We start from the raw sequence: 121581 nt of genomic DNA, 5'->3' as shown, positions 1-121581 counted from the left end.
GTTTGTATGCATATGAGCTGCAGGTGTGATCTTGCTGGGGTGTGTTTGCAAGAGGGTGTGTGAGGTGAACATGTGTGTGTGTGTGTCTTGACAGTTGATGGACGCAGTAGCTGGAACCTGTTCCTCTGCTTTGAGGCAGGTATTCGTCCAACTGACGGGCGCTCCTCTCCTCAGTCACCTGTCGCCTGCAGAGCAAACAGCATGGACAGACAACTCTGATATCACACTCTGGGACAAACATTCAGCAACACAGAGCGGCCGGACAGCCACCAAAACACCTGCCTGATGGATTCAGAGGTACGTCTCATTGATGACTTTTCTTCTCAGGTGTGGGCTTCAGAGCTTGCCGTGCCTGCTCCTTAGAGTGGCAGGTTTTGGGTGCTGTGCTTGCAGTTTCAGGTGATGTCATCTAGGTAGTTTCTGTCAAGTTTCACTGCTGTGTTCTTCCATTTGACTCACTGAGAAATACTTAAACAGGTGTTCTTTGTTATTTATAACATTTTTTAAAATTTGCTCTTATATTTCTACCTGACTGTATCGTTTTATCTGCAGGCACATATGCATTTAGTTTTTACAGCCACGTTGGTTCATTTTGAGGCTCTGACACATTGTGCTCACAACACTGCCCTGCACCTTGAAGTTTGTGCATCTTAATTATCACAATCTACAAATCTGCTCATGCCACAATTTTGTTTTTGCTGCTGATAAAACAAACAAAAAAGCTACAAGAACTGTTTTGCCCTTTTGTGCATAATTCTTTCACTCACTGACTGATCTTTTTCAGTTTACCAGGCATGTGCACTTTGCCTTATCTGCACAGATATCTTTCTTTGCACAGATATAGGCATGAATGTAGCGAGAACAAAACACCAACACTTTTAAAAATTAGTTTAATTTAAAACTTAAATGATGCAGAATGTCATTTATTTTTTCAAAATGTACTCAACTTAATATTTTGAAATTATTTTCTGATATCATCCAGTCTGCAGCTCTTTGACTTCGATCCAACTCAGTCTCGCTGATAAGAAACAGGTCAGGTTTATAAATAAACGCACACAAAAAAAAACCATCTTAAAACAATGGCTTTATTGTCACAAAAGGAATCTTCCCTCTCTCAGAAAAGAACAGTTCCTGTCACTCTGCTCAAAGCACATCCACTTACATAGATATTAAAACATCCAGTGACATGAATTAAATATGATGAAGTGCAAGAGATAAATTGCAAAACGCAGTCATTACATAAGTTGGTTCTTGCTTCTCAAAAACAAACAACATCTGAGCTTCCCAAACTAGATATATTGAGTTGGCAGAGTAGATGTGCCGCACCCAAAAGGTGTTTATGCTTGTATATTTTCTTGTGCCCTCCTTTGAAATGTCAGCAATTAAAGCAGCAATTAAAACATTTCCAGGACCGTTTTGGTGCAGCTGTGCACACCGAATTTGAGAATGCTGCATGGGTTTCCAGTCAAGTCTTATCTTCTTGAAAACATAAAAAAAAACAGCTGTTGTTTGTATTTTTCACCAAGTTCGGCAAAAATTGCACTTCAGTCTGTTCAGGTCATGTATTGCTGTGCTATAGAAACTGTTCCTCGGTCTGGGAGTGCAGCAGTTCAGGGCTTTTAGGTGTCTCCAGAGGGAAACAGAACAGATGATGAAGAAAATGACTCTGGTCTGTTATTATACAATGTAAACAAAATACATATATCAACAGATATCAGCTAGCTTCAAAGCATCAGATTATCAAGAACTCAGTTGTAAGACTTTTAACAGAAACATTAATAGTGACCACATCATACTAGTATTACTGTCTTACCAGGTCCACCTTTGTTTAAAAAGTGTTATAAAACATTTGACTGCTGACCTCTAAGGCTCGCCATGGCCTCTCTCTTATATATATTACATATCTGACCTCTTAATCCCATAGGAGCCAGTAGGCTAAGCAGTCTAAGATCCTCGGAGAGGCTTTAACAGGAAAAACTCAGGGAGCCCTGAAGCGACAGACTCAGTGACCACTGTGAAACCTCTTTTTGATGAAGAATAACATATGAAATGTTGTTTCATCAAAGAGCTTCTCCTGATTTTACTGCAGTTGGTGACTGTGATTGTATTGTTTGTTTTCATTTCCTTTACTCACCTTTTGATCTGTTTTGTTTGGCGAAGGTCCTTTTTTAAGATGAGCTTGTGAAGTGATTGTAGAAACAAAGTTGAAGTCAGAACTATCTCAAGGGTCAGTACTGTCTATTACTTTTTAAATCACTGAATTGATACATTGGAAAATATTCAAGAATGTTTGATCGCTGGCAGTCATAAGAAAGAAAGTTTTTAATGTTCAGAATGATCAACTTTTTTAATAGTGTACATTCATTTTTATACTAATACTCTAAATATAGACATTTTATAAGATAGGTCAGCTGAAGGGAGATAGGACGAATGGAGAGTAGAGAGTGGGGGAAGCGAACGGTTATGGCTGGAAGTCCATGACCAGCAACCACTGAAACAGGGACTGTAGCATCTGTATATGGAGCGCTTGCTTCAACTACCAATTTCACTCACAAGAAAAGCTTTAACTGTAACAATGGCCAATCATGTGAATGTTCAGGATAATCAGCATTTGTCTGTTTTTAAAAATCTTGAAAATTAAGCCTTTCCTGGTTATAAACCCTTCATTTCTTTCACAGTCTTCATCCTTTTATTTTGATGCGCAGAGTCATGCACATTATTTCCCTCAGTCTTGACAGAACATTGTATAACTAGATTCCCTGGAAGTCTGCCAACACTCTACAAAGATTTCTGAGCTGGGAAGTGCTGGGTGTGGTTACTCTGTGTGCTTACAAAAAGGAAACACCCAAAAACAGAACACTTATTGGCGGCACTCTCGATAAACCTGTTCCCTGGTTCTTCCTCAGTTGTGGCCCTAAAGCCTGAAGGCCATAACTTAAATACCTAAGATGCACCTGCTGAGTTTCACATATCTACCTGTGTATTACCTACATTTTTAAGAAGAAAACGAAACTGAGAAACTAGTAAATGTGCTTTTTAACAGTCCCCTTTCAGTCAGTTGATTCTTGTTGCTCAAAAAACAAACCACAGCAAAGCTTCCCAAACCAGATATCAAGTTGGCAGAGGAGCTAGCCGCACCCAAAAAGTGTTTGTGCCTTTATATTTTCTTGTTCCCTTCTTTGAAATGCTAGCAATTAAAATCACAATTAAAAAAAACCTTCCCAGAGCATTCTCATGCAGCTGCATCAAGCGATAATTGTGTTCTTAGAAATGCAAAACAAGAATCCTGCATGACTTTTCAGTCAAGGCTAATCTTGTAGGAATCATCAACAAAACTGGTGTTTGTATTTTCTACGTGGTCTGAAATATTTGTCAAACACCAAATTACTCATCTCTATTGTCAGAGTCAACATAAATATGTAGATACTATACACATAAACAACTAGATTTTGTCAAGACAAGTGTTTTGGTTTCCATTTGTTGTTAGAGAATCATTAACCAATCAGGTGTTAGAAGCTCTGTTCTCTATTGAAAACAGTCTGTATGAAGAGCAAAAGGGGGTAGAAGACAATCCACTTCGATGACTACTGGCTACCATCAGTGGTGATCAGATGATACATTTCTTTCTACAGATGTCTGCATGCAAGTGTAATGGTTCGAGTGTACTGAGTGCACTGTTGGCATCCCCACACAGATTTACTAAAAGCCACTGGCACTGCCGGCTGAATTTTGCTTGTGTATCTGCTGTACTCACAGTCAGCTGATGTTGAAGCTGTTCTTTTAATCATGTTTGATCAAATTAAAATCACAGGGTCTCTTAAAAATGATTAATTTTGCTTTCTTCTTTAGGTTTAGTGGAACCAGATTTTTTAATGCAACTGTGACCAAGACACACAGATCATGGTAGGAAACTCAGCTGTGTTGAAATGTAAATTTTCTGTCCTATGTTGCGTTTAAAGGCTTGTGTTGATGAGGAGCATGTCTGTTTCATTTCCTCTTTGAAAACTCTTTTCTTGCAGCCGACACACCGCAGAGGAAGAAGTCTCTCTGAGGCTTTGACCCTGGAGCGATCAGACGAAGGGGGGATTCTTGTATCCAGTGTCAGCAGTGGTGCCTCAGTCAATAAGGGACTGAAGGAAGGTATGACCACTGACATGTACCTGGACCACCTCTTCCTTACTGCTTTTGACTGTGACTAAACCAAGCCTATAGTCTTGGTACATTGCATGCAAACAGCTGATTTTCACAAGAACACAACATACAAATTTAGGGAAATCAGTTCCGATCAGACTTAAATTCACAATTAGTCTTCCTAGTTTATTTCTAGAATTCCAATTTTTTAGTTACACCTTTCAATACTCAGGCCAATGCAATACAGAGTTAACTTTTTTTTGTGGAGGCACTCACATCTATGTTAGTACCATGGTATCTTATTGTTTAAGTCCTATGTTTGACAAATTTTGGTAGTTAAAACAGCATCACAGTTGATTTTTTTCATTATTAGAATGTTCAACCCTATGGATCTCTTTGCTTCACAAATACATTTTGTTGTGATTCCTCTACAAAACAACAACAACATACTTAATATTACAAAATGTGTGAATGTTGAAGTTTTAAATTTAAGTTGTTCTTTTAGGAAGTTAGTATGATGTGAGTATATGAACGAATGTGGTGGAACAAGCTATTATTTGTTGCGAGCACTCATTTTTTTAATTTTATTTTTCAGGTGATGAACTTTTGGGAGCAACAATAAATTTCGATCATCTGTCAAAGGAAGAGGTATTAGAGGTACTGAAGTTAATGGAGCCATACGATCACAAGATAAAAGTCCTCACAAGAAACAAAAGCAGGAGTGTTGGAAACCTGTTTGAGAAGACCAAGGGTCCTGATTCGGTAGGTGGACTTCAGGGAGTGTGGTCAGAATAAAATAGTTAAAAGTACGGTCTGCGGGTATTTCTGTTAGTTGTTTGTAAACACAAATTTAAACCGGGCTCCTCCTCCTTGGCTCAGTGCCAGTGGCAGTACACACCCACTGCCTCCGACCGTGACTACGTGACTACGTGAACACACACTAGCCTAGGAACCACCTTCCGCATTGTGTTTCTATGTGGGACGGACTTGATAGCCGTGCTCCTGACTTGGCCTATTAACACAAGCTAATCACTGGAATATATGACACATACCTGCTTAGCAGAAAGCCAACTTGCAACGCTCTTTGACATGAGCTGCTCTCCAAGTTCCCGAAAGCGAGTGAAAGTTGAGTCAAGCTTCACCTTGGTTTAGGAAAAAGCTTTCTCTATTTGGTATTTCGTATCACTTATGATGCGTATTTCTTTCTCCTGCATCCACGATCACAGCCACTTGGGATATCTTCTTCCACTTGCTAATCAACAGTCAAAGTCAAACAGACAAAGTCACTTGCGAACTAGCTGCGCTGTGACAGGCTGATGAAACCATGCCTACTCTCCACTGAGAAATGTCCCAAAACAACCAAAACATTCAACATACAGCTAAAGTCAGAGTTAAAGCAGACACACTGCCATACATGTATAGAGGCCCAGAGGTGATTATTGAGCAGGATTATTCCTGCGGAGTCTGCCTTTAATCACTTATTTATCTTTCTTGACTCGGGATTCCACAACACAAACATTACATTTCTAAATTTTATCATGAAGTATCAAAGATTTACTTTTTTTTTAATGTAAACTGAAGAGCTTTTTTGGTAGCACTTTTAGAATGTATGGCTAGAAGCTGTTATCATGCTCTCATATGTATTTTTTTAATGATCTTAAGCTTAACAAAACTCATACTAATCCTTGCCCAGACTGCTAGTCAGTTGTAAAATGGAATCGTGTTCTTTTTGTTAAAATTAAAAAGCTGCATTTTTTTCCTTTCTAGATGCTGAAGGATTCTTACAACAAACTCTACAATGCTAAAATCAAGAAGTTTATGAAAGGGGATTTTCCCAGTGATGAGGGCGCTGTGAATGGAGAGGCTGTTGCCAGCCAAACTGTACCAAAGGTCAGTTTAAAGCACGACACAGGGTTGCCTCGTCTTGGAGTTGACTTTGGACTTCTGAAAACCAAAACATCAAGCACAGATGTTGATGGGGATTTACAATTTGATGATGCCAATGAACTAGCAAATGGCAGCAATCTGAATCTTCCACCAATGGGTCTTGGCATGAATGGGACCTCTCTGAGTGGAGCTCTGGCACCACGACTGAGAGGCAACACCCCGAGTCCACAGCTTGACACGCCAGACTTCTGTCCTTCTGGAACATCACCCCAGGGTCCAAATGTCAACACTTTTGCTGATAATCAGCTTCAAAACACTGATATCCCATCAGCTAAATTGATGATGTCCGGTTTGGAAAGAGCTCAAATTGGAGTGGAAAGTAATGGAGCATTTAGAGCTCCTGACATAGGTGACATAGGTTCAGATGTTGGCCATCCTGACCTAAATGGAGAAAACATCACTGACCCAAGGTGTGACATTAGAGTTCCTAAAGTGAGCATAGAAGGTACAAATGATCAGTACACAATGCCAAAATTCAAAATACCAGATCTGAGTCTCTCTGAGTCTTCTCGCAGTGGTCCAGGAATTGAGGTCAAGACACCAGATATAGCAACTCTGGATGGTCCCTCAGGGAAGCATAGTCTTAAGTATTCAAAGAGACTGAAAAACCCAGATCTCAATGTGGATGACCCTTCAGGTTATGTAGAATCCCCCAGTCTCAGTCTGTCTGGAAGGTCCCTGGACTTGGATTTAAAAATGCCTGGTGCAGATGTATCAGAGCTTGATATGAGTGGACCAGACATTGTTATGCCTTCAGGGGAAGTCAGAGTACCACAGAGGAAATCCAATTTTGATCTTAAATCCCCAGATTTGGATGTGGATGCTCCATCTGGTAATTTTATCCTCCCCAAATTTGGGGGAGCAGGCAAAAGTGTGAGTGGTGTAAAAACACCTGACTTAAGTCTCAAAACACCAAAGGTAAAGGAAGGTATTTGTGCACCTGAATTTCCAACAGCTAACCTAAAAGGGACAAATGTAGTCTCAGACACTCCTTCAGTTGGCATCAAAACTCCATCTGGAAAATACAAGGCTCCTAAATTTACAATGCCAAAATTTGATCTACCAGACATTCCAGTTCCAGATTATGAGGTAAAGACTCCAGACATGGATTTATCTGGACGAAAGTTCAAAGGAGGCGTAGATATGCCAAGCATTGATCTCAATAGTCCTAAAATAGACCTGAAGTCACCAGATTGGAACCTCAAAGCTCCAAAGATTAAGGGAGGACTTGAAGCCCCTGACTTGAACTTGCCAAACATGGATCTCAAGGCACCAAAGTTAGACATGAATACTCCAAACATCAACATTGGTACATCAAAACTTAAGATGCCTAAATTTGGTCCACCCAGTCTGAAAGGACCTAAGTTTGATGGGAATGTGGATGTTCCAGATGTTGATGTCGATCCACCTAATCTCAGTCTAAAGGGTCCCAAAGGAGAATTACATCTTCCAGATGTTGATTATGATGGGCCATCAGGAAAGTTCAAAAAGCCAAACTTGAACCTGCCTGATTTGGGTCTCAAAGCTCCAAAGCTAGAAGGCCCAGATTTGGACCTCAAAACCCCTAACCTAGGGATCTCTGGTCCCAAACTTGGTGGTGGTTTGAGTGCACCTGACATTAATATGCCCAAGCTTGACGTCAAAAGCCCTAAGTTGGATCTCAGTGCTCCAAAACTGGACCTAGACATGCCTTCAGGCAAACTGAAAATGCCAGAGATGAAGGCACCAGACTGGGATTTGGATGCTCCTTCAGGTAAATTAAAAATGCCTAAAGTTGATCTCTCAGGTAGTTTGCCAAAGGGACCAAACTTAGACCTCAATGCAGATCTCAAGTCACCAGATTGGAACCTCAAAGCTCCAAAGATTAAGGGAGGACTCGAAGCCCCTGACTTGAACTTGCCAAACATGGATCTCAAGTCACCAAAGTTAGACATGAATACTCCAGATGTCAACATTGGTACAACCAAACTCAAAATGCCCAAATTTGGTTTACCAAGTCTGAAAGGACCTAAGTTTGATGGGAATGTGGATGTTCCAGATGTTGATGTCAATGCACCTAGTCTAAGTCTCAAAGGTCCAAAAGGAGAATTACATCTTCCAGATGTTGATTATGATGGGCCATCAGGAAAGTTCAAAAAGCCAAACTTGAACCTGCCTGATTTGGGTCTCAAAGCTCCAAAGCTAGAAGGCCCAGACTTGGACCTCAAAACCCCTAACCTAGGGATCTCTGGTCCCAAACTTGGTGGTGGTTTGAGTGCACCTGACATTAATATGCCCAAGCTTGACGTCACAAGCCCTAAGTTGGATCTCAGTGCTCCAAAACTGGACCTAAACATGCCTTCAGGCAAAGTGAAAATGCCAGAGATGAATGCACCAGATTGGGATATCAATGCTCCTTCAGGTAAATTAAAAATGCCTAAATTCGATCTCTCAGGTAGTTTGCCAAAGGGACCAAACTTAGACCTCAATGCAGATCTCAAGTCACCAGATTGGAACCTCAAAGCTCCAAAGATTAAAGGAGGACTTGAAGCCCCTGACTTGAACTTGCCAAACATGGATCTCAAGGCACCAAAGTTAGACATGAATACTCCAGATGTCAACATTGGATCTCCTAAAGGCAAATTTAAATTTCCCAAGTTTAAGATGCCTAAGCTTAACCTCCCAGGCCTGAAAGGACCTGAGATTGATGGAAATTTTGATGTTCCAGATGTTGATTTAGGTAAGCCAGATCTCAACCTTAAAGGCCCCAAAGGAGATTTTAGTATGCCAGACTTAGATATTAGTGGGCCATCAGGAAAGTTCAAAAAGCCAAACTTGAACCTGCCTGATTTTGGTCTCAAAGCTCCAAAGCTAGACGGTCCAAACTTGGACCTCAAAACCCCTAACCTAGGGATCTCTGGTCCCAAATTTGGTGGTGGTTTGAGTGCACCTGACATTAATATGCCCAAGCTTGACGTCACAAGCCCTAAGTTGGATCTCAATGCTCCAAAACTGGACTTAAACATGCCTTCAGGCAAAGTGAAAATGCCAGAGATGAATGCACCAGATTGGGATATCAATGCTCCTTCAGGTAAATTAAAAATGCCTAAATTCGATCTCTCAGGTAGTTTGCCAAAGGGACCAAACTTAGACCTCAATGCAGATCTCAAGTCACCAGATTGGAACCTCAAAGCTCCAAAGATTAAGGGAGGACTTGAAGCCCCTGACTTGAACTTGCCAAACATGGATCTCAAGGCACCAAAGATAGACATGAATACTCCAGATGTCAACATTGGATCTCCTAAAGGCAAATTTAAATTTCCCAAGTTTAAGATGCCTAAGCTTAATCTCCCAGGCCTGAAAGGACCTGAGATTGATGGAAATTTTGATGTTCCAGATGTTGATTTAGGTAAGCCAGATCTCAACCTTAAAGGCCCCAAAGGAGATTTTGGTATGCCAGACTTAGATATTAGTGGGCCATCAGGAAAGTTCAAAAAGCCAAACTTGAACCTGCCTGATTTGGGTCTCAAAGCTCCAAAGCTAGACGGCCCAAACTTGGACCTTAAAACCCCTAACCTAGGGATCTCTGGTCCTAAACTTGGTGGTGGTTTGAGTGCCCCTGACATTAATATGCCCAAGCTTGATGTCAAAAGCCCTAAGTTGGATCTCAATGCTCCAAAACTGGACCTAGACATGCCTTCAGGCAAAGTGAAAATGCCAGAGATGAATGCACCAGATTGGGATATCAATGCTCCTTCAGGTAAATTAAAAATGCCTAAATTCGATCTCTCAGGAAGTTTGCCAAAGGGACCAAACTTAGACCTCAATGCAGATCTCAAGTCACCAGATTGGAACCTCAAAGCTCCAAAGATTAAGGGAGGACTTGAAGCCCCTGACTTGAACTTGCCAAACATGGATCTCAAGGCACCAAAGTTAGACATGAATACTCCAGATGTCAACATTGGATCTCCTAAAGGCAAATTTAAATTTCCCAAGTTTAAGATGCCTAAGCTTAACCTCCCAGGCCTGAAAGGGCCTGAGATTGATGGAAATTTTGATGTTCCAGATGTTGAAATAGATAGGCCAGATCTCAACCTTAAAGGCCCCAAAGGAGATTTTGGTATGCCAGACTTAGATATTAGTGGGCCATCAGGAAAGTTCAAAAAGCCAAACTTGAACCTGCCTGATTTGGGTCTCAAAGCTCCAAAGCTAGACGGCCCAAACTTGGACCTTAAAACCCCTAACCTAGGGATCTCTGGTCCCAAACTTGGTGGTGGTTTGAGTGCCCCTGACATTAATATGCCCAAGCTTGATGTCAAAAGCCCTAAGTTGGATCTCAATGCTCCAAAACTGGACCTAGACATGCCTTCAGGCAAAGTGAAAATGCCAGAGATGAATGCACCAGATTGGGATATCAATGCTCCTTCAGGTAAGTTGAAAATGCCTAAATTAAATGCAGATCTAAAATCACCAGATTTGAATCTCAAAGCCCCAAAACTTAAGGGTGGACTTGAAGTCCCCGACCTTAAATTACCAAAGACAGACCTCAAAGCCCCCAGGTTAGATTTTAACGCTCCAGAGGTTAATCTTGGTTCACCAAATGCAAAGCTGAAAATGCCAAAATTACAAATGCCTACAGTTGATATGCCAACCCTCAAAGGGCCCAAAATGGATGGTAATTTTGAAAGCCCTCATATGAACTTTAATCCACCCAACATCAACCTTAAAGGATCGAGGCCTGGGTTTGAAATGCCAGACGTTGATTTTGGCAGCCCATCAGCAAAGCTTAAAAAGCCACATTCGAAAATGCCTGATGTGGGCTTTTCTAGTCCAACATTTGATGGCCCCAACATTGACTTCAAATCACCAGATCTTAATGGCAAATTTCCAAGGGGACCAAATCTGAACTTTAATACGGACCTAAAAACTCCCAATTTGAATCTCAATACTCCAAAGATAAAAGGGGGCATCGATGCCCCTAAGTTGGATATACCAAACATGGATCTTAAAGCTCCAAAGTTAGATTTGAATACTCCTGATGTGAAGTTCAAAAAGCCTCAAATCAATATGCCAAAAAGTCCAAATTTTGACATAAATAGTGACTTGAACATGCCCAATGTTGAGCTCAATGGACCAAAAGGAAAATTTAACATGCCAAATCTAAATGCTCCAGATCTCCATTTATCTGGGCCTAGGGCAGGGCTACCAAACATGAATTTTTCAGGGCCAAGACTGGAGGGCCCTGGTATACATGGACCAGACCTTGATTTGCCTAATGCCAGGTTCAAACATCCTGAAAAACTGTCTATGTCTCCTCCAAATGCAAGAATAAACATAAAACCTCGACATATGCAAGGTCCAAAGATTATCTCGCCAAACATGGACCTTAACAGGCCTCAAATGGCTATGCGAAGCCCACAGATGCATGTCAGGTCTCCACATTGTGACATTGCTGACCCCTCAATACAATTCAGAGGACCCTCGTATAAGAATCGCAGGTCAAATATCCCAGGGAGCAACATGAAAATGCCTGACTTGGACATAGATCGAGATGTAAGATTTGGTTACGTTGATGCAAGGTCACCAAGGGCCAAAGTACGGTCAAGCTATCCTGTAGCAGATCCTCGTTTTGGACCCCAAATTGATTTCAGTCGGGCTGACCTCAACATTGATGATTTTACAGGAAAAGATCATGTGCTTAGAGCCAGAGGTGCAAAGCTTAACCTTCAGGGATCACATAGCTATGGACATGTGTCCCCACCAGGTGTCAATGTTGGCATGAGAGACCCCAGGTATGCCAGAAGAATGCCTTCTGGTGACTTTGGCATGTATGCAAACCCCCACCAACACATGCCTCAGTTATCTCCTGATTCAAGAATAAGGGTGCCTGATGGTTCAGATGGATACTTTGTCACAGTTTTTCCAAACCAATCACAAAATCCAAGAATGCAGAAGCGCCATACTCTTGGGGGCCCAGGTTTTCACCAAAGAAACATTGAACTTGAAGTTCCAGGGGGAAATGACCTAAAGGGCTCAACATACTTTTTCTCAAACCTCATATAGGTTTCAAACTACTGATATTTCAAATTACTGTTCCAGATGTTTATTTTGCAATACATTTTATATTGTGTTTATTTATTGTTACGTAGAATGCTATTTTCTATGCCTGAGTTAAGATATGCAATTCATGTTTCCAAATGAATCATTTGCTGCCTCATCTTGTTTTTGTTTTATGTAATGCCAAAGCTGTTGCTTTGTGTTGTCACTATTATTGTAAAGCACCATTCTTGCACTTATTTTCTAAATGCAAATTCAAATGTTTTAAGTATTCTGTTTGGACTATCCAATTCTTGTTGAAAAAAAAAATGCAGGTCTTTTTATTATTATTATGTTAAGTTGTTCAGTTGTTGAGTTGTTCACTCTGATATATCCCCAGTTTTCTCTGTACTCTTAAAAAAAATCTAAGATAGTACATTTATGAATTTTTGGGTACTAGTCCAAGCTCAGAGTATACATGTTATTTGTTTTGAACTGTCTGCTGAATGTTATGGTATCCTAATTTGTACATGTGTTTGTATTATACTACATGCTTATACTTTGGAGCAAACACCTTTGTTTTATATTCATTGGGATGTAAATAGTGTTGATTTAAAATGTTTTTAAACTGTAAACTAAGAGTTTAAACCATTTGAGACTGTTTGTAGATGTATATTATGCTGTATAAATTGGTTACAGTTGAGACACCATTAAACATTTGATTATTCTGTTGTATACAAAAAATGAACTAAAATATGGTCTGTATTTGTTGTTGTTTTCTATTTGCTAGTCTAAAAGAGTTCACCTATCAATGTTTGGGTATGTTCAATTTAAATCTATTTTGTGTACAAGTTTGTGAAAGCTAGCAAGGTTTAAAAATATTGATAGTCATAATGAGTACTCTGTGAGTTACAACAGCTTTCAAAGGCGAAAAGCGTCTGTTTTGAACTCTGCATGATGACAGTATAAAAAGTTCAAATCTTTTCAGTCAGACTTTAAACAATAAATGTAATTTTTGCTACTTTTTCATTCATTCATTAATTTTCTGAACAGCTTATTCTGTTCACAGCTTATCCTGTGCAGGGTCACAGTTGGCTGGAGTCTATCCCAGCTGTCATTGGGCGAGAGGCGGGGTACACCCTGGAGTAGTTGCCAGTCAATCACAGGGCTGACACAGAGACAGACAACGATTCTCTCACACCAATGTGTAATTTAGAGTGTTCAATTAACCTGGAGAGCATGTTTTTGGACTGTGGGAGGAAGCTGAAGGACCTGGTGAGAACCCACGAATGCATGGAGAGAACATTTAAAGTTCACACACCTCTGGCCAAGCTGGGAATTGAACCGGTAACCTTCTTGCTGTGAGGCTGCAGCGCTAACAGTTGCGCCACTGTGTAGGCCACTACTTTTGTTTATTCTTTTATTATTTTACAACAATATTTTTAGTTATTCTGAAAGCGAACTCAAGTTACAGCATTACAGGCTGACTGAGTAAAAACCCAGGGGCAGAACTAAATTGTGAATTTTATTTAATTTTTTTATTTTTCTTCTTCTTCATCATAATTTTTTTTAATTATTATTAGCCTATTGTTATTTTTTCAAAAGAGAAAATAAATTACAGAGCAGCTGGGATAGAAAGTGACACAAATATGTGAAAAGTATTTCATTTCCAAAGGATTTAAATTTCTATATATCATGGTGAAGTCTAATTTCAGGAAGCGGGGACTGACAAATAAAATTTACTAAGTGCAATCACCTACTTAGGAAAAATATCTAAATTAAACTTAACATAATAGGCATATCACTTATACTAATTTGATGAGGATGTATTAAAAGATTTCATGCACCTGACGATTCATATTATCGTCAAACGATTTTTTTCAAGCTTGGATTCACACTAAATGCAGCTTAAAAAACTTGGTATGTAGTTCTCATCAATATCAACTGTTAACCCTGACAAAAACCGTAGCCTACACTCTTTGGATAGGATGAATATAACGTTAAATTTACCAAGGGGCTGATTACAGTTTTAGTCTTAGACAGTAGACGAAATACAAATATCTGCAGTTACCAAAAACATACGCTAATCCTAAACTTGCACGATACTTGCAAGCAATGTGAATAGGACGGTGGGGTGAGGATTTTTGAGGAGCAGGGTTAAATTAAATCAACGCATGCGGTGGAAGTAACAGTTCCGCTTTTAAACCGCTAGAGTCCGCTGTCCAAACACAAATGTCTTGGTAGTATGCTACGTCATCAACTCGCGCCGTTATACCACACGGTGCAGCGACCTTTCATGCTGGGGACAGGACGAGATTGGGTTTAAAATGCGACTTTTTTAAATAAAACGAGAGGAATTCAAGTTAAAGTGAAGCTTTAGTGGACAACAGAAGAAAATGTTTGGTCGTACTTTAGTGATTTGCGGAAGGGGAGTCGCTAAACGGGTGAGTAATGTTTAATCTGCTGCTGTTGAAACATCGAGGGTGTTGTGACAGAATTGACATTATATGTAAGCTACGCAAATACTGATAAACGACTGCAACTCCTCAAAAAGCATACGAAGGTCATATTGATGATTGATGATTTTATAGCATAAAACACACCTAGAAAATAGCTAATGGTGCATAACTGTTTTGGTTCACAAGCGTGTAGATTTCTGCATTTCAGTAGTGCTTAATTCTTCAATACAAGCAAAAAAATTTACAGAGTAGGGGTTCTAAGATTTAAAACATTTAGCCCTAAATCTTAATCTGTAAGATCTAATGGTACCTAATAAATAATTGACGGTTTATTTGGAACTGATTTAATGTATAAAACTTCAGGTAAGAGATTTTTTTTTTATTGTTTAACTGTTATGTAAATGACCTAGTGTACATGCTAAAAGTGCAATACGACTACATTTTCGTGCTCAACAAATGAAACCCACTTTATAAAATATTGACATGAAGTGTAAAACTCCCCAAAAAGCTACAAGTGAGCAATTATCATTTGCTTAACAGTTAAAAGGACAAGATCACCACTCTGCACTTCTTTGACACTTTTCTTAATAAGCTCTTTTGAGGTTGGCCACTCAGCATGTGCCCTATGCGGTATCGCCTAATAGTAGGTGCGGGGCTTTATCGAATTATCCTTTACTCTAGTCCAGTGATACTACATAAATCCTCGACTACTAAGGACGCGGTCACTCTGGCAGTCCTTAGTTTCAAGTCCTGCATTGAGTCACTTTTTTTTTTCCTGATGCTAAATAATCTAGTATATTCCTTGAACCTAAGGGTTAAGGACTCAGGATCGTTAGTATCATCACTACTATTAATTAGTATGCAGTGCTTTTGACGTGAACTCCGTTACTTAAACTATTATCCAGATAAGATGTGTCCATGAAGTAAAAGCAGACTTTTAAGAGTTGCATCTCTTTTGCTACTTTGTTTGGTTTTCTCAAACTTTTCTCCTCCCCAGTTTGCCTCATCGTTTACTGGCGAGAGTGTGTTGCCACCAAACCTACTGCTGCCCACCAACCTTGTAGATCCTGGTCGATTAAGTGAGTATAAACTTATTTTAATTTTTATTTAGTTTTCACCTTGATATTTTATACAAATACCAAATGTTCAAGAAAATTGACATTTATTTCAGTTGTCCTCACCTTTCAGAACAATTTTCCCTCCAGAATTCTTGTATTTTTAACAATGTGTGTTGATCATATTAAAATTTGTTGTGTGTCCTCCTGCAGAGCGTCCTCCTCCTCCTGCAGACTGCACTCTGCCTCTCCTGAGGACATGTGATGCCGCTGTTCCAGCTCATCTGAGTCCCATTCAGACGTGGGTTGAGACCTTGGAGGGTCAGGATAGCGAGCCATTGGGTTTGGCTCAGCTACACCCAGATGTATTTGCGGTGCATCCAAGGTAAGGCTGGAGTCACTTTTTCAATGTTTGATGTCACAAATTTTGATCTTCTGTGAGGAGAGCATGATTAGTTCTGCTCTCACTTTTGTGCTTAGATATTTGTCAGTATTTTCTGTCATCAAGGCAAAGGTTTATACATCATATTCGTGAGCATCAAATCATTTTATGATCAGTAACCACTGACAAACAGCTTTATATACTGATGCATTATTTTCTGATTTCCAAAGGTAGTCAGAAATGGTGTTTATTTGATTCCTGGTTTAATCTGTCGGTGGTCTGCTCTCCTCCCAGGCTCGACATTCTCCATCAGGTTGAAATGTGGCAGAGAAACTACAAAAGAGTTGTAAGTTTCTGTTTGTTTTTTGTTTTTTATGTTGTGTAAATATTTGTTAATGTTGTCACTTAAAGCTCATTTAAGGAGTTTGAATATTTTATAATAGTTGTTTAAAAAATGTATATTGCGAGCAAAACATGTACAGAAATAATACATTTATTAACACAATACAAACAAAGAAGGTAAAAGGATGTGTACCATTACTACAACTGCTACTATTGGCAGGTACTTTCAATTAATGCTGATAGACAGATGGAGTTGCATTGGTCTCAAAAATGTTCTTGTGCATTTTTGACACCCAGCATCTTGATTCTTGATTCTTTTTATGGTCCGTATCAACAGCCCAAAGACTCTTATATAAACTTCTTGTCTTATTGATAAACATTCAAACCCATTTCCTTAAGTACTCTGTTTTCTATCTATCACCTTACAGGACTTTAAGATCCTTTACTGAAACATTTATGAAGCTGGGACCTTTTAGGTTTACCTGCAGAAAATTAATGATGTGATTGGTACGCGTAAAACCCGCTGCTCGTCAAAGATAATACTCTGTTCATTTTTAGATTGAGATAATGAAGAAATATGCCTTAGTTTTTCTCAGAAAATCCCCAGTCTTCGGAAGAAAATCCCTCTTTTTGGTTGATATGAATGGATCATGATTTGTGAAAATAGACTGCGGGAGGGAGATGGGATGACAATGAGGGATTGACCAGAGCAGCATGCTGCTTGGCCATAAACACTTGAAAAGTTGTTTGACTTTTACCCAGGGAAAGGCTGAGTCCCACCTTTCTCTGCAACTCTCTCTGTTCCACTAACTGAACCCTTGGTTGAGCATAAATCCATCCACTGATGAGCAGAGCAACAGAATGTACCTGGAACGAGGTACACTCTGACGAGCAGGGGCAGTCCAGGCATTTTAGATGTGGGTGCCCCGACCACGGCACTGACTGACGGGAGGCATGCATTTTGTGAGCCCACACTCGGATAAATAACATTTATTTTGCTTTTTTGTTTGTATTAAAATTACAGGATTAACAGGCTACAGCTTTAACAAAAAATAAAACTAGACTAAAACAAAGTGTTTTTAAAAAAATTGTTCAGTCAACCAGTATAATAAATAGCGCTGTAATGCACTGTAAACAGTACTGTACAAGCTTTTTTAGCTGTATTTTTAAATTCAAAATGTATAAAAAAATTGTTTTATTAAAAGTACATATTTCACCTCTACCAATAATCCCTGCATGTTCTTTTATAACAAAGCATGTAGCCTGGTATTATTAAACATTATAGTCGCAATATTGACCAACATAATCGCAATCCCACAATTCTGTCAAATCATGCAGCACTACCTAACACTAACAAGAGCAAGAAGTCTGGTCACACATCACTTAAGATATGGTACCCATATATATAGTGAAAACTGGATTTATCCACTTGCTGAAAACTCCAGAATGCCTGGACCCCAAGTATGTGCTACTGAGCTGCAAGCATTTTACAAAGCTGCCTTGCCCCATCTGTACAGTACTTGAAAGAAAATCAGCAGAGAGCTGGAGGGGATGTTGTTTCTGCAACAAGAGACTTGATCCAATTAAACCATGAAGCTAAAGATAATGCATATGTCCTTGTGAGTTTTTTTAGATTCAGTAAAGAGAGAATTTCTTATAATGTTTTTGGAAATGGTGCAGCTTTTATTGTGAATATAAGCAAGTCTGCCTCCTTTAAAACTATGAAGTGTAGTTTTTGAAACAAAATAACACCTAAAACTTTAATTTCAGGAGTAAATTAGGGGTTACTTGCTTTAAACTTTTGATAAAATTTAAGTTAAAATTGTTTTGAGTTATCACTGTCATTTGTATTCAATGTTTTCTTTAGGCAGGAAAAAAATGGTAAGAAATCGTAAATCATTTCTTTTTTGTGAATAATGGCTGTATATCTAATGGAGTGACTTAGCATAGTTAAATTTACCTTTGAAAAGTATTCATCTTGATCCATCAGAGCCATGCCCACACAAAGGTGAGGTCAGAGGTCAGAGGTGGAGGCAGTAAACCATGGCGGCAGAAAGGCAGTGGCCGAGCACGCCATGGAAGCATCCGCTCACCGATATGGAAAGGAGGTTAGAAATTTTTCAAACTCTGTTCACCTGCTGGACGTCTTTCCATGTTTTAAGATACAAATAAATCACAGGAGTCATGTTCCTCACCATTTGTTCTGATGTCATTTTAAACTCTGTTTCTTCCTTTAGTTTAAATGAACCTGTTTTCCTCCTTAAGTTTGATGTGGACCCACTCACAGGTTGTTAATCAGTCTGGCAGCTGATGTGTTTGTGGTTGTTTTCAGGCGGGGTGTCTCATGGACCCAGAGGACCAACTAGTTACTACTACATGTTGCCCATGAAGGTCCGAGTGCAGGGACTCAAAGTGGCTCTGAGCTCTAAGATGACCCAGGTAACTGATACTTAGTAAGAATCAAAAAACATGTTATAATAATTTCACTATTAGTACAAGAACCAAGAGCCTCAGCACTCTCTGTAGAACAGTGAAGATACATTCATTGTCAAGACATGATTATCAGTGTGTTTTGTCCTCGAGCCTTTACTGTTGAGTATTAAGGTTACCTCAGAGAAAAATAACAGGTTTCCAGATTACAGTCGTTAAGGAAAATAAACTAGGAAAAGTCCTACTTTAAGCTGAATATGGTCTATTTTTCAGGACTACCTTCATATTGTGGACTCTTTGAACATCCCCACCCCAGACCCTCAGTACCTGCTTGATCTGATCAGACACAGACACTGGGGGGAGTCCGTGTTAATAGTTGACATGTGAGTGCAACCAGAGATGCTCCTGAAAATCTCTGTTCTCTCTCTGCTGTGTTTGACTGTTTTATTTTTTACTTTCAGAGGTGAAGAGTTCCCTGAAAACATCCTACAGGCAACAGAAAGTCTGAAGACAGTAAACATTATTCCAGCCATCGGTGAGTTCACGCTCCACATGTCCACAGTGGGAAAGCTTTACATCTAAGGGACAGCAAACTGCTCGGCCATCTAATCCTCTCTGAAAGAACTCTTTGAATCTATCTTTTAATGTGGAGCAAATGGTCCACATTTTAATAAATGTTTTTAAAGTATTTATTTTTCTTTTAAGGGTAATTATCACAAATTTCACTGGTTTCTTAAACTGCTAATCATTTTACCCTATTGATTTTTTAAAATGGTAAATAGACCAGTACTTATATATAGCACTTTTCTGGTCTCTATGACCACTTAAAGTGCTTCACACAGCTAGACTCATTCACCCATTCACACCCTGATGGCAGAGGTTTCTGTTGGAAACATCAGTCTATCTATCACATTCATACCCATCCACACACCACTGACCAACACTGGGAGCAATTCTGGGTTTAGTGTCAGTGTCAAGGCATGTGACTACAGGAGCCGTAGTCTAACTCCTGACCTTACAATTGAGAGGCAACTACATCTCAGTCTTGAGCCACAGAATTTTTGTATTCCTCAGTGATTTGTGAACCTAGTATTGTTTCTTTCTGAAAGATACAAAGCACTGGGCTGCATGCTTGTAAACTGTGATGGACAGATGGTTCAAATATTGGCACTGAGAGCATGAACTGAAAACTGCAGCATTTTTACGATCAAAAAAGGGGGCTGGTTTTCAATGCATGTCTTTCACTCTTTTTTAATCCCCCAATTCATGCTTTACTTCAAGCAGAAGAAGCCACACTGTAAAAACATGGTTTCATCATGCCCTAATTAAATGTTGAATTTTCAGAACCTCTTTGTTGTCTTTTTAGATTTTCATTTTAAAAACTTGGTTTGATGTGAAACAACTTGTTGTTTTCATTGAGTTGTTTTGTAAATACACAAAGTACTCCATATTAAAGATTGAGTTTTTGGCTGTTGAAGGTGATTTTGTTTTTGTTTTCTCCATCAGGTCTGAATGTCCACAGCATGCTGAAACATGAAGCTGTCATTCTTACGCTGGAAACTGTCAAATTCCTGGAGGAGAAACTGCTGTGGCACGACCAGCGTTACAGTGCTCTGTACCCCTTCAGCCTGCCGTACTCTGATTTCCCATAAAAGACCTGAAATGACCTGTAATATATTCATTCACAGCAGCCACTTATGTTTTTTTTTGTTTATTATGTTTAACAAAAAATAATGAATAAATATAAAAAATGATTAAAAAAAGTTCTTGGAATTTTTTTTTTAAAACGTTGACCCAAAAAGGCAAGTAGAGACTGAAAGACTTAAAATCGATGGCTGAATTTGTGAGGCAGGACACCATTGGCGAGATCGGTCCTGATCTCCCAGCGCAAAGCAGAACGCTTCTTCTCTGTAGGCACGATGTAGGTGTTCGGCACGTAAACTCTGCGAGGTTTGGGCTGTAACATGACAAAACAAGACTGTTATTCCACTCTAACTATAGTGTTATAAATTTAATTTGAAAAGCACTTAACATTTTGACCAAACCAATAAATTAACACGAGCACAAAAAAATGAAAAAAAAAAAAAGTCACAAGATGTTTTTTTCTGATGTAAAACATGTTTTTACAAACTGTTACTTTTGGCCATAATAACAATACTGTTTGAAAATTAACTATCAAATCATAATGCAATTTTTTTTGCTTAGAATTCTCTAAAATTATTCAGACTGAGAAACTTGGGTTGACCTGAGGTGCCATCTACTGCTGCGGAGGGCAAATTTCATCAGTAGAATCGTGACTGAAGGGTCACATCTGCTTAGAAGTGTTAGTGTATATTTTTAATGCTTTTTTTGTTCATAAAGGTTAAAGTCTAAAATTTGCAGAAAACACAAACTTCTTTCTTTCTTAAATATTACATGTATATTTCTTTAATATGTAGTGCAAAAATCTAGAGAGTGCAGGTTAACACGAGTACCTCTTACAGGACAAGTTTTCAAAAAGTACTCACAGGAGGAGGCTGGTATGCAAGCTGCTCCTAGAGGGAAAAAATAACATACAAAACATGAATTAGCAACAGAAGACAAACACTGTTATTAGGGTTTGTCAGTTTCACCGAAGCCCCATTATAAATCCTGTGATATTTTTAGTTTTTATTTTTGAACTGAATGTAAAGGATAAAGCCACCAGGGTGTCCTTGAATAAAAAAGTGCCTCTGAAGCAATAAATAAATGTGTTTCATAAATAACTAATTTAGAATGAATGTCCTTCCCAAGGTCAAACTTCTACACAGGCAGAAACCTCTACGTTTGTCTTTAGAAAACTGGAGACTCTTGTTAGAGGTGTTTTCTTGGAAAAGCCACATTAAACACTGCCAGTTTTGGGGCTTTAGATAGAAAATACTTTTTGAAAAAGTCAAAATAGACTTTTTCTTATATGTAAAATATAAAAATATTGTGATTAACAGTAAAAATGTGGTGTCCAGGGGAGAGCTATGACAGGGCAGTGGCATCCCTGTGCTGTTATGTCTTTGTTACAACAAAATAACATTCACTCTCACTTGGTGTCTACCCTGCATACCTTAACTGCTCATACATGTCATCAAAACTATCCAGTGTTCAAAATAAATACTAAAATGTTTACAAACTAAGAAATTTGAAATCAAACTTAATTTTACATTTTCTAAAAGATAATAGAAAGAAATTAGTGACTTACAGCAAAATAATTAAGTGATTGAAGTGATGGAAATAGCTCCAACAGTAAGAATGACTGAGGCACAACTCTCCACCACCCGATTAAAAAAATGAGACTTTGTAATTCAAATACATTTTCAGGAAAGTAATTTTTACTTCAACTACAGTACATCTGCAGACTGCTACTTTTGACTTGGGTAAAACTTAGCAACTATTGATATTTGAATTAAAGGTTTTACCACCCATTCCATCCCTGGACTAACCACAGATTAAACTTATCTGCACTTTTCTTTTACCCGCTCTTTGATGTGGCCTTAAAACGCGTTTGAAGGAATCTGTGATACAGTGATTTTTTATACTTCACAGTTAAGCAAACATTCACACCTTTATCTCCTGGCGCAGAGCTCTCCTGTCCGACTCTCCTGGTAGTTTAAACATTTCCCAGAGCTGCTTGTACTGGAAATACCTGCAGAGACGGTCAACACTTAAGTCAACTATTAGAGGTTCAGTGAATCTAAAGAAAGAAAAGAAAATGTTAGTCGCAGCCCTGTTTTTTTTTTAACTCTGATGTATAACTTACTTTGCCACGGGGTCAGTCTTCTTGATGGTTTGCTGATTCATTACTGGTCTGATGACTGAATAAAAAAGTTTATTAAAACATGAATAGACCAGTTCAGTGATGCTACAAGATAAACTGAATTGTTTCTGTGGACTTACAGGATTTGGGTTTGGGTCTGATGTCACCATCGCTCCGAGACCGAGTCTGACATAATGAAATGTGACAAGGATTTTTAGCAACAGTGAGACAACTCATTCTACCAAGTTCAAACACTCAACTCCCCTTTACTCCTCCTTTGGAGGTAAAACATGTGTGAAGCCACATTCAGGTGGACTACATTACCCACCATGCCTCTTATGTAGGATTCAAAGGCACTCATAGAAACTCCCTCTGCCTCTGAGCTCAGAGTGTCACTCTGACTGCCGGCGTCTTCGTTCTCTGTTTCAAAGTCACGCTGAGCCAGTGAGGATAAATGAAGCTCTGTCAGATGCTCCTCCAGACAGCTCGCTGCGTCTGCAAAAGAAAAAAAAAACACATCCCAAGAGTTAGAGTTTCTTTTAACAAAAAACGTTTCAACCCACACGGCCAACAAGATCAAACCGAGTACTATCATACTTATCTTTTAAATACTTGCTGAATATAATACAGAAAACAGACATGCATACATCCTGTGTCCATGTGTCTGGACTTTGTTATCAATGAGGTCTGTGATAGCAGGCACCCCATGTACAGAGGTAGTAGTCTTTGCTGCACTGGTTGCAGGATTAAAACCTAGTCCAGACAGGATTAGGTGCACAGCATCTCCCTCTATCTTCCCACATTTTGTGCCTTCCTCAAGCTTCACTTTCTAAAACTTTGACCTTAGCACTTCTCACAGATTTATTTTACACGCAGAAATTTGAGGAAAGATGGGATAACATCTTAAACCCTCTGGATGGAGCCTGAAGATGGATACTGTGGAGCTAAAGAGGTGGAGATGACAGCCCATTTAAAGCTGAAATAGATCAACTCAGTCGTGATTATGAACAATGAAGCAAGTCACGCTCAAGTTCCCAGAAGATGCTCACGGCTCATTGTTGCATGAAAGTTTAAAACTGTTGTTGTGACCATCTTTGTTGATAAATATTAGAACAGAACACAGCGACGGAAGATTTACCCTTTTTATGTCTCAGGTTTCCTTCCCACCCCTCAAACATTTTGTTGTATGTCATCGTGGTTAAATCGGCTTTGGAGTCGATGAACTTGATGTCTTTGTTGCTTGAAGACTCGTCTGACTCCGCTCTGTCCTCGACTTCTTTCTCCAGGTTCTCCTCTTCGTCTTCTTTTGCTGCTTCGACATCAACTTTCTTTTCTCCAAAATGTGTCCTATCGTATGTGAGTTTGTCTTCATCTGCAGCGTAGTGATGCTCCTGTGTTTTCTCTTCATGATTAAACGATGCTTGTAGACGCTTTATTTTCTCTTTGTCTTCCTCTGTTTTCATGCATGTGATGTCCACCTCTCTATCATCTCTACAGATCTCAACATCTGCTCCAAGCTTGGGGCTTGCCAACACACTCAGGGGTTGAGTCTGGGTGTAGTCAGACTCAGTGGTTTCGATTTCAAACCCTCCAAAGCTGCTGAGTGTCTCATCATCATCTTCATCTCTTACTTCAGACAGATCCCCCCGGCTGTCCTGATCAAACTCGGTTATGGTGTGGTCGTCTCTGTAGTCTCCGCCCTCCTGCTCCTCCGTCCTGTAGGTGCCGTAGCCAGAGGTCATCATGCTTGGAGCAGGACTGTCAGACCTGCTGCTACAGCTTTTAGCCTCTTCATCATCGTCATCTTCATCATTTGGCTCCTCAAAATTGTCCCTGGTGGAGTTGTCTTGAATGTTGAGATCATTGTTTTCCACCTTTAGAAAATCCTCTTCATCAGCATCAAGTTTAAGATCTTCCTTTCTGATTAGATGCTCAGCTTCCTCTTCTTCCTCTTCATCACTTCTACTCCCTGAAGAGCCGGTGTTTTTCTTTTCCTGCTCCATTAGTTCTGGTTTCTCTTCCTCAGACGCCTCCTTCGGGGAATCTTCTGCTTCACTAACAGTTTTTAAGTCGTCCTCACTGATCTCATTTTCTTCCTCTTCATCACTTCCACCTTCTGTTTGGTTTTCTAGCTCCTGACTTTCCTCCTCTGAAGCCACTTGAACAGAATCCTCTTCCTCCTTTGCAGGTGTGGAGTCTTCTTCCCCGGTGTCCACCTCTCCCTCCTCCTCCTCTTCATCTTCACTCTCCACATTGAAGTCACTGCTGCCATCCTGCTCCTCTTCTTCCTCTGAAGCCTCCTGGGAGGAATCCTCAGTGTCTGCTACATATTTGGAGTCCTCCTCACTGATCTCTCCCTCTTCCTCGACTTCATCTTCATCACTATCACCTTCTGAACTGTACGAGCTCTCGTCTTCCTCCTCGTTTGACTCAGACCTTTCCTCATGTTTTCCCTCCTGGAGAGAGTTCTCTGCATCACTGGGAGGTTTGCAGCCATCGTTCCCAATCACCTGATGAATCTTTACCTCCTCTTCATCACCTCCCTGTCTTGTGTTGTCCCAGTTGTCCGGCTCAGTCTCCTTCTCCTCCAAACCATCCTGGAGAGAGTTTTCTGTGTGGCTAACAGGTATGATATCTTTCCCTCTGATTGCCTGCTCAGTCTCCACCTTCTTCTCCTCCTCTTCATCAGACCAGAAAGAAGAGTAGAGCGAGTTCTTGTCCTCTTTGTCACTCTGGGTGTCGTATATTTTGTACATGGTGGCGACTTGCACCCTTGCTGAGGTGTGTTCAGTGGGAGATCAGTGGAGGCTGAGAGCTTAAGGAAAGAGGATTAAACTGATTTCCAACTTCCTCTTCTTCAGCTGGACGTTTTCTCAAAGTGAAAACAGCTCCCACTGCTGGTTGCCAAAGCAATAACATATCTGCATCTTAGTGTTCTTCCCTTTCATTGCATCAACGCATCTCACAGTAGTGGTCCATGTTTGAGGATTTCACTAAGACAGTCTACCTGGTGTTCTTTATCTTGGATCCAAAACATGTTAAAATGTGAACATTTTTCCAGGGTGAACTAAGAAGTGAGTTTGTATTGTTAAATATGTTGCTATGTAAACATGCTGATAGTAATGCTAAAAACTAAAGTGACCCAGAGTTTGGATCCAAGATGTTTGGTTGGGTAAGGATCTGATCGGTGACTGTTGGGCTGGAGGTATTTTTGAGTTTATTTTTGACACCAGCAGAAATCCCACTGCAGCAGAAATCCCACTGCAGCAGAAACAATGAGTACATCTCTCGCTTAAGAGAAGTGCCATGCTCATTAATGTACGTCACAGTGCTGTAACTTCACTGATAATTTAATTATCCAGACACACCAACAGGATTTTGTTATAATCTTGTTGTATTTATAATTTAACCATGTCAACTTACTCACAAGAAAATTCAAGATCTATTCAGCCAAGAGGAGAGTGGATCAATATACTTATAGTCATATTTCATTTAATGTTGGTAATGTCACTGTTTCATGTTTAACTCTATAAAACGCTTTGAATTGCCCTTTGATTGTTGTTGCTGAACTATTACCACTATTATGAAAATGACAGTTACCTGATTCTTCACTGTAGACTGACTCATCACAGACGAGAGACTGCCCTTTGTGTTTCCTGCAGGAGAACAAAAACTTTGTTTTTGCAAAGACAGTCCTTGGAAAAGGCCAAAAAATGTGGTTGACAGTAGTGTCGCATGTTTAATCCAATCAAAATGTGAGAATGTGCAATTATATCACAGCGTTAAAGGCTGTAATTCGTGATTTTAATAGCAACATCCCCCGCCCCTATCACCTTTCTGACTCTTTATGTTTTTGTGGCTTGTTTAGAAAAAAAGAAATCAAACTCAAAAAAGAAAAGTAGACACTGAAGTCATAGAAAATTCCTCAGTTTTCAGGAAAAGCTTGTCACTTGTTTGTGCATGTACAGTCACCCTTTACAATCTAGAGTAAATATAAATTGCCACTTTCAGAACTGAGGCAGCAAACTTTGTGAAAACGAAAAATTTTGCCATTCTCAAAACTTTTGGCCATGACTTTATGCATCTGATAGAATCAATATTTTTTTTAATAACCTGAGAACTTTTCTCCTGATGAAGCGTCGCCCCTGGGCATCAGGGCTGGATGTGTAGCTGTCAGTAAGCGTCTGATGGAGAGTGTCATCTGTATCTGGCTCCACCTGCAGCCTGTCTGGAGCACCTGGAGGCAGCTGGAGCTTTGGAGCCACCGAGTGCTGAGCGTAAGAGTCACAGAGCTGCTGACAGCTGTAGTCTCTGTTCTGAAAAGTGGTGAGCACACGAGGAGAATTTTTTTACATGAGATCACTTAATAAAATGTGTCTTACAAACAAACAGATTTAGTATTCGTTCGGATGCATTAATGAATTTCTAAATTCAGTTAAACAAATCTAAAATAATCTATACTTAAATTACATGGCATATCCAGTAAACGGAGGCTACAATCTTCAAAGTGGGAAACCTGGGTTCAAATCTGACCCATAGCCCCTAACACACCACTTTCCCCTCCTGCTCTTCTCAGTTTTTCACTGTATCTACTGTCCAATCCTCAAAAAAAACAAACAAAAAAAACATCATGAAAAGCCTTCCAGAAGGCTTAGGGAACCAATGAACAATATCCACGTTTACTGCCACTTTGTTGATCAAAACAAATGATTGAAAATCTCCCATAGTTAGATAACTAATGAGATAACTATCTCACAGATTAAAGGACAAGTAGTCCTTTGTTGTACCATATTATTGGTACATCTGGCCAGTATAAAGAGAAATAAGACAAAAATCTGCCAAGGTTATGAGAAGAACTTACCTGTCTGTCATGGTCTGTTTGTCCAGCATGTAAGAAAAAACCCTTGTGAGAGTCTTGAAAATATCTCTGGCTAACTGTTAAGACACAAAAAAATAAAAAAGTCTATTACTGATTGAATCTCTTTAGTAAACTCATAAATTTTTGCACATTTTTAATTAAATATTTAGTTAAATACTTAGTGCTCATTGGCCAAAAATTTTAGAATGGAATAAAAACAAGAATGGTATGGAACAAACCATAAAAGAATAAATTGCTTCTCATAGGTCAAAGCCCCATAATAATGATGACTGGTTTTGAAAACCAAAAGCAAAATGCTTGGTACAACCTGATCACATGTATCATAACAATCAGTGATAGACTGTATACAGGGTATATGCTGATATCCTGAGGTTCAATTCAATACCTTTTTAAGACTTTTTAAAAAACCTTTTAAAAAGTCTTAAGACCTTATCGTGACAACAAGCTGTTGTTAGCATTTTAACATAAATTAGGTAAGCTGAGAAGGAATAAAGCTTGAAAAAAAAATGAAACTAAAGGCAGGTTCATTGACATTACATTCTCACAAAAAGTAACAGTGGTTATTCAAGGCCAACTTGCAGAAAAAGAAACAAACAAGAATTTTATTTCATCATTTTGAAGGTTCAGACCCTGAAAACATTTTCCAACCAGATAGACTTTTTCCGTGGCAGTTATTTGGAACTGTCTGTCTTTGGAGTCAAAGCTTGAACACCAATCAAATTTAATACCTCCCAACATTAGAGTTAAGACTTATTAATACTTTTTAGGTGCCTTACTTTTCCCACAACTGATTTGTCAACTTTTAATACTTTTTAAGACCTCACAGTATAGTGTATAATACATGAACTTACTCTCTGTGAAGACAACCATCTGTTTCTGAGTTGGGATGAGGTAAAGAGGTCGGCCTTTTGCCTCTTGGCGGACTGTTGTTACTGCGGGCGTGCTTGCCTGCCAGTCAAACAGCCATGCCTTTAAATAGGCATAATTCACAAGTTATAACTATTTAAGGAAGTTTGAAGGACTTCTTACCATTAAATCTACAATTAACAAATTTAGAGGCTCACACTTTCTGTCAAGTCCCTGCCTGCTCTGCCAAGAGCTAATTTAAACAGTATATGGTCAGGACTGTAACTCAAATGACCCCCTAGTCTGTACACTTTATCGCTCATGTGTAATTCTAAAATGCTTGAAGTATTACAGAAAATATCCACATAGTTGTCCAACAGTAAGATAAGTGTCCTAACCTTTCTCTTTGGTGTAGGCAGGTGGACTTGGTTGAGCTGCTGCTTTCTGTGATTTATTGGAGTTCAACAGAGCTGGTGAGGTCAAGCTTTTCCATTCTCCATGTTGCAACAGCTCATCGAGATCTGAAATGACAGCGAAACACTGTTTTTATTTATTCTGCAAAGATGAGTCAAAATATAAAAATCTCTATTTTTATCAGAGTTTTTGCATGCCATTATTTACATACATGTACTTGGGGCTTTAAAAAAACTAACAACAATGAGATGACAATCATTAGTTTGATTATTACTCTTCCTGTACATGTCTTTAAAAAAACAGTAATGTAGAAAAGGGATGATACATGTGTCAGTCTAACCTTGCTTGAATTCTAGCAGTCTGTGTGTTGGTATGTTTTTGTATCCCAAAAGGGCCAATTGCTCTCGAATTTCCTCTTCGGTGAAATCCAGGTGGTCCATATTTTCTGAAATTCAGGTCAAGGGGTGGGCTAAAACCTGAGGGAAAAACGAATATCGCCACATACTGATTAAAAACACAACAACAGATGTGGCTTTTTATGTAGTTTATTGAACTGGTGAATCGAGATGCAGACAAGGTACGGTATGATTTGCTCGAAGTCTTGCATAAACAGTAGAAACATCCCCGGTGCTGGATAAAAAGGGCCAGTTCTACTAATTATCCAGATTTTTTTTTTTTTTTTTTTTTTTCAGATTAATAGGCTAGTCTTTTTTATGACAGTTTTAGCATCTAGCTCTGGTCACACAGCTAGGCTAAAGTTAGCAGTCAAAAACAGCAAATAGAAACTGTGATACAACAGTTAGAGATGTTGTACGGCTTTGTTTCTCACCTGCACGCAGAGCGCTTTACTGCTGTGCTAGATCCACCGCTGTAACATGTTCGGATACTTTTCACTGAGTCTACGTGGTGTATTGTTTACAGGTTCAGAAACCTCAGCACCAGGACAACAGACGTTAACGAGCTTTGAAAACGACGCCCAGCTCACGTCTTTCTTCTTTGTTGGATTTATTGGCAGCAATTGTGCGCTCGAGCGACACCCACCAGTCTATGGTCACGACAGCACATTGCACAAGAGGCAGTAAGGATAAGGTAAGGTTTCAAAAGTTTATGTATAAGATTAGCTTACCACAATGTAATAGTGTAATACACTCCATTATTGTTCTAAGTTAAGTATTAAACAGTTAATCGAAGTTAAAACATTGAAATATCAGTCGTAAAATTTAGTTTTATAATTTAAAGTCCAGGTACTCTGGAACTAGCTTACTGTAGTACTTGCTACATGTATCAGAAGATCATAACTATTGATTCCTTTATATGTAAGCAGCAAAAGAAGTGGGTAAAGAATTCAGAGTTTCTTTGTAAACAATTCTTCTACTTCTTAACCTAGTTAAGTCATTTGAGTCCCCTGCTTAGTTGCAAAATCCTGTCACACAGCCAAAACATGGGCTGTTATTCTGAGCTCATGAGAATGGACTTTCTTAAAGCATGGTTTATACAGGACAGCAACACAAAGATATGTGCCAGTTACATTTATTTGAAAATTATAAATCTTTAGGAATGAAAGAAGTCATGAGAATATGTGGTTTCTAAAAATTTAGCACACACATTTATCCAGAGGCTATAAGCCCCAGAACATAAAATGTAATAAAACACTAAGAAGAAGAATTTTACAGTATTGTAACTACTTTTTGGAACATTTCCTTTGAGCCAGGTTTGGAGGCACGACTTTATTTTATGATTTAGGTTTTTTTTTTTTGGATGAGTGGCCTGCTTCTGTTTAAAGCTCCTATGAGAAATTACTGCAAAACGTTTTTGTAATTTTATTGCCTGTAACAACTGTGACAAGGAAATTTCAAGTGTAGTAAAGAGGAGATATAAGTTTGTTTAATTTCAAAGAAAAAGTAATTTCAGCATCTCTGACCATTAAAAGGTGCCCCCCTCCTCTTGGAGAGCTCACATCTCATGAATAATCAGGACTTTCAGCCATCCCTCCCCTCCAGCAGCCACTGGGGTTTCAGTCAGGGGGGAGGCTGTCAGGTGGACTGTTTGTGACCGTGAGCCCGGTCTAATCTGGGGAAAAGGGACTTTTCAGCGTCTTTCTTGGCCCTGGGAGGACCATGGCTCTCTCCAGGATTTACAGAGAGTCTCTGCTGGTGATCCTACTGCAAGTCTTGCTGCTTTGCTTCGCTCAGGTGAGACATAAGTGCTGAGATCCTTTATTGTTCATGTTGTAGAGGAGAAGAGGCTGTTTTATTTTGTACTATACTTATAATAGGTGTTTTTAAAATCATTTTGTGGTAACCAGTAGACAACTTATGAGTGTTAACTTATCTTTGCATCCTAAAAATGAAGTACAGTAGGAAAATTATTAATTTCAATGTTGTTTATAATCCTACCTGCACCTTCATTTTTTTTCTGTAATTAATAAGTTTTTTTGTACCTTAATTAACTCGTAGAAGCTATGGGCTACTGTATGACAGTGTTTGTCAAAAAAAAACTCGATTAACTTCTTTTTGCTGCACAGAAAAATTTATTTCTATACATTTTGACAGATTTTTTCTCAGTTACAATTTAATTTACAGGGCTTCAAGTGGGCTAGTATTGGATTTTCTTTGAAAAAAAAAAGATCTAATAAATTATTTTGTTTTATCATTAATCATTCATGTAAAGACTAAGAGAATGTTGTTGGTCCAAACTGGCCTATTCATACCCCTGTGAACACCTGGCACCAATAAGGTCCGGGCAGCGGCAGTAATCTGAACACATGCAGTTACTTAGTCAGTATAAAGGGACTAAAATGGGAAACCAGGTTCAGTTTCATGACCTTTCCCCTCACATTCACCTAAACAAAGACGCTCTGTGTGCGCCGCCCTTTACACCAGCAGCAGCTTTGGGTGATATTAAGAGATGAATTTCAGTGAAAAAATAAACTGATTTCTGTGTTTGCTTTTCAGAGGGGCCCCGTCGGTCCCAGAGGCCCTGCAGGGCCGCCTGGAGTAGCTGGCGTGCCGGGTGTAGACGGCATCGATGTGAGTTTCAGTTTTCAGTCACAAACACCAGTTTTGAGATGTGGGCCAAAGCAGCTGATTGGGTCATTTCTGGGTTAATCAGCTGATGAAACAGTGAGACAGATTAAACACAAGAAGTGGGTCTGAAGACGCTGACTGTAATTCCAAGACCTTTGTTAACAGCTACAGCATCACTCGGTGCCTGCCAAGGACCGTGTTTCTTAGCATACCCTAACCCTAACTGTGACTGTCACAACAACAACAAAAGTTTCTGATGGATGTGGTCCTGACACTGTACCACCTGGCTCTGCAGACACGTTGTTTAAAAAGCTGCAGCTCTTTCAACTCTGAGGTTCCTCTTTAAAATGATCCTTATGAGGTGGTAGCTGCTCACTCTTTTAGGGGGCAACAACAGAACTGTCGGTTCAAATTCCAGTATCGACAGAGTTTGGAAATTGGGTTTGTAGCTGTAGAAGAGCCAGCTGATTTCCCTGGCAGTGATTAGCTTCATTTTGGTGGCAAACTTTTGTAACAATTATTTCCTGTGCATAGATTATGAATTCTGATTTTCATTCTCTGACCATTTCTCTGTGCTCCTCCAGGGCGACAGAGGAGAGGACTCGACAGTGAACGGTGGCCCAGTGAGCTATCCTTTCCTTCCTTCTTTCACATATGAAACATAAACATTAGCACGACATGACTCTGATGCTGAAATTTGTGCATATATTAATCTTTTGTTAACGTGGGCTGTTTTGTTTATAGGGTCCTGATGGTGATAATGGCAAAGATGGAGCTCCTGGTGCTGCAGGCCTTCCAGGTGCAGATGTAAGTGAAGCATCATGTAGAAGTTGTTGTGGGTAACATCAAGCTCAGCGTGGGAGGTTTAGATTTTAACTTGTCCAGTTTTGAATGTAGAAATAAAAGAAGAGGGTCCAGTTGCATTAATCCATAAGATGAGAGACACTACATGTCTTCCTTGTTAGACTTTCCGGTAAGAGGATGTATTGAATGTCTGTAGGCTCTGAGATCCAGGGCTTGAGGTGCTCAGATCTGGTGCTGTGTGAGCAGTTTGTCTTGGCTTGGCTTCCTCTCTCGTTCCTTGTATAAATCAATCTAGTTATTTAAGGGAGAGCCTCGAGTGGCTTCCGGACAGAAACAGGGGTCTTTTTGTGTGAGATGGAGGGGTGTACTGGGGGGGATTGGCTGCGCAGAGATGGCTGACAGGGGAGAGCGTGTGCTGGTGAAGGTGGTGTTGAAAGGGCTGAGTGTGTTTGCTGTCTGCTGTGGTGACGGTGTGGAGGACAGAGCAGAGCCTCATGACAGAAAATTTGAACTAAAAACTCCCTAGAAATGAAACAAGTTGAAGACGGACAAGTTGCCATACATGTTCGGAACACAGAGCAATGGTGTTACAGGGAAACATCATTGTTGTTTATGCCTCACTGAAATGATGAGAAACTTAACTATCCAGAGTGTTATTTTCAGATTTTAGAGAGGTTTCTTTTCTTTTTTGTTGCTGCTGCTTATTTGTCTGGTGTAATGCATACTGCAAAAAACAGAAATCTTATCAAGTCTTTTTTGTCTTGTTTTCAGTAGAAAGTGTCTTTTTAGACTTAATACAAGCCACTTGCCCCTGACTAGATCACTAAAATGGGTTGTTTCAAGTCATTTAAAGACAAAAATGAGATCTGCCTTGCTTGTTACAGGTTTAAAAAATCTGCCAATGGAACAAGAATAAAATTAAAGCTGCAAGCAGCATTAGACGGGTCCTCGGGCTCCTGCCGGTTTCCCCTCCAATGTGTCCAACAAAATGAGACGAACATTTCGGCGTTTGTTTCATCTCTCTACGACATTCCTAGCCCCAGTTAGGGCTGTTTTGCTGTTCATAGGGTGGAAGTGAGTCTAATGGCTCTGAGAGAATATTATGGGATGTCGGGGAGTCAGTTGATACCATGGCAACGTATCCTCTGCTAAGCTGAGTGACATCACCAGCTGCTGCATGGAATACCTAATCAGTGTGTGACATCATCACAGGAATGCAGCAGCCCAAGGGGAGGATCAAGTCCCCCCAAAAAAGGAACAAACTTCTCATCCTGTAGGCCAGAATGTTGACCCAATCTGTGTAAAAATATGATTTTCTTGTAGAACATTTTGCGAGGAATCCAACCATGTCATTTTCAAAGCTGTGCGACTTTTATTTTTTTTTCTAGAGGCCCAACTGCTTCACAGAAGCTCCTCTCCCATCTGTTAACATTGCGTGGTCGGCCACTTTGAGGGCTCGCCATTCGAAAACCGGGCCCGAAACAACAACTTCCTGAACAACTTTTGTAGAACAGGGTCTGGTCTGTCATGTGAGCCACTTTTCATGCCAGTGCCATTTTTGGTTCCAGCGGATTTAATGTTTGTAGAAAGGCTAAAAATTCTGAAAACTCTTATTTTGGCGGGCAAATTGCCGGCTTCCTGTTGGAGCTACGTGAAAATACCTCCTATATTTTTTGTGCGTCTCAATGACACGAACATTTTGGCGTTGGTTTCATGTCTCTACGACATTCCTGGCCCGAGCTAGGACCCTATTTGTGTGCCTAGGTGGCGCTATTGAGCTTATTATGGGATGTCGGGGGTCATGTTTGGTATCAAACGTAAATTTTGGACGCTTAGAACGTGTGTGCCAATTTTGGTGAGTTTTTGAATATGTTTAGGGGTTCTAATAAGCGATTTACTGGAGTGCGGAATAATAATAAGAAAAAAGAAACGCAGCAGGAACAATAGTGCCCTCGGCCTTCGGCCGAGGGCACCTTCTAGCTTGCTAGAAGGTGCCCTGGCTCAGGCCGAGGACCCTAATTACTTAAAGTAAGATGTCAATCTAGTTTCAAGCAAATTTTCTAGTAAATTTCTCTTGTTCTATTGGCAGATTTTTTTAACTTGTTACAAGCAAGTCAGACCTCATTCTTGTCTTGAAATAACTTGAAAGAAGACATTTTTCTGGACTGATAAGTTTAATGTGGCTCATATCAAGTGCAATAAGACAATTTTTACTGTAAATAAGACAAAAACACTTGATAAGATTTCTGTTTTTTGCAGTGCACCTTGGAACCTCTTGGCTTGCTAATGTCTGATCAGGTGAAGAGTCTTTAGATGCTGGTTTAAGACAGGTGAGGGTAGGGGCTAAGTGTGACAGGAAGCTCTGGCTCCAGTTGTCACTGGCTTTGCTTTTGCCATTGAAAAATAATGAAGTTGCCACAGGCTTTTGGCCAGTCAGAAGCAGATACTCTAGCCCGTTAAAGTGAATCAGAGACAAGAAAATAACAAACAAACAAAAAAAACAGTTACATGGTCAGATATGTTGTAAAGAAATCCTCAAGTTAACACGACAAGTTGCTCCGGTCTTCAGCCTGTAGACTGTATGACATGTAGATGTCATCTACACGTCACCACCCATCTGTTCCTGTACAAAGTAATGAAGCCAATAGCCGGCAGGGGCCATATTGGAATTGCTGACTCAAGAGGTGGGCTTTGAGCCTAACAGCTACAGTTCGCCAGACCTGTGAGTCATGTGAGCTGCACCTCTGATTGGGTGAACTTGTGATCTTAATATCTGTTAAACTGCTGAGTTAGAAAAAAAAAATGCCCCTGCACAGTGTGTGCTGATTGAGAAATGAACGATTCAGACCCAAGCTGTTTTTCATTCCAGGCTGTAGATAGGTTTTTTAGTGCTGTAGTTTGTTTTTTAGCTTGGTGTGAATGTGGTGTCTGGTCTTTCTGCAGCCAGCCTCAAGTGAGCACGTGATAAACTGTGGCTCTTGGCACTCCCTCATAGGCTTCATTTTTTTAGACCGGATGCTGCTCCTTGCACCAGCCTCTCTGCCAGATAAATGATAATGAACTCACAGCTGGTTGCTTTGTCTTTAAAGTCATGCCCTTCATGTTGTTTCCTTGAATTATTTTTCTTTACGTGCAATACAGGTAGCTATTTGCCAGGCTAATGCATTCATAGAGTGAACAGAAAAAGTAGAAGTAAAGGGGTGCTGGTTTAACTCAGGTTAACCCACACAGTCTGCATACATAGGTCATAGTCCTTGAAGCAGGCAGCCTGGTTTTTACTTGAGCCCTCAGTCTTATCCCTCATGTCTTTACCCAGTCTCATTTTCTTGATTTTTCAATATTATTATTATTATTATTATTATTATTATTATTATTATTATTATTATATTTTTAATTTAATTTAATTTAATTTAATTTAATTTAATTTAATTTAATTTAATTTAATTTAATTTAATTTAATTTTTAACCAGAAGTGATCTAGAGGGTGGAGTTGAAAAATAGGAAGTTCTGGCTCTGAAGTTTTTAGGCTTTTGGAGCCAACTGTCAGAGGATGTTTTGGGAACTTCAGAGTTTTTACATTTCACTTTTCGATAACAAAGGTTGGGGCTTTCCACAGTCTGATACTCAGTTGGGATCACTCCAACTCAGGTCAGCTAGACAAACAGAAAATAAGTTCTTAAGATAATCCAGCTAAACTGTTGGCTTGTGTACAACCTGTCTGTCTATTTTTCTCCAGTCTGCTTCAGTCTGAGCTGGGTTATTGGTAGCAAGAATGTGGGATGAGGTCAAATTTATTAGCTTCTTCAAACAAAAGTTCCTATAGTATGGTTTTAATTTCTCTGGTGATGCTGTTAATAAATATGTCTCAATGTAAGACACCACACCTGTCAACAGATGTTTGAGCCTCCGCATTACTATTTAGCCAAGAGGAAATCAAGGTGGAATTATGAACAGCGTCAGTATTTAGAATATCTAATAAATCATAGTCACCTCTTGCAATTTTCAATCTGCACTCCCCTGAAAAAAGTATCAGTATGGTATAGTGTAAATATTTTTCTATTTTTGAAAGGCTTTAACAATAATGTGTTATCATCGTAGGGACCTGTTGGACCTCCTGGAGATGTGGGTGTAGTGGGCCCTCAGGGACCAAAAGTAAGTTGTCATCAACATATTTAATCATATGATACCTTCTGTATGTTCAGTCTCATTCTCAGTTTGTAAAGCTGGTCTTGCTTTTGTTCTTTTCTGTTGCTAATCCTGTGCCTGTCTTTCTTTTAGGGAGATCCTGGTGCTCGCGGGCCTCCTGGGGAGCCTGTAAGTACTAACAATAACCTTTGCTGTACTAAGTTTCATATTGACATTTAGATTTGAATAAAATACAGATTTGACTGAACAAGTGCCAAGTTGTGCTGATTGTTTTTTGTAGTCACCGTTTGTCAAAAGAAGCCCATTGTAGTCATCAATCATAATCATTACAGCATTTTTTCTGACAATGGCTCTCTTGAAAAATGACTATCTTCTTAAATTTACTTCTGTTTTACTGTCAGTCTGACTGAAACTGTAAATCTATGATTTTTTCTGACAGGGTGTTGGACCTGACGGGCTTGATGTGAGTATTAGGCTGCATACGCATCACCAACACTGAAAAAAAATGTGTTTTAGAAGCAAACTGAGAAGCACCAAAACCATTTTTTTCATGAACTTATTTTTCTCAGAATAATAAAAAAAATATTTGGTTGGTTTCATTTTGGCCCACAAAGCTAAAATTTCCTGAATCTTTCCATCTCTACTTGGATTAAGAAAGATGACAGGTCCAGAGTTAACGCTGAACTTAATCCAAGAGACAAAGAAGAAAAGAAAAGAAAAAATGTTACTGGTCAAATAACATGAAAAAAAAAAAATCAACAACAACACTGAGGCTTTGAGTATTGCAGCATTTTGACAGATGTTTTTTACGTAACACAACTATGCAGTGTGGAAAAGTATACATTTTGTTATTAACAGAGTTTTTGAGAATTAAGTTTTGCTGATTGTCTACAGGGTATTCCCGGTACAGATGGGCTACCGGGTGAACTGGGAAAAGTTGGACCACCTGTGAGTACATTTAGGAGTTTAGACACATAATGTAAACATAAATCTTATGCAGGTCAAATAACAAAGCGTACTGATAAGACCCCATACAGTGCATTGACTAATATATGTGAATGTTTCTCACAGGGAGCGAGAGGAAAGAGAGGTCCAGTGGGTCTTCCTGGTGTCGCTGGGCCAAGAGTAAATATCACAGCTTCAATCACTTACTGCTGGGAAAAAAATGAGTAACTTTTAGGGTTCAACTACATATTTAAATGTTTTATTTATTTTCTAGGGTCCACCAGGCGTGTATCAAGGCGAGGACCTGGTAAGTTTGATCGAATAGAAATCTTATTCCCAAATAGCCTAACAATATAACCCTTTAAATCAAATCTTTTGTAAATTCTTAAATGCCCAAACTGGAAAGGAAAGTTACGTAAGGAAGTTTGCTAAGGAACATGCAAACATGAATTCATGTATCATTCACATGGCTGAAAGGCTAACAGAATACAACAAATTTAGTAGACATAGATTTGTTTTTAATTTCTATTTTATTGCTTTAAAGTAAAACAGTTGTGTTTCTTTCCAATCAGAAATGTTTTAGTCCACATAAAAACTCCAGCCAATTTGAATGTTATAAGTAAAGACTGTTTGTTTAGATAGACACCATGGTTTTGCTTTGAGGCAAACATTAGCGCTTCCCCAGCTGACTGGCTGCAGCATTGGTCATAAGCCCTGCCTCCATGATGCTGAAATAAACACACCTGTGAGCAAATAGGTGAGAGTTAAAGTTGTACATAATAAAATCAGTTGCACATTGTATCCCCCTTGCACAGCTCCTGACATATGGGTTAGAGCAGTTTTCCACATATTTTATTGTCAGATTACTAATCAATGATACCTGAGGAATATAGAAAATAACTTTAACCCAGTAAAAGGCAGAGACCCCTGTAAATTGTATTGTCTTGTGACATTTAATGTCAAAACTCAAAACTAAGGTAGGCATACTTAAGCTCTTAGCCACTAAATTATCAAAACTGCTTTTCTTTAGCCAACTGCTGTTGTACAAATACAAACATTTTGATATTTTACCTTTGCTGGCTGGGTCAGTGGAGCCCCCTGGTGGAAGGGCTCTTCCATGACCTCAAATAGGCTGTTGTGTTTTTCAGTGTCCCAACGCCTGCCCCTCCGGTCTGCACGGACATTCTGGTCTCCCCGGCATGAAAGTAAGAGAAATATCTGTAATCCTTTCATTCTTTTATATCTTCACTAAATATTAGCTTTAACTTTAGAAATAGCCTGCTTTTTTATGAGAGCATTTTTAAAGATAAATGTACCTAATAATCCCTGTCTGTAGGGCCACAAAGGAGTTAAAGGGGAATCTGGAGAGCCTGGACTACAAGGACACAAGGTAACATCCTCTCCTTTCAAACTGTGCAGGATCCTGTGTAGTGTTGATAAGTGAAACTCTCTGCTAAAACACGTTTAATTTAATTTCTGTGTTTTCTTGCAGGGAGAGGAAGGCGACCAAGGACTGCCGGGGGAAGTCGGAGCTCAAGGACTGCCAGTAAAATATTTTACCTTCTCTCTATGAAAGTTTTCCTGCTAAGAGGCTTGCTTTAATTGAGACAACAACTGTTCCTCTGTCAAACATGTTAACATGGGACATTTCTGTTTCTTCTCCTCTCTCCGCTGAGTAATTTTAGGGCCCAGGTGGACCAAGAGGCCTCATAGGAATAATGGGCTCCAAAGGAGACAGGGTAAAATGCCACACAGTCACAAACTGCAGAGATGATTTGTGGATCAACTAAAAATTACAATGAAAATGAGTGAGGAAAAAAAGTGCTTTATGTCTGACCTCAGAGGCAATAACACGAGCTATCATCAGTAATTTAACTCGCTCCATGTTTTCTCTCGATGCTTTTTCAGAAATTGTGAAACAGTGTTTATCATACACTCACTACAGGAGGCCAACTATTGATCATTGAATGAAAAAAGTCACATCTCCATCTTAGTAATGAAAGTTAGAATTCCAAAGTAGCTGATGGCAATATAAGACTCGCTTCTAACAAATCAAATTGTTAATCATGGTTAAGAACTTCAGGGGTGGCTACTTAAATATTAGGGGTGACCACCCTCAGGCTGCACTGATACATGACAACCTTTAAAAGGGAAAAACAAAAGAGAAAAGCAGTAAAGCCTTTGTACTATAGTTAAAATTAATACTTTTTTGTGAAAGAATGGAATTGATTTTTCGTTTTGGGTCTTTTTCATCAGGGACCACGTGGGAAACCTGGTGATTTAGGTCCTCAGGGAATCATGGGAGGCCCAGTGAGTACTGATCTTGATATAAATCGAGCCTCCTCCCAAGATAACTTGACCATCTCTTGATAAAACTGGTGTTTTTTTAGGGAGATCGAGGCCAAAGGGGAGCCATTGGTGAGCCCGGTCCAGGTGGAGTACAGGTAAGATCATCAACAACAAAATGAAGCAGTATCAGAGACGACGACTGTGTCACTGAAAAAGAAAAACCATAAAATCTTTCTATCACTGAAAATGTAACAATAGTTAGATCTGTAACGATTGGCTTGATGTGCCTTTTTCTTTGTCTTGTCACAGGGGGATCTGGGTCCACCTGGGATCAGAGGTGTACCTGGGCCAAAAGGAGAGCCTGTGAGCAACATTTAACCCATAAAACAGTATATCTTCTTTGTTCAATACCAAAACCCTTGCTTCACTTGTTCATAAGATCTTTACTGGGAGTTTTAGTTGTAAGAGCTGAGCCGTCGTTGTTTTTCTCAGGGGCTTGGGGGTGACTTTTAATTGACTACATATATCCTCCCATAATGAAGCCATCTGAACTTCCCACAGCAAATTTATTATACCATCCTTTAGTGTTTGTAGAGACCGTTTGCTTTTTAGTCACACAGGCACCTTTTTAAAAGCCTCTTTTCTTCCTTGTCAACAGGGCCTTCCTGGTCCAGACGGACGTGAGGGAATACCTGGGCTTCCAGCTTCAAAGGTCACAGTTCATTTCAAAGCATGTTGCATCACTGTTTAGTAAAGTGATTTTCCTTAACACCAAGGGAACTGGAGAAGCATAACTTTGAGTATTCTCTACCTTATTGCAGAAATAGAAAAATTATTCAAGAAGAGGAGACAGAAAGAAACTAATGGAGAAACACAGCCGCTGATAAACTAGAATTAATGTCCTTGAAGAACAGTACTCAGGAGGGTAGAACATCTAGAGAAGAGGACAAAAGAAAAAGAGTTGTTTGATAGGGGATCGATTTGTCGAGAAAAGGGAGGAAAATCAAAGCTTCAAGGCAAAAGATAGAGGAACACTAACAACAGACACACTTTGAAGCAGAACACAGACATGGGCCTTTCTTCCTGACATGACACTGCCAGGAGAGATAGAGGATCCCATGGCTATTAGGAGCTGTAGTAAGGCGTTCAAATGCTCCTTCAGCCCTCGGGACAAATGGAGTCCCTTAGGGTTTTTAAAAGTGCGCCTGATGTAAATTATCATGAAGTCTTCTTAGAATAGCAAGGGATAAACAAGCCATCTTGGCATAGAGCAGGAGTAATCCTTATTCCAATGGAGAAGGAGTCCTAACTGAATGCTCATCTTCTTCCAGTACCTTCTGTTTTACTCACACTCAAAGTTTGTCTTTTTTGTTTTAGGGTCTTCCAGGAAAAAGTGGGGCTCCTGGTGATGCTGGTCCACAAGGGCTTCCTGTAAGTATAACCCCAAAGATTATGACTGGTGTGAGAAATGAGCCTTGAAGTTATCAATCAACTGTTTTTCCCTCATGCAGGGTTTGCCAGGCGCTTACGGCCAAAAAGGCCACGCAGGTGTACCGGTATGATCAGAATCCATGCAACAATTTACACAAAATTTAGCAACACAGCTAATTACAGATATTTCTACTTTTACCACCACCAGTGGTCACATTATGAAATCTGAATAAAATGTACTGTTTCTCTCTCATCACTAGGGTGTCTCAGGTGATCCAGGTGTTGTAGGACTGATGGGCTCTCCAGGAAAACAAGTATGTTTGGAACTTATTCAAAAGCATCCAACGTAAAACACGTGTGAATCTTGAACATGTGAATCTCAAACAAAGAGGTTAAACTGTGTGCAAAAAATAGAAGATTTAGGGTTAGGGTAACTATGGCAACAGTACTCGTACTGATATTGTGGCTGATTTGATGTTTGTTTCCAGGGAGAGCGTGGTGAGCAGGGGGAGGTTGGACCTGATGGACCCAGAGGCGGACCAGTGAGTCATCAGCATCCTTCTTTTTTTTCTTCCTCAGATATGGACTATATGTACTGTTATATATTGCATTCATGTGATGTCAGACACTTCAGAAAAGAAGCTCAAAGCAGCTGAAATTGTAGGGTACATTAACACATTAATGTTATTTCACATGAGCATACCAGCAAGTAAACACAAAACATTAGAATCTCCACATGACTGATACACATTTATCTTTGCTGATAAATCTGAGAATTTGTTTGCGTTCCCAAATCATCTCTTTTTATTTTCTTTTAGGGTGAACGCGGTGAGAGAGGACACGAGGGGCCTGCAGGTTTACCAGGACCCAGGGTAGGTACCCAGCAAGAGAGTCAATGTGTGATCACCTTTACCTCTACACAAATGACTGATGCATGGCCTGATGTGTTGGGGGAGAATCTTTCAGTTTCAGTGGGAAACACTTGAACAGGCACAAAAATGAGTCTGGTTTTCGGGTTTTGAAATTTAAATATCTTTATTTTTGACATTTGTTTTATCGTCTCCATGAATAAGAGAAAGGCCATGTAGTTTACTGGTTAAGTTAAAAAATAACTCCATGCCAGAATTGCTTAAGTCTGATTAAACTGCATTGTATTGTATGGGCAGATATGAACCAGTTTCTTGTTATTATCAATGCCCCGGGTGTAAATAAATCCCAAGAATATTGTTTTTTGTTTTTATTATTATTTCAATCAATCAATCAATATTTATTTGTATTGTGCCAAATCATAACAAACGTTATCTCAAGACACTTTACAAAAACATTTACAGGTCTAGACCCGTAAATGTTAATAAAATTTTATTAGCAGAAACCCATCATCAAGACAAGATAAGGAGTCTTATCTTATCTTAATCCACCATGAGGACAGGACTTTGCAGCATTTAGCAAGTTACAATGGCAAGGAAAAACTTCCCTTAAAGGGCAGAAACCGCGGACAGAACCAGACCTATGTTAGACAGACATCTGTCTTGACTGTGTTGGGGTTAGAGAGAGACAGATAGAGTGAAGAGAGTGGGAGAGAGAAGTATAGAGAGAAGGGGGGGCTCATACTGCTGAAGTAAGCAAGAGTGAGGCCTCTGTGTAACTTAGTGTTTACATTGAAACTGAGACCCACTAGAAATAAACACATACTTCATCTATAACACCCCATTGTTTTGTAAGTTGCTAAGCAGACTGTGCACTGGAGAAGGAAGGGTTGGCTAGAAGTCATTCACCACTTACATTGAAACTACGACTCATCAAAAGCAGATGAGTGAAGGCGACTCTGGGGATTTACTGAACCCAGAACTCAAGTTGATCACTGGACTTTGTACAATGCAGTGGATGGATCAGGAGTCTTGTTTATCTTTAACCACTGGCTACTGCAGAAGAAGTTTGCCTAGATCCCAGAGCTCTATGTTCTTGTCGGGTAACAGCTGATTAGTTACCAGAGCGTCATAAGTTAGGCCATACTTACCTTCACTTTGTCAAATCAAATCCTTTGGATAACTTTTTGGAGATTCTGGGATCCCCCACTGCTACACCAGCAAACTACGAGGGTTAATTCTCACCGAACTTGCAAAGAAAATAAAAAGATTATGGTAATGCTGTTATGGGAACAGATCCATAGGAAAATCAGATGAAGAAATAAAACCCTTATGTAGCCTTCCTGCTCTGAGCTCCTGCTGAATTAAGCTCAATAAAACAGTGAGATACCAAAACAGAGAGCAATCATTATCCACAAATACTACTAAACATGAGGATCATTCACAAAGATAAACCTTAGACAGTATCTGGTAACTGAAGCCTTAGGCAACGATTTTCTCAGAGTGGCAGGTCTTTTATGAACTCCTGTCCCTGCAATTAAATCTCTAATCCTGCAGTGAGCGAGCATGAATGGTCCCTTGTTACAGAAATCTGAAAGTCCAAGGTTTTTTTTCTGCAGATCAGGGGGGATCCAGGGCAGGAAAAGAACCCGAGAAGCCCTGAAAGAGCTCTGTGTTCCCCAGGAATGCCTTAGACCCGTGGACCCACTGTACACCACAATCACACACACCCAAAAACACATGAAGGGAGGGTGGACAGGCAGGGACTCACCGCTCAGATGAAGTGACGCTCAAAATGTTTTATTTTTTCTGTGGTCGGGTCAGGTCAAGCTTTTTGAGCTTCACACAGTTGGTTCTGTGTTTTGATTTAACTGTTTAACTTTTGGGTTTGTATGTGTGTATTTACAGGGAAGCAAAGGGGATCCAGGCCTTCCAGGACTTCCTGGTCCAGCTGGTTACCGTGGCCAGAAGGGTGACAGGGTAAGAGACGCAGAGTAACACCAAAAACACCCCCAACTCTTTAAAGGTAGAGACTGTGTGGAAACAGGAAAATTAAACAATACTAAACTGTCAGACTTTTCCATCGTCCAATTTACACACTTCCATCTAGTACAGTTACAACAAAATAACTAAAATGAACAGATTTCAGATGATTTAGTCAGCCCTGAAGTTAATAATTTATATGAGTATTTTCGGCAATCACTCTTTGGAAATAGTATTAGTCAGTCATTAAAAAAAGAAGATTTTTTTTCCTGTCAAAACAACAGCAAAGGATGCATATGCACATCTTACCTAGATCTTAAGACCAGTTAAAACATTGAAAGGATTTGCATTTTGCCCAGTTGGATCTCAAAAAAGCCATGTGTCGAGCTTCAAAATGCAAAAGAAAGAAACGGGAGTGAGACAAAAAAAGGAAAAGAAATTACTTGAGAATAACAATTCAGCTGAAATAGGCTGTCCATCAGCTGATCAAAAGTTTAAGATCGCAGCTTAAAACTCTCTGAATGAAAATAAAAGTTTCAAAAGAGGACTTAGTAATGAGAAGCTCCTTGTTGATATCTTCAAAATTTTGTTGTTTCAGCATGCTTAATCAGAACTAGATACTTTATTAATCCTAAGGGGGGAAATTGATGCAAGTTTTCCCAGAGGGCTAGCTGGAACGTTGCTACAAGTGGTGAAGCTGGCTTCATGAAGGACATCCACTGTCTGGAACTGATGTCCATTTTCGTGAACTTTCCTCACCATCCATCCCCAAATGCTCTCAATGTGATTTAGATCAGGAGAACACACAGGATGCTCTTTCAAGTAGGCTTTTTGAACTGAAGCATTGTCCTGTTGAAAAACGCAGTCATTACCGATCAGACCAGGGCCCTCAGTCATGAAGGATGCCCCCTGCAACAACGCTGCACAGCCAGCTGCTGTTTGACTCCCCTGCACAACCTGAAGCTCTATTAATCCATTAAAGGAAAAAGCCCCCTAGATCGTAATGGCGCCCCCTGGAAACACGTGCAGTGTAGTCTTGTCATGCAGTAACATTGGAAGCCATCAGGACCATTAAGATTCTTTTTTTTTTCTCATTAGAGAATAAAACTTACCTCTACCTTTCAGTGTCCCATGTTTGGTGCTCTCCTGCAAAGTCAAAACTGGCAATTTTGTGGCATTGAAGGGAACAAGGGCTTTAAAAATGTTTTTTTGTACTTTTCTCTTTGATCGCTTCTGGTGGTTATTGGGCTGCAGTCGGCACCAGCAACAGACTTGATTTGGGTCGAGGATCCTCCCCGTCTTAACAGATAGCCAATCAGATCCTCCGGCTCAGCACTGGTGAAATTGTTTTGGGTCTACCACTTGATTTTGTTGTTCCATAACCGTCGGGATCTTTACTGACTGTCTCACTGAGTCCAACCTCAGCAGCGATGACACGTTGTAAGAAGCCTTGCTTATATAGCTCATGTTTGACCATGTTTGAAGAGAGAAAGCTTTTTGTCTTTGCCATCAAAAGGTCACCACAGTGTGAATACCTGAAAAGAAATTACTTTGACTTTACATTTTTGCACACATTTTGGCTTTCAAAGGCTCTGAGCTTAAACTTTTGATCAGCTGATGAACAGATTATTTCACCTTAATTGTTGTTTACAGTATATTTGCGTACTCATCTTTTTCTCACTCCCCTTTCTTCTTTTTGCATTTGAAGCTCTACTGAGAACCTTTTTAAGATCCAAGCATGAAAATTGTAAATTCATACAATTTTCCACTTGTCTGAAAGCCAAGCCATTACATTGACTAAACATGTAATACACTCGTATGTGCAAATGTGTCACAATAACTAGAACTCAACTTGAAAATGATGTTTTAAAGAACAATGAATATTACAAATGTTAATGGAGGTAAAATCAAAGGGGGTAAAACCATCTGTCCCATTTCTGATACAAAAGCCCAACAATACTGAATAAAACAGGGACAAATTTGATACTAAAGAATAGTTTTGTTAAAATGTCTTGATGATTAAACACTGACTATGTTCTTGTCATCTCAGGGCGCAGTGGGTCTGGATGGTCCAAAGGGAGAGCAGGTATGCTTCATAAGCTTTAATATCACACCTGCTTTTTGGCTACTATCAAAGAGTGTTGAGGTAGATCACATTAAATTAAAGTAATCTGTTGTGCTCTTCTATTTCAGGGACCTGCAGGTGCTGAAGGAACACCAGGAGAGATTGGAGACCTGGTGGGTGACCAACCTTTAAAACACTTTTATCTAAAACTCTCATGATCTTAACTTTCTACTGCGCTGTTTTAGATATATAGCCGTTGTCTTCCACTTATGTTTTATTGCCTTTTGAATTCTGACTACTCACCAATGATTTTGTGACAGTCTGGTGTGGCTGATGCGATTGTCTCGACCTGTCAAATGATTAATTTTGAAAAAAATCCTCTGATTCACAATTCACATTCACAATTTGTAACATATCTTTTCACATGCAGGGAGATCAAGGCGAGCCAGGAGAGAAAGGAGCGGTGAGTTCACCCACAGAAACTTCTAACGCCCTCATCTTACATTAGCTCCAGTGTACCTGTAGTAATTTTCTTTCCTAATGCCATTTTCCTGCTGCTGTCATTTTCAGACAGGCCCACCAGGAGAGACAGGAAACAAAGGACCTGAGGGAAGCCGAGGACAGCAGGGGAAAGAAGGCAAATCAGGACAGCCAGGACCCAGAGGCATGCAGGGAGACATGGGGGTACCAGGCCTGCCAGGGCCTCAGGGACCAGCGGTGAGAGGTTTTGTTGATAGAAAACTGAGTGACAGTTTTTTACTGAATAAGAGCTGCTCATTACAGTGAAATTTGTGTCATTAAAATTAACATAGTATTAACAATGTATTGAGGATATGTGAAAGAAAATACAAATTCTTTTCCATTACGGTTCATTTTCACAGGACTAGATGCACGTTTTCCTCAAAGTGGTGTGCAGAATTTAACTGATGTAAAATACAGATAAACTTATTTTTTTATAGCAGCTTAAATATAAGTATTGCTTCTAAAGTGCTTTATGGTAGGTGAACAGAATTACAGTGAAATATAAATTAAAAATACTCATGAAAATAAATGCTAATTGTGTCTCGAAAATGAAGTGTCATCATCATCACCATCATCATCATCGTCACCATCATCATCTCTCTTTGTTCAGGGAAAATCTCCAACAGACACGCACATCAAACAAGTCTGCATGAGGGTAATGCAAGGTAAGTGTTTATCTTCTTACAGAACTCGCTGTTGTAATACCACCAACGTTTAATTTTTATGTGAGATTATTTACACTTATCTAAGGAATCTAAAAATAGCCTTTTGTATAAAAAAACATTTTGCATTTAATGTAATATATACATATTATGACTATTGTGTCAGTAATTACAAAACTTAGCTAATTTTTCTAGTACATTTCATACAAGCAGGCACCTCGAAATACTCAGTGGAAACAACATGACTGCAAATAAGCAATGAAGACACACTTTATGATATGACTTCATCATGTATTGTTTAAACAAATGCTGCACTAATACACCAATGTGGTTTAAAACTTTGACTTAAAACCTACAGAGGGCTTATTTTGTGTTAAAACACGGTTTATCTTTATTTAAAGAAAAACATTTCTACGAGTGTCTAAGTGTGAATTTGGTGAGCAGTAATTCAGATACCTTTAATAACTCACCACAAAATGACCTACTGTCAGGTACACTCAGCAACGGCTCTCTCACCGTCATGACTACATTTCTGGGTCTACAGACACGAAACTGTCATTGACAGCTTCCTCAGGGTCTCAGGCTTCTCACGGTCTGTTCTTTTTTCTGGTAGCTCTTATGGATCAGGCACAACTCTAGGCAGTTTCAGACTATGACTCCTGTGGTAAGGTTTTGGAAATAAACAGTCTGGTCAGTCTTTGATGGCAGTTGGTAAACCCTAATCACCACAGCTGGCTTCAGATTGGCCTCAGCTGACAGGTCAAAATGATTTAACACATGAGGAGATGCGTCACTAAAAAACACCAATAAGTTTGACCAAGGTGAAAAGGTAATAGGTATGACAAGTTAAATTTGTCCAGGTTTTGAATTGTGTGTGTTATAGATCTAAATGTCCAACGTGTCCTCATGTGTCACAGAGCAGCTAGCCCAGCTAGCAGCATCTCTGAGCAGACCTGAGTCAGGCATTGCTGGACTTCCTGGTCCCCCTGGCCCGCCTGGACCTCCAGGAGCCACTGGAGAAAATGGTTTCCCCGGACACACTGGGTCACGAGGACTGCCTGGTTTAAAGGGTCCGGCTGGGGTGATGGGTCGCAAAGGACCCAAAGGTGAGATCTAGATTTGAAGCTCAGACTTTACAGATCTTTTTTTGTTTGAGACCAGTTCTATATTTTGTATTTGTTCTTGTCAATTCACAATATTTTATCAATGCATTGACTCTCTGATCCTAGTTGTTTTTTCTTGGCCTTGATAAAACAGGGTCATCTCCATGTTCATGGAGGAGCAGATGAGATGTGAAGCCTGAGCCTAAACTCCAGCTAGATGTGGAATCTTCAATGTGTCCTCTTCTTAGTGATAATAATTATCATGTCTCCTCTCTGCAGGTGATCAGGGAGACAAAGGGGACAGAGGTCCCACAGCAAGGGGAGCCAAAGGGCAACCAGGTGCCCCTGGTCTACCAGGTAAGTTGCAAAATATCATAAAGATATCTGATTTTAGAAGTGATTTCCATTTTTCCGACATAGGTGCTTAAAATCAAACAAGTGGTGTTGTAAATTCAGCTACTGGTACAAAAATCGATGTCCAACCTTCAAATCGTTTTTGGCTTTAAAACAATTTAAGTTATGTCTCTGTGAATCTCAATAACTTGTGTAAAAAATGTACAAACCCCTAATTTAAGTGGAAGTAGAAGTTTTTCTAGTGCACTCTTTGCGACAGGTTTCCCAGCAGTCACAGGTTTAGCTTTCCCTAAAACATGCTAAATCTTTTCTGTAGGTAACCCCGGTTATGCAGCTTATGGCAGAGACGGTCGTGATGGAGAGCGGGGACCTCGGGGTGCTCCTGGGGTGGTGGGTGTCCCTGGGCCTCCTGGTCCTCCTGGTCTGAACGGATACTGTGAGTCATCACAGTGCATCCTGCCCATGGTGGCGTCACCGGTTTCTGCAAAGGACTCTGGCATGAAGGGCCCCAGTGACATGTGAAAAGGGGTTGAAGAGGAAAACTGAGAGACTGGAGGAAAAACCACCAGATAATTTGTCCATTTGGCTTTTGTCACTTGGTTTGAAGGGTGAATTATTTTTTATTTGTCCGCTCATTTGTAAGTAATTTTGATCCCTTGAAGCCATCTTTGTGGTTATGAAGGTGGACACTGAACAGCACACCTCGCCTTGTGAAACTCCACATTAAATGTTTCATATTACCTCAGATTTACCAACTCTGTACTGTATGACATGAAAATTAAGAACTCACTGTTAATGTACAAACCTCTCAGTCCTATTTCTATCTGAGTTACAACAACACAAGTCTGAAAGTTTTCTGTATGTTTATGTAAATGTGTCAATACGCAAATTATACTGTTGGGATGACGTACATTTTTGTGAGTATCTTTGTTGTGTATCCTCTCAAGTCCCTTCTCTCCAAATGTAGGTTATGTTTGATGAATTCTCTGTCATGACAACTGTTTTTGTGATTACAGGGTGGCTGGCAGTTTTATATGACTTCTTATTTATTATATCAAGGTTTAGTGACATCTTTGAGCTGTACAAAGGAGGAAATAAACACATTTTGATAACTTCTGGCATGTTTTGTGCAAACGAGAGTGGCCAAAACCAACTGCACATTGAACAATTGGTACAGAGGAAGAAAAACAAACGACAAAAAAACAGAGACGTTGACTCTTTTTTTCTCATACTCCCGTGGGCCCAGTTTTATAGCCTCCCCTGCTGGCCATGAGGAAGAATTCAGGTTTTATGCAGTTTGCATTGAATTTCAGACTTCATGCATTTCAAATGAAGGTGCATGCAACCAATTTTAGACAATGTATTATTATTATTATTATTATTATTATTATTATTATTATTATTATTATTATTATTATTATTATTATTATCATCATCATTATTTTAAGGTAAACTTTAATTTACAATGAATAAAAATGTTTAAGCCATTTTGTTTAAGTTATTATGATTATGGCTGATAACTCATAAAAACCTAAAACACATTTTTAGAAATAAAAATGCTCATAGCTCAATCAAAAAAGGGCTTCACAATACCAGAATGTATATCTCCTGATTAATATATTTCTTTGTAGAGTCATGAAAAAAATAGTATAGTCTTTCTGTGGGGTTCAGGTAAGGCAGGTTGGCTGGTCATTTTAGAGCAGGTACATTATGGTCAGTAAATTACTATGTAGAGGTTTTGGCGCTGATGGCAGGTGTTTTTTTTCTCAGTGGTGCTTTTAAAGTGTTCATCTTTACTGTGGAATTGCTTTCAGATTCGAAATATTTAACGAAAGTGCTTAGTGTTAACGATATATGGCTGAATGTTGTCGTAAACAGGGCAGAAGACAAGGCTAAACAAAGTACATATTTCTATTCAGGTGTGTGCTGTAGAGGCCCGCTTGGCAGCCACCTTTGTGGGGGACACATTCTTCTGAAAGGTAATGCAAAGTACTTCAGAAGTCAGCAGTGAAGAACATTTGAGGAGAGTCAGAGATGTTACACACAGTCAGGCTTTTTCAGACCTCTTGTGTCCCCTAGTGGTTTACTTTTATGTTGTTTTCAGTATGACTGTTATTTCTTTACCAACTTTACTTTTGTCACTGAATTTATGGTAATGCTATTCAGCTCATGAACTGTGTCTTTACTTTTAACCATCAAATACCTTGTCTTTCTGTCAACATGTATTGTTTTAATCTGGTCTTTGTTCCTTTCATTTTGGTACAGTGGTTTTGTAGCAAGATGTCTTTTGGGGTCCCTAAACCTCTGTTTGCTTTCAACATATTTGACTCTTATGGTATATTTTCCATTTGTCACCAATCAATATACATCATGTGACCTGCTTAAATAGATAAGGCCACCCAGCAGCTCTTAGAGTCTAATTATATGTTGCCCATTATTTGTACAATATAACTTAGCTCTCAGTCATTTTATAATCTTTATTCATAGAGTATTTCAAAACTAAGGTGAACGATATAAATGTAATATAAACTTAGAAATTGCAGAATAACCTTGTCACAAGTCTCAAGTCTCAAGATACCCAGAGTGTATTAATGGAGTTGAGATAGGTGTGCTGTTGGACGATTTTAAATTGTGATATTTTGTTTAAAACCGACTCACATATGATATGCATCATCTGCAGACATCATCATCATTTAACTTTTTCACATGGTCTGGTGTTGAAAAATCAAACTAAAGATGGAAATATCAGAGGATTGCAATTTAAATCAAATTGGCGCCCCACAAAACCGTAAAAGAATTAAATAGGGAGAAAAGCATATCATCCCAGCTTTACTTCTTATGGTAGAAGTTAAATCTTCTATACCCTGAACCAATTTAGCCAATCAATCAATCAATCAATCAATCAATCTTTATTTAAATAGCACCAAATCATGACAAACGTTATCTCAAGTCACCCATCAATTATAAAATGATATTAGCAGAAACCCATCAGCAAGACAAGATGAGGAGTCTTATCTTAATCCACCATGAGTACAGCATTTAACAAGTTACAATAATTAGGAAATACTTCTCCTTAATGGGCAGAAACCTCAGACAACAATTTAAAGACACAAGTCACTATAAACAGATGGATACTTTTACAGCCTCTGACTCTAAATAATGATATCATTAAACTCAAAGAAAAACTTACAGGGAGTGCTTTAGTTTGTATTTATAACATATATCTACGAAATATCAAATTACTGAGGAATCTGACTTACCGTATGATCCATCAAGAAATAATAAAACCAAAAACAGCACCCTCCCCTTTAATTTTGTTTGTTGTTTGATGTCAGCTGAAGGTTTTATCCACCAGGGGGCAGCAGGATGTCATCTATGCTACTGGACTGTCCTAACTGACTCTGCACAGACAACAAGATCTCAAAACAGTTCAAGTCTCTTCATAAAAATATCTGCCTTGAGGCTTAGAAGAGATTTGAACAAAAAAAAAAAAAAAAAGTCTGGTCAATATTAATGAGCTTTGTATTATTTGTGAGATGATATCCCCAGACCACGCACAGAAGAGACAGACTTCTGTGACTTAATGCACAGACTTTTGGGATATAAAGATGAGGTAAATCATGAGACTGCATCATTAGAAGTTACTGATAAAGATTTTATTTTACAATTTGCAAAACTGTATTAGGGAATGCATTCTTCCATCTACTTTGATTTAGCTGTGTCTGTTGGTGTCGAGAAAGTAACTTTTGGTCAGAGGCATTTTTATATGACTCTAATGGGTCATCAGCTTCATCAAACACTGTGCATGTCCCCGTCATGCGATGCAGCGTTTTTCTGTTTCACAACATGGGAGGTCAAGAATCTTTCACGACCTGTGATCACTTGAGTAGAAGATCTCATGTGTTGGATGCTCATGTGGTCAGGTAAAGAAGAAAACAACCTTAACTCTACTCTCGAGACTGCTTTGATCACACTGGGATCATGTGAGCTTCAACAGATTAAATGCACGTGCATACAAGCAGACCACAAGTTGCACTGTTTTGACTTATGCAGCACAGAGTGGAGACTGCCAGCATTCAGAGAAAGATTTTTTTCTTTTTGGACTGCAAGACAAGGAACAACAGTGAGAATTATGAACTTTAGAATCTCTCCCTTTAAGTCTGTCCTAATCCCCTTTAAAACTCATTGTCATATAATGTCGAGGCATGTGAGTTAGCAGTATCACACAAGAGGATGATCTTCTTTTTGGTTTGATACTTTGTGCTAATACTCACAGAGCATGATGTTACATTTATACAACAGTTCCATAGCATGTAGGAAGTAACTAGGACAACACAAACCAGTTACTCTGAGTATGTTTAATTGTGTGTTTAAAATCATTTTGTGGCAGTATGCATATTCAAACTGTTTATTTGGTGGCCGGTGTGTATACAAATACACTAGACGGATCAGTATTCAAAGAGACCATCTCTGAAAACATGCATGGACAATAGTTAAAACACAGGAGGTGAATACACAAAGATTGGTGTCGTAGTGATAAGTGATGTTACACCTTCCCAAGAAGTCCCGGTTTTCACACCTGGACTGTGTGATATTGTCATTCAAAGAAACAAGAGGATCTAAAAGTTTGGTTGTCTAGAAGCCTTAAAAAAACCCATAGGGTAATTTTGATGTAGTGGTGATATTCACTTAGCACAAATGCTATCATAGTATGTACAGAAATTAATATTGATTAAGATCAAGGAAGTACAAAGAAAAACCCTGTCAAAAGACTCTACCCACAGGGCTTTCATATCTTTAACAGTGCTTAACGAATTAATCAGACCACAGCGCCCAGTGTAAGGTGTTTCCCACTACTCCCATAAATGAACAGTAGATCACTGGTAACCATAATTTTATAAAAGAGTTTTTGCATTTCTTTAACCAGGATGTAGAAACTCTTTCAAAATATGATGTCTGAAATAAAATACCTGTTGGTAACCAGGAATTTCCAAATGTACTTTTTTAAAAAACAATATAAATAAATAGAAATAAACGAATTATATAAAAAAAATATTAATTAAAGAATGTTATTATTTTTTGCAGTGCCAAGTTAGTTATCAACTTTCATCCTTGAACAGAAAAATGTGTTTTGGTCGTTTTGTGTTGCTCTTGATTAGTTTCTGACTTGTGTGCTGGCTCAAATCAATTTGTGAAGAACTGTACACCAAAATAAGTACTTTTTCTGAATAAAACATTATGGCTCCTCTCGTTGAAGTTAGAACTAAGTAAAGCACATTTCAAAACTATCTTTAAAGTGAAAAAGTATCTTAAAACTGAACCTCCATGCAGAGGGGTTTCTTTTCAGTGACATAAACACTAATGTGAAAGGTGCTGTGTTTATTGCAGCACCAGTTGTTGCTGTATTTCACATCCTGCATTTACACATAGAGCAAAGAAGACAGCTGGTTGGTTCAGGTTTGGAAATCTTGGTGTTTTTATTGTAAGTATTGCATCTTCAACTTACACAGCTAGAACCATCATCATCAGTATCAGTATCATCATCATCTGACTGCATGTTTCACAAAGGATGGCCACAGGTTCAGAACATCAGGAGGACTCCCTACGAGGGATCTGTTTGGGCCAAAAGTCGACCTCCCATGAGACCGACGCCAGCATTGAGCGTGTTTTACAAAAGACACTGGCTTCCACTTTGTCCAAGTTGGTACGCTTCTGGCCAAGCTGCAAAACTGGAACTGAACATTCCTAGAGAGTTAACCCTGACCTGAGTCAGAGTCAGGTGCAAGTCTAACCCTAACCTGAAACACGGAGGTAAAAATATAGCTTTGTGATCACCAGCTTATGAAGATATGGTATTGTGTTTGATCTGCAGCACAGTCAGAAACTCTCTGTCACACCTCTCATATAACACAGGCTGATCCATAGAGAGTCTGCGCTGAGCTCAGTGTGGCTCAACATTCAGTGCAAAAATAATGACTGAAAGTTACATAACAGAGCTCTCGCTGCAAGATATTACACCTTCTCCTGGATTCACTCATCTTTTTATGACGAATCACAAGATTGATAAGCCCACTGAGATCAGCACAGACACACCATGGACCAGGTGTCTCTCTTGTTACACACACACACACACACACACACACACACACACACACACACACACACACACACACACACACACACACACACACACACACGCACGCACATACACACGCTAAACACAAGCATGACAGAGGACAGACCTGGCTTCAGTAAAATCCATTCATATTGTTTGTTTTATCCCTTCTTGGAATACAAGCACAGACTCGTTTGCCACATAAAACTAGACAATGAGTTCCAGAAAGTTTTCACACATTTTTTTTGTGATTAACATTGAAACCCAACGCCATCAGAATCATCCCATTGTTGTAAGAGTTTTACGTGAAGTAGTAAAACACTATCAGGATGTGATCCAGGAGTGAAATTCTTTTCTAATCAAACTGTGGGACCTTTCTTTTCTTTACTGTCAGCCGTGCAAGTTCATAAAACCAACATATGAAGATGAAAAAACAGAAACAAAGAGAAGCTGAAGGTAAATAACTTAAACAGGGGAGGAATATATGTAAACTGTCCCTCAAAGAGAGAGAAAGAGAAAGAGAAAGAGAGAGGACACTGAGGTGTTCTGAGGTGGTTTTGGCGTTTTTTTCTTCTTTATAATCAAGCACCAACATATGGTGACTTTTTTAATCAGAGCCAAGTCCAACAACCTCGGCACAGCTCTGCAAAGAGCTCTCAAACCCTTCGACTTAACATTGTCCTTCTGAGAAAGCAAAGGATTTGTTCTTTTGAATATTTTGTCTTTAAGTCCTCAACTGGAGGCCCTGTGTTGTAAAGGTAAGACACATTTTGTCAACTAGAACACAAGTCTAATAAAGACTACAGTCCTCCTAATAGAGGACGGTGGAGTTTTAGACCCCTTTTATTGTGTAGTAGCTGGCTCAATATCTGCCACTTAAGTCTTGGCTATCAATAAATCTTTCACAGAGATTTTTCCCCTCAACACAGAACCAAAAACAACCAGAAAGGATCATTTTTACACAAGCCACATTTTTTAACTTGCATATGACGTCTGTGAATGGAGGAATGCTTTTGTCTTTTCCAATCCATCCAGTTGCTTCAGGTCTGTGTTGGTCTGGGACTCAGCTCCAGACATGGCAGGTGACTCTAAACAGGCGAGGCTCAGCACTAGGAGCAGCTTAGGGGCCACTTACATTTCAAGTGTCCATTGAATAAAACATCAGAAAGTCAAAACAAAATGGCTACATTTCTTTTCCCCTCCCAACCCTCCCAGCCCGACCCCTCGATAAAAGAAAAATAAGAATAACCCATAAAATATACAATTCTTAGAACAAGGAACAAAGAATGAGCATCAAAAAGAGGAGTACAATAAGACAGAACCAAAATAAGTTAACTTCTTTCTCTCTGTTGCGTGTTCTTTGAAGGGTTGAGAAATAAATATTCGATAAGGTTGAGTTTTTGTTTCTTTTGACGTAAAAAAGGATGGATGAGAGAGAAAATGACAATGAAAGAGGAAAATAAAACACAAAGAAGTGTGGTAGAAGTGCAATTCTTAATGCCAGTGGAGTTTGGATGCTGAACATTGACATCATAAAACACCCGTTTTCTTCACACTTTCCCCCACAGATCACCTGACCACCAGTGGAATGCCACCAACAGCTTCCCCTCCCATTTCAAATACATTAACAAACAAGAGGAAAAAAAAAAAGGTCTAATAAATAAAAACAAGTGTGCCACACAAACTCAGCATTCTCCACCAGACATCATACTGGGTTATTTTCTGGTTGGGAAGTTGTTCTGTCGTTTTTTATAAATGAGGAGGAACTTTTCCTTTTTCCCTCTCAGGGCAGCAACAAGGGAGAGACTTTCCAATGTTTCCAGAACAAAGTGAGAGTGTCCATGTCACATTTGCTGCCACTGTGAAAAGGATTACATCTCTCCAAAAATGTTAAAATGCACAATGAACACAAGTCAAACAGCAACAGAGGCAGTTCTATGACAGTTCTATCCATGAGCTCTACCTTTTTTTTTAAATATCCTTTTAAAAGTTTAATTTATTAAACTATCTGTATGTACAAAAATGAAGTAAATGTACTTTTTGGACGGTCACACAGTCTTGAGGGTTGAGAAGAAAAAAAAGGGAAGGGGTTCAAACCAATGAGACAGAAACAACGATAAGGGTTATTGCTTGTTACTGCTGGAGAGAGGATGGACACCTGATCCAAAGCTTGTTTTTGGACTTTTTCCTTGTTGCTGTTGTTGGTTTATTGGTTTTACTCGTTGGTTTGTGCCGTTTCTATGCACAGCTCTAAAGTAGGCAAGTGCAGGATAGCTTGTTGTAGCTGCTTGTCGAGAGGGGGAAGAAACCAAAACAGAACACACAAAATACAATTTCCACTCTTTGTAAAAGCACAGAGCACCCACATTCGACAGGAATGCTTTGTTTTCCTCCGCTGTTTTTTGTGGTTGTTTTCCTCAGTGCTCAGTCAGGAACAATCACGGCATCCACACTTTGTTTGCTTTAAAAGCTCAGTGGTAATGGATCTGATCTGCTCCTTCCGTTGGTTTGTTTTACAATAGCACCAGTTTCTAGTGTCCAAGCTTCTGCGGTGTGGAGCAGAGGTAATGAAAAGAAAAACAAAAGATAAGACAAGGGATTAAATTCAGGGCCGTGGGGACATTTATCAGGGCCGAGCTGCGACAATATGGCAAAGTTCACCCACAATGTTCATCAAAGTCCAGATTAGATGTGCTCCTGTTTATCCAGGCCCAACACCAGTAAGTTACGATGGGATACACAGAATCAGCTCAATATACACACACACTCTTACACAAACCCAGAGGAGAAAGAACCAAACAGAAGGTCTAAAATATTCCAATATCACATGAGTTTAAGTGCATTTTGGATCATTTAGGGGTTGTGTATATATTAAAATTCAGACTTTTTCACAGGACACAAAAGAAGTAAATTCACTTTCAAAGCTTGGGTTAAAAAATTAAGATGTATACATATTTTTATCAACTGAGTCTGTGATCTCCCTTGAAAAGAAGATTAAAACCAGCTGGCAGTCTCGTGTCACTGTGTTGGGGTCCTGGTGTGGGTTATGGTTGGGCAGCTCAAAGCTCAGAGGTGAGGAAGAGCTCTGAGTGGAGCTCCTCCACCAGCAGTGCTGGATGAAGGACAGGTGAGGGGGAAAACAAGGCTTGGAGCAGGTGGAGGTGCTGCTGGGAGGCAGGAGCAACAGGAATGCTGTCAGCTGTAGGTGTGGCCTCTGTTGGTGATGACGTAGGATGTAATTACGTAGGCGTGGCTCCTTGGATTGACGGACAGGAGGGCAGGCAAGTTTGGCAGGGAGGTGGAGGTGGTGTGAGGATCTAGGAGGAGAAGGCAAGTTTGACACTGCAGGAGGAGTAGCCCTCATCGCTGGCCATGCTCTGCAGGCTGCTGTGGTCATCCAGATCGCTGGTGCTGGCTGTGCTGACGCTGTCCAGCTCTCCATGGGAGAACTCTGTACTTTCCACGTCCACCTCGATCTCCTCTGCAGATGAGGATGGAAAGATGGAGGAGGAAGAAAAGAGAAGTGTTGTTAGTACGAGGAAACCTAACTTATGGGCCACTAATGAATGGAATTTGTATCATTAGGTGTTTGATTTATCTGTGTGCTGATAGACTGACCTATCACTTCTTGCAAATGTAAGAAAATATAGTTTTTTAACATTTCCTTTAAACTTGTTACCTCAGCATTTTGTTTTTGGAAGAGTTTGTCTGTTTGTCTTTGAACAACATAACTCAAAAAGTAACAAATGGATCTCGATGAAATTTTCGGGAAATGTTCAAAATGGAATAAGAAAGCAGTGATTGAATTTTGGAGGTGATCTGGATCACTGTCTGGATCCAGGAAGTTTTTTTAAAGTATTCTTTATCCTTGTGAGATAGGGCCATTTTCACCATATGTGTATATAACTCCACCATAAATGATCAGCAGTGTGACTGCTCAACAACTTTCCAGAAATGTTCTACTACTTTTGAAATTTCTGACTAAAAAAAAAACTGTTTCAGCTGCATTGTCATTTTTTTTTTACTTTATTCATAAAGTGCATTGTGAAAAAAATCTTGATGCATCATCATGTTTTCATTCCTGGCCCTAGCATTCTTCTGTAAAGTCCAGGGAAAATGTGTAGACCCCCACGGAAACCCTCAGCTGGAGGCTTTGATGGCCTTGTAGTAGTGTTTAAAAAAATGCTCACCTTGGTCAGAGTCAGAGCGATCTGAGCAGAGGGTGGAGCCCACACTGTCCATACGTATCCTCTCTCCCTCCCCCGAGCTGCTCATGGCTGAGGCACCACTGCTCCCTCCCAGCAGCTCCAGCTGCCGCTGGAGATGCCTCTGCTCTCGCTCCAGAGACTCCAGCTGGTACTGGCTCTTCCTGTCTGTCTCTTCAAGTTTCTGTGAGGGGGTGGGCAGAAAGGAGACATAAGTGAGTCAAGGAGCAGGGCGAAGCTGAATGAACATTTGAAGTGTACATGTGAGGGAAGAGATGTCCCAAAAATGAGTTGAAAAGAGTGTTAGAGAAAAAAATAAATTCAAAAGAGATGACAACCAAACCAGCAACAAGAGACACTGATGATAGATGTTCTCAGCCCGTGAGGAAATACCTTCATATCCACTGGCTGTCATAATACAAACACAACACAACCATCCCCCAAACCTGTTTAAGCATTCAGCCACTAAACTTGTTGTGTCCCTTGATTTTACTTCTTGCCAGCCCTGGAAGCCCTCAATGATTTACCTGCCTTGTTTACAGAGCATCACTTTCTCCACTCACTGTTTACGCCTTCTTTCCTTTCAAAATGAGCAGAGGGCCTTGCTGAGGGCTGATGCAGCTGTGTTGGGCTCTTAACCTTGCAGCCTTATGTCACACTCACTGACGGTGACAAGCGTGACGCTCGCCAACAGACCAAACAATAGGCCATCAATAAGTGACGGAGAGACTCAACTTGACAGCAGCAGAAGTGCAGAGTGGTGCTGCTAGTAGAGAGAAGAGGAGGAGGGGGCAGGACAACAATATCGGCTTTATCACCCCTCCCGCACTGTTACGTGAGCGCTGGCTACAGCAGGCTGCTCACATGCAAACTGCTCAATCTCAGGCAGTCACATGCCTGTTTTTAAAGTAGAGGCGAAAGCGTGAAGCAGGATGTCTTAATGTGTTACATGCTCTTCAAATCAGGCACCGGTGACCAGCTGTATGCTGGTGATAACACTCAACAACTACACTTGAGAGAATGCAACACGTCATGTCAGTAGCTAAATAAAATGTGAGAAATAAATGAATAAAATGAGTCAAAGTAATGAAACAAATTCAACAGCTGCGTCCTGCCTTTGCAGATGTACAGCCACTATTGGCTGCTTTTCACTTGTGTACTGCAATGTAATAAAATCTGCAACCAAATCGCACACTGAGGTCAATAATCTCATTCACTCACATTCACATCCAAATCATTTGAGCTATGGCATCCCTGCATCAGAAGCAACAGAAATAAATGACATATTAGGAGTGATCCCAGCAGTGCATAGTTAAATCAGGCAGAGAAGGTCAAAACAAATAAGGTCTCAGCAGGGACGCAACACATCATTATCTGCTTTTCATCTTTGCTTGGTTACGTTGCCAGATATTTGTTGTGTTTGTCACTAGGAGCAGATTTCAGTGTGTGTGTGCACGCTCATGATTCTTACTTTTATGTGTGCTTTGGCTTTGTTGAGCAGGCCCAGAGTGGTGTGGCGGTTGCAGTCGGGACCCAGCGGTATGAGGGCCTTCAACCGCTCCAGACACAGCCGCAGGTGGGCTCGTCTGCAAAGGAAGGAGAGACAAAGACAAACAAAATGGTTAGATACATCATGAAAGTAACCGGTAATGTACTTAGTGGTGAATGCACAAAAGGTTGGCACAGAGGTTTGTGACACTGCTCTCTGATTTCCAACTTTCTTTAAGAGACATTTCCTTCGACAGCTGCCTCTGTTAGACCATTTTTTTCTGACCAAAGTGTTAAAAAGTTTTTTGAGGTTTTTATATACAGCTGGTTGAAACTCAAGTGACACATAACCAAAGTCAAGATTTTTCCACCTTATCCTCTTGAGGTGTGGTGTGTGTGTTTTTTAATTCACTTTGATATTTGGGATAATTAAGATCCTTTAAGTATAATAACTATACCTGGTCTTTATACGGGAAGTTTGATTAATTGTGTTACAAGTTCTCTATTAGCTGTTTGTTAGTAGTGTCATTATACTTAAATATGTTTTTCTTTTCACTAAAATGGATGTAATATTGTGATTTCACCAAAAGATGATGTGTGCAGTGTCCACAAATGTGGCTAATTGGTCAAAGTTTAAAAAAAATGAAGTATCATGTGTCAGAGAGGCAGAAATATACTGTCCACATGTGGATGCTGGGTCTTAAAGTGATACTCCGGGATGGAAAAAGTTGGGTCCTATCACAAGGTTTAGGGCAGAAATTACCCCTACAGCAGTGTTTTTGTGCAGCAGAAGCCCAGAGCGCTCGCACCAAACACCCCCTCCCTGCTCCTCTGCCGGTTTCCTCTGCATTCAGACGGGGCCAATTTTTACTTGACCAAAAACACAAATAAACGGACTCCTACTGAAAAAATCTGGTATCGGTCTGCATTCACGCTTTATTTAGAGAATTTTCAGCGCGTTACTTTCACACAAAACACCACTAAATAAGGCTCTAGTTCTCATTTTGTCTCTTCGTCCAGGCAGACTACCTGCGTTTGTTTATATCTGGCACGCCGCGCGCGGACTGATATGCTAAGCGGCGAGAGCCTCGTAGCCAGCTGTGGCTCTGCAGTGGAGGTAGCGCCGTTTTACGACACGATGAGAACTAGTGCCTTATTTTGCGGTGTAAAAGTAACGCGCTGAAAATTCTCTAAATAAAGCGTGAATGCAGACCGATACCAGATTTTTTCAGTAGGAGTCCGTTTATTTGTGTTTTTGGTCAAGTAAAAAATGGCCCCATCTGAGTGCAGAGGAAACCGGCAGAGGAGCAGGGAGGGGGTGTTTGGTGCGAGCGCTCTGGGCTTCTGCTGCACAAAGTCACTGCTGTAGGGGTAATTTCTGCCCTAAACCTTGTGATAGGACCCAACTTGTTCCATCCCGGAATATCACTTTAAGAGGTTGATGCAGTTTTTCTTGGAAAAGGCAGCTCTTTAACTCAGGATGTGTTCTTACATCCAAAGAATCCAGCAGCTTCACTCTAGGCTCAGTTTTTTTTTAAATCCCTGGCTTATAGTTCAGCAACACAGCACGCTTCATATGATTCACGTCTCGTGGAAGCCTGAGACGATACATTATCCTCTGCTGGTATTTGTTGCACACAGCTTTAGTTACCCTCCTCGCCTGCATGACTAACAACAAGTTGCATATGAGGGCTGGAGGGGGTTGGGGGTTACGCTGGTGCAGTTCAGGGAGGAAAGGTGTAATGGACCTTGCTTGGCTCTTTCACTCCATCATCTTGACAGTTCCTTATTCTGTGACTGCAGACAGGCCCGGGGTACTATCTATCCTGCTAATGGCTCAGAGTTGAGAGGTAAAAAGAGATAATTGTGGCTATAACACAATCAGCGCTCCATTAGCAGGAGCTGCCCTTTCAGCTAGCCTGAAGGGAGTGAGGAGAGGCATTAAGAGTCAGTGGACTCAGTGGAGCGACCCAGACTCAGGAACTATCTCTAAGGAGTGCCCAAAGGAGACAGACCCAGGAGACCGGAGCAGGAATTCTCTGCACTGATTACGCCAGGCTAGACTGCTCTGTACTACGCTCTGCTGCTTTAAGACTGAAGGAGACGTGTGTGTGTGTGTGTGTGTGTGATGGCTTGAGTGTATCTGTCTGCGTGTGTGAGGCAAAGCTATACATGGATGCTGCTGATAAGAACACGAGAGCAGAGCAAGCTATTACACCAGCGCAGTATGCATGAGAGTGTGTGTGTGCTTAAACGACGTTAACAAGGTTGCATGTCTGTGGGGTGTGAGGGGGAGGTGGTGTCCTGATTCCGTCTGTGGTGATAAAGGTGTGGGAGTCACAGAACAGGTCGTGCACATACGTTTTCAGTCTGGGACACTGTGATGATAATCATCAGTCAGGTGAGGTTATCTGTTGGTGTGATCGACTCTATTCATAGGACGGAGCTGGAGTCAAACGCTGCTTACTATCGGTGAAATGCCTACAAGTGTTTGTTAGATTTAAACACACACTCACACACTCAGATATCAGCTGGCGATTAATCATTCTCCTCTTTTGCAGCAGCCGAGGGGAAACACACAGCTCCACTTGGGAGATGTCTAGGACTTGCTGGAAAGAGCACAGCATGGCAGAATTTCTGTCCAAGTGGTTCCAGTTTGGAGTGTTTTGTTCAGTGTTGTAATTAAGATTATGACTCAATCAAGCAGGAACAAGGAATTAAGTGGATTTTCCTGCTGTTTTCCATGTTCGCCAATAACCATTTCCAAATTAAGTAGGCCATGTACATTGAATATTTCATCATCCCTGATATGGCAATAAATTATTTATTGTGCAGCTGTAGCTGAAGGGCTGACACACATATATTTCACATTACATGAAAGAACACACACCTCTTTGCTTGTGAGTGGCTCATTTTTGTTTCCAGTAACTTGAAAACTGCTAATACAAAAGTGCAGGGTTAGAACACTTTGTTCACATGAAGTGACTGATAAAGAAGAGGGCAGAGCCGGACACACACAAACACACACAGAGTCATATATGGGCGTATGTGTCTGTGTGTGTTGTAGGCATTGGGTTAACAAACGTCAGACGCTACAGACCAATGTCTCCTTTTCCTCCACTCCCACTGAGATTGAAACAACCATTTGAGCAGACAACCTCAGATAACCCGCCTCACGACCACTCCCACGTGTCTCCCACCCTCCCGTTCACGCTGACCTTAAGTGGCATGAAGAATGTAAGGAGGATGTTAAGGGTATGATGACCCTGCAGGTACCGCACCACATTTCAAACCAATCGCCTCTCTACCACCCAAATATCCCACTGGGGCTTCAGGTTCAGCACTTTTTGCAGAGTCAGGAAAACCACAGAACACCCCTCCGCACACAAACGATGATGATGATGACTACGAGGAAGAGAAGGGCGCTTAAAAGGAGTCTGTTATTCCGTCACCTCCTCTGGCACAGTGAGTCCTGGTTCTGTCCTTTCCAGAGCTACCTTATGTACTGTGTGATCTCCTCTTACAGCCACACATGCTGCTCCCTGGCAGCACTCACACTCCCTCGCTGTGCCTCTTATTGATAGACAAACATGTGAGACTTGTGCCTGACATTTCTCCTAATCTCTGGGTGCATAATGTGCTCGACAGCGAAGCACTCTGATAAGTGCAGAAAGCAAAAGGAGCCCCCCAAAAAAGGCCCAGGTGGGAGTGTCTGGGGAACAGCTTGTGACTGGGGAAACAAGAAAGTGCTCTGTTGTGTAGTTCACTGTTACCACTTTAAAGTAGCTGCAAATGGGAGGTCAAACTGGAGTTCCTCACTCTCAAGTCTTTCTGGAAGAATAAATCACCTGATAATAACCCCACAGCCACCTAAAGATAACCGTGGAGACTGGGTTATCTTGTCAGTCTACACCGGCAGCTCTATCTCTTACTGTCTCACTGAAGGGCTAAAGGTCACCGGCTACTGGTGATGCCCTCAAGAAAGGTCCCTAATCCCAGAGAAAGGCTCGTGTCTCATCTCCACCAAACAGCCAAAGAGCTTAATCCGTTTGCAGCTTACGATATGAGTGGCGGCTTGTGACTAGAAATACCTGTGAGCTGCAGCTAGAGCTCTGTTTGCCTCCGCCCTCATGCAGCCATGTAACAAAGCAAGCAGCAACAGAGCCGACTGTTTCCCAGAGTTCTTAGTTATATAAACAGCTGTGGGTTTACTCTACAGCCTTGCAACTCCATGCCCGCCTGTGCTAAGGCTAAGGATTGGCTAAGTAAACCTGGTTAAAGGAAGTGATGTCACAGGGTGACAGGTGTCTGACAATAAGGCATCACTTTCTGACTGATGTGAGAACCATTAGCAAGCAAGGGTCTGTTATGGAGCCAAAGTCTGTTGTTCATAGACGGCAACAATATCAAAAATTCACTGCAGCTTTCAGCTTACAACTCCTGTGTTCTGACGATTACAAATTTCAGTTATGGCGTGCTGAAATGAGTTCACATTTCTGATGTATACACAGCAAAAAATGAAATCTTATCAAGTGTTTTTTCTTCTTTTCAGTGGAAAATTTCTTTGTACTCAATATGAGCCACATTTATCTAACAAGTCCAGAAAATATCTTGTTTTAAGTTATCTAAAGACAAAAGTGATGTCTGAATTTCAGGTAACAAGTAAAAAAAAACCTGCTAATGGAACAAGTGAAAAGTTGCTTATTCTAAGACCTATTTCTAGCTTCTAGTCATTCTTTCTTGTTCCATTGGCAGATTTCTTTTGTTTGTTTCCTTGTTATAAGCAATTTAGACCTCATTTTTGTCTTTAAATAACTTGGAACAAGACATTTTTCTGGAAACTGACGTTAGAGAAGAATATTATCTGCATTTTGTATTTCCAGTGAAGGATGAGTGGCACAGCGCGCTACAGGGACTCTGAATGAGGAGCTCTTCCTCTGTGTTTTTCAGTTGTGTTCCTCTTTGTTGTTGCCTTGCAGGTATACCTCAGCAAACAGCTGCTTCTGAAATCCCACGCTCTCTTTCTGCTAGTGAGGCAGTGAGCCTGGGTGGACTGGGGCCTTGATACAGATCACTGTATAATGGACCTGGCTGTTCAAAGAAAACCACATCTGAAGCTGCTGCCGATCTCCCTACAATTCATGGGAGTTCTGTGGAGCTCACAGTGTAAACACATTCATCTTTTCACACTCTCAGGACTAAAACACTGAAACTATTGTCATAACATGAAGGCTAATCCTCATGTAATCTGAAAAACATCATTTGAACTTTAATCTCATTCAGTGTCTCCACATTGTATTGACAGATTATCCCTTCAAAGTCGATGATGTTCAACACTACTGTGCATGAATGACCCAATTCATCTGGTCATCATTCTGTGAAACACACACAAAAATAGGAGAACACAGGTGTGTAAAATCCTAAAGGCATGACTAGCAGGCTCACTGGAGACACAGCGACCCTTCCCTTTCCTCCTGAGACAATGGGGCACTTCCCCTCGACCACTGTGTGAGTGTGTGCTGTGTGTGTGTGTGTGTCTTTCATGCTCTCGTGTGCCCCTGTGGCTTGTGTTCCTGATGGGCCCCAGATGGGAACCTCGGCAGGCAGCTCTGCCTTTTGGCTTTGACATGTGAGCGAACAGCCAGGCGGCCCCAGGTCACTGCACCACACCTTTCCCCCCTCTCACCCTTCTCTCTCAGTCTTACTCCACATGAGTCACGTGCAGGACCTACCCAATGTCTTCCCAATTTCACCGCTTCCAGTATAAATCTTCCTCACTCCAGTCCAGTTCAATCAAATCGCAAAACTGTGCGTGTAAACTTAAAAAGAAACACAGTAAAGGAAATCAATATGTTGTCTCATGTTTTATGGGAGTAGATTGTCTTAGTTATAAAATCCTGTCTTCATTACTCTGCCTCTTGCTGTAGCTGTTCCATCGGTGCCATAAATGCGTCAAACTGCCTCAGGTGTGACTGAAGCCTGCTCCTTTTTAAAGAAGCACTTTGAAGCTCTCTGGGTTGGTATGGGTACGCTGCCCACTACAGCTCTCACAGAGCCTACGCACACTATACGTACATCCCTGGACTGTGTGCGGCAAACAATAGCTCTCTACTGGCTCATGTAACACTCACACAGACACACACACCACACAGTCACACACACTGAGGGCATGTGCCTCAGAGCCAGCGCTGAAGGGCACACATGAACACCCCATTGTACATGCACACACAGAAATACCTTTGGGTATCTGATATACCTGTACTTTTTCAATGTGACACAAAACAAGTGAAATGAAAATGCGAGAATGTGGTTGAATCTCTTTGAAATGACGAGAGCATCAGCACAACAGTGTCCGGAAAATGTTGCTATGATTCTAAAAAAGATCAGGTATAGCAGAAGTTGGTATAGCAGGTATGAGGAAGCTGTAAATGGGCTGCTGTAAACATGAACTGGGTCAGGTTTAAACTCCTTTTTAAGGACACCTTTAGTCATGTTAAAGACAAAACTACACTGACAATCTTTAAATGTCTCAGACTTCGTTCTGGGTTTTGTTTCACAATAGCTTTCATGCAAGCCCAGGAATCCTTATAAAATTTTCCATTTAGGAATCCTTGTTCATATAAGGGATACACTGAATAGCATCGGCGCCCGATATGGCTATTTTTTAAGGATTGAATAGCATCGGATTTCGTTATGTGATCGGGACCAATCCAGTTTTCAACAAGGGGCAACATCCAGTTAGTAAAAATGAAATCTATGCTGAAGTGCTAAAAGTTGCTGTTCATATGAGAATCGGCTTGAGGCTGGCTACAGAAAGAACGGAAGTCATGTATACACCCAGCCATAAAAACAGACTTTTACGGCATTATAAAGCATATTTACAGCCTGGTTTAAAAAGCGGCTTGGGTCTTCAACGCTGCTGTCACTATCGGCACACACTGTATAGTGGGTGAATTTTTTGTCTAACTTGGCAGTTCAGAAGTTATTGGGATCATTTGATTGTCCAATCCATAGACTGTAAAAAAAAATGGAAGTCCGCTTGCTCCGCTCAAAGTGAGGTCTCCACAAAAACTGCTCCCCCTGGTGACTGGCTGCAGTATAGGTTAAAAAATCTGGCTTCCCTGTCATTCCAGATGGGCTGTGGTCAAACTTTAAAAAATTAATACACTTCTTGGAAATGTTTCTGACGTCTGATTGTTGTGGTAATTTGAAGATATTATTTGGCTGTCTTGTATTCAAGTCCTCTTTTTTTCAGAGAAGTTTCGTTTTCATTAGTTATATGAGGTTTAAAAACGAGAGTTAATGTAACGTTTAACAATGATTGACAGTTGCCGTTCTCGCATATTTTTTCCGGGATTGTAAAATATGTCGGGATGTAGAGTAAAGAAGTGATTAGACTCTTGAAAGAAAAAAAATGATTATTAATTTTGTCACTCTGCTCCACTCAGATTCTCCCAGAATCCCTCATCATCTCTACTGCACAGACTTTGGCTGCACAACTACTCAATGGCTGCACCTGTGATGGGGGTATTTTGGTTTCAAAACCGTACGATGATAAATGGCGGAGCCACGCTGTCCACTCTATATACAGTCTATGGTCCAATCAGAGACACAGCTCAGGTCACGTGACTGGCGGGCACCCTGTAGCTGTTCGAAAGGAAACTCACAGCCAGCGTCATAACAAATGTGGCTGCGTTAGCTTCATTTCACAGGTGATGCCGTGGAGGCTTCATTCATGTTTTATACAGTCTATGGTTTTCACGTGTTTTCAGCATTGTCACTCTTTATGGCTGCTGTAAATCAAATCATGTTGCAAACATCAATGCTGTGTGGGACTACTTCTCTTTGGAAAGCAATGATAGTAAAACAGCGTCTTGCAACATCTATAAAGTGAGTGTACCTCGAGGAGGTACCAACAGGGCTCACTTCAATTCAACAAATATGATTTATCATTCACAACTGAATCCCCTGATGGAGCATGGGATTTATCAGAGAAAGGTACCGTATCAGATCTGCAAAACTTATGAAAAAAATTGGATCGGAAGGCAAAAAATCTGTATTGGGAAATCCCAAGTTCACATGTCCCAGCTCCTTGGTTGCTCGTGATCTTACTTTGAGCAGCAGGTATCGAGTAGAGAGAATAAACTGAAAAAAGGAAAAATGTGTATTTATGTAGATGTTCTTTGTGAGGGAAAAAAATGAATGTCAATCAATGAACACCTGTGCTTGAAAAGTGACTCAGACTTTGCAGTTTTTTTCTCTCCCTGCTATTCAGAAAACAAAAGCTGCCTTTAAACAGGACAGACAAAGCCACCTGAGTCTCTGTTATTTTTCATTTAAAGTCCCCTGAAACTGACAACGTTAGCTGTAGCTGTGGTAAAAAGAAAAAGATGATGGCTGCCCTAGATTCCAAACTTGTGAAAACCTAAATAATAGATATCTTCTCAGGCCATCCAAGATGTCTGACATAATTACTGGACGACGTACTCTTAAAGGGGAGGGTCAGATTTCCAGCCCAGATACCGGTCAATACTCTTCACTTTAGCCAATCCCACGCTCTCTCGCACCCATTTAACACACACACACACACACACAAACACACACACAAACACACACACAAACACACACACACACACAAACACACACACACACACACACACACACACACACACACACACACACACAACCACACAAACACACACACACACACACACACACACACACACACACACACACACACACACACACACACACACACACACACACACACACACACACCCTCCGTTGTTGACCTACTTCTAATACATGCAGAGGGGGAGGAAATGTGACCCTTCACCCAGTTATTACACTAATTACATATCACCAATGACCGGTCTTGGTGGTAAAGCTTCTTAATTGACATGCAAGAGGAAATGAAGACATCACACAGGAGCCTCTCAGGGAGACACAGAAATAAGAACTTGGCTGTATTTTGTCTTCAGTTGCTTTATGCATTACTCCTTCTCTCTAGTCAGGAATCATTTAAAGCAGCCGCAAATCAGGATTCACAGCCATGTCAAAGATTATTGGAGTGATTAAGGGTATTTTGTATTGCAAAGCCTCATTTGTATAAGACTAAGCCTTGTCCTGTTGAGCGCTACATCAAATCAGCAGCAAATTATCTCACTGCGAAGAGGACGGCAATTAAATCAAGCACAGAACATTTAGGCACGGCTGCTTTTTAACAGCCTGTGCTTTGATTATTATTTTCCAAAACATTCTAAATCTATTACCACACAGTTAAAAATAGCCAGCAGGAGATCCCTGCAGCTTAAATAATCCAGAGCTCAATATCATGCTACTTGTCTTTGATCATACATCGAGAAACAACATGTGAACATGTGGCATACTGATCCATGCTCTGCAGATGGTGACATTCAATATACATGGAGAGGGGTGGGACTCCATCCACATGGCAACCTATACATTTGTTACCCATGATGTATTCATGTAATGGGACCACTTTGATCCCAGAGAAGCCTAAACAATAAACATCTTTATTAATTTGGACAACTTCTAACAAATGTTGTATGACTGACAGTAGGGCCAAACAATTAATGACATTGCAATGTAATAAAATGCAATTTTCAAATTGCAAAGGCTGCAATTAAAAGAAAAAAAGACTTCAGAGCATATTTAAAAAGTGCAATCCATATTTTATAATATAAATAAATATAATTTAATATATATTTCCATATTTTAGTGCTTTAACTTTGATTTTATTATAATTCTGAACTTTAGTTTGTGTTTCTTTACTGATGAGAGATCAGGGAGATTTTACATATTTAATATTTAGACTCCTGTTCACACTGTGTTTCTTTTTCAAAAAATAAAAAAATGCATTCCACATGTTGACATATTTCAGCGGTTGAGCCAGAGATTTAGTCTTATTTATATTTCTGCACTTTATTTAGTATGGGATTTATAGAAGAGAGGATTCATATAAGATAAGATAAGATTAACTTTGTTGTCTCACAAAGTGAGAAATTCATTTTGGGCCAAACACCCATGCTGCAGTCACATCAGACAACACATCAAACACATCACATACACAGAATACCTAACATGGTGCCAGGCGCAACCACATAATGCCACTACAGTATGAGTGCATACAGTAGTGAGTAGGGCTGGGCGATTATGGTAAAAATAAGAATCCCGATTATTTTAAGTGATACTGAAATCCCAATTAATATACACAATTATTCATTTATTCAAAAACTTCAGTACTGATTTAAACACAATTTTAAAGAACCAGCAAGTGGCACATACAGTATTATTGATACACATAAGTCACACACACTCGCTGTGGCTGCACATGGAACACAGAAGAGCTATGAAGCACAGGAACTTGCATACGTCTACACTGTGTGGCATATTAATTGTTTTTCTTCGATTATATTGTTTTTATGATTGTCAGATGGCAAAATTGAAATCACGATTAATATCCAATTAATTGTCCAGCCCTAGTAGTGAGTACATAATAGCAAATAAATACAACCAGTTAAAACAGATGAATAAATAATAGGGGAGCTAACTGTGCAAGAAAAGCAAACTGTGCAAAAGAGCTAACTGTGCAAAAGTGCTACTGTGCCAAACATGCAAAAATCAGAGCACTGGTCTCAACTGTTCTGGTTGATCATTTTAATTTATGTATTTTCATATTATTGTCCATGCCAGGCCTGTTGTTCTGCAGTGCTTTGTTACTTTCCTTAATTTTAGGTAATTGATGATAATTATATTACACGTCTACTAGGCTTTAAGTTTAATCAATCAGTCAATATTCTGCTGTGAATGTAAGAGTTAAATAAAGATATCAATTCAATTCATGCATCAATTCATCTCATTTCATCATAACATGTAGGCCTGCCCTAGAAAAGAATTATTTATATGTTGACAGTATCCTCTGTTGTGTTGGTCATACCACAGAATGATTTATGGCTAGTGTTTAGTGAATAATGCAAAGATAAAATAGCATGCCTAATCGCAATCACAATATTGGTCCAAAAATTTTGCAATTAGATTATTATCTAAAACCGTTCAGCCTTGACTGACGGAAAAGTTTTACGTGCTCTGGGATGACAATACAGTATAGAAAAAGCACAATTAAATTAGGAATATCCACCTAAAACATGCACTGAGCATGAGCTTGCCCATATGCATTATAGAACACACACGTTGGCGTTTATAATTTACACAAACTCCAGGAAACAACAGCTCTCTGTGTTCGCTGGCTACCTTTGTTTACTGGCTCGCTGAGTTAACACAAAGAGCAGGATTGTTTTTTTCTGCTAAAGATACTTCTCCTAGGATCCTCTGTTGTTTATCCCACTGTGTCTTTCCTCCATTCTCTCTTTCACACAGGGTAGTAGGGGGTGTCATTCTCTCCCTCCTTCTCTCACATGACTGCCGTAGGGTTGCAGGCGAGGTCACATGTTAATCCATACAGACAGTGGCACCTGACTAAATAGGGTTTTTTTTCTTTCACTAGGGGAAACTACCACTCACTAGGTTGACTACTGGAACAGTCATCAAACAGCAAACAGCCTGGCTGTAGAACTGGCGCCGGCCGTATATGCTTGAGCCAACTACAGCTTTATTGTGTGAGCTATAAATGGTAGGTTCAGGAAATGACAAATGCAGATGGAGACTGGCTTTTATGTCGAATAGGTCTGGAGTGAGATGATGAAATCATTATTCTAGTTGTAAAGTGATGATCTATGATCCAGCAGATGGCTTCGGCACTAGCCATTTGATGCTTATGGTGTCTTACTCATGTTGTAGTGCTTCTCGCGTCATTTAGACCCACTGGACAAAGTGTTGAAGTGTGCCACTAGCTGTTGAAAACTAGGAGAGTTGCAACTTTAAATGACATCGTTATAGGAGCTTTACGTTGGAGCAAGTGTGCTGAAAGTTATACTACGTCAGCTGTTGGTGCATCAGTCAGTCCGTTGCGTTTCTACACGCACACCAGATTAGAGCAATCTTAGCCCCGCAGCAATTGCAGGCTCTCTTTTTTTTTTCCTGACAGGCCGATGCATCCCTCATCTTCTTTATGAAACGTGGACAGATGGGATAGATGCACAGAGTCAGAGTGAGATAGAGAGGGTAGAGAGTGGGGAGGAGGAAGGGGAGGGTTCTGTCTGTGTAATCTGCCCAGAAACTGGCCATGGGCACAAACGAGAGCCAGACTGTCAGGAGTTCCGCTGGGTTTAGCAAGTGACTCAAATCCACCCACTCGCTTCAAGTTCTGAATCAAATTTTTATATAAGTGTGACAACCCGAAAAACACACAGCACACTCGCATGCTTTGTGTCTGTCATCCACCAGTGACACCACTGTGTATATCTTATGCATGGGTGGCAGCAGGAGAATTTTAACCCCCAACCTCTGAAAGATTAAGAGCTGTACTTGTGAAACCTAAATGTAGACAGGAATAAGGGGAATAAGCCAGTAATAAGGAGGTCTTTGTTGGGAGCAGGTGAGTTTCCCCAAGTCTGCTTCACCTGAGTGTTAGAAAAGTCTCCATATTTTTATCTTTAGTGTAACTGCAAACATGAACTGGATGAAAGAAAAATGAACCACGGTCGTTGTGTATTAAAGCTGTGACCCACATCTTTGGGTCGACTTTCCAAACTGACTGCAAATTGTTTAATATGACAAACAGAGCTGAGAAATGAGGGACTAACATTTTTCGAGTCCTGATCGTGGAAATTCAGAAAATTATTAAAAAGTCTTGGGATTATAATGCGAACTCTGCAGCATGATGACCCATATTCTTGTAACATGACAGCAGAAATACATGAAAACGTAGAAAGGGTAAAAATGTATTGCGGCATGCGAGTGGGTGGGAAAGGGACTTTGATACTTCTGAGCATTCATGCAGTTGTGACCTCAATACCAAAAAAGAGATTCAGAGTATGGAGGAGAGAGAGAATCCTTCCCATTGGTTGTTAATTCACAGTAGAAATGCACATGGATTCAGGAGGAAACCCAGACTAGAGACTGGGGGCAAATTTAATGCAAACGGAAAATCAAAAACCTTTTTGGACTCTTCTGCTCGCCCAAGGCCACAAGTAGTAAATAAAGTACAAGCCCTGATTACTACACAGACCAAAGCAGTTGTCACACTTAACCCGATGAAGCCACAAACAGCATCCGCCATGACGCATAGCAACAGTGCAGAGGAAGGATTGAGGACAGATTGGGGAAAAGTGGAAACGGAGGAGACAGAGACAGACGGGTGAGTTTGAAATAAACCCCATGAAAGAATAGTGCAGTGATTTGCCCTCCTCAAACAGCAGCCACAGACACATACACGTGCTCACACTCACATGCAGAGTTCATTGGAAAAGAGAGGAAGCAGGAGTGGGAGGGCATGGCGGGGGGATGCTGGCTGTGCGGCGGGGCTAAGAGACTGGGGCTGAAGCCCATCACTTACACACGGATTAGTTCACACGTGCACACTGCCTTTTAATCTGCTCCACTGACAAAGGTTGGGAGAGAGAAAAAAGAAAGTAAACCAGAGACAGAGACGTGAAAGCATAGTAACAGAAAGGAGGGGGGAGGGGGATAAAGGGAAGAGAGAACATGCCTTTAGGTGCACTGTACATCAGTCACACCACCTTGAAGTGAAACTCGCCAAGCTGCCAATCCACTATCTTTGGCAAAAGTGTCAGATCATGTGACCAAACTGTACAAATCCCAATCCACCTGTCACGTCCAATAATTTTGGGAGCATTATTTCTGTCAGCAAAGTGATTCCGCAAAACAACCAACTTGAACTTGGGGCATAGTGATTAAGTCAGTGCATTACAAACCCCTGTTTCCCCAGGACTCCATCTGTTCAGCTCTTCCTCTATTCATCCAACCTTTCTCAACCCTGAATCCTTCCCAGTGCAGCACCACTTGATGTCTCTGACCCACCCTAAACCCTCACGTTCCCCGCTGGCCCTGTGTGACTCTGGAAGTGAGGGCAGAGGCTTTGGATTAAAACTCCAATATGGCTTGGCTCCTAAAAATGTGCCTATAGTGTAAAGCCCGGGAGAGCCAGCCAGATGTTGGCATGGGGTGCAGAAGGAAGAGAGAGGGAGGGGCTGTCCCATCAGACCATGTCCTCTTTTCAGCTTTGGATGTGTTTTTTAAAACATCCAAAAACTGGGTGGGGCAGCGGTGTAATCCAAATAATCTAAATCAGCCTAAATGAACAGACACTCAAGCATCTGAACATACAGAGACACACTCCTGCTTCCTCACTCAGCATGTTAGGCTCACTCACTAAGTCACTTGCCCCAGTTGGCACACTGTCTCACCCAGGTTCAGGTCTCAACACAAAAAGGCGAATCATGAAATTCTGTGTGCGCCCTGAATTATAGAGCATGTGAAGCCGATGTTGCCACTCTATGAGGAGGGGACTTGTCTTTAGTTCACAGCGCTCATTGGTGTAAAGCAAACCTCGATGATTGGTCAGAAGGCTGTGGTATTTTCCCCTTTTCCCCAGCTGTACGGCTAAAAATAGAAGTGGTAGTGAGATTTAGTCTAATTGAGTCTGTCTTGTGTATACAACAAGCATCCTATTTTCTCTCTTTCTTTCTTCATCCCTCCTTCCTCAAGGTGCAGATTAAGTTAGCTTGGCTGCTCACGTGACACGCTGCAGGAAGCAGCAAGGAGAGGAGGCGCATTTTTTCCTGGAACACTATGTAAGCACAACCTCATTCGTTTGGTCCAAAGTGGGCTTATCAACCTTCCGAACATGTCTTTAATAGCAGAGGCTTGATAACACGTTCTGAGGACAAAGCGCACACAAAGCAGAACATGAGAGAACATGGAACATACAGTCTCTTTCAGGTTGGTTACTCTGAAGAAATTTGGGAACAGTGATATCACTGAAATTGTTCCTATTTCTGTCATTCAAAATGAAAGCAGCCTGGATGTCCCACTCAAGCTTGCTGACTAAGCCCATATGTTCATTTGGCCTTGTTCCGTTTGATTACACCGTCCTCCCACAGAATTCTGTTTATATGCACTTTTCCAGGATGAGGGCACAACAAAAAGACACCAACACAAGTCAAGGGGTCAGAAAAGAGAGACTAGACTGGAGTGATGGGTAAGCCTTCAAGTGCAGACATCTGATCCCCTGTGTGGTGCCGTTTTACACCCGTCTACACAACATCTGTGTGGAGATGCACCCTGAGGATTAAGAGGCATAAAATGGTGACCTCTGTTTCTACATTTCCCCCTACAATCTAACAGGAAGCCAGTCGAGATGCCAGTCCATAGAGGTGTGAAAAATGGCTTTGTATCAAGCTCAGCTCTTTACACAAGGAGGCTGTGCTGGGCTTGTTTGAACTGGATGCCAACATAGAAAAAGGTCTTACTTTCTCTTACCTTCCTCTTTCCTTATCTACTGTTTTTTTGTCTTTCTTTCTCTCTGTGCTTTTTTGTCTCAAATTGGCTCTTAAGGTTGTTACAATCAGGCCTACTTGATCAACATTGGTTGTCTGAAGGGCTGTAGATTTTCCATTTCTTTTCATAGACATGTGCCTCTCTTCATAAAGCACAAGTCTGGCCTTCAGACAGTGCCCATCCACAAAAAGTCTCTATAAGAACCGGACAACTCTGTTACAGGAGGCACCGACGAAGAGGAAAAGTGATTCAATCCTCATCAACCTCTTAAGTAAAAAAATATATTTTTGTGTTTCCTTTTCTGTGAGGTGAAGCATAGTCAAACACTTTGAAGTCTTGATCATGGCCAGAAACCTGATATTCTGATAGGTAGAACAGTACGTTTTAAGTCCCAAACATAGTTTGTCACCTCCTGACTGTTTGCGGTTGCTGTCCCTGGCCGACACTGGCTCACGTCCTACAGAGTTAATCAGGAGTCGGAAATGCTCGCTGCATTCATGCTGACACACTGGGAGTTTTGATCAGGCTTGCGTGCTGCTTGAGGCTTCCCTTAGTCAGGTGTGTTTAACCTATCCCTCATCTCATCCCATCAGCCTGCCAATTACATCCTCGTCCTCTGACATCGTTGTTAGCTAAGCCAAAGTCAAGCTACGCTATTAAGGACTAGCACCGGCTGGCTTTGGGGGGGTGGGGTGGAGGGGGGCAGTGCCCCAGCACGTGTGCATGTTCTAGCTGGGCTCACTAGACCAAAGATCAAGTCCCTTAAGCTGCTTTTCTGAGCCAAGAAAAGCTTACAAGTCGTCACGTTGGTCAGAACAAATGGTCCCAGTTTTGGGTCCTGCAGCGAAGCCAGGGAATAGGCTGCACTCACTGGAAAGACAAAAGAAAAGACCGGTAACGCAGTTCCTCCTTTTTCTTGGACCATAAGTGTAGCAAAAAAAAAAAAAAAAGGAACAGAGCTCTGAACTGTGTTCGGGGCTGGGGCAATGTTAGTACAGCCCAATAGTCAGAGAGAAGTGACCCACGAGAAGGACTTCATATGTACTGTTCAAAAACGTGACATCTATTCTACTGATTATCAGAGGAGTCCAGTAGGAGAGGTAACCTCTTAAACCCTATGTTGAAGCTCTTATACTACAATTTCAAACACAAGTGTATAAAGACAAAAACACTGAGAGATGTGAGCAGCCACGTCAATCCAAAATTGATCGCTAATGGGGCATGAACTGTGTTTTCCATTTAACATACCACTGAGCCAAAACAAATCCCAAGAGGGCAGAGCTCATTGATGCTCCTTACATGCCACCCAAGGACAACAGCCTCCTGGCTCTGACAGGCAAGACTGAACCTTTTTAATATTCCACAGGCACACACTAAAAGGTATTTGACCCACACTGTTTGCTCAACTCCCCTCGTAAAGAACCAAGTGGAAAAGCTAACATTGCTTTTCGAAAAAACAATTTACTGATGTATTACAGAGCTGGCCTCGATAAACAGTTTTAAAATGAAAAAGTCAAGGTGGAATGGGATAAGGAGTGATAAGCAACACTTCTTGTGGATGTTTTGTAGCAAGTTAAGGCCTGTTGTATTGATTTTACATAAATGGAGGTATCATCAAGGGAGAGAAAACAACAGGTTGGCTAACAACAGATTAAACTCTGGAATAGGTAAGCTGTTTGCTGTAAACACCATAACAAACAAGGACCAAACAACTAACCTGAGCTGGGGGGATTTGTTATCTATCTGTTTAACAGAAAAGGGGCTAATAGGCAGAAGGCAGTGAGATCAAAGCCAGAGAGCTGCTACTGCATTCATACACGCCTTTTACTGTTAAACCCTTCTTAGGCAGTGTAATTTAGTAGCGATGTGTGGAAGTGAAATAGGGCTGTTAGGAGGTACATGATCAAAGCAGCAGAGTCACCCCGTTATCTGGTCTCTCCACACAGTGTGAGCATCTGGAATGTGATTTTCTCCCCCCTCTCTTTTGGTCTTTTCTATTCATGTCCCATGATCTCCGCTGTCACCACGATTCTACTCATCAAAGTGATTATCAAGACCTGTGGTAGACACGCGAGGCAACTTTTCTTACCAGCCTCAGATAAACAAGTTTGATAAGTGGTGAATAAATAGCCTCAGTACGCTGGACCATAAGGAAGCTGCCTCCAGTTTGCAAGAGTTTGAAGTGTGCTAAAATGGAAAAAAAAAGAAAAGCTGCTAGTGCTGCTGTTGTAGAATCATGGTATAAGCCTGACACACTTGGGTGAACAACTATGCCTGATACATATAGCTTACAGTGGGGCATGTGCTTGAAGGGAATTGGATTAACTGCTGGCAAAAAGGGGGATTATAAACGATCCCGACTTTAAGTGTGCCTCTAAAAAGATGGATTACCATTTCAATTTTGCCCTCTTTCTTTGCTAATGGAAATTTAAAATTTAACTGCTGCAGGTTGACAGATAAGCAACACACTCACTGTGTCTGGCTCAAATTAAAAGACAAGAGAGAGGAAATAAAAACAGGGTGTTATCTGGTTCAGGTACAGTGGTATGGTACAGGACGGCCTGTTCCCAGCCCCCCTGTGTTTAGCTGTGTTCCCTTTATGAGTCTGAATGGACCCGCAAGGTGGAGCCAGGAAAGGGAGGAGGCAGAGGATGTTATTTTCAATGGGTGCAATGCTTGCGATAGGGACCTATTGAAGACAACAACAAGTGTATAAATCAATTCTGAAGTCAATTTTTAGTTTATCAAGTCTCATTTCCTGTAATTAAGTCATCTTTCATAATAGTGCAGTAACTACAAACAGTGTTGAAACAAGCCATCACTGATCCCTTCTGTTGTGCCACCTACGGGTTTTGCACAAGTCAGCTCTGATTGGAGGGATGACTGTGGGCCATAAATGGCCATAGGAACAGGCCGTACTACAAAGTGGCTGGCAGCAAGAATGTAGTAGGAGTGACGAAAACAGCCTTCACACTGTTGTAGGAACAAACATCTGAGCGTTTTTTAAAATGTATTTGTGTGGGTGGGACACTAGAGAAATGTAACCCTGCATGGGTGCCGCAGTCAGTCAGCCGACCGACCGACTGGCCTCGTGTGGCATCACATACGAGCACCAAGATGACACATCAAGTCCTCTCTAAATTTAACTCACTGGACGCCTCTCCTTCCAATGTTCCCATCCTTTTAGAAGTGGCTGCCAGAGAGAATGGTGAGAAAAACAGGCCGAGGTGATATGTAATTACGCTGAATGGATCCAGCCTCCCACATCTTTTCACCGTGCCCACACCCTCAGAGATAATGAAATGGAAGACAGGCTTCTTTTTTTCTTCCACCATAAATCCTGTGGGTCTAGTCGCTCTTATTTATGGTGTCAAAGAAACCCCTTTACAACATGACTCTTGAAGGCTGCAAAGTCACAGAGTATAAACACAAGCAAGTACCCGATGTGGGTGGTGAACTCAATCTGATAAGGGCTTCTAAGAAACCAGGGCTGGCTCCTTTCAGAAGAGATGTGGTAAACCATCACAAGCTAAGGCCTTCTGAATACCTCGCCATTCTTCACTGCAGATACGATCTCAAAAACAGAGATACAGCTCAGCATTGAACTGTGTTTGGGCTTGACAGCAACTGGCAAGACATTCTGTTGAGTAAAGGGCTGAATTTGCTGCTACATCAAAAACACATCTCTGCATCTAAATAAACACTGAACTTTTGACACAGCTCTGCCCGCATGCAGCCTAACCCGCAGCCCAAAGCTTGAACCAGACAATCAAACAGTTGCATAACCCTAAATTGGTGCAATAAGCATGTGCATGCGAGAAGAAGGGGGAAGCAAGTTAATAAAAGAGAAGGTCTTTCTCTTTATGTAAATGGGTCATCTGCAACTTTTTGTTTGAAGGGCCTGTTGAAGAGGAAGTGCCTGCTTGGTTAAAGAGGACATATCATGCTGATCCGTGATTTAATACTTACATATAAAATGATAAAGTTGAAACAAGACCTTACACCCTCTGAATTTTCAAAAAATGAGATATTGTATTTTTTCTGATATCCTAGAACGAGATTTGATGCCTCTGAAAATAGGTCATTGACATTTGGCCGCAAGATTTCGACCTTCGTGACGACACGAGGATCCTTTCTTTTTATTGGAGTAATCTGTTAAAGCAGCTCCTCCTCTGTGATGTCAGTTAGTCACACAACCGCCACCGAGGGATACACCCACCAAGAGCCGAGTATAAACGTATAAACTATACATGTTACAGTACTGGTTTGACTCACCACACTGAAGCGTCCTGAGATGATATGCGTCAAGGTGGATTTTCTTCCTCCTGAGCTGCAGAAACGTCCGGGTCTGACTCGGGGTCCAATACAAAAGGACGTATCCTACACTCTGCCATTTTATTAGTGCTATAAATGCCTTACGGTGAAGTTTTGGCAAACAGCAAACTCGCTCGGTCTGCTCCATTCAATGTGGCGATTTTGTAAATACTGCCATGCTGCAAAAACCGCCCCCTGGCTCTACCCCCTCCACCCCTCTGATAGAACTGACCAATCAGAGCACAAAGGGCTGTGATGTTGTGAGGTTACTGGAGGTCATTCTCGAAACGGAGCGTTTCAACGAGATCTTCAGAATGGCCTAAAATGAGGATATTGAGAACACTATTGTGGGGCAATGAAGGAACTAAATGACTTGTACTGAGGGCAGAAATGCTTTACAGGCATCCTAGTCTGGCATAGTGAAAAGGAGAAACGAGCATGATATGTCCGCTTTAAAAGGGCAGAACTTCTGCAGAGGAAAATTAAAGTAGTCGGAGGTGAATCTGTTCACGTGAAAGTGCAAGCTGATCATGTGTCTGTGCTTTATGGTTGTTTTGCTGAGATGTTTATTCAGAAGAAAATTGCAAACTCACCTATTTTTCTCCAGCTCATTATGTGTGGACCTGCAAAGACAAAAAACAGAAACTGTCAAATAATAGCAACTGTAGACCTAAGTATGATAGACAAGCAAATCACAGGCATAATGAAAAAGGAAATAAAGTTTATGATATTAACTATATGAGCTCAACAATCAGGGGCTGAGAGAGGCATGGGAATTACCTTGTCAAATTTGATTTAGGTGTTTATAAATCACATCCAACGTGACCACCTCCTCAAAGGGCCTGAGTCACTTGAGTCTATACACCAGTAAATGTTAACGTGACGACCAGGACTTTATGGTGGCATTATGCAGCCTCTTTCTCAATAATGCACTACACCACTCTGGGTGTGTTGAAGTGAGCGCGTGTGTGTGCATGTGCTGGTGGGCAAAACACACGCACACACACCCTGTACATGCAGCAGCCAGAGCTCAGTGCTCTGTTAATAATGTAAAGTGAATCAGCTGGTTCCTTGGAGTCTCTTTGTGTGGCAACATACTGAAGGGACATGACCAGTTCTCCTGATGCTGAAACGGCTAAGTTCCAATCCACGCACACTCAGTGCACTCCAACCCGCCTCAAGGTGCACACATTTGAGGATGATGGACTCAACCATTTATAAGGCATACATGCAGCACTTTGGTTTATTTGTGGTTACTGATACTGCAGTATGCTTTTTGCATATATTTTTCTGAGCTCAGCCAACAAAGCTGCTGAGGAAACGGGAAATATGGAGAAAACAGCAGATAAGACAGGGGGAGGAAGGAGGGACCATCTGAAGCTGTGGTTCAGTCTCTAAAAAGGACATTATTTTATCAAGTTAAATTATTCACATCAATAAAAAAAACACCATATGTCACTATTAGTCTGTTTGAATACATTACTGGTTAAGTAGTTGTGTATGCAAGAGTGGATGTTAAGCCAACTGTGGTGGAGAATTTGATTTAACATGACAGGGTCCATGACAGGTTGAGTGGCTGCTATCACAGCAAACATGGGCTCATGAGGAAGCTGGCCATTTCCTGAAAACCTGTGAGAGCCTAAGTGCTCACATGTGGGCTCTTGACAGGTTTCAACTTATATATTCTACAAAGCTGTCAGAGTCATGCACGGCAGCACTGTGCATCAGCCAGCCAGTACAACAAAAATCACACAAGCACCAAATCTGAATAAAACTCCCCATTTAACTACTTCCACCCTCAAAAACATCATTTTAAAATGAACCCACAGTTTGTTTTGTATTCCTTTGTACATCAAATGAAAGCTCACTGTTGGTTTCAAAGCAGGCTTTTATGAGTATATTTCATTAATTTCTAAAGCTGCTGGTATGACTGGTTTCTGAAATAGTTTGTGAGTCAGAGCTACAGTTTTGATACCATTTTTATTATATATATACTCCAATATAATACGCATCACTATCTCACTAGGCTCACACTGTCTGTGATGCTTGGGAACCCTCCTCCAGATCTGTAATCTCTGAGCTTGAAGCATTTTACCACAGTCACATTCAGTGAAGTGTGTAATCATACCAGGTTTTTGTCTGATTATAACTGAAGGAAAAGTGTATTTACTTCTATATTCTATCACAACCACCGGTGCACAAGTGTTTCTAGAATGACCTTCTTTTCATCTTGAAAATGACAGGGTGAAAATATGCATGATGGTTTCCAAAAATATCCAAGTCTGTATAGTCTCATACACTACAGACAGAGACAGGGAAGCTATCATCTCTTTGATCCCAAATTAGTCTGGTCAAAAGGAAAACTACCAAACTGGAATCAATCTTTTGGCAATGCTGACATATCTTACACCTTACTTTGTTCAAAGGAACTGACACAGGACTAAGGGCCACACAGGTTAAAGCTTCCTCAAATCCAAAAACTCTGCCACAGTATGACTTCTTATGCAGACAGCTCAATGTATGCATCTTTATTTTCATCACAAACTCCTTTCACTGCCCCCTAAACTAGGTATCTCTGTTGCTCAACAGCAATGCAGCATATAGATAATAAACCGGCCCCTGGCCACACAAAAAAGTCCCTCCTGTGACTGTGAATGTGTGTGCACCAATACATGTGCCTCTACATGTATATGTACAGACAGAGTGGGTCAAAGAGATAAAGCTAGCTTGCTATAAACGGTACACCACAGAGGACGGAGTCAGATAAGCCCATCACTTTAAGCCTCAACAAGCCACTGAGAAGTTAGCTTCAGTTGGCGCATGCTTCTGCCAGGCTGCAAACTGTGCTAAAGTTGTGCTATTCATTATTTTAACAGAAGAAAGACAACATGTATCAAAGTGTCCTCACAGAGTTCATAAGCGAAAGACATTTTCAGAGGTTGTGGAGTTGATTTCATTTTGACACCTTTGTGTTTGAGTTCCTCTTTGCCAGTGTAGACATACAGAACAAGGATGGGGACTCTACTGTTCTTTTTTAAAAAAAAAAACCTTTCATGGACCATATGTCAGGCTTTTGATTGTGTAGAAATTCTAATCCAAATATTGCAAGGTGGTGGACATTGCTTGCAATTTTGATGGTTCAAAAATACTTCTCATTTATGTTGGTAGTGTCATAAAATAATAAGTGAATAAAGGAAGACCCCTGAGACACAGATGTGAGCCCCACCAGTTACCCTGGCTGTTAAGGTGATATCAAAATAATGCTAGTCTGTAAATTTTTAAGAAGTGTCCTAAGGGAATGTCACTAACTGTATCCCATTATGCAGATGAGAAATAATGTCTGATGCTAAATGGTGTAACCTCAGTGAACGAATTGTGAATATGTTTTGAAAGAAAACAGAAAAAAGCACTGATGACCTTAGTGTCCTTTTTTTAGTTTTTTTCTTGTTAGTCTTTTTACTAGTGCACAGACCAATACCCTTCAGAAAACCTTAATTTTGTATAGCATCCTTCTCATATTGACCACGAAACAGTTCTAAAAGGACTCATTTAATACTCAATGAATACAGCCTTAGACCTGTTTCTGGTCATGACTGTTGCCATGCAGAACGAGGCAGCGTTTGACACTCATGATGAGTAATGCGCAGTTCCTGTTTGTGGCCCGCTCTTGCATTAATATTAAAAAGGCTCAGAGATAGAGATGGAGCATGTAAAACTTCTGTTTAATGTATGACAGTCAATGGACAGATTAATGTACTAAGAAAAATACACAATGTCAGTGGAGCTTAGACTGGGAGATTCTACCTGCTTTCTTTATTACTATATCCAATTGTATGATATCAGAGAACACTGCTCTTGACAAGGATCACAGCGTTTTTTTTAAGATACCAAGTAAATCAGGCAACTAAATAACAGATTGTTAAACACGCATCAACTGTGTGCTGTGTTGTGGAAGCTTGATGATGCATACAAAAAGAAAAAAAAACACAAGTGTTTTTCTTCACATGGAATGGCTAAATCTAAATGTAATTCAATTGAATCATTTTCTAAAAATTAAACATTAGTTGTGAAAGGCTACTGCTATTCACCTTTGGATGTCTGCAAACAACACTGGCCATAAATAGCTGCTCTTTCCCTCCTAGGGCACAAGGTAAAAGTACCACTCTCTCCCACAGTGAATAGTACATTCAAAATTGGTAAAAAATAAAAAAGACATAGACTTAAATTAAATAAAGTAGCGGCTTTTATAATTTTGCAGAGATGGTGTGAGTTTATTATCCTGGGTTCATAAGTAAGTCAAACACCGAGATGACTTGGTTTCGTTTTGAGTCTGTCACTTTTGCCACGATCCCTAACCTCAGCTACTGCAGTCCGTTTGACAATCAGCTGATGAAAAGCCAGCAGAGCCTTTGGTGCTTCCCCCTCCCCCAAGCCAACTGCACAACACAGTGGACGGTCAGACGTGTATTTTTTTCATCGAACATGTTTCTACAGTTATAGGAACTTCTTGTTTGACTCTATCTAACTTATTATGGTTAAATAGGTACTCATCTGCATTACAAGGTGGCCAACAAAGCTTTACAACTCACTTGAGAGCAAACGTTGCAATAAAAGATTAGCAAAGAGTATACAATCACATGCTGTCTGCAACACCCATTACCACAGTCTATGTAAAAGCAACGACAGTTTAATTCATCAGCTTATAACAGCAAACGCAAATACAAGCAGGATTACGTTTAACCGTGGCACAAAGCGCTAGGACAGGGTTCTTACCTGTTGTGGTTGCTGCTAAACTTCTTATTTCGAAATTTTCTTTGCCTCTGGTAGTTTGTGTTCTGGTTTGACGGAAACGTCGAAGCATATCCGTGTTCACACTCTGTTGAGGGAAAAAAAAGAGGATAACAGTTAGCTGACTTTAACAACTTATAGGTCATCACGAGAATGCAGGTAAAAATCGGTTGACAACCGTCAGCGGATAAAATTTGCTGACAGCACTGCTCCTTTTCGAGGTGTTCGCTGTAAAACAGGTATGACCGTTACCGAGAACATATTTGCACTGAGCTGTCACGACTCATCGTATCATTTAAAGAGAATTTATTGAACTTTTTTTTTTTTTTTTTTTTTTTTACCTCTTTCTCTCCTTTCTAAATATTCCGCAGCCTCCAATAACCGTTGGATATTGATAAGCTGAACAGCCGTCATTCTTCCCTGAGGCTGGCTGCCGTTAGCGTTAGCTCTCCTCTCCCCCGAAACGTTAGCAGCACCGACTGGTCGCTTTCAAATATGAGGAAGACTGTAAATCAATTATGACTTCACTAAATTATACTCTTTACAAACTACGCCGCATTGTTATTTGCTTCAGCTTCTTCGTTGGCTCATTAGCATCTTTTGTCGAAAGTGGAGGGGGAAAAAATCCTCTTTCTGAGCTGGCAGTTTACATCCAACCCGTATCTTTTCTGTTTTTAGAAAATCTCAAACACGGTACTAAAGTATTAAAACTTTTTTAGGAAACATGGTATTAAATGTTTATAAAAATTGATATAAACAATATAAAATTCCCCCGAGGAAGCCCAAAGCAAGCACAGTGCCCGCTGCTGCTCGTTTCTTCTCTCTCCTGTTTGTTTACCTAGCTGCACAGCTGAGAGGCGGGCACCTAACAGAGAAGAGGCCGGTCTGTGCGCGATGCATTCTGGGAGATAGAGTCTCGGGAAGGGCTTAGGGTAATTTGAGGAAATAACGCTCACAGACCCATAACAGTACAAAATAATTCAAATTAGGTCGGTTACTAAATTAAACAACTTAAACATTAACTTGAATTTGCTTGGTATAACGTTTGATGGTAGGAGCTGCCATCCTGGGCAACAGATGTTTAAATGGGGAACATTGGTTCTGTCAACTCTAACAGATGTCTTTGTTGTGAGTGACAGTAACACAGAATACTTGTATGTGAGGGGAAGTACAACAGAATTACATTGTGCCAATTCAATATAAACCTAGATCACGTGCCTGTTCAGGGGAATTTTATGAGCTATTTTAGCTTACAAAAAAGTAAGAGTAACAGTAGGCTACAAAAGCAGTCTACAATAACTAAGGCAATGTCATCGAGTAAGTTAAAGTGTTTCTTAGATTCTACACTGACAACATATATATACTTGCCATGAGTCATTTAGTCCTTTTATTTTTTATTTCACCTGGTTCCCCAATCTATTTTAAGAAAGTACTGCAAGTCCCATAGTTCACTGGGAACGTGGGTGTGTACTTGCTGGCTGAAGCCAGGCCCAGCAACACATGACGTCGGCAACCTTTGGGCGTATGATTGGTGAACGTTTTTGACAGACGTCAAGGGTTGAACCAGCATCTGACCAACCGCAGAGGAGCTTTGCGCCATGTGGAAGTCACTATGACACGCCCACATATAGCAGGAAGCAAACAAGCGAGAAAAGGCTCGTGCCGCGGCAATTGCTGCTGCAGATATAATTGTTAAAATTCCTCAAAAGTCCCCTGCTTTGTTTAACCTATTATGCTGTATCTTGCGCAAATCAGTCCTACACGGACTGGGACATTCCGGAGAAAGGCATAAGCAATTTATTTCTTTGAATGATGACTTGTCAAAGCGAAATGATAACCATTAGTTTGTAAATCGTGTTAAACAGTAGGCTACATTGAATAAAAATAATACCAAATGTAATTGTTCAGGGCCATAGTTCATTGCAAAATGAGAAACAGTGCGATTAGGAACCTTGTATAGAGCCTTCAAATATATTTCAGATACAAAAAGATCGGCTTTAGCAGACTCAACGATTTTACCAGGTATTAATGTGTATAATAAAAGATCTAAATTCAGATGTATTCTTTTTATCTTTGAACTTCCAGGTTTTCTCGATTGTGTTTGCGGGGGTACAATGACATCATCCTGAACTGAGTTGGAGAGCGCTGCAATGTGGCCAGATTTATCATATCACACGGGAAGCCAACCTGCACGCCCACACACCCAATGATTATGTCATATTGCCTTATCAGTGCAACAAGGGAAAATACAGAGTTTATAATTGTGCAGGCGCAAAGCGACGCACGTTTCCCATCGTGCATCATGCAGGTAAAAAGTCCAAAAATAAAGCATACAGCACAGATCCCATAAATTCTCAGAAATGATTGCAATGTTCCTAACACTCATATTAGGCTGATGCAAACATAGGCTTTCCTAAGAGCTGCCAGTGGTGCTTAGTTGAATGAACTCAGCTCTTTGTTGTCTGAGTCTGTTGACAATGAGGTCTTGTTTTCCTGAAATTCAGACGCAAATGAAAAAGATCAAACGCAGCAAGAATAAACTCACTTCCGTCCTTCCTCTCGGCGCTCTCGAGAAACCTAGCAGCCTCCAGCAAAACTTGCACATTTTTCAGAAAAGTGTTGATGTGCTCCATGTGGGAGTCTTTGGAGTTGAAGACGTCATTGAAAGGACAACCAGACATCTCGAAATCTTGCTGGTCCAAGAGAGACGCCTCGGAATCAAAAAAGAACTCCTCACTCTTCAAACTTCTCCTTTGTGTCTCACTTTTGGCCATTTTCCCTCTGAGTTTTGTGCGGCTTTCTGTTCTGGTGACGAGCTGAGCGCAGGAGACAGTGAGGCAGCTACCAGTGGATGCTGCTCTTGTCAGATGGTTCCTCTTTCCTTTTTTCTTTTTTATGAATGCGGGGTGTTTAATGTGGAGCAGTGGCCAATGTCAGTAGATGGTTGTGCATGGGAAAACCAGAGCCCGGCCCTCCTCTGTCTGAGGAGCCCGCACGGTCCTAGTGCCCGTAGGTTAGCACTTTTCATTAGACAGCCAGAAATTAACACGTTATTGTGACTTTTCAGCCACAGCTATTGCTCTACTCAAAATACTACAAAACCACACTTCTTTGAATAGAATAAAGCCATTGGTTTGGTGTTAGTGTTTTGCAGATGTAGGCTAGTGACCAGGCTTAGCAAGTAGCTTATAGCAACAGAGGTGGTGCAACTAGTAAAGATAGCTCTATAGTTTTGTAAGTATTGGCAACTTTTATTTAGACCGCCACTGTATTAACATTCAACAAAAGTAACCAACTAGTTTAAATCCTTATTTGACGTAGCCTGTCAATTTTATGATTAATTTTTAAATGTGGGACCACAATGACTGTACGGAAACTTGAAAAGTATGTTTTGATGGATTTATGTTCTGCCCAGTGTCTGACACAACAAATAATGCAGTCATACAGTCAGAGAAAACTATTGTAGATGGAAATGAAAGTGGGAGTAAATGCTGCGGTCTGCATGACATCATGAGTATGACCTCAAAAAAAAGAAAAAGAAAAAATCAGATAAGATGAGGACATATTATCATGACTTAAGCAGTAAATGACATTGTCAGCATAAAGACTGGTCATTTTGAATGATGTATGGAATTTTACTGAATTTTTGTGACTGCGTTCAGGTTCAAGCTAGAGAGGGCTGTTTGCAGAACTAGACTGATAAGTTTATCGGTGAGATGTAAGTTAGCACACAGAAGGAGTTTATAATGAGATGAAAAAAAAAAAATTCAAGGGTGTCTGGGCCAAGATTTGCAGCAGCACAGTTTACCAAGCTGCCAGATAAAGAGTAGCTACACATACAAACATAATATAAGGCATCTTAAAAACATTCAAACTCAAAGTCAAGTTATTGTTTTTAGAGAAGCACCTGTAATGCACTTAAGCATGCTGCCAATCTGCTTCATAAAAAAGAGTAAAGAGAATGACAGAAAATAGTAGTTTATTAAAGAACTAAAACTTGTAAAAATACTAGAAATAAAATGAAACCCTCACAGTACACAAATGAGGTAGGTAAAGGAAAAGAGTAAAAATGAAAATTAATAAATTTAAAGTTTGAATGATCAAATTGATACTGTAAAATAGACAAACAAATTAAATAAATTCAAATACATGACAGAACATGGTAAATGACAGTTGTTTATCTTGCATCCCAGTGTGTCTTCCTTTACACTGTTTAACATCACCTTGAACACACTCACTGAGACCTGTTCATTTAACTTAAGTTCTTTTTTTAACCAATTCCAAGTAGAAATTGTTTTAAAAATTAAACACATTCTTACCCATATCAATTCTGACCTTTGACACACATAAGAAAGGATCCTGGGATTGAAGAGTGTTTAAGTCCCTGTGAACTTTTGCTTGATAATAGTGAGATGCTAAATTTTAGATGGAGTTGTTAAACAATGGGTGATGGTGCTCATGGGAAATATGTAAGTGATTTTGTTCTATACCAACAAGGTCAATGGGACAACTACTTACAGTGCATTAAGATGAATAACCTCAAAATCAACACTTTCACTTAATTTTCAAGAATCTCTTCAGTTCTGTTTTTTGCCCTGAGGCCTTACTTAAGTGGCCAACCAACTGTTAGCAGTATTAGCATACTAGTAATGTACTGGTACTTCAGGCAGTAGAGCTATCACAGTACAATAGCCACAAGAATACAGGGGTATTCATCTAACCTAAACATTTTTTTTCCTGAAAAATAAACCCTGATCCCAAAGCAAGGCAAGAGAGACTTTAATAAACATTGTGTATCATGACATTTTGTTGAATCTATAGATCCCTCATCATGTGTCAGGAATGGGGACTGAGAGATTAGTCCTAAGCCTTGATCTTGTGCCATTCTCCGAGGACCTTTAGTGGAGCTGTTTTTACACAGCGCCAGAGTCCGTTTTGAACCGGAACATGTTGAGGCAGGGGCCTGCATTCAGCTCTGATACCCCCTCTCTGCCACTTCAAAGGGCCAGCAGCAGCCCGTGACCGTTTGATGTTAAGTTCACAGAGATAGAAACTTTCAAGTCCAACGCACAGGGGAATCTGTGAAGGTCCCCCCGCCTCTGCCTCACCTCTCCACCCCCAGTGAGGGGTAGCAGGAGAGGAAGGAAACCCATGAGTGAGTGGCCCTGTTAGGAATGAAGAAGGTGCTACCACCACAACACAAAAAGGCAGTAAAAACATCCTAATCGGGAGTTTGATCTCCAGCCTATGGGTTCATCTTCGCACACTGTTTTGTCTCTGATGGGCAAATATGAAGTCTGAATGCAAAGATTTACAGTATAGGATAACAAGTTTGTCGTATTACTTTTATTCTCAGTAAGGGTCACTGACGGTCACATGCTCTACAGGACATAAGGTGCTGCTGGAGCCAGTGGTTCACGTGCTGCTGAGAGGAAAAAAAGAGGAATGATGAAGAACAGTAGGGAGTTGTGCATCCCAGCAGGCATCACCAGAAGGAAGGTAAAGACTTAAAGAGCAATAAAGCTCAGGGGTATTTGTGTCTATTGTTAGTGGCCTCCCCCTATACATACGAGTCAAACAAGTCCCTTTCATGCCATCCTTCAGATTTCAGTAATTAAAAGGCAACACCCATGTCACAAGGAAAGAGGCTCAGTCATAAAGCAATGGAGAGTAAGACTTCCAGAGGAGAGGCTGGACAACAAGTGGCAGAGCCTCTGTACCAAAAAGGGGGGAAAGAATGCAAATGGTTGCTGAATTCAGAGGAAATGATGTACTGCAACAAGAATTGTCTGTTATACATTAACTGTTCTTTGATCACGAGAGAAAATAAAAACTGCAAAACACTTAATGACTGTTGATAATTTCTCTCATGCAACACATAGTTCACTCAGTTCACTCACATAGCTCACATAGATTTTGAGTGCAACATCTCTTAGATTTTAATTCCTCTGTCACTCTACCACAAACGTTCTAAATTCTGTCATTGAGACAGAAGATTGTATAAATCTGCACGTATTTAACAGCTATCCCTGAATGCTGTTGCACTAAATATCAACACACTTGTCATTATCTTCATATTGTGCCTATGACTGAGTCACAGTGATGCTAATGTACTAAACAACCTTGTATGGGATGTTTTCTAAAAGGAGTGACACAATAACAGCCATAGGATTGTGAATGTAATCCAAAGATAAACAACATAATCTGATGCAGACAATAAATGAATAAAAAGCTTTGATTTGTAAAAGGAAGCTAGTTTTCAGAGTATTTAGCCTGGGCAAATTTTCAGAGAGTGTTTTGTTGTAGCTATTTTGCATCATCCCTCTGTCAACAGCCATCCATTCAGCCTCTGTGGATTGAGGACATATGAGAGTACCTGTGGAAATGCAACACTCATATCTTCTGAGAGCAGCTATGTAAGAATGGGAGATGCACTGACACAATAAAACTGCTCGGCGATAATGAGTCTATCTTGCCCATTATTGCTTTCTCTGAAAACTCACTGACATTTTCCGAAATGCCATCGATTTACATCATTCTCGCAGGACCACTTCAGTTGGTGCCGTTCATGGGTAATTAGGCATCATCCACCATGTGCACCTCCACACTTTGGGAGGTTGGTGTGAGATAAAAGGGAAGAAGTGTGACTGAGTGATGTACAGAGGAGGAAAGAAGGGTGAACGGGCACGAGCAAAGCTTTAGAGAATAAACTCAAATCCTTTGTCAATTCATGTGTGAATGTAAAGGAAATGTAGGAATCTGAGGGGTTGTCTTTGAAACTGCTTGACTTTTTATAGCAGTGTTTCGCTCTCATAATTACCGCTGCAAAAACCGCCTTTTTACTCGCGATTCACCCAGCTGACCCTTTGACCCCAATCCTATGTAGTTTATACAAGTCGTTTAAGCAAACCTGAGCAGAAATTGTGACTAAAGTAAGTGCCAGTTAAAAAATGACTGCAAGACATCTCAGATCTCTATAACTTAGAGATGCGTATAAAAATGCATTTTAAACACTGTAAATTGAAAGTTTGTGCATGCAAGTGTCAGCTGCAGGGCAATACCATCTTAAATCAATCACTCCCTTTTGTTTCTCCCTTGTCCACCGATGCTGTTAACAAGGCCTCTGAAAGAGCACCTCTTCCTTACCCTTTCTATCCTCTACTCTTCAGTCACAATAGGTATTTGTTCTCCCTGGGAGGTCAAGCCTGATCACCCAAACACTCAATACATGTCCTGTCTGCTTTTTTTTCCTCCTACACAGATCAATTACTGTAATGGTTAGCTTACATATAGCCCTGTCATGGTACATTTACACACAACACACACACACACACACACACACACACACACACACACACACACACACACACACACACACACACACACACACACACACACACACACACACACACACACACACACACAAAAGTGCAAATCTCAGGTTGAATTGTCACAGCAACTATGCAAATATATACTGTGCTTCTGTTATTTACAAAACACTCTGTGCAAACTGACAGCATGCTAGCACAGGTGTCTTAGCGTAATCGCTGCATGCTCAAAACACCGTCCATCAGATAAAGGGAACACCTACTCAAGGAAAATGACTGGGTGAGAGTGACAAAGCATTTTTTCATGGGAGCTTCTTCAACTGACCTCTTGTTGACACCACAGGCTGCACTACTGTCAGTATGCTTATGTTCCCAAGGGCCACTGAGCTGTGCGGTTTTCTGCTTTGTCAGGGCTTTCTAGCCAAGATGCTAATCTTTCTTCCATCAAGATTGCAGTCAGGCCTCTCTTTTGTTTGGCTCGCACCATGCGGCTGCTTGGGGAAAGGCTTCCTGGGTATTATCTCTACTTCAGGATATTCTCAGCCCTTCCTTGTGATACAGCATCAAAACAACACATTAAACAGCTGCACCCCGCCCTGTTCTTCAAATCATCGTCCTTCTACCCACTGCTGTACTTCTCAATTTCAATTCTCACTTCCTACCCTGACGCACTCCCCAGAGCATTTTCTAAAAATTTACTTCAAAGTGAGGGAAGACACCTGAAGCACTCAAGTACTCACAAACATGCTGATGAGATGACAGTTTGGGTGAAACATAAACCTGTTGGGCGACAGACTAGGGTTGCCCCTCCCCAGGCAGTTGGCCTTTGGCTGCAGTGACCATTGTTCCCCTCTGTTCCCAGGCACTGACATCTGGTGACAATGGTCCCAGCGGGAAAGGGGAAAGGGAACCTGCGATTGTGTGCTTACCCTTATACATATATCCAAACACACACACACAAACACACACACACACACACACACACACACACACACACACACACACACACACACACACACACACACACACACACACACATACGCAAACAGCAGAGAAACAAACAAACTGAGAATTGAAACAAAAGGTGACACTGAGCACACAACTACCTGCACATGACCACACAAAAGCTCTGCTCAGACCTGAACTGGTAAGCAAAAGCTGAGGCAAAGTGGTGACTGTACTTGTAGCCATTTTCACAGATCTAGAAAGACTCCCCAAAGCATGGGAGAGAGAAAAAAAAGCTGTGCAAGCTACATGTAGGTCTGTACAGGGTAATGCATGTGTAAATGCTTATTAAGAGCTTAGAGGATTATGTTACCAGCACAAACAAAAGTTCACAAATGTTTTTACCCAAGTAAAGGGGAAAGTTGCACAAATATTCAGAGCAGGGGAAACAAACTCAACCTGCAAATTTCTGTCACTGGAGCCAAAAATGACAAACCAGCAAGAACACTGATAGCTTCAGTTCTTTCGCTAACCTGTTATTTCTCTATAGGGGCTCAGACTGCTGTCTCTGAAGCCCTGGTGGAGTAGTGGCCCCATGCCCCCCCTGAAACATTACAACCCTCCCACCCTCATACCAGCTACCTGCTACCCAGTGCCTCTGCTGTGGGATGCTGCCAAATTAGCTGCCCTGGGGCAGCATGTCTCCCCAGTAAAATTAGAGAGGAGTGAGGAGAAAAAAAGACGAGGAGAGAAACAGAGGGAGACCGAAAGAGAGGGAATGTGTCCAGGACAGAGAGAAATTGAAGGTTCAAAGAGCTAATGACCTGCAGAGGAGGGGAGTAGTAATGGGAGTTTGTCATGAAATAGGACAAGCAAAAGAAATGATCTCATCCTTGTCACTTATGGAGCTAGAACAGAGAGATGAAGAAAATTCTCACATTGTAGAATACACCGCATGCTTACCTTGATCTCACAATGTCATATTGTTTAGCTTGGTTTAAAATAAACTCTTGGTGCTGTTTGTATGTAATAGGTTAATGTCTCACTGATAGGGTAAAATACTTTGAAGTTAAGCTAAAAATGTTAAAAGTAATTTTGATCCCGATTTAGCAGCTTCTTAGCTGCCAAGTTAACCACTTGATGTCTGTCGTCGCAAATTTGCAACATACCCTTTCAGGTCTTGATGCAGCTAAAATGACCTTTGTATCTTATTATAACCTATTGATTCATATTTAACACAAACCAAAGATCGTATCAGATCCACTGTGTCCCAATATATTGGTCAGGCAATGAACTTCTCATGTCTATACACACTCAATTTAACATCTGTTTCACTGCCCGTATGTAGCTCATGGCAAAAGGCCTTTACGGTCTTACTAAAGATTTGATTTTTAGTGAGAACTGCTGTTTACAACTATGAGCTGAAGAATATGTGTATACATTTTTAAAAGTCCAGTGTTTTCTTAAACAACTGGGCACCACAGTACACACTCCATCCCTTAAAGTGCCTCTACACCCCACATTACTCTCACCCATTCACAACAAATTCATTCACTAATGTATGAGGATGCAATGGAAAGTGCTCATCAGTGCTACTGTTCCCATTCATATATATTCATACACACTTCTGGCCACATCACCAGGAGAGACTCAAGGACACTTTAACATGTGAACTGCAGGAGCTGGGATCAAACTGCTAGACCCCTGACTGAGAAATGACCACTGAGCCACCACTGCCCCAAGCTTACAGCACTGGTATTCACAGGTGGTCTTCCATTCAATTACTAACCTGATTCAACCCTGCCTGGTGTCTGGGCTCAGACGAGATCAGGAGTGTTGCAGGTGGTGTGACTGTAAGCATACCACATTTTGACTGCAGCATGAGGCTGAACATGGAACCGACGCTAAATTAAATATCTTGAAGACACAATAGAATAATTTTTTTTTAACCACTTTCACATCATCTTCATTCTGCATTATGGAAGGTTGCCCCTTTGCTTCTATTCATGCAACTTGCTACAGCAATATATGTAAATGGGGCTTTATGATGACAATGACAAAATTTCACATAACAGATCCTCAAAGTCCTTTGTGTATATTCAAGTAGAAAAGCACCTCTTCACTTGATGTCAAAGATATTACATTACTAAATGTGTAGGGGATGCTTCTGACCAGACTTGGCTCAATCTGCGGTAGTTTTTCTGTTGTTTGAAAACTGTCAAACTGCAGTCTTTGATGTTGCTTTCTAGATCTTCACAGTCAAAGTTCTGGGGTTTGCTCATTAAAATACATCAAGTTTATTTCTTTGTCTGACCCTCCCCCTTCAAAAAAAAAAAAAAAAAGATAATATCAAAGCCTTTCCTCGTATACTAACACATAAACCACAAACAGGCTTTTGTCTCTGGCACGCACAAACCCAGACATGATTACATTCCTGCTCTTGCTTTCTTGCTGTGGGCGAGTTACCCCAGACCTCTGGAGACACCACTGTGCGATGATTGTGTGCACTCAGACAAGCTGAAGTGAAGGTGAGAAGAGGAGCCAGAGGAGAGGAAGAAGGCAACAAGGAAAACAGACAAAAAGAGGAGAAGACAGGGCTGGAGATGTTGTGGGAATCCTCCCTCTGTTTTCACACCCGCTTCCTGTTGTCACTGCTCCCATTTCCTGTCCCAAAGGAACTACTTTACTCCTCTGCTTGCACATCCCACAATTATCTCCTTTGTTTGTGTGTCTGTCCCTCTTGGTTAAGAGAAAAAGTTGTTATTTTGGTGTAGACTTGACTTATTTCTGTCTGGACTCATGTGAAATCTGGACCGTTCTTACATTCTATGACAGGAAACAAATTCTTGAAGGAGTTACTGATAAAATGTCTTGGCAATGCAGAAAAACAAACAAGTTATCTGATTTTTTCAGTGCACAAGATAAATAATTTGCCTTTATCTTATCTCTCTTACACCTTCCTACCTCTGTCTTTCCTTCTTTTTCTGCTTTTATTTTTTCCTGTGACTTCTTCCTCTCAGTCCTTCACTTTCCTCCCCCCAGGGTTTGTCTGGGAGCCTCCTCTGTCTCCCCTCCTTCTCCCCTCTGTGGTTTTCTGTCTGCTCTGTCGAAGGAGGGGTGGGGGTGGGGTGTAGTCTGGGCTGGGGATGCTGCCTGCGAGAGGAGCAGTAACCTTTCTTTGGGTCCTTGCTGATTTCATTATTTTCATTATTAGAAGACTTCCACCATGGCAATCCCATTAGGATAAGACGAGGCTCAGCAGGAGAGGGCGCGCTGCCTTGGGGTGTTGGGTGTGTGGGTGTGTGTTTGAGTTTAAGACAGGGGGTCCTACAGGGTAACAGACAAAACTTAAGCATGACTGCATTAGGCTGGATTGGCATTTAACTATTGGGCTGAAGTGGAAAATGTCTTTATCCTGTAATTTGCATGTGTAGTTATAACTCCTTACATTAATATCCATTAAGATTGTGAACCTACATATTTGGTCATTTGAGAAAACCTGACAGTTTGGGGTCGTCCTTGTTAGATCACTTTAATGTTTCACTTTTGTCTTAAAAAAGCTGGCCTCTGTGTTTGTGTCCTTCACAAACGTGCCTCTATACTAGCTAAAGCTGTATCCTCCTTGTCCTCTCCCCTCACAGCATCCATCCAACACCTCACCTCAGCCCATCTTAAGAGGTGCAATGAAGAGGTTAGATGAAACCAAAGCAGTAAGAGGGCTTCCTAACCTCTTTTATTAACATTTTGCATTTTCTAAGTTTTCTCCAGGATTGCACAGTTTTCCATTTCCTGGACAGAAAGCTATTTGAAGGTTTGGTGAAAAATTAGTCTGAAAATTGTATTGCTTTTTTACTGTCCATTCAACATCATTCATTGCTCTCACTCCTCCGTTACATGCTTCATCTCACTCTAACTTCCTGTAATTCATCTGCTGTTCTCACCTGGTCATATCTACCTAGTAGAACTGCAACACAACATCATTTTTTAGTCTTTGATTCTGCTGCCTTTCTCTCTCTCTCTCTCTCTCTCTCTCTCTCTCTCTCTCTCTCTCTCTCTCTCTGTCTCTCTCTGTCTCTCTCTTTTGTTTTTTTTTTTTTACAAATGGGTTCATAGCTTCATCAGCTGCTGATGACTTCATCAACCATCCAACCCATCATCACTCAGTTTTTACTGTCCTGATAGGCTCCATTGTCTCAGGCTACTTAGTTGACATCACCAGCTAACACCTCCATTGAGTAGATTTTGGTGCTGCACACCCTTCATTCAGTCTGGCTACCTGTAGATTCCAAGCACCAAAGAGACTCTGACAGTAACCCTAACCCTAACCCTAACCCAACCCTACCCTAACCTTCAACATTATATGATCTTTGTAAAATTCACATTATCTTTCATTCATGAATTTGTCCCTGGATTGACAAATCTCAACTGAATTAAACCAGAGGAACATCTGTATGAATGTAAACAAAGAATCGGGGGGCACAAACCATGTACATCTAGTTATTTCAGCCATTGTGCCTTTTAATTCCCATAGCGTGACCTTAACTAGTTGTGAGTTTAGACCTCAGGAGGAGCAATTGTTGTAAAAATAAGATTTAATGACTACTTAAGCTTAGCAATTTCTAAAAACTATTTGCTTACCTACTAGCTAGCTTGTTCACAAGGTGAAGCCCTGATTTATGTTTCGCTCCATCATCAGAAAGAAAAGGTGGCTTACCAAACTCCTATTAGAACAGAATGACGAGGGAGACAGTAGCCACGGTTACATGAAGAGTTTTTTTCGTCTTTTCGAATGGAATCTCTCTGAATGACTTTTCCGGAAACAATAGTATACATGGAAAGGAATATTCCAATCTCTGGTCTACATGCACCGCTATAATCCAACAGAGCAGTCAATGGGGCATGCGCAGAAAAACGTAAACATCACGTGATTTATCAAAGTTGCGTCTTTTGTCATATCTGAGCATGCGCCGAAAGAACGCACCCTGATTTTCCATTTGAGTGGATACGTGATACCTCAATCGGTTTGGGGAAAGGAATATTCCACCCCTGTGAAACCGATTAAATGTCCATTCGGCACTTTTCTTTCAGAATGAGGTGTAAACAAAGGTTAATTTTTTTCTGTTTGAACAAATAAACCAAAAGCATGCAGAAAATTTGGTTCCATGTATGTGTGGCTACTTTGAAATTTTAAAAATTATTATTTTTTTACTGAATGAGGAAAACACTAACACTCATTGTGACTTGTATGTTGGTAGGGATACGTTTTCATGGCGGCAAATTAATGCTTTGTTTTGCATTTCACTTTAAAAAGCCCATCATACGGAGCTTGTGCTGTTTTATGACTTGACCGTGAACTGAAACTTAATTTGGGCAATGCAGGCAATTTATCAGAAACACTTCTGCTTTCAAGTTAAAAAGGAGGCCCCAAATGACGACCATCTCCAAGACCAGAGTTTGTGCCAAAACAAGCTGAGGTTTTAAATCAGAAACCAATAAGCTGATATCATTTGAGATGTATATAATGGCCAGAAGAAGATGGTGGTAGTCTGTTCGTGGCTGCTAATGATGATTTTTTTTTAGCTTTGGCCAACCAAAACCTTAAACTCCTATTAACCACACCTTAGTTGGCCAAGAAAAAAGACAAAATAAACAAAAAAAAAGGAAAAAAACAAACAAAACAAAACCCAAACTGAATTAAAGAACTAATCATATTGTAAACATACTGACAGTAGTCACTGGCATTCACTTCAATCTGTGAGCTTTTCTGTTCTTTGCTTAAAACATGTATGAATTCTTTTGTACACCCTACACTGCTCGGCAACACTCCCAAAGGGACAAAAAGACAATGTAACGAGTGTGTATTGTGAGGTGTGAAACACAAAGGTATAATTTCGGATGTCTAGAACGAGGCCTTCAGGAAGCTACCAACATACCTGCAAGCATGAAAAACTACAAAGGAAACCATACCAAGCACCAAAAATGGGAACTTCCAATGCATTGTCCTTTCCTGAAAATGTCAGGACAGACGTCATAATTCAGGAACAGAGCTTTCAGAAAATTTCCCCTTGCCAGGATGTGATTACCTAAATGGTAGGTTGCCTGGTAAGACCTTTACTGGAGACACTGTAAGTGTGAAAAAAAACTTGTCTCTAATGTTCCTATTCCTCTTATTCTTTCACACAGCTTATGTTCCTGTTGTTTCTGCAGAAGATGCTGAACACATCATTCTTTGCAAAGCTCCACCCAACTTAACTATATAATTGAATCAGGTCTGAATGAAACACCTGTGTGTCTGTGCAGGTCTTTTAATGGAAACAAGACTGCGGTGTGTAAGTCTATTATTCCTGCTGCTATTCTGCAGCTCTGATGAATCCTTTATGAGCCGCTGTAGATCAAAAAGCCTGTCTTTTAGCAGTTTTCCATGAATCACCAGAGGCTTGTTCAGTGACTGAACTTCACTTCAAAATTTATAGAGGATGTGAAAACTGCACAGACATTCACACCATTTCACACATCAGATGACGGAAAAAAAGCTCAATACTTTATACTTAGTACATCACATAGGTTTTAAAATTGATACGATGGTCTGGTCTATGCATGTGGCGAGGGGCATATTGTCTTCCATCTCTAGGCAGACCTCTCACCACTGTGTGTTCAATAATGTGACTCAACCCTCCAAATGAAACAAATATTTCTTACAATTGTCACACAAACCATGCTAATCACTCCCTTAGTTTTCATTTGCAGCTACAGCTCTTTGCTCACTTGTGCCTGTGATGGGACTCACAGGGAGCAGAGGAGCTGATAGCCAATGAATCATCATGAAAGTGAGGGGGTGTGAACCTCAGCGGTCTCCTTACAACATCATCATCTGGAGCACAACTCCCGCCCCACACTCATCACCCTGACAGCTGTAACGCCCCATTTAGCGCCCTTTTGCTACACTGTGTGTATGTGTGCTTGTGTGTGTGTGTGTGTGTGTGTGTGTGTGTGTGTGTGTGTGTGTGTGTGTGTGTGTGTGTGTGTGTGTGTGTGTGTGTGTGTGTGTGTGTGTGTGCGTGGGAGGAGAGTAAATGGGAGTTGAGGGGCTTGGCAGCCTCATTTAAAGTAAGGGGACACATGTTTGAACTGCATACATTCATTCATACCAGACATAAACTGAGTATGGACACTGTTACAGACATTAACTCTTGCTCACACATGACTCAAACAAGGACCAGTATAAGACCAACAGACCCCTGCCCTTCAAACTCATGACTGCAGATGCTTATCCTGCTAAGTCAGTGTTGCTGTTAGCATTGTAAATGACCTTACCACCCTCAATTTGGTATTAAAGGGTCACACGAGTGAAAATATTTGAAAATGTGTGTGTACCCTGTTTGCTGTAGTTCTCCTTTTAAAGTATGTTGCTGAGTCAAAGAAGATGTGAAAATTGGATAAAAAAGATTAAACAGATAGAAGCTTGGTAATGAAATTAGGGTCGAGGCAGCAACATGCTGTTTGTTATCCTCTTGGTTACCATAGAGATTAAGATCAAGTGTCACTATTTGCCTCAACAGACACACATCAATGACTGTCCTTTCAGGAAACCTTTGCTGAATGCACATTTCAACTCAACTTCATCCTCCAGCTCTGCTTGGGAAACCCAAACCCTTCAACAAATCCCGCTTAACCCTCAGGGACATTTTGTTCTTTCAGGTAATTTTTTGACCAAAACTTTGGTTTTGTTACTCCATATGAAAAGATTTTTTGTAAGAAGGTTTTTTTCATGAAAAAATTGGGAAATTTAAATGTCACTAGGAGAAAATTTATGGAAAGTAGAGGACAAATATTTTCTTTACCAATAACTGCTACAAAAACATCAAAGATTAATATTTTTTCTACTTTTTCTGTTCCAACCTCAGTCTTAATCAAAAACACCAAACATTTAAATATTTTTCATTATTTGAATCCTTTAAATGCCCATTTGATGACATGATGTCACTGTTTTTACTTTGAAAAATACACATAAAATTACTTTTTTTTCAGAAAATTAACGTTCAAGGGCTGGAGATTTTTTTTTTTTTAAGATCAGGCTTAAATATCCATAAGATTGGTGATTAAACTAGTTTTGATGCATTGCAAGTTCTTTTTTTGCAGTGTCAGATACTTTAATGTCTACCCTTTTAGGTAACTAGTGGACAAAAATTTCCTGTGTGTGTGTGTGTGTGTGTGTGTGTGTGTGTGTGTGTGTGTGTGTGTGTGTGTGTGTGTGTGTGTGTGTGTGTGTGTGTGTGTGTGTGTGTATCTTTGATATGGAGAGACTGACCTCATTGCTCTACCTGCTTGTAGAACATGTAGTGTCTAATAAATATGTCTCAAACATGGCTAACTGATCATTTCATTCCCCTGATGAGTAACAAACAAGATGAAGAGGAGCTTCTCTGTAGAGGAGGCTTTGGAGATGGTCATGCAGCCTGGACCTCCCTGCAAACTTCAAGATTGAACCTTTGAGCCAGAAACAGTCTCAGAAGAAGAATCTGATGTGGAGTTTGTGGTAGAGTGCGGTAGCCCACACCTAGTCCAACCTATGGACAAACCAAACCTCTGACAGCAGGGACATTGTCGGTGGTCTTGCTGTTGGATTGAGACCAGATATGCCTGTTTTTGTCCACACACACACACACACACACACACACACACACACACACACACACACACACCCACACACACACACACACACACACACACACGCACACGCAGATCGTAATCCTATAAACAAAACCCTATCTGTAACCCTCACCCTAACCCTAAAAATGAAGCTTCCCACAAGAGCCAAAAGCAGACTGTAAACCAACTCTTTATTGAACCCTAAATTGAAGTTCAACTGTATAATCCTTAATCTACAGCAAACCAAGTGCCTGAGCCCTGCCTGTACTCAAGAAGTGAACCACAGCAGCGACCAAAATGTACAGTCCTTCGAGGCATGTAATTTCTGACAACTACCAAAATACAAATGGACCATTGGTGACTCGTTATTGAAATTTTAACAGACAAAGTTATATATTTTTCAAGTGCTGATATGTCCTTGCAACTGGGTTGTGCCAATAAAATGTGTTTATACAGCAGAAACAAACATATTTACAGCCTGATACAAAAAGCATCTCCCTTTTGATTTGCTAATTTCCCTACCGGCATGCACTGTACGGGGGTGAATTTTTTCAAGCTCAGCCGTTTGGAAGATAATGAGCTTGTGAGTTTGCCCAATTAGAGGACAGCTCAGCTCACATGACTGATGGGCGCCCTATTGCTGTTTGTGTATCAGACTCACTTCCAATATGGCCGCCCCAGCTGATTTGCTTCAAAAATCAGTTTCAGAAACAGACGGCTGCGACAGGGAGACTACGTCCCTTCATTATACAGCTATGGTTTCCCCAGAGACAAGTGCACGCAGCGGCCAAGCTCAATCATGAGGTCACGGGTGTAGCGGATGCTTTCATAGGCGGCACTGTGTCTTTTTTTGATAAGCGAAGCTGTGTGAGTAAAACTAGTTTCAGTTCACTCAAAGAGGACACAACATTTGGCCAAGATGGATGCAGCTGTAGCTTTTTATGTTTTTGCATGTACTATGCACGTTGGTTACATTACATAGTGTTTGTTGTGTTGGAGTGCAGTGACCCTAATTATCATGCTCATCTACTTCCTCTCTTTGGGGAAATCTGCTTGTGCTGAGTACCATGGTGTACCAAGAGCTTTCCAGTCCTGCCTAGTCCAACTTTAGTCTTTTTGCTAAATCTATGCATAGTCTGTTCTCGGTCTGACTAAGCTGTTTGCATGCAGCTTAATAGTCTGATCTTGTTCCCACCAAGCTCATAGTCTGATTTCTCAGGCTGCATATAAACGTACTGACTGAGGAACCCCCAAAGGCTGCCAAGACATGCCTCACATGTCCACTGCTTCGACCTATACTTTACCCCACTCTTTATTTTCCCATAACAAGGGAGATAAGTTGAGAAAAGTGGTGCTGGCAGCTCAGCTCATGTTGACAGGTATCAAAGTTTCTCTCAACACGTCGCCCTAAACATGTCAGAAAGCAAACAGTGATGTGCTATAAAGTGAATAAAGTTTTTCTTGGTTATAAAGATTTTTTTCCCCTTAATTCAAAAGAACTAGTAAAGCAAGCAAAATGAGTGGCATGCCTCATTGCATGTGCACCTTGGCTGCTTCTGGTGAGTCTGCACGATGAGGAGCATGTATGATCGAGGAGCTTCAAAAAAACTAGAGACAGAGCAACTGAATGTTTTAAGAAAATTTCAGCAGTGCTGGTTTAAAATTGTAGATCACAGCAAGAGCTTTGACTGTACTGTTGTTACACCTTGCTCAGGCCAACTCATGCCGTCAGTTACAGAGCAGGTCACCCATCCTAACTAAAACTCAACAACACACCAGAGTCTATTCTCAACATTTCTTGTTTGAACTCTTTAGGCCTTGGACACTGTCTGTTCTCACACTGACCCATAGTGGAAATCTGGTGACCTCAGCAGTTGGCTGTTTGTGGGTAAGTAGGTCCAGGATGGGCCTCCAGCGAGGAGGAGGCCCAGGCAAACAAAAGGAGCTGAAGGGAGTGAGTGGTAGAGAGGGTCCTCCAACCTCTACAGCCAAAACTAGGTCTCCCATTCACTGAGCTGCTCTGTACAGACAATGGGACTGGATGGGGGTGAGCCAGTGACTGAATAAGGACAGGCGATCCAAGATTTTCAGTGCCAGGCAAGCTTTCGTATAACTGTGTGCTACACGTTCCTCAAGAGAAACCACTCAACTACAAACACAGAAGTAAGCTCGTCCAAACAAACACGGCAGAAGGATCTATGAAAGTCATAGTATGTCTTCCTCCTGAACATCTGTGCTTTATCAAAAGCAAACCCTCTGCTCTATTCATTCCCACTCTCTGACCTCCTGAATGGTGATTTGATGTGTATTGTTGTGGCCTATGGTCATGAACCCTGCTCTGTGATATTTTACTCCCAGGGAGGTTTTTAAAAACTGAAATGGGCCTTTAGTATCCCATTTCCATGGCTGATTACATGTCAGATGTCACCTTTTCCACTATTTCATCTATTCTGCTCCTCGTAGGACATTAAAATGAGTTACGAGTTAAGCCATGGTTGTCACCAGGGAGGCGTTTTCTTCCTTTTTTCTGGTCTTTGTAGCACGCCTGATATTCAAACGAACAAATCTTAATTCACTGCTGCTTGAAAACGGCTCTGGTGAGAAGTTATTGCACTGCTGAATTATTCAAACATTATCTTTCAGGGGGGTGTCTGGTTCCTTTTTCCTACCCCCAAATCAGTCTGGGTATGTACAATGAGCTATGTGAACAATTTCAGTGAGTCAATCAGCTACTCCCAGGAAAACACAGCCGTTTATTGTGTGCTGGTTTGATGGAAGAGATGAAAGAGCAGAAAGAAGGGGGAAAAGTTTCATATTGCCAGAGGGAGCACCGAGCCAGCCACAGAAGGCAGAGATGGCGGCTTCAGTGTGAAGTCTTTCTCCTCCTCCACCTTGAACAAAATCTTCATGTCTCACTTCCAAGCTCTTCTTTTAGGGGTGTGAAGAAAAGAAATATGGAAACTCTCCCCCTCCTCAAACAAAGGGCGCAGATGGCTAGCCCTCCTCAGCTCTGGGTGGGGTGGTGCGAGCAGACGCCTGCGAAGGAGCACCGTGCCCTCCCATGGAGTTCATTTCAGCTCCCCGCTGAAAGAGACAGCAGACAGGGGGGCCCTCCTTATAACAAGAGGGGCTTAGAGACCCTGAACTCGCCCCTCCTTCAACACCCCAACACCCCCGCACCACTGGCCCGTGACCTTTGGTCCTCACAGGGTCACATGCACATTTACAAAGGTGGGAGGAATGCCAAAGCAGAAGAGTGGGAGTAAGAGCGAGATAGAGGCAGAGAACACAATCTGGACATAAAACCAGGAGAGTCCAACAATTTGTCTAATCGTACACAAGCGGATAATTAGCCTCAGTTTGTCTGATTATAACAGGGACTCCAAGAATCTCATTTCTACTGTTTGATAGCCTGACAAACTAAGAAACACATATGGCTGGTTTCATTTATTCCAGCGTTCCTAAAAACTCCTTAACAGAGTTCATGCACTGTTTCAATTAAAATTAGCAGGTTGTTGATGAATTATCATTTTAAATGTAAATTCTAAAAGAAACATGGTTGTTGAACTGAGTAAATCCCATCACACTTCCATTTCAACACACTCTGCTGATAAGTTGCACAGCCCACCACATGTCCTCAACCCCTTACTGCCTGAATTATTTAACAATTGTTATAATATATTGTTTTTATGTGTTTGCATTCTTACAGGCGTTAAATTAAAAGGAGATTAAAAATGTGAGTGTAGCACAAACAATTGTTAAAACTAAGTTATATCATATGTATAGACATGAGAAGTTCATCCCCTTGGACAATTGGCATCAAGGGGTTAACAACCACCACAACCCATACAGCTCAGCCACCTCCAACAAATCAGCTACATTCTATCTGAGCTGGCCAGGTAGTGAAAACAGGGATACAACCTATTCACCCGATTGCTTTAGTGACCAACAAAGCCAACGCAGCATTGCCCCAATAGTAAACATATTGTGGAAACTTGAAGCAACAAGCCACAGCACCATAACCCTGACAGAAAGGACTGTTTCGTGTTCTTGGGAGAATGTTTTCTCTATGATACTTAGTTATATGTTACTTTTTGTTTAATCAATCAAATTTCTCACCTTTACCAAAGCTGTAAGTAATTATGATACAATATGATGTTGTATACTCAACAACACACTACAGTCTGTAAACTACACTTCTTGTTTTAACCCCTTTAAGTCCTGGACACTGTCTGGATTATATATTAACACTCACAGCATAACTTTGCATTTCAATTTATTACAATACGTAACAATTTGACATGTTATTAAACCCCATCTTGACCCAGAGTACTTGTCTGCACACTGTTCTGTGGATTTATCCCAACCCAGATATACTGTTTTTGTTTCTGGAGTATTTTTCTTCCCCCCAGTTATCCGAGGCTAACACACTCAAAACGATTCAAAATGTCCGATAAGTGGTTAGCTGATACCACTCATGTTTGGCTCCAGACCAAAACATGTAAACACACATTGTCTACTTTCTCTGAGCATAGTTTGATTAAGGGCGCCGTGTTTGATGCCACAGATAATCTGCAGGTGATTATCTGTGGTAGAGAGGAGGCACATTCATAATTCCTATGTAATACACAGCACTTAGTCCGTTTGACCCAATGACCCACATCCTGTCTTGTAGAAGTGGGAGCCTATATTGTGATACTGAAAGAGCTTACAATGGCTTATCTTCTGGGACCTCAGGCACAGTGAGGCGCTTGTCAGGCCTCTCCTGATCCAAGGGGATTTGACCACAATGTTTGCATTATAAAGGGCAGTAGGATGGATGTAGGCGCCCTGGCAGCTGTCCCACACACTGTACAGACAGTATAGAAGCTGGGTGTGTGTGTTGGGTGATTGACAAAGGGAGGGAGGAAAGAGTGTTTGCAAGTCTAAGTGTGTGTGTAATAAAGACTGAAAAGGCAGGAGAAATATGGCTTGCCTGTCAAAGGAGGCATGTGTTGTGTCCTATACATTGTATACGTGCCTGTGGGCATCTGTGTAAGTGTGTGTGTGTGTGTTACAGGGTGAAAACACTAAAGCAGTAACTGTGTATGAGTCGATGCTATGTTTTAGTAAACGTGGATAAAAGCTCTAGTGTGCATGTGCAGTGTGTAAGTGTGTGTTTGTGTAAGAGTGCAGACACGCAAGACGCTTGTTTAAGCCTGCTCCCACTGAGGCAAAAGGAGGCAGGAGACATGCACATACATATTAAACATTTATGCATATGTACACCCTAATGCACATGGTTTGAAATTCTGAGTATGCAGTGTAGTATGCAATTGTATATTTGTGTGTGTATGGTGTAGATAAAGGACTGTTTCAAGGATGTGCGCATGAAAACGTGTGAGTGTGTGAGATCAGAATAAGGGAGTCAAAGTGGAAAGAAAAGATTTTGTTGTCCCGTTGAACAGAGTGCATTTACATGTGTGTGTATGGGAGTGTGTGAGTGTGAAGTCACATAGTGTAGTGTTACAGTGAAGGAGGGAGGAGCTCTGGTTAGCAGCCTCTGAATGGAGGTCAGTGTGACTCTTGAACAGTGGGGAAAACATGACAGATAGAGGGTGAATCAACGACCCCCTATCTCTCCCACATGTGCAGTCCTGCTGCCTCTATCTTCAGCTCCATGTTCAACAGAAGTGTTGAACCAGTGCTCTGCAACCAGGATGTAAGGCATAACGTTCAGCAAGCATGCGGTTATGCAAAATAGAATCCAGACTGGGTGAGATTAGTCCCCAACGTGACTCTGGTCTGGATTCCACATGAGGTGGTACCAAAGGTACAAAGAAACTGACTTTCAGTGTTAATTAAAAGATAATTTTAAGTACTTAAAAATGTTGGCGCACGGCTAAAAACAAAACAACTCTTCAAACTCAGTAGTTTATTGCAACTTTGGGGTAACAGTGATTTTATCACTACTTCTTCCCAGTCACTTTCCTATTGGCATTTTTTTTTTTTCACTCAACAAAGGCATCGTCAATTATGTTTTCTTCAGATTGGTCAGTGTTTCTTTTACCCAGCCCTTTGTGAGTATTTGCATCATCACTTGCTTCTGAGCTTCTCTCATCCTGTGCTCCTTTTCTTTTTTTCTGCAGGTGAAAAGTCTATCATTAACCACCAATCAAAAGGTTTGAGTTCTCACAAAACAAAACTTAATTAATATTACAAACATCCTCCATGTAGCTCACAGATGCATGGGAAACTATTATTTTTGCTATTGCTAACAGGAAGAGGTGAAATCATGAACTGTATGAATGTGTTGGATTAATTAAATATGATGTGCTTGTTTAGGTTGCCTCTGGCATCATTCATTATTCAGAGTGAATTTCTGTTGTTGTGCTTTGACCAATCAGAATCTAGTGTTTGATATAGTTTGATGATCAGTACAAAAGCCACTTTACTGTGAAACACACAAAAAGAAAAAGGATATTTATGAAGGTGAAACACATCACTTTCGCAAACCTATGAAAGAATGGTTCAAAATGTTGATGTATGTACAGAATCAGAAATAAAAAAAAAACATTTTTTTTCAAACCCCTTGTTAGATGGCATCAACATTGTTATATTTGCTGAAATGAATTCTTAAAGGATAAGTTCAGTTTATACAGCTGTTACATTGTTTATAGAATGAAGTAGAACAAAATACTGACCCAGAAGGTTTTCCTGATCCAAGCAGTGCTTCGGGAGATATTTAGATCCAAAATCGTGCAGCGGATGTCCGTATAATGGGATCCATCAGGGCATAGACAGCGCCACTCCTAAAACTGCATTAATCGTCCAAAAACTCGTGTTTTTCACCAGTATTCCATCATGGTCCGCTCCAGATTAGTCCTCTTTGGCAGTCTGTATCACTCTAGACAGCGCTGTATGGCTGTACTAACCTCTGAACTGACGAAGACTTTGTTTACATTTGCCCCTCAAAGAAAGGAGTTTGCTCTCCCGAAAGTACTGCGCATGCGCAGTACTTTCGGGAGGGGCAAACGTAAACAAAGTCTTCATCAGTTCAGAGGTCATTACAGCCGCACAGCGCTGTCTGGAGTGACACAGACTGCCACAGAGCACTAACTCGGAGCGGACCATGATGGAATATTGGTGAAAATGCGAGTTTTTGGATGATTAATGCAGTTTTAGGAGCGGCGCTGTCTATGCCCTGATGGATCCCATTATACGGACGTCCGCTGCACGATTTTGGATCTAAATATCTCCCGAAGCACTGCTTGGATCAGGAAAACCTTCTTGGTCAGTATTTTGTTCTACTTCATTCTACAAACAATGTAAACGCTGTATAAACCGAACTTATCCTTTAAGTGGAAAAAATGCTAATCACATAGGAAAAGGTTCAGAAGCACAACAATCTTAGTGCATTACAGTGGCTTCCACAACGGTGTGTTATGAGTAAATGCATACCATTACCAATAAGCAAGGAATGTCTTAAAAAATGTCATCAATTGGTCTGAATAACCTAGCAAGAAATTGTTTTCATTAAGAAAAATGAAAACAGACCTCAAATGATCCGTGATAAAGTTAAAGTCTTCAAAGAAATTATCGTCCACAGAAATGTGTCATAAAAGAGGGGCAGAGTTGACCCTTACAGACACAAGAAACTAATTCCTGCAATGTCATAACCCTTTGCATTTTATTTCATTGTAGTATATCTCCTGAAATAAAAGAAACATTTTGAAGGTTGCTGTAGACAGCAGTTAAGAAGAAAGGACTTCTGGCAAAGTGCTCCTTTTTCTGTGTTGTTATACCTCACCCTTAGGCGGCCCTGTGGGGTGAGCAATCTTCCATGATATGACAAAGTGAAACACACAGAAAACACCTTCAGCACTCCAAAACTGTGAGATCATTCAGACAGGTGTACAACTGACAAGAACATCAAACACATTTCAACAAAGGCTAAATTAATAAAAAACAAAACAACACATCCCAGCACAATAAGAGCACAAAACTCATGTGAGAGGCAGCGAGGCAGTTCCAAATGACTGTGTCCCTGAGGGCAGCAGCGGGCGTCTGAACGCCTAGAGCAGACGAACCTCGTTGTCTGATCATCTGATTCACCTGCAGGATGAAACAGAGAAACAGAGAGAGAAGGGGGAGACAGAATAGAAACATACTGCTGTAACATTTCTGATGGATTCAAGCCAAAAAAGAAGAAAATTGGGTGGGATAACACTTAAGAAATTTTGCTGATTAGTGCTTTATGCAGACCCATTTTTTGACCCACCGACCCATTGATCAGCAGATTGCATTGCGGCAGATTCAGTCTTATCATTTCTGTCTTGAAAACAATGGTGCAAGGGACAACATGATCACACATCATATCAAACTGATCCGCAGGAAAGAGTTTTGTCACATTTCACTTCTGCCTGTTGACACTGTACATAAAAGGTTTCTGTCTCAGGCTTTCAGACTTGACATTTGGAAATAATGACAGTTGCAGGAACAGATGTGAGATCAGCCTAAGGCGCCGGTGGATACAAAGCATTACTGATGGAGAAAAATTGGAGCACAAACCTATCCTGCAATCTAGACACATGGTTAGAGATCACCATAGAGTAGCCTGAACCATGAAGAGTGGTGAAAAAAAGGGAGAGTTGAATGCTGACAGAACTGTCAGTGTAAATTTTCCTGCAGAGGTCCTGTTCACCTTGTCTAATGTTACTCCGACCGGGGAATAGAAATCAATAAAATCCACTTGAAATCAATTATCTGTGTCAACCTGTCCATACCTTTGGTAAGTAGCTGAGCAGTACTCACTTGGTTTGCTCTTGAAACTTAAAAGACATTTAAGGGGACATAATCAATATCCTGCTCACCCCTGTAACCACTTTGAGGTCAGAGGAACGACCCAGAACAGCTGATGCTGGTGTGAAAAGGTCAACATCTGCAGAAGCCATGACTGTGGTCCACACCTGTGTGTGATGTGGGTTACTGGTGCTTAGCTGTGGTATGAGAGATTGAACAAAAATTGTAAGTGGTCAGCTAAGGGGCTGCGCATGATTTCCAACGGTATTTCTGAGTGAGTGTGGTGTTAGTCTCATCTGCAAAGAGAGATGATTTCCCCTGTGGGAAGCATGGAATTGGGTAAAATATGTCACAATGGGATTACAACAAAATCCTCAAAGAAGTGGTATGGATTTTTAAAAAAATATTATAATACCAAAAGTTAATCTTTGACCTTCCAAGTACTTATCTGCATTTAAAGTGAAAACCATTAAAAATTAATGCCTGGATTATGTGTTTTATTGGTTTTCATTGTGACATCAGCCTTGATATATCTTCATTGCGCATCTATCTCAAGCGGCAACCTCCGGTCTAAGAATATGAGACAATGCGGAAATACACAAATCTGCTGTTTCTCAAGCATCCGCTTGAGGCTGGCCCCGGAAGTACTGGAAGCCACATGCACACCAAGCCAAAAAAAGCCGTTCTCAGAGCAGAAATTAACCTCTTTACAGCCTGGTTCAAAAAACGTCTCCTGTCTGAGTCACTAATTTCGCTATCGGCACACACTGTACGGGGGGTGAATTTTTTTCTTACTTGGTGGTTCAGAGGATGTTAAGATCACAAACTTGCCCAATCAGAGACACAGCTCAGGTCACATGACTGACGGGTGCCCTATGGCTGCACTCGAAGCCCTTGCCACAACCAATATGGCCGCGATTCCTGATTTGCTTCATTTTCCATGTCAGAAACAGACGGTTAACGGGTAGACTCCGTGTTTTATACAGTCTATGGTCTATCGATGTCAGCCTAACATAAGGGTAATATAAACATGCAAAAGCACTGAGGAGGTCAAGTGAATCTGGGGCATTAACATTCATTTTTAGAGTGTTTTGATGTCAAAATGCAACATCCTCTATTTGAAAAGTGACAGCCCCTGAACCCATTTGGATGACCCGCCTGAGTTCATACTGCGTTTATTTAGGTAAGGTGGCAGTAACTGAAGACTGCTCTGAGTGATGTCTACTAGTGAAAGTTTTCCAAAATGTTGTCAGTTTTATTTTTCAAAACTTTAAACCTGACCATTTGACCCATCAGTCACACTGCAAATCAAGAGTCTTAATCCCTCAAAAGGATAAAAATAGAACAAAGTTTAACCTGGTCCTTGTTCTTGACTCTTTTTGCCCCACCACCTCTTACATTTCTCCTCCGTCAGCTACACCTTTTCTTCCCACTTCTCACGCCTCTACCCTTCTGTTTTACCACTTTCTTGCCTCGGCCACTTGGGAGTCGCGTTTCTGTCTCTCCCTCCTCCTGCCGTTCAAAATCCCCAACTGTTGTTGTTGTTGTTGCCCTCCAAATCTCTGCTGGCAGACTAGGGGGAGAGTGAGATCGGCAGACAGGAAGAAATAGACTTCTGCCCCCCTCTTGAAACCTCCATTCACCATCCTCCCTCTGTTGTTGCTGCCCCTCCAAATCTCTGCAGACTGAAAAGGAAAAGATGGAGGGAGATAGAGAGGGGGAGAGGGAGGTTTGGGAGTTGTCTCAACAGGAGGATAGTTCTCAGGGTGGCAGGAAATTACCCATGTTGTTTTTCAGTAATCCTTTTTTAATATCAGGTTTTGGGACTGAGGGGGGTGTGAGAGGATAAGGATGCAGGAGTAGGGAGAGACGGAGAGAGGGAGAGAAAGGAGGGAGACAAAAGAGGGATCCAGGCCAGACAAAACGATCGGCAGCTCCCAGGGGGGTGGTATGGTGTCTGTGTGTACATAACACACATCTCAAGTGCTGGAAATGAATAGCGTTATGAGACTCACTCAGTATGTCTGTGCTGCCCAGTAATTCCATCCATGCCCACTGAAATAAATAACAGGAATAATCTCCAAAGTTTTTCTCAGTGGGAAGATTGTCCTCCCTCTTTTACATCTACAAAGCTGCTTTGATGAGGCTCTGGTTCCAAAATGATAGGCACATCTCTCAGTGAAAGACAGCCTACCACACGTCCACATAATTCTGATGGAAAATCCATTCATTGGCTGAAACAGCCATTATTGTTGGCTCTGCTCATTTGACAGAATTATTCTTGGCTTAAGCTTTAAATCCCCTTGTTGTGCATTATTTTCCTGGATTCCTCAATTTTACTAAACTCAAAGTTTTACCAACACTTTCTGAGTGAGCAATGAATAAAGTCACACAGAGTGACTTATTGAAGGTATTCAGTAAATGTGACAAAAAGAATCATCAAACTGTTGGTGTCCCTCTGCTCTAAGCTCATTGTTTAGGTTCCTTGCCTGTAAAATGCTCTTATCAATGTGATTTTAACACTTTGGTTGGCTCATGCACAAAAAATAAGACTAACAAAGTTGGAAACCATTTGGTTGGGAGAGTAAAGCACCATAGAGGTAACAACCATCATTTCTGCTAAAAAAAAAAAAGCTAAAAAGAAACTGAAGGGAAAAATGTGGAAAGTTGTCAGAAATCCCTCTGCAGAGGCTGGCTCTGTTTCTTGACATCTGGTTATTTACAACTCTTTGTTAACACAGTAGCTGCTTATAACTTTTTAAATGTCTGTTGTGTCTTTAGTCTGACATGTTTCTCTGAATTTAGTGTGGATGTTAACGCAAGCAAAGACCTTTTTATAAATTGTGGCTTCTTTTCATTTACAGCAATAGTGAAAATTTCAGAGAGCTATTCTTTAATTATTTTTTTTTTTGAATGTCATTTTTACACATAAACACACACAGAGACATAAAAAGTAGGAAAAAAAGATTCACAGGCAAAATATTTCTTTTGAGGGCAAATGGAAACTTAACCAGTGACAGTTAACATCTGTGGCTAAACACCAACATGTCCATTGTATAAAGTTAATAAAGGTTTAGATTGTTATTGTGGTTATAACTTATGTTACATCAAAAGGTAAAAAAAGCTAAACTTGGAATTGCCAAGGCACTTTCCTGCCTTTCAAGAATTATAATTAAAGTTTGAAATTACTGAAACATTCCTTCAAAGACACACTTGACTTTATGCTTTAGGGCTAGATAAGAATGGGCTCGCGCTGATAAGACGAGAGAGATCTGCCTGTGTTTTCTGCCATTAATCAGTGTCACTTAGGGAAATCCAAGCCTCCCATTAGCGTTCCATTGTGGAGATAGAGGCTGACACAAAAGAGGGGGATCAGCCCACAAGACACAGCTCACAGTAGCCTGGTTGTACTTTATTGACCCCCTTTATGGCAGATGCACCCCTTTCTTAAGGGAGTTAGGCGTCTGTCCTCCACTCCTCCCCCACCCTCCTTTTTCATGGGGTGTGGTGGAAAGAGGAGGAAGAAATGATGGGAGCATAGAGAGAAAAAAGGAAACTATACAGGGACCCTATCAAGTCATTGTGAGCAAACATGTACACCCTCCTTTCAGGATGCCTCGTGGCTCAGGAATTCAGCACGGAGATGACATACACCAAAAGCATTTCTCTCTCTCTCTCTCTCTCTCTCTCTCTCTCTCTCTCTCTCTCTCTCTCACACACACACACACACACACACACACACACACACACACACACACACACACACACACACACACACACACACACAAAGCTGCAGTTCATGGGTCGAAAAAGGAAGGGAAACATACGTCTTTTACTTGATGTAGTACAAAGGGTAAAAGGAGGACAATAGAGAGAGATCTAATTTATCTTATTAACCCCGTGGGCCAAGCTGGGTTTGAAAATCTGCCACCCGACCAGGTTGACTCTTTGCCTTATCTGATGTATCCGACTGAAGGACCTTAATTGGGGGCAGACCTTAACTTTTCCCTTCAGTTATCTCACTTAAGTTCAAAAGTTGCTGAAGTTTCCACTTCGAGAGAAAGTGTTTGAGGATGTGGAGCAGTAGTGTGCTCTGTGCTGTCCAGAGCCTGATGTTTCTTCAGGCGTCATAAAAACTGAACACTAAGACCAGAGATGGGTGATGTGAGTAATGAAAAAAAAGTTTATTTATTATGTCTTCTGTTTAGAATTGGCTCATCAAAGCACATCTGAAGGTGAGAAAATAAATAAATAAATACAATACAATACTGTTTCCTGCAAAATGTCATTATTTCAAAAATATTTATTAAGTCAATTTATAACAGATGTGAAACAAGTTCCACATTTCATGTCCAGCTCACTTCCTGGAGCTGGGTTGCAAAACAGAGCTGGATCAGATTAAAAAATAAATAAAGCAGTTTGTTTTGCACAAGACACAGCCCACACGTGCAGGGGTTGTGCCTTAGGCACCTCAAAAATGATTTAACTGGTGTTCATCAAAATAGGAAATTCAAAGTAATATTAATAAACTGTATTTACAGATACGTTCTCTAGGGGTGAAATTATGGTTTTCATTGGTGAAAACTTTGTGCATAGCAACACCTATTAACACTGCCTCACAATAACCGTTAGCTCTCACCAGACGTTGATATTTCACTCTTGCGGCGTGGGGGTGTGAGCGCCAGTGTTTGCAAATAAGGCGGTGTTTGCAATAAGGTTTATAGGAAAAGAAAGAAATGAGACTATTTTGCACAAAATAAATGTGTAGTGTTTTGTTTACATACACAAAAATACTGTGATACCCTGAGACAATGTTTGCTTTATTGCATTCTGTAGAATTAAACTCTTTATGTGTGTTGTGTAAATAAGACAATGTCGTTTTGATCCTGTCATACATGATTTGTCATGTATCCTTCAGGCCCTGCGCTTCTAATTCTAAAAATGTCAATTATGAACATACTGCCAAACAGTGGGTAAGGTTGTTTCTTTCTTTCTCTTCCTCCCTTTTTAAATTAAAATTTACCAAATCAATCTAGAATATTTTTTATGACAAATTCTGTCCCCGCTGTAGCCATCAAAATCCTGTCCGGTTTTGGCCGAATCCATTTATCTGTTCTGTGTTGATTTGTCCAGCTCGGCCTTGTTTAGTTTGATTCAGTCGAGTAGTGTCAAGCCCCAGGCAATCAAACTATAAACAATCTAGCCCACTTTAGCCGGATACAGTCCTACACACACTGCCATATGGCCCAGTTCACCCCCAGATTGAACAGCCTGTCCATGTCACCATCCTACAGTAACCTGTACGACAACACATTTTTCTGTCACACTCAGCTTATATCAGCACACCTCAAGACCCTATCTGTCTGTTTTTCTGTCCATCCATCAGTCTGTCTGTCGGTTCCTTCCTGGATCCCTGGTCTCTGGTGATAAGGAGGTTAAGGGTGAGGTGTGTGCGTGGCCGACAAAGGACCATAGATCACAGTCAGTAGCCAAAGTCTCTCCTGGTTTCTGCTGAGGAGGCACAAACATGTCTGTCTATCACATCCTCTGCAGAAAACCACTGATCCCTGACACAGTTTCGCGTCATATTAACCAATGATTAGATCAAGATTGAAAAGCTGAAGTGTGTTGCAATAAGAATGCGTACCTTAAATGTGACACTCTGGTGAATTAGATTTGTTGTAGGAAACCTCTGTCTGACCAATAATAATCCTTCATCCTTGGTTTGCTATCACATTAGTACAGCATTTTTAAAATATTGAGTCAAAGTCCATTCAGGCTTATATTCTATTGAATCCTTCACAAGCCTAGAGGAAATAGGATGCTATTGATCTCCAATGGAGGATTAGATTTCCAATGGCGAAAGGACTCAGGTCTCATTCTACTGTGGGAGGAGCGTGTGACAGAGTGGCCTATATATAACCCATAGCAGGGAGTCAATAGCAAGAGAAACAAATGATACCGTGGCTGACGGCAATCTATGTTTCTAATTCCTCTCAGCAGTCGTTCCATTTGTCACAAGGATCTCTTAATGTAGGAGCGTATAAAGCAGCTCTCCATCTGTTTCCATCAGAGCTGAAGTCAGTGGGGGATCCTGTGTGGCTTTTGTTTAACAGAGAAACACTTTTTCAAATGCATTTCTTGTGTACTGGTTTACCACTGTGAAGCTCTTTGTGCAACCAGAATTCCTGTTTGTTTTAATTCCCTATACGCCTTTCATAGTTGTATTTAGTTTTGAAATTGCACTGTTTTTAGCTGTGCTTAGCATTAGCATCTCAAAGCTCAATGTTTTGCTAACAGCCGCAACTTCACTACTTTGCCTCTGCCATTTGGTTCAGACATGGTACATTGTGACCTGCCCAGCATTCATCAGCATGCACACAGTTACTGTTCAGCAAGTGGAGACAAAACAAGGCTAAAGACAGGCTTAATATCAGATTCAGTATCATCACCAGATTATAATACAACTTTAACTTTTTGATTTTACTCACCAAAATGAAGCTCTCACCATCAGGTCATCCATGACCACTCCATCTCGTCCACTGCTCTTGAAGGTAAAACATAAGAAAACTCTGCTCAGAAAATTTTCTTGTCTTGTTTTCCCAAACCACACCCGCTATAACGGACTTAAGTCCTGTAATGAATCAGATATTATGGGGCAATAAGTGAGATGCTGCCCTACAGCACAAAATGAACGCAATACATCTTCAAGGATTTGATGGAGCCCTTGATCAATAACGCCGACTCTCTGATCCATTCTCTCCTGACACACTCACAATGTGAAACACACACTGACTTGCACTTTTCACCTTCTCAGTGATGTGGGACAGTGCCGACAGCAGCATCATAATTACAGCGTATTGCATTGTGATTAGCTCATCATGCAGGAGCTCTAATTAGTCAGCTAACCTGTCAGCTGTGAACCTCTGACTTTATTAGTTCTGTTCATTACAAGCCAGTGGGACCTACACCTTTCGAGCACATCAGCTGTTTTAGAAAGGGGTCACTTAAGTGTATAAAGATTCATCAAACTGCACAGGTTACTGATATTAACGTCAAGATCTAAGTATACCCAACTGTGGCACCCTGGATCTGGAGAAATGTCATTTGAACCAAGTAATGTGGTTGACTTTAATCTGACTGATACTGACCTTTTACATGTAGTAAGACTGGTTCAAGTGGCTTGTCAGGTAGTGGTGGTTAGCTTACAGATAGAAAACAGTAACTGCCAAAACTGGCAATGTGATTTAAGGTCTCCACCTTTAGCTATCAACTCATATGACAAAGGCTGTAAAATTTACAAAACTCTGCCTGTCTGTGCACGGAGTAGAAAAATGATCATTCAGATCAGCAGTAAGATCAATGTAATATGAGACAAACACAGTATATGCAGCACCTGGCTCCTGCTGTGCCTGGAGAGTGTGTATAGTGAGTGGGTCAACATGTGAGTTATAATCCTAGGCCGGGTGAGTAGGACCCTGATATGGAGTAGACCCAAACAGACATTTCTGTGACATTTCTCTGAAAACGTTGACATCGACCCATTTGCACATGCATATGACATCGCATTTTCAATAGCTATGAGCGAAAGGAGGATGGTAACGACAGAAGTGAACTGCTGAGCTGGGTTTGTGCCGCTGACTCTGCTGAGGTCAACACTTCTCCAGACAAAGTTTAGGGTTGTTCAGTATACAGTATGTGTGCCATAGTCTTCCTGTTTGTTTGTTAGTTTGTTTATACTCACGGCTGTTGTGAGGTGTTCTTCTGCAGTCTTTCATTACAAAGTTATACTGCCACTGTCATGTGAATGCAGAGGGGTTTTTCAACAAAGAAAGACATCTTGTTGTCTAAAAAGGGTACCATTTTTAGTCAAACGTGAGCTTAAAATTGTAAGTAATAAGGTTATCTTAGTTGTCACTTTTGCTCCTGAGGGTTATTCTTTATTTGATGAGGATTTGACCAATCAGAATTAAGCATTCATCAAAGCTGGGTAAGAAATTAGTTTTAATTTAACTCTCAAACCTTTGTGTTGAAAGACTGAAAGTATACAGCCTGTATAAAAGATTGATTGCACTGAGATTTTCCTGCTGAAGGTATGTCAGTATGACAACCAATGCTGGATAAAAGTGTCCACAACAAAGAGACTCTGCAAGGTGAGAAACCATGAAAAACAAAGACAGAAAATCCCTTTGGGGGTTTTTGCTGGTGGCAGTTTAAGGACATTTAATTCATGAGCTGACAGCACAAAGAGGCCGGACCTTTACTCCTTTATTGGATGAACAAATTGTAGCACCAGCTTGTTGTAGGACTGTGCCTGTGGGTGGGTGGTCTCATGGGGTGTGCGTTTGGGCTCAGACCTAACTGACCCCTTATGTTGTTTATCAGGCCTTAATTCATCCCACTGGCATCTGGGCATCACTGCAGTTTCAGAGTAGTGGGGTGTCTAGTCGGGTATTTTTGGGTGGGGCGGCTGCCCTCGTGTGTGTGTGTGTGTGGAGTGGGGGTGCTCTGAAAAGAGAAAAAAAAAGGCCTATCATGTTTTCCACACTCCCCTCGTGGAGCATCCATCTGGACGCATGTAGGCTCATTGTTTTGACACTCACAGCGTGGTGCTGTCTGGAGAGGAGAGCACACACCCCTCCTCACCTCTTTAGCTGTGCTGAACATGATGCAACCAGACGGATCTGTAAGTAATGTATGATAGTGTGTATCTATGCCTGTAGGTTGGCGATCTGAAGGGTTTCAATCATTATTTAGAAGAAATCTTGAACAGGCATTCAAAGCTCAAAACACAGAAATACACAAGATCACAGATAGACAGCCGTTTGGTTTTTGGTCTTATACTTAACTGATGGTTTTATACCACGTTGTCTTTTTGCATGTGCTCTAAAATGTATTCCCTTTGCTGACTTCTTAGACTTAACAGTTGACTAAACATTTGAAAACTTATTCCACAAAAATTTAATTTAATATAATATTTGCTCAGTAGTAGAGTGAGCTATCTTTCAATTTAAAGGTGAAGGGTTTGATTTCAGGTCCTACCCTCCACATCCTCATACACCTCTTTGGTAAGACACTAAACTCCAAAAAGTTTGCAGGTAGTGGTTGGGTAAGGATGGGATATTGATGAGAGCTCAACATAGCACTCTGCCATCAGTGTTCGAATGTGGTGTGAACGTGCATAACAAAAGCCCTTTAAGTGGTAAATAGACTAGAAACAGTGTAAATATGAACTCAGCCCATGTACAGTTTTAAATAGAGATGAAGCTTTATTGATCCTGACGTAGTTTGCCTGAGGAGATCCATCTCATCTCATCATAATGTGTCTGTCCAAGTAACAGTTGCAGAACTTAGTAGTGTTCAAATTTAAAGTACTTATTTGATTCACTTCGTTAAATTTCAGAGCCCCTTTGAGCCTTAACCTTCACAAAACTAACAAATGAACCAAGTCACATGATTGATCATACAATGTTTTATTGTTCATACCAGAGATGTTGACAATTAAAGTGCTGCATACTGGTATCACATTCACCAACACTTGAATAGAATAATAGTGCTATAAATGCTATATATGGAGGCTAAAACTAGCAGCTATGTTATGAACATAATACATAAAGATTTCTGTAAAGGACAGCAGGAATTTGGAGAAAATAAATGGAGCCAAGACCAGTTTCTCTTTCGTTTCAGTCTCCTCTTTCAATCACACACTCCATGATGCATCTTAAGTTGGTCCTCAGAATCACCACTTTTGTATAAACCAGTTTGTATCATTACAGAGATGTGCAACAACTGGATCTTACTAAAACAGGTAATTTTATTCCCAATCAACTTTGATTTTATTGTGAGTAATCAGTGTTTTAGTTCTGTAACACACCCATTCATAGTAAAAGAAAATTATCGAAAATAGTGGTGGAAACTAAATAGGATTTTTTTTTGTTGTTGTTTACAAAGAACTCAAGTTGCTGATATAGTTCAATTTAGCCAAGGTAAGGAAAGGCATCAATAGGCTGTGTAAATTCCAAGCTAATCTACAAAGAGACATCATATGAAGTGATTAATTGAACTCCAGAGATAACATCAGCAGAAGTCCTGCAGTGTAAACGTAAACATTTTTTGGGAAAAAATAGGGTCAGACTGCAAAATATTCTTACAGGGAAGTTAGCACACTCATGATAAAGGTTTTGCATATTCTGTTTTGCATCTGAGGATATCAATGCAGTCAAGGCACATTGGCAGCTCATATGCACACAAAGTCCAGGCTCTCTGTGCCACACAGACAGTGTGTTGTGTGGAGCTGTGACAGGTCTGTACCAGCCTCAGACAGACGTCTCTGCTGTGGCTGACAGAGTGCAGAGTTGGTTTGGATAATTGGAGTGAAGCTGGATCTTTGGTGCTGCAGTCAGCGTCTGTGGGCGCATCAAAGTGAAGCCAAAGAAAAAGTTTCACCAACTCTGAAAAGGCTCGACTCACCTAGTGTTTAGTACAGGGTTTCACAACCTGGTTTACCTTTTACTTCTTACAGGGGAAATCCACTGATTTTTTTTCTCCTGTGGAGTCTTTTTACTGATGCTGGGAGGCACTCCTTCAAACTTAAAGCCCCTGTGAGGAGTTTTAGACTGATTAGGAGTCAGACTGAAATTAACAGTAGTACCTTTGAGAGTGACT

At 40.7% G+C, this 121581-nt stretch overlaps 5 protein-coding genes across 11 annotated transcripts in view; 2 read left to right on the top strand and 3 right to left on the bottom strand.

Moving 5' to 3' along the window:
- The first annotated feature begins 14326 nt into the window (after positions 1-14326).
- On the top strand, positions 14327-20524 carry mrpl4 (mitochondrial ribosomal protein L4). The gene is made up of 9 exons (XM_074699291.1): positions 14327-14537; positions 15550-15631; positions 15821-15992; positions 16284-16335; positions 18322-18439; positions 18664-18770; positions 19035-19144; positions 19223-19296; positions 20268-20524. Exons 1-9 carry the CDS (start codon positions 14490-14492, stop codon positions 20411-20413), a joined length of 909 nt encoding a protein of 302 aa, XP_074555392.1. The 5' UTR covers positions 14327-14489; the 3' UTR covers positions 20414-20524.
- A 6-nt stretch (positions 20525-20530) lies between these two features.
- hyls1 (HYLS1 centriolar and ciliogenesis associated) lies at positions 20531-29674 on the bottom strand. Its single transcript, XM_074699280.1, has 12 exons — positions 29496-29674; positions 29007-29142; positions 28651-28773; positions 27389-27462; positions 26641-26843; positions 26128-26183; positions 22856-23022; positions 22668-22713; positions 22531-22585; positions 22335-22416; positions 21269-21295; positions 20531-20718 (listed from the first exon to the last, which is right to left on the bottom strand). Exons 2-12 carry the CDS (start codon positions 29104-29106, stop codon positions 20584-20586), a joined length of 1068 nt encoding a protein of 355 aa, XP_074555381.1. The 5' UTR covers positions 29107-29142; positions 29496-29674; the 3' UTR covers positions 20531-20583.
- Positions 29675-30097: 423 nt separating this feature from the next.
- Positions 30098-49948, top strand: col9a1a (collagen, type IX, alpha 1a). The gene is made up of 32 exons (XM_074695548.1): positions 30098-30858; positions 31621-31695; positions 32277-32315; positions 32437-32499; positions 36595-36648; positions 36775-36810; positions 37082-37105; positions 37537-37590; positions 37714-37767; positions 37862-37894; positions 38736-38792; positions 38924-38977; positions 39080-39133; positions 39273-39326; positions 39844-39897; positions 39978-40031; positions 40186-40239; positions 40535-40588; positions 41254-41307; positions 41388-41432; positions 41568-41621; positions 41796-41849; positions 42126-42179; positions 44082-44153; positions 46207-46242; positions 46350-46394; positions 46652-46684; positions 46792-46938; positions 47354-47408; positions 48323-48511; positions 48788-48865; positions 49179-49948. Exons 1-32 carry the CDS (start codon positions 30784-30786, stop codon positions 49382-49384), a joined length of 2064 nt encoding a protein of 687 aa, XP_074551649.1. The 5' UTR covers positions 30098-30783; the 3' UTR covers positions 49385-49948.
- A 5349-nt stretch (positions 49949-55297) lies between these two features.
- mxi1 (max interactor 1, dimerization protein) lies at positions 55298-88135 on the bottom strand. 2 transcript variants are annotated; one of them, XM_074692970.1, is made up of 6 exons: positions 87759-88135; positions 85199-85301; positions 81019-81048; positions 60654-60768; positions 59168-59366; positions 55298-58458 (listed from the first exon to the last, which is right to left on the bottom strand). In XM_074692970.1, the coding sequence occupies exons 1-6, from the start codon at positions 87985-87987 to the stop codon at positions 58295-58297; spliced, it is 840 nt and encodes a 279-aa protein (XP_074549071.1). In that variant the 5' UTR covers positions 87988-88135; the 3' UTR covers positions 55298-58294. The 2 variants fall into 2 exon arrangements, with proteins under 2 accessions (XP_074549071.1, XP_074549078.1); XM_074692977.1 differs by lacking the exon at positions 87759-88135 and adding an exon at positions 85555-86050.
- Positions 88136-120373: 32238 nt separating this feature from the next.
- The window catches only part of add3a (adducin 3 (gamma) a), a 125819-nt gene continuing 124611 nt past the window's right edge, over positions 120374-121581 (bottom strand). For all 6 annotated transcript variants that reach the window (XM_074686068.1, XM_074686084.1, XM_074686052.1 and 3 more), the window contains one exon: positions 120374-121581. This exon is cut by the window's right edge and continues 4287 nt beyond it. The gene's annotated coding sequence lies outside the window, so the exon portion shown is untranslated.

The sequence above is a fragment of the Halichoeres trimaculatus genome, unplaced genomic scaffold (genome assembly GCF_033239565.1).
Source record: "Halichoeres trimaculatus isolate MK-OKI-2021-1 unplaced genomic scaffold, fHalTri1.1 fHalTri1_scaffold_2, whole genome shotgun sequence".
In the NCBI taxonomy this organism is placed as follows: domain Eukaryota; kingdom Metazoa; phylum Chordata; class Actinopteri; order Labriformes; family Labridae; genus Halichoeres; species Halichoeres trimaculatus.
The sequence above is the reverse complement of the archived record's forward strand: the minus strand, read 5'-3'. Positions and strand labels throughout refer to the sequence as shown.

Coding starts and splice junctions, on each gene's coding strand:
- mxi1 (XM_074692970.1), bottom strand. CDS start 87,987: ATGGCCAAAAGTGAGACACAAAGGAGAAGTTTGAAGAGTGAGGAGTTC. Junction 85,302..87,758: donor CGCCGAGAGGAAGGACGGAA/GTGAGTTTATTC, acceptor TTCCCTCAACAG/AGTGTGAACACGGATATGCT. Junction 59,367..60,653: donor AAGCCAAAGCACACATAAAA/GTAAGAATCATG, acceptor ACCCCCTCACAG/AAACTTGAAGAGACAGACAG.
- col9a1a (XM_074695548.1), top strand. CDS start 30,784: ATGGCTCTCTCCAGGATTTACAGAGAGTCTCTGCTGGTGATCCTACTG. Junction 39,134..39,272: donor TCGGAGCTCAAGGACTGCCA/GTAAAATATTTT, acceptor GAGTAATTTTAG/GGCCCAGGTGGACCAAGAGG. Junction 41,622..41,795: donor TGGGCTCTCCAGGAAAACAA/GTATGTTTGGAA, acceptor GTTTGTTTCCAG/GGAGAGCGTGGTGAGCAGGG.
- mrpl4 (XM_074699291.1), top strand. CDS start 14,490: ATGTTTGGTCGTACTTTAGTGATTTGCGGAAGGGGAGTCGCTAAACGG. Junction 15,632..15,820: donor TGTAGATCCTGGTCGATTAA/GTGAGTATAAAC, acceptor GTCCTCCTGCAG/AGCGTCCTCCTCCTCCTGCA. Junction 16,336..18,321: donor AGAGAAACTACAAAAGAGTT/GTAAGTTTCTGT, acceptor TTGATCCATCAG/AGCCATGCCCACACAAAGGT.
- hyls1 (XM_074699280.1), bottom strand. CDS start 29,106: ATGGACCACCTGGATTTCACCGAAGAGGAAATTCGAGAGCAATTGGCC. Junction 28,774..29,006: donor ACTGCTAGAATTCAAGCAAG/GTTAGACTGACA, acceptor CTGTCATTTCAG/ATCTCGATGAGCTGTTGCAA. Junction 22,714..22,855: donor AATCCTACATAAGAGGCATG/GTGGGTAATGTA, acceptor TCATTATGTCAG/ACTCGGTCTCGGAGCGATGG.